The 144179-nt window shown below is 37.7% G+C and overlaps 1 protein-coding gene across 4 annotated transcripts; it reads right to left on the bottom strand.

The window, feature by feature from the left end:
• Positions 1 to 24595: 24595 nt before the first annotated feature.
• TDRD3 (tudor domain containing 3) lies at positions 24596 to 138833 on the bottom strand. 4 transcript variants are annotated; one of them, XM_063335256.1, is made up of 14 exons: positions 138437 to 138826; positions 96744 to 96828; positions 93554 to 93619; positions 84301 to 84461; positions 80202 to 80343; positions 72009 to 72080; positions 71301 to 71450; positions 70454 to 70594; positions 66501 to 66657; positions 66032 to 66157; positions 53430 to 54268; positions 51348 to 51473; positions 33210 to 33346; positions 24596 to 26139 (listed from the first exon to the last, which is right to left on the bottom strand). In XM_063335256.1, the coding sequence occupies exons 1-13, from the start codon at positions 138475 to 138477 to the stop codon at positions 33227 to 33229; spliced, it is 2226 nt and encodes a 741-aa protein (XP_063191326.1). In that variant the 5' UTR covers positions 138478 to 138826; the 3' UTR covers positions 24596 to 26139; positions 33210 to 33226. The 4 variants fall into 4 exon arrangements, with proteins under 4 accessions (XP_063191326.1, XP_063191349.1, XP_063191338.1 ...); XM_063335279.1 differs by having other exon boundaries at positions 93554 to 93615; positions 138437 to 138470; XM_063335268.1 differs by lacking the exon at positions 138437 to 138826 and adding an exon at positions 130026 to 130044.
• Positions 138834 to 144179: the final 5346 nt, after the last annotated feature.

The following is a 144179-nucleotide window of genomic DNA, read 5'->3' as shown; positions in this document are numbered from 1 at the left end:
GGTTATTAAACATTGGAATAGGCTGCCCAGGGAGGTGGTGGATTCACCATCCCTGGAGGTGTTTAAATAAAGGGTAGATGGGGCACTTAGGGACATGGTTTAGAAGTGGCTTTTGTCAGGATAGGTTAAAGGTTGGACTCGATGATCTTAAAGGTCCCTTCCAACCTCAACAATTCTATGATTCTATGATTAGATAAGGTAGCTCAGGGCCTTATCCAATTGACTTCAGAGTATTTTCAAGCATCTTCCGCAACTTTTTCCAATATCTGATTGCCTTTACTATGGTGTTGTTTTTTTTTTACTTAATGTCTAATTATGATTTTCCCTGAGGCAGCTTAAGTCCATTGCCCTCCACCTGTGTACCACTTAAAAGAGACTGGCACCATCTTCTCTGCAGAAGGAAAAAATCCTTCTGCCACTAGATAGCTGAAGACATCAATTTATGCACAGGAAACAGCTGGGGAGAAAGGTAAACATCACTATTTTAACAGTCGTGACACTTCAGAATATTGAAAGATTCTATTATACAAGACCTGAAAAAGGCAGGTTCAACCCATAAACAAAAGCTTGTGTTGCTGATTGCTAAGTTAACATCAGTAAGACTGACCTTCTCAAGAATGGTAAAATACTTTGTTGAGATAGGAAGCCCTACAAAATGTGTTTTATATATGGGCTTTCTGGTTTAGTCCTGCTACCGTACTCTCTGTCAACTCCAACGTGATATTTCCATCACATGAGAAGTGGAAAACAATGAAAAGGATTCAAATGATTCAGTGAACTTTGGCATGCACTTTATTGAGATAAAACTCGCACTCTTATTTCAGGCAAGCCATAACGAATTGCAAATTTTTCCCCTGAAGGAACAGTGATTGGATATTGATTTAGAAAAGGTAAAGGGATGTGATTAAAAAACAAACTACAACAGAATCAAATTACAACAATGTGGAATCTCATTGTATGATGAAATGTAACCATCTTATATACACTCCTCAGCACGGGAAGAAAGAAAAAAATTGCGCAGTTCTTTATCCCAGAGGAAGCAAATTACAGGTAGAAAAGCATCACACATTGCAGAACAGGCAAAATCCATCCCTACAGTGAGCTACCTGAGCTCCTTCTCAGTCTCCAGATGGATTTTATTAAGCTTTCATTCTTTCAAACTTGTCTTCATTTTTCTGTCTTGCTCAAATGATGCAGGAAAAACTTATTTTTTATCCTTTTCAGAACAAGCATTATTCTAGAGCTTCCACTGCACAACCACTAACAAGATTCAGTGTGTGTTGTGTGGGTGGCTTGAATATCACCTCTGCATCTATATTTACAGATGGTTGGTTAAATGCACGGAGACTGTTAATTGGAAAGTACCCTTAAATTATGGCGGTAATTTGGTTTTAAGGAAATAGGTAAATTGAGCTGAAGTCACATACGCAAATCTAAAAGAAATTAACTTCATTTCCTTATTTGCTTTCCGCTCACCTGTCTCTCTAATGCCTCCTATCCCTCAGGATACCTCAGTTTTTCAGTAGATATGACTTTTTATCCCATACTGTCCCTATCCCACACCTAACCTTCATCTTAAAACAACATCCTAGAGCTAACTCTGCCTTACCAGAATATGACTCCATCCTAAACCTGCAAAGCTCACAGAATCCACCAATAAATCAAGCTGTTCAGCTCCTGGTATCCCTAAACTTAATCCCAACCCTGACTGTTAAACTATTACACCAGCTCCTGTCCATCCTAGGGCTGCAGCCTAGGTCATGTGTCCCCTAACCCAGTATTCTGAGTAGATCAAATTTCCAGGCCACCATGATCCCAGGAGAGAGTGAGAGCCTCAGTTGGACTGGTCCTTTCCTACTCTTCGTGTAATAGCTGTATTTCCCCCTTTCTTCACCCCACAGAGAAGACGCACAACTTCCCCTATTCAAAAAAAAAAAAAAAAAAAAAAAAAGAAAAGTAGTACATGTACATCTATCTTTTGTAGAGGCTGTAAATTGTGTGCACATGTCAACATATACACAAAGGTGAAGCCTACATTGCTGTGGAGAAAAGAGGTCTGGAGACTGATCCATAGCTCTGAAGTTGAATGGGGCTGACTGTCTCACACCTACATAGTGCTTGTGGAAGAGAGGGTCCACCCCTCTCTTTCTCACACCCATCCCTCCTGTTATTGTTCCCAACACAAAACCTTGTTCTAAGTCACTTGCTAGGTCTCCTCCTACACACTTTTGCTTCTCCTATATTCTGTAGGTTTACTTCTGATACCCACTTTCCTCTGTTCACAGTCCTGTGTAGTTTTTCAAATCGCTTCCCTTCACCTACCCAATCAGAGCTGGTGTACTGAGCTTTAAATCCCCTTGATTCCTTTCTTGTCAATCCTTCCTCATTATCTCACTAGGTATCCTTGTCCCATCATTCCTCCGTCAGTGCAGCCAGAGTACCCAGTACCCATTTTTCTTCTCCCTATATCTTTGTGGTTATAACTATCTTAAATAATTAATCATCAGACTAAATTATCTCACTAATCACTCCTTTTTCTTTTTTTTTTTTCCAGATTATTTATGGCTACATTAAACAGTATAGATACATTTGCTAACACTTTACCAGTGATGTTTCCCCTTTGGAAAATTGATTATTCCCGTTCTTCACTTCATAATCTTTTAACCTCTCCCAAAGAGTAACTTCCATGTTATCTGATAACACCCTAGTTTTTTGAAAGAGCTTTCAGTTAACAATCAGGTCAAAAGTCTGTTTGAACTCCATGTATGCTGTGTAACAGTATGATCTTTATGCACTTGTTGATTTTCTCAAAGTTACAGATTTGGAAGACGTGATATGCAAATGCAAAAGAGAAGAATCAGTCTGGATTTTGTAGAGGGAGCTTAAGGCTGGGGGAAAGATATAAGATGGGGGAAAAGAGGGGAAGAGGAGATTTATTGACAAACTGTTGTAGACTAACAATGGATAATGCAAGACCTGCTGTCACAGAGATGTTGACTTGCAGTTGATCCTGGGGCAGGTAGGGATGCCCAGGTAAGTAGAGGGATAGGGCTATCCAGGTCTGGAGACAGAAGAGTCTGGAAAGTTAGCTTTAGTGTTGGCTATTTGTTGTAGTATCCTACATTGTCCATAAAAGTAGTATAAGGGTCAGAGCTGGTAAAAAGTAATGATTTTTGGTTATTTTTGAGTGAGACCACATTTGCTGGACTATGGCTTTAACTCTAGCCTTAAGCAGAAACTCAGTAATGGTTTGGGATAGGAGGAACTGGAGATCTCTTATTTGTTTGTGGAATATACACATCACAGAACAGAGAAGACCTGAATGGCATATTGATAGTTTTTGCCTTAATCCTAGCCAAGAAAACAAGAGATTGTTAGTCTGCAAAGTTAGGCTTTTATAAGGTTGCAATGGAAGAATTAAATCCACAGCACAGAGAGCTGAAATGACTTACAGCACCAACAGGGACAACTAACTCTGGGATAGAACACGTCTGGTCATAGTAGTTGTACTCCAGGAACAGTTAGGAACCCGCTGCAACCTTCAAGGATAACCCAGATAGGAAGAGGGTAACATAAATGCCTCACGCAAGGTTCTTCAGAGAATTGCAGAAGTAGGATATAAAGATTACAAAATTAGGATATTGAGATTACGGTCAAGATTGTGACTAGAATTTGTGTTTGGACCAGCAGGGGGAAAGGTAAACTTTTTGCACATCATCAGTCAGGGCCAGGGAGCAGTCAAAAGGTTGTATAATAAGAGAGGTGTTCTAGCCAGAAATCTAGCTAGCATTAACTAAAACTGGGATTAGGAATTGGGCCACTGGGAGTAAAAAAAGCTTAGGTCCTCCAAGACCAACATGGCTAGGATGAAAGAAGGTGCTGGCAGAAACAAGGCTATGGCTATTGACGTCCTCATCCGAGGTTGGCAGGTATTTAAAGTATGATATGTCTGGGGGTTCAGCTGAATGAAGATGAGGGACAGGGACTGAACAACGAGGTGTTTTACTGAATTGTGCAGACTTTGAAGCTGAAAGCTGCTGCCAGGGAGGGAGAATGACTGGGATGATGCCTGAGGCAGGAAAGGCACGACAGACCCTAGTGTTAAACCCTGGAGTCAAGATTAAGTGTATACTTAGCCTTCAGGACATTTGGGGGTCTGTGGTAGTTCTCGGCAAATTTCACAGGGGTCAGAATGAACTTGAGAACAGTATATTGCTGGGCTGTTTCAAACCTAATTTAGGTAACTCCTAATTTCCAGCCTAGATGTATTCATAGCCAATTTATATTAATTTGTTGTTGCACTCAGTTAATGATCCAGTGATATAGGAATCACTGTGCCCATGTTCAAATTATTACACGATTAAAATCAGCTTCTCACACAAATAACCTCACACAAATGGAGGGTCTGTGTGGCTCTTACAGTCTGGGAAGGTCATTGTGCAATGGAGCCGCAGAGAGCCCTGCACGCGAGTCCCACTCACTGGCCGCTATCAAAGGCTGCGGGCAAGAGCCCGTACCCAGCAGCACAGTTTGTGCCTTGCTTTCTCCGATTCTCCTCGCCCCGTAGGGTAACAAAGCAAGAATATGAAAGGACCTGACTTTGTAGAGCCAGGCAAAGCATACTGAATTGCCCTTACCTTCAGACCAACCGCAAAGAGAAAAGATATACACAGCTACTGAATCGGAGCCTTCTCCTAGCCCGAAAGGTAGTATCTTAGGCATCTCTCAGCTAAGTGGATCTTTCTTGGGAAAAAAAAAACCAAACAAACAAAAAACACACCAAAAAAACCAACCAAAAAAAAAAAAAAAAGCTGCTTCAGTTCTTCTAGATTCCAAACAAGAAGAAAAAACAGTGGTGAGTACCCGCAAGCAAGAACAGCTTCTGGGATAGTTCATAGGGAATGAAGTCCTCTCTGAGAAATTGAATAAGGGCCAGAGCAGCTGGAAGATAAATACAAGAGTCCTTGCCCAAACCTAAGAGACTTGAGTCTGTACATGAGCCTGACTCCTTTTTGAAAACTTTTTTCTTTCCTAAATGGATGACTGAAACTTGTAAAATAAGTAGTTACGCATCTATATTTTCCCCGCTATCTATTATCAATTGTGCCTATTTATGTTATCCGGCAATTCTAGGTATTTTCCTGGATATTTAAAGGCCCATGTGCACTATTATATCTATCTCAGAGGCTTCTTTCCCTCCTCTCAGATTGAATTGGAGCATACACTTCCTCTTCTATGATTAGACAAGCAACGTTGCTTAACAGTGAGTATCTTTGGGGTATCTAAAGTTATACTGCAGCATACAAGTAGGATGTGCAGCTTCACAGACCAGGACTTTTTTCCTCATGGTATTCGTTAAAAGCTGACAAAAGTAATTATGCTCTTTCAGGTTCACTGTTGTCAATAACATCGGAAGTGCTAATGTCCTGATGTGATGGAACCAGCTGGCCAGAGCACACTACACAAGCTTTCCAAGGTTTCATCACGTGAATGTGACTTTTTTTTCTCTTTCTCCCTCTTGACCCATTCAAAAAAGAGATTTAGTAGTTGAAAAGAAACATAACCCACAAACGGGTTTAGAGTTCACTAACTGTTACCTTGACAGAGCCAAAATAATTCTGTATGTGGTGTTAAGTGATATGGTGTAAGGGAGAACTTGGTAGAGTGGAGTTGATGGTTGGACTCGGTGATCCCAAGGGTCTTTTCCAACCTAAATGATTCTATGATTCTATGTCCAAAAAAAAAGTCTCAAGTTTTATGTGCATACAGATGCCCACGTACAAATTGCCTGCCTCAAGATTTTATCTACCAGGCCTCTGTCCGCAGCTACTAGTTGTTGCTCTCACACACCCCCACGATTAAGCTGTTCTTGAAGAAACACCTGTCTGGAGTTAATTGACTGTAGATCCTAAATTCCTCCTGCCACTCTGGGCCACATCACCTTGCAGGCTCACCACTCCTCCCCTTGTTTCTGAGGTAGGGACAAAAGCATGAGCAGGTTTATGGTAGGGATAACTTATAAACTTCTGTGTTTCCTTACAAAAGGTAAAGGAAATTTATGGACCCTTCCTTTTCTGCCAGCAAATCTTGCCTTTCCTGATGAGAAGGTATCTCTGAACTTCTTTCCAACAACCATATGGGAAAGAGATGGTTCAGTTTAGCTGTGGGGAAAAAAAAGCAGATGAGAAGGTCTCAATGTGTAAATCCCCTTTTCTACAAGTGAAATGCCTTAAGGTCTGGAGTCTTCTGATGGTCTGCTGCCTAGGTACACTTTCGGCTGAATTTCTACTGGTACTGCTGCCACCTCTAGGCCCAGCATCCAGTTGTAACAATCCATTTTCTAAACTCCCCTTGGGAACACCCAGAAGAATTGTTCTGGGGTCACTTGTCTTGCTCTCTTGAGAGAAGAGTAATCTCTGGTTTCAACCATAGGGTTCAGGAACTCTCCGTCTCTTTAGAAACTCTTGTAGGACTAAAGTCTGAGACAACTATATCTCCTGCTTAATCACCTACAGCCTTCACAAATGCTTCTTATCTTAATTCAAACCAAACTAGAATAGTTATATAGTCTTACGCATCTCATGCTTCTCACGAGTTAATGATGTATCCCCAGATGGAGAATCCATTTCAGGGCTAGTTATAGATATCACAGCAGGAAGATTTTAAATTATCCACTTCTGTGAAGATTCCCTCATCTACTGCAGGTTCCTGTGTCCTTGCACCCACTTAAGGTCTCTCTTTCCCAGGAGTTGTTAGGCAGAACAAAAACTGCTGCTATAATCGTTATATAGGTCAAGAGCTGCTACTATTCCTGTCACCAGATGCTCATTATTCACTACTCTCTGGCCATTTGGATTGCATTTTACTCTGCATAAACTGGTTCTATTTCCTGTTAACCATCTCAACAAGAAAAGTTCCAAGATATTGGTTTTTTTCCCCACTCAAACAAAAGGTGGGGGGGGGGGGAGGGGCGGGGAGGAAGGATGTTTCTACCACTTTCATCTTAAGAGAAAATAACTCTGCTTTCACAAAATCACAGAATGACAGAATGGTTGAGGTTGGAAGGGACCTCTGGAAGTCATCTGGCCCAATATCCCTACTCAAGCAGGGCTATCTAGAGCTGGTTGCTCAGGACCATGTCCAGGCAGCTTTTGGATGTCTCCAGAGATGGAGACTCCACAACTTCCCTGGACAAACTGTGCCAGTGATTAGTCATCCTCACAGGACAAAAAGTGTTTCTGGACGTTCAGAGGGAACCTCCTGTGTTTCAGTTTGTGCCCATTGCCTCTGGTCCTGTCACCAGGTACCACTGAAAAGAGACTGGCTCCCTCCCCTTTGCACCCTCCCTGCAGGTATTTATATAGATTGATAAGATCCCCTTTCTCTTTGGCCTTCTCTTCTCCAGGCTGAACAGTCCCAGGTCTCTCAGCCTTTCCTCATATGTGAGATGCTCCAGTCCCTTCATCAGCTTCTTCACCCTTAACTGGACTCTCTCCGTTATGTGCACATTTCTCTTCTACTGGGGAGCCCAAAACTGGACACAGCACTCCAGGTGTGGCCTCACCAGGGCTGAACACAGGAGAAGGATCACCTCCCTTGATCTACTGGCAATGCTTTGCCTAAAGCAGCCCAGGATACCATCAGCCTTTTTTGCAGCAAGAGCACATTGTTTTGCTTCAAATGACACAACAACGCACTTCAGATCTCCCTTCTCCACCAGTAGCCTCCTTTATCTCAATAATTATTTTATCCAAAGCTTTCCTCACATAACATGGAGAACTTCAAAACTTCTAAATTGAAAACAAGCCCCCCGGGCTGATTGCCATCAGCTGTACCTACTTATGTGAGTCAGCAGAGCCATTCGCCTTTCTGAGACTCATACAATAGGTGCACACACTCTATTCCATAACCCTAATTCCTTTCTGTCATACCTGGGAGGAACAGACCTTTAACAATTTCCTCCCCAGCATCACCTCATTCTTACTGAAGGTCTGTATCTTCTGAGTAATTCAACAAGAATGCACCTTCCTCTTCAGCACGCTGTTTCACTCATTACCTTTTGCCATAGTTGCATTAAATTTGTCTCTCCATTAGAATTGGAAAACTTGACAAATTAGAAAAAAAAATAACGAGAAGAGAGCTGTAAGTCATGCTGTATGTCCAAAGAGAAAAAAAAAAAAACATCAAAAACACAGAGCTTGCACCCACCCAGTCTACTGACTCAGTGCCATGTTGGCTGAAACTGAAGGTCAGATCCAAAGCTGCAAGACTTAAACAGTAAGGTTTTGCCCAGCCATGCTTAAGAGCTATTAGCAATAAAGAAGGGCAGATGGGCTTGATCAGCAGTCAATCTCAAATGCCGCTCAATTAATTGGAAGCCTTCTGTGTTAGCTCAGGAATGGCAATACCTATGATGGACCTGGAATGGAAAGTATGATCATGCAACTCTCCTTCCAAGCATGATACTATAGGCTCCTCCTGTAGACAACTGCCAGTACCTAGAGATAGCTGTGAGCTCTTGATGATCCTGCTCTGAAAAGAATTTCCAAGGTAATGGCTCTCTGGAATCTCCCTTTTGCTCCTGGGGGAAGAAGCCGTATGCTGCTCTCCTGAAAACCCACGACTGGCTCTTATTCTCTGCTGGTACTATCCCAAACAAAGCTTGAAAGTTAAGAGCCTCTTTTTGTTAGCACAAGTGAATCTGACAAGAGTCTGTAAGAATCAGGGTAAGTTTTTTCACATAAATATGGAGTTTGCACGTAGCAAAACAGGACCAGGAAGAGAGAGAAGCATAAGAAAAAAATAAAGGATGGAAAGCCAGCAGGGCTGAGCCCAGTGCCAGGGACCACAGAACTTAAGGGCAAGCGTAATCCTCACTTTATTGATATAAAAAAGTGAACCTGTCTCTCTCCCACACATACTCTCTTTCTATTTCTTTTTTCCTAATGATCACAGAAACTTCTACCTTTAGTCAGTTGTCCTTGCTGTAAGTCTTTTTGAATTGTAGTTGCATCACCTCCCTGTTCTGGGGGGCCCCTTTGTCACGTGAATCTCTGGGGATATGGCTCCTATCTGATTAAATTCTTTGTACATTCACATTCCTGTATTTTATTTTCTGTCAAATTAGACTCTGAATTTATGAATACTGTTATCCGGAGCTCTGGAGTCCCCAACATAAGAACGACCTGGACCTGCTGGAGTGGGTCCAGAGGAGGGACACAATGCTCTAGGCAACCTGTTCCAGTGTCTCACCACCCTCACAGTGAAGAATTTCTTCCTAATATCCAATCTAAATCTACCCTCTTGCAGTTTGAAACCGTTACCCCTTGTCCTATCATTACACTCCCTGATAAAGAGTCCCTCCCCATTTTTCCTGTAGGCCCCCTTTAGGTACTGGAAGGCTGCTGTAAGGTCTCCCTGGAGCCTTCTCTTCTCCAGGCTGAACAGCCCCAACTCTCAGCCTGTCCTCATAGCATAGGTGCTCCAGCCCTCTGATCATCTTTGTCCACTTCGTGGCCCTCCTTTTTCTGAAAAGAAACCAAATTATCCGGTAGGGGAGAATGATGGCAAGAAAGAGGAGCTGAAGTTGAGCTCCACCTCATGGCAGTGGAGATGCTACGGCCACTTTGCAGAGCAGAAAACTACACCGAGAGCTGAAAAGAGCATGCTGCTAGAGGTACTAATTAAAAGTCTGGAAACTCATAGCAATTTGTGATAGTCACATTAATACAATCAACTTAGCAAATCATCTCAGGATTACTCAGTTCCGTTTGCATGACTTGGTTCTAATTCTAAAATGTATTAAATTCTCTTCCTTTGAAAGCAGACAAAAAAGGCAAATTAAATAGAAAGTAAGGTTTTCCCTGCAATAAAAGAGAAAATTTGAGCAGAGAAACAACTGTCAGATGAAAGCAAGAGAGACAATGGGAAAAGCAGTCCTTCACTGTTGAACTTCACATGTTTTATAAACCAATAAAAAACCCCCAGATTAATAGATTCCTTGTGCAATAAAAATGGAAATAAGACAGATATACTTCCTCCTTGCAACCTATTTAACCAGAAAATCCTGCACTGTTCTGTGAGAAGTGCCTTCTATCTGAGGACAGAAAGAGAAGGAATGTAAAGAAAGGCAAAATTTTGTGTAACAGGAAACCACCAAATTAGCCAAACTGTATAGGGTTCCTGGAACTAATAAAGCAAAGAAAGATAAATGTACTCTTGGAGCAACAGGTACTGCTCTATTACTAGAAAACACACTGATCTTAAATACAGGATTGATAATGCAACTAGTAATTACATTGGACTACACTTTCTCTACATCACTTCACAAATAGAGTCAGCGTTTAAAAAAAACTAAAAATTAAAATGTTCCATGAAAATACATAACGACCACTCAAACTGAGACCCTGAAGCAGTATTGTACGGACTGTATCAGCTGGATGTAAAGACATTCCATTGCAAGTGTTTATTCACCATTTTGTCCATTATTGCCTGCAACTACAGTCTTGCCCTTCACGCTAAGGTACGTCACTTTAAGAGGTTAACCCGTGATGGAAAGTCAATTAGCCTCCACTGCTTCATCTTCGCTTTCAGGCTAACAACGGCCCCGTGACATGAAAGTGGGGAGTGGGAAGCAGAAATTTCACAGAAATCTCTTGTAAGACCCACCTCGCGGACATCCACCAGGACACTTTGTCCCTCAACAGAAATGGCCGGGAAATGTATGGCCTCCAAATGCCACCCACCTGTAAGTTCCCACGGCAAGGTCTGTACCAGCAGCAGAAGTCACAAACTGCCATAAGCTTCTAGCGCCCCTGGATGGACAGTTAATGCAAAACACACTGCCAGAACTTCTCCCTGGAAATTCACAGAACTCCGTTTTAAAAGTTGGAGAACTTCACTCAGTCAGTCTCAGGTTCTGGTAGATTTATCTGTGAAAATCCAAGCTCTTCTCCCAAAACTTACACACCCTGCAATCAACCACCTCCATGTGGACGCTTTGAGGATCGTTTCTTTGTTGTCAGGAAGATCTAAAACACCGGCTTGAATTCTTAATTTTCCCTCCCTGGGATGGCAGGCAGGGAGAGAGGAAGAAGGGATGGCCCTCCAGGTAGCCATGGCCCGTAGCCCCACAATTCCAGCTCACCTTTGCAAACAAATCGTTAAATTTGCTTACTAAATGCAGGTCAGTTAATCAACAGTGATCTGCTTATTAATAACAGCAAAGGATACAAGATTTCCAGGAAAATAAGAGGTTGAAATCAAAACGAATTTAAAAAGGCAACTACTGTATTCTAAACGATGCAGTGGGGACAACAGCGATGTTTAGATAAACCATAAACACAGACTACAAGGATTTGGGAGGAGCTTTCCAAAACAGCAACAGACACAAGCCTACTAAGGTCACAGACTGAACTGTGAGCATCACTAAACGCAGGGCAATTTTAGCCAACACGGAGAGAAGTCGAACGTGTCGCATTTATTAATGAAGGCAAACACAACTGAAATCAGAAATTAACCCAGTTGGGGTTTTTTTTCATGTTTTTGTACCTTCCATTTCAAAGAAGTTTGCCCAAGAAGTCAGATGCTTGCACAGAAAGCCATTACAGAAACACAACATCTGAGGGAAAAAGGAAATTGCAGTTGTCAGACACGTTCCTCTCTACCGTTATAAGTAGTATCTGCTTGAAATTATCCCTAATGAACAAGCTGCATTCTTAAAATTTCTGCATAATCTGAAAAACCTTGATTTAGACATTTTTCATTCAGAACCAGAGGGATTCAATTTGAAAGACTGCCTGGATGTTTCTCCAAGTAATTACCAGAGAATCACAAAACTCTGTCAAGAGGTGCTAAAAATCTGAGTAATCAACATAAGCACTTTGAAGAACACACATCAGAGACAGAAGCTTAGATATCCTTAATGTGAGTATCACTGAAGAATTAAGATCCAGCTTTTACTGACTCCAGAAAGTCCATTAATTCCCCTTCCCTCAAAGATGGAGAAGTGAAACATGCTGCGTTGCGGAGATTGAGGCAAAACCTATGTATTTGCCTGGATACAAGTGCTTTCTGTCCAAATAAACATGATTACCCCTTTCTTTTACCCTGAAAACATGGGCCATGCTAAGCTCCCACATTAATATGATTCAGCGGTCAAGGGCGAAGGGATTTTCTCATTACTTGCGGATTCAACGGTACTCCTTACGCAGCATTCAAGTGCTCTATAACAAGGAATTTTAGGACTGGATCCCTCAAAGGGATCCAGGATTACAATAATTTTTTGGGGGTTATGAAATCTTCCAATGCAATAGGGAATGATTAAGCATTTACAAAATGAAGCTTTGCTGAAGAAGCTCCCAAATAATGAAACCTCAACCATGTGAGGAAAATAATTCCTTATTAATTATTAACTTGCCTTATTAACAGGCAAAAATCCTTTCCAGTTCCTGGAAACCATACTTTTTGGCAGTAGGCAATGCATACATAAACACATATGTTTAGTCTTCTTAGCTATTTCTACTTATTCTAGTCTCCAATACAAACTGACAGAGAATGTTTCCTGAGAACCAGGACGAGCAACATTTTCTTGGCTTCCCATGGATGTCAGGAGGAAAGAGATAAAAGAATTCTGTACGTTTAGATGCAGCACTTCCTAATTAACTATTTTAAACGAAATTGTCATACAGTGCTTCTCCTCATTTACAAACAGCAATTCTGAATATTATTTTGTAAGTAAAATATTGGAGATAAAATATTTTATTTAGTGAATAAGTTTATTTAGTGAATCTGTCTGCATTCATAGTCAGTGACACCTTTTCACAATGTTTTGAGCACGGCACAAACAGAAAGCTCATTTCAAATGTTTTATTAGAACATATATTTTAAAAACCACAAAGCAAGGAGGAGCCAACAAAAGGACAATGCAGGAATTTTTTTAATTTTTTTTTTTTATTATTTTTTTAGGAAAATGGTTATCTATTTGTTACTGCATCACTCAAAAGTGAGCTTTGAGCTAACCCAGCTCAACAGACAAATTCCATGGGCTTCTTGACATTCAAGCTGACCTCTCTTAAGTTGAGGAGTACAAAAGCTATTTAGATTTCCTTTCAGAATCAAGCCCTATTTTACAATACAAATAAGAAAAATTCTAATTAGTGTTTCTGTATATCCTGGAAAAACTTAAGTTTCTGCTACTTTTAACAGATTTAACCCTGAAATTTAGGAATATCGGCATGCAGAGAAATCTTATTCCCTAGAAAAAGCAAAGTATCACATAAACCATAGTGAATATCAGAATTAATATAACAGAGAACCCACAATTCAAAACAACGGCATCAAACCAGAGTGAAAATGATTTTAAAATTGATGCTAGAACGCCAAACAGTTAAATATATTTCTGAAAACAACGATGTTTATTCTCATATAAGAAGTATGAGTGAGGTTTTAAACTGGTTTTGACACAGATGCTGCTTTGCAATCGTGACACTCTTTTTTAGTATGTTTCTATATTGCACCATATAGCCTTCCAATACAGTAACTGTTTCCTGCACTATAAAAAAAAAAAAATTAATGCATTGACACAGCGTTCTAGGTATTCAAAACTGTTCTGTTTGTAGAGGTTTAAAACATCTTTCTAGTGCAAAAGTTAATCCTCAGCTCTAGTTAGAAGAAATACAGTTCTGCACAGTTTCAAAAGAGCAGTTAAACCCATTAATGCAAAGCTGGATTCCTGTAAAATGACTGAGAAAAATGCAAAAACGGGCAAAGGAACAGAACGGGCAAAGGTACAGAAGTAGGGTAGCAAATCAACACACGGAACACACAGAGATGAATGACATTTCAGGCCTGGCTGCTCTACATTTACCATTAATTGCTATAACAAAAGTAGCAGCAGTTTCTCTATTTTCTCTCTCAATTAGAAAATGGGTGAAATACAGCCAGCATTCACTCCTACTTGTTGCCAAGTTATAGCCTAATTGCAACGGAAAATTGTAAGAATTACCAGGTAAAAGGCTAATTGATTACAGTAGGCTCTGTTAACTACAGGATTGTTTCCCTGTGTAGAAGAATAAATAAAAATGTCATATTAGGTTAGTACAATCCACACGAGGAAATGTGGTATGGGTGGGACAAGGCAGGTAGAAGGAGGTCAGCTATTCTTAAACTGCTGTTACCATATAGCCAAAAACATGTGGGGTGAAGCATGGGCAGAATTTTCACTGGAAAAAGCTTGTATGACTTCCTTTGTTTACACAGTAAGGAGGAGAAAGGGGGAAGAGACGATGATTTTCATGCAGTCTCTGTATTGCAGAGCAGCACAGAATGGCAGGGGTTGGAAGGGACCTCTGGAGATCATCTAGTCCAACCCCCCTGCCAGAGCAGGGTCACCTGAGCAGGTTGCACAGGAACGCGTCCAGGCGGGCTTTGAATGTCTCCAGAGTTGGAGACTCCACCACCTCTCTGGGCAGCCTGTTCCAGTGCTCTGCCACCCTCAAAGTAAAGAAGTTCCTCCTCATGTTTAGGTGGAACTTCCTATGCTCACGTTTGTGCCCGTTACCTCTTGTCCTGTCGCTGGGCACCACTGAAAAGAGCCTGGCCCCATCCTCCTGACACTCACCCTTTAAGTATTTATAAGCGTTGATAAGGTCCCCCCCTCAGCCGTCTTTCTTCCAGACTGAAGAGACCCAAATCCCTCAGCCTTTCCTCATAAGAGAGGTGTTCCAGTCCCCTAATCATCTTTGTAGCCCTTTGCATCACCAACCCTTGTCTTTCCGCAGGGCAGAGGCGGCCATACCACCCTCTGGGGCAGGGGATCCTCTAACACCTCCTGAAGCTGGTGAGCCAGCCCATTTCCAACATCGCCCAACGAGCTCTCCAGAGCAGGTCCTTACTCTGCTCGCTCATGGACACATGACACAAGGACATGAATAAAAATCATCCTGCTTTGGCTATACTGATACAGTCACAGCGTTTATACTAATGTAAACCATTTCCATAAGGGAACGATCCTTTAAGTGATCATAAATCTTTGCAATAGGAGGATTTTTACCAGTATAATTAGCTCAGGAAGGAAAAAGCATACCCTTATGTGATCTAGTTATTATGCAGAGAACACATTTCAATGCATTTATTCTAGGCCCAGTGTTACCTGTGCTAAGATATTTATTATGAACTATGTTCTATAAATATCTCTTCTTTGAAAAGGTAAGCACTGCTAGGCTCCAAGTCATGCATTTCTCCAACAATGTAAATATTAAATGACAGGCCTTTGGTGAATGAACAATGATCTTAATCAACCATGCTCAATGAACCATAGCATTATAATTTGATCTTGTTCATTACGTATTACTTGGCGTTAGATAAATTGGAAGCACTTTTTGAATTTGCCAAGCACAGCTGAGGTCTCTCCTCCATAACTCCTTCGATTAATCACATATAGATGTTGACTTTTATATCGTATTTTGGGTTATTTATCTTACAGCATATCATAGCTTATAATAAATGAACTCACAGTCTAAATCTCCATGCAAAGGGAAGTTTTAAATATGCTAACAACTTTCATATTTGGTACATTCAACTAAGCAGCTGGAGGAACCGGACTGAAAAAGGCTCAGTAAATGTAGATTCTTAAAGTTAAGTCTTGCATAAATCCTCACATGATGCTTTAATTCCGCAGTCCACAGGCAAACATAGCGGAAGAAACGTATTTAAAGTGACGTGGTAATCTAAAAGAAAATAGGATACTCCAGTCTTTCAGACGACTCTGTGACCAGCACAGTCTATTCCAAGTTTTATGAGATAAACAGATATACGTTACAGCTCCTGCTAGTAACTGCTAGCAATAAAACATACTCATTGACAGCAAGTCCTGGAGGAGAAGCATTTATTTTTCATTAAATGGGTACTTCAGGATATGCCTACCCTTATGATTTGTACAGTTCCGAGTTTCTTTGGAGGCAATTTGGAGACCATGCCAGGAGCACCCTGCTCCTTGGGTCCTGCTGCTGGGAACAGACACATTAGTCCAGCTCCTCTGTTGCCAAGTCAATGCTCGTCAGACTTCACTTATCTTGCGCCCAAGGCTGGCCCTGCTCCTGACATTGTCCGAGACGCTCATTTCTATTCCACATTGGAAACACAAGTAGCCAGCACAGAGATTTTACTCTGACAGCATTAGACTACTTTGCTTCTGGGTCCTACCATATCACACAACATATCGCTGTCAGAAGATGGCTTCCCTGCCCTACTGCACAACATTCCAAACGGCATATTTAAGATAAAGTTGCTTCATACTGGTAATATCAACAACATAATAAACAACCTCTTCTTCCCCAGGCTCAGTTACTGCTGTTTTGAGTTGGTGCATCAGGCGTGCCCAACTTTTCGCCTGTCTTTATATTCAGGGTGGAGTTTAACAACCGGTCAGGTCAACATCTTGTCAAGAAACATCAGCAGGTTGACACAAAACTCCAATATCAGCCAGCAATTTTTTGTTCTGTTGAGCAACAGTCATCTGGCATACAGGGAGCATGAATCCAGCTATTTTAGGAACATATTAGGGCAAATTCACAGTAGCAGCATTAGGTCAGCCAGGCTCAGAATGTACAATCCAAGTAACTCTTTCTATCTCAATTACAGCTTTATCTTTGTATTCTTTAGATTATTTTTAAAGTAGCCTATTTTTGGATATTCCTAATATTTTACAAGGAGATGAGACATTGTAAGTTCAAAAAATGCATAGAAATTATAATTAGAATAATAAATATCACATGGTATGCTGCACTAACAGGTACTCCCTGCCATATAGTCTTACTACACATCCCTCTTACTGAGAAGTTTCACTTGTCTTCTGAAGCACAGATCATTAGTGTCTGACGAGCTCCCAATTACTTGAATAATTATCTCTTGTTATTACCAATTAAGCTTTGTTCTACCAATGTTCCTTTGGGATCTACGATGATTAAGGAGCTAGAAGATGATTCAAAGGACAGGAGCAGTCACTGAGTGCAGATGTACTATGTCTTTGCAGAAGACCAACAAACCTACTAGCCTGGAAGCCAATAACAACAGAAGTACCACAAGGGTCTACCCTGGGATCTGTCCTCTTTAACATCTTTATCAGTGACTTGAAAGAAGCAATGAAATAGTTGCTCATAAAGTCTGCAATGACATCAAACTGTAGGTGGGCTGGGAGGAGAACAAAGTAATATGCTTGAAGACAGGACTACCTTTCAGATGGACGTGGACAGGCTGCAGGAACGGGCTGACAGGAATCTCCTTACATGAAGGACAAATAAAAAGTCCAACATCTGGGAATGAAGAACCCCTTGCAGTGCTGCAGGCTGGGGACTAGCTCTGTGGAAAAAGACCTGTTGGTGTTGGTAGGTGGCAGGTTGAATCTGAGCCAGTGGTATGCTCCAGCTGCAAGGAAGGCCAACAGTATCCTGGGTTGTACCAACAGGAGCATAGATGGTGGATCTAGGGAAATTATCATTTACTCAGGGCTCATTAGACCCCACCTAGAATATCACATACAGTTTTGGATTTGCCAATACAAGGAAGATATCAATAAACCAGAATGAGTTCCATGGAGGTCCTACTGCAATGGTCAAGGGCAGCAGCACCTGCCCTGTGAGGAGAGGCCAAGAGAACGGGGCTTGTTCAGCCTGGAGAAGAGACAGCTGCAGAGGGAACTAGCAGCAGCCTTCCCATAGGGAGATTTATCAAGACAGAGCCAGGCTCTTCACAGCAGCACGCAGCAGGAGAACAAAAGACAACAAGCACACGCTGAAACAGGACAGGTTCAGACAATGTAAGGAAACACTTTTCCCCCCTGTGAGGGCAGACAGTCAAACACTGGAGCAGGGTGCATGGAAAGGTTATGCATCTGCATCCCTGAACATTTTCAAGACCTGACTGTATAAAAGCCCTGAGCAATTTTACTTAATCTCATAGCTGACCCTGTTTTGAGTAGGAGGCCGGCGTGGAGGTACGCTTCCTGAGGTCCCTTCTAACCTGCACTCTTCTGTAATACTATAGAAAGACTGCACAGTCTTTTTCCCTTATGGCTAGAAGGCAGGCAACATGAAACTACAAGTTCAAAGAATTTATCAATTCAGTGAAGGTACGTACAACTGAACAGAAATTACTGCACACAATATAAGCATGGAGGACAACATGAGTCATAGAACCCCCCGCGATGGCATGCTACCACACTGCAAATGGTTACTGAACAGGATTCACAGAATATTCTTCTTCCACGACCTCACTGAGCACAGTTCAGAAATTGCCCACAAATACCTCAAGGGTCAGACGAGAGCTCTTTAAACTGAAGGTCAATGGTGATACAAGCACACGTGTGTATAACTGAATACATTTAGGCTGTAATTAGAAGATTTTTAGCCTTGTGATGAATTAAATTCTGGAACAATCTGGTAATAGAAATAATTGGAAATAACACAGCTAAGTGCTTTCAAGAGCTAAGGAACTTTATCAAAGGGATAAATTATTCAATGTCCACAAAAAATTAACAAAATCCTCATATGCAGAGGACTCAGGAGATTCCTATTTGCTATGCTGAAGAACTATCCGGATAAAAGCCTACAGTCTATGTGATGAAAGTCAAAATTGCCTTAAAAATGTGATACTAAAATGTGAAGTAACACTGATAAGCAGGCTTTGATGAAAGGATCTGAGGTAATAGTACACAGTAGTATTACTCCCGCCTAGGTAATCCTGAAGCAGAATACCTTTTCCTGTTTTACAACAGATTTTTTTGCCAGGAAGAAACAACATACGAAACGCAAATATCATTATTATTCCACATTACGCTGGCTTTGAATTGTAGGTATTATGTTACCTAGGGAAAAGTGACAAAAATGACTAATGCAATGGTTAACAGCTGACAGACTGCAGGTCAGAAACAGCCCAGCTGAAGAGTGTGGTCCAGACAAACACCCTGGACACATTTTCTAGAGTGATTCTTGTTGGGCACTTGTTGCCCAAACAGAAAATAATTGTACATAACAAAGAAGCAGCGTGACTCATCATTCATGAATGTTTTCTCTATAGTAGGAGGTGAAAAAATGATGGGAGGAGACATCAGTGTTTCGGTCAGATGAGGACATCAATTCAGTAGTACAGATTGGCTGGGCTTCAGCGTATGGCCCACAATTCCTCCATAAGAAGCTATATGGCCTGCTCTTAATAAAAGAGTGGCCTCCGTTAGCATCAAGGAAACAATACATAGTTATCGTTATTTCTAACCACGAATGAAAAGAGAAAACAAATAATCTAGCGGCAGGCTATTTTCATTGGCCTACCAGAAAATAACAGCATCTCGCCTACACCTAAGGTAAACAGTGTTAAACGCCTTCTTAACATCCGCATCAAGATAATCACGTTATTGCAAAACAGAAAAGTCAAACAAATAATGCTGACATGGCTGACACATTCAAAAGATCTTAAATTTGAGATTCTTTCTATAAACACTGCGCATTCTACCATAACAGAGGTTGAATTTCAGAATGCTAAGTACTTTCCAGATGGCATACTTTAATTGGCAAAATTAAGTTACTATATCCTCATTTGAACAGTTGTTTTTCCACCTGTCTTGTCCTTGTTCAAGTATGCACAACTGCAGTTTGCAACACACTAACGATACAGCTTTCATCCTTAACAACTATTTAATCACAGAGTCCTAGCTTCTTCCATATTTTCCAAGTATAGAGTACAGCTTCTCACATTAAGTTAGGAGGAACTCGTGAAGCGACATCGGTATCTTCACCTCTCTATCAGCTTTCCTCCGAGACTCCCAACTCTCGTCCGGCTTCTTGCAAAGTGCTGTGAGAAGGCTAGAGTGCCAGAGATAGCTGAAGCCAGGCTCCTCACGGGGTATAGAGACTCAGAGAAGTGCTGGGGTAAGTGGTTTTCAAATATGACTATTCTATATCAGAATTGTTCAGATCTTCAGTATTTTGGAAAAAAAAAAAAAGCCAGATTCCACAGCCACAAAGAGCAAACATTCCTGGTGGGCAAGTATGGCGTGTTTTCACATTTCACGACTCTTGCAACTGTTTGTTTATTTCTAACAATGTAGTTGGCATCATCATCTTGTTTTAAATTGTCACATTTTCAGTGGTTTATGTACAGCTGTAAGCATTTATTGTTTATTTCTTCTTTTGAAAACGAGAGTTCAAAGTTAAAGCAACTAAGCAAAATGGAGCAGCACAGGCTCAATTCTGTCATTTCTGCAGCTGAAGTACACTGGAACTTGACTATAGCTCCTAATCCAGATTAATTTCAGCATGACATATCTGAACCTTGCCATGTACAATGCTAAATCTCAACTTTTGATATACATTCTAATCCAACCAACTGCAGTAAAAAACACATTCAGTACCTGGCCATCAATATCTGTTACTGGGAGCATTTGATCATAATACACCCAAAGAGACTGATATGGCAAGAGCAGTGAAACGCCGGAGTAGATCATCTGTTTTATCCCATCAAATAAACTGGGATGAAATCTGTTTTAATTAGCAGGGGGAAAAACTATCAAATTTTTACATAAAAAAAAATTTTCAATTTTGAAAAAAGCTACTTCACTCATTGAAATAGCACACGGAACACTGACTTTGTATATGCTATTCTAGTCCCACAGTACAAAAAACAGTTTAATTTGTGACATGTCAAAATGATAGAGTATCCGTTATTTTTTCTGCTTTTTACTTTTATTATTATTGTAAACAAACCAAGTTCCTTTGCTAAAAAGCTACAGAAGAATAATAAACAGCACAAAATAGACGGTTAATTGCGACTTAAATCCATGCACAGTCTTGTAAGATTGCATCTATTTTAGCAGAGGCATAGCCACTTACCTAACGACTAACAAAATATACTTGGGGTTAAGACTATTTTGACTACAAAACAAATACAAAAAGTTATTTATGCTCTTCAACCTCTGAAGTTTAGAAATATGAGGTATAAAATCAAAGCAAAGCATTCAAGATCCCATGACACACTAAACTGCCTGAAAATTACATTAATATCTTCTGCACAACACTTACCTATGTAACCACTTTAAGATAGAAATAGACCAGTCAAGTTGCATGAAATATTACAAGGGAGTATAATATGATTTCCAACATTTTCCTTAGAAGCCGCTGCAGAATTTTTTGTACACCATCTATAGTGATCTGTTGCTACTATACGCCTAATCATTTGCCTTCCCACAGCTCGTATTTATTTGAACACACGTAAGATTTATTTTTAACATATACTAGATTCTGGTTTCATTCATAACACCATAATTTCCAGAATATAATTATGTCCATCAACAGTCCAACATGTCTGACATTTTATGGTCTCTCAATCTTATGGAAAATTTAAGTATTGATGTAACTTTTGTCTTTACTTTTTAATTATTTGGTACTGTTCTCAAAATCACAAAACAAAATGGTAATTAAAGCCAGAACAGACCAACATATGCAATTTATATGAAATGAATAGTGGGGGAAAAAAAGCAATTATGAGTCTTTACCATTGCTTTGAAGGATACCACTAATACACAAAGCTTTTCATATGCATATCATGCTATGAGAAGGTCAGTGCATACGTGTTTGGAGTATCTTCTGTAGCTTAGCTGCTCTCCTGCACTAGGTTGCTCTAGACGATTCCAGAAAGAGGGGGGAAAAAAAAAAAAAAACAACCCAAACAAGAAAACACCTGAATAGTTGTATAGAAAATATAAAGCTGAACTGAGTTAGCCAAAGTTGTACCATTAGCCATTCTGGAGACTTATATAATTCTCAAGAAAGTTGTAAGATTTTACTGTTGTTAGATCAAGTCACACAATGAATCATAGAATCATAGAATGGTTTGGGTTGGAAGGGACCTTAAAGATCATCTAGTTCCAACCCCCTGCCACGGGCAGGGACACCTCCCACTAGATCAGGTTGCTCAGAGCCCCATCCAGCCTGGCCTTAAAAACTTCCAGGGATGGGGCTTCCACCACCCCTCTGGGCAACCTGTTCCAGCATCTCACCACCCTCATGGTGAAGGACTTCTTCCTAACGTCCAGTCTGAATCGACCCATCTCTAGTTTTAATCCATTCCCTCTAGTCCTACCATTACCCGACATCCTAAAAAGTCCCTTCCCATCTTTCTTGTAGGCTCCCTTAAGATACTAGTAGGCCACTATAAGGTCTCCTCGGTGCCTTCTTTTCTCCAGACTGAACAACCCCAACTCTCTCAGTCTGTCCTCATAGGAAAAGGTGGTCCATTCCTCTGATCATCCTCGTGGCCCTTCTCTGGACACGTTCCAGCACGTCCGTATCTTTCTTGTAGTAGGGACTCCAGAACTGGACACAGTACTCCAGGTGGGGTCTCAGGAGAGTGGAGTAAAGGGGGAGAATCACCTCCCTTGACCTGCTGGCCGCGCTTCTCCTGATGCAGCCCAGAATACGATTGGCTTTCTGGGCTGCTAGTGCACGCTGACGGCTCATGTTGAGCCTCTCGTCCTTCAAGAAAGCATCAACAGACAATCATTCCAAACGATATGTTCCTTTGCACAAAAGCACTGGAGATTTTTCTGTACGAAGTCCCCTCCAACCATAATGGTATAAAGGGACTGTTTACCCTACACTGCCAGATTCTTTCAGCTACCTGTCTAACATTAGACCAACCTTCATTAGCTAGTTTGGCTGTTTGGGCGTTCTCTTGCAAATGTCTTTTTGGATTTACCTCAAGCTAAATCTTTATCTCCCACTAAGCTTTCACTCATTCTGTATCTAATGCCAAGTGCATCTCTTGGATAAGACTTGTCCTTCCTGCAATATCAACCTTTCACCACCCAATGGAAATATGCGTTGTTAATACTGCTTTGGAAAGCCATATTCCCAACAAGTTTCATCTGCATAAGGTTCAAGTCACTACAGAGAAAATTCCAGCAGTGTTTCTTGGAAGCGTGACCTTGACAAGTGATCCTCAAAACACTTTGTACAGTTGTTGCCAAAGACTTAACAAGAAAGCACCTGTCAGTGACAAAAGAAAAAGCTATATTTATATACATATAAAAAATACGTATGAGTATCTATCAGGAAATGTTATTCCAAGGCAGAATTTTCAATGAAAATACGACAACTTCAAATAATTTTTGTTCCAAAACTCTGAAAACATATAAGACAAAACCACAACATTTCCACTCTGCTCCAAAATGATTTTATATCTCAACAATATAAAAGGGGGGAAAAAAGTAAAATAAAATTTTATTCAATGATACTATTACCAACTTAGAACATAACTTTTAGAATAATTTAAATCAGAAATTATAACTTCTTTTTTTTTTTTATTTCTTTTGGTAAAAATGTTATATGAACTCCATGGCAAGGAAAACATCTCATTAGAATTGCACTCCTAACATTCAAGACAGAAATTCTCACAAGCTACATCTGTAACCATGACCATGGACCCACTGGTTCACAGGTCAAGAGGCACAGACTGGCTTGTGTCCAGCTTGCAAAGGGCAAAGTTTCTTTGTGACAGGTTTGTCTTAGAGACAGCTAAGTCAAGAGCACTCCAAAACAGAGTCAGAAATCAAGCTAGTAAATAAATAGTGTAGATGATCAGGATCCAGTGCTCGTTATCAACCTTTTTTGTTTAACTACACCGACGTAGCCATACAAAGTTCAGGACTTTGCTTTTGCTGTTGCTTTTGACAAATTAGATGTTAACTTTTACATCAGTTTTGAAGACTTACCTAGACATGATAGCATTTTCCGAACATAAAAGCTAAATAAATTAAAGTTGTACTTATGTATGTAAACTTTACTACATTATGACTGGCAAATTATTGTATTTGTGGCTTTGATAGATTATGCGGATCAAGAAAATATTTTATATACATACCTAGTTTATCATCGTGTTGTTTCCAAATATAGGAATCAATCAGCATGAAAAGATGAATCCTTGCGTTTCAGAACAGGCTGATGCAAATAGTTTTTATCTACTCAATCACTAGTTCTTCAGATCCTAAACAGGTAGAGCTTTCAAAAGAAGTTATTTCAGTTGAAATCAAAACAGAAAAGAATCATAAAACACACAAAGGCAACATGTCTTTTCAAGGAGACTCTCCAGCTGCTTACCCTGGCTTTCCAATTCCTCAGCACCAGTGAAAAGACCGGGACGTCTCAAATACATTTTGTTTGCCTACAGACAGCTGCATGTACATGTGGTAATTTCAGAATGCCACAACCACTACAGAAGAATGCTGCATTGTATTTCTACAGTCTTCAAATTTTCATAAGTAGGCTTTGGTTTTTTTACAGCTCACTAAATCAGACTGCAGTTTTCTGAATTTTATGATTCTGTTCACAGCAAGAATGAAAGCTCAAAAGAACATAAAAGTTATTTTAATTTCACAAATTGCTTTGGTACACTGATTGTAGGGCTCTCATTTGATGCACAGTCTATTTGTAAAGAAAAATCAAAACTGCTTTTTAAAACGATGCTATGGCTGCATAGCTTTATGAAGCTGAATAGCTATCAATGGTCTTAGCAGTAATTCTGGAAGTAAAGCATCCAACATCCAATGTATTAGATCTACAATTTATTTATTTGCTGGTACAATTTAGCAGAACTGACCAGAATGATTCATAGTATTTGGAAAGTGATTTCTAACTTAAATCTAACAAACTTCATAAAATTTGCCGTTTGTCAGTTGATAGTGAAAAACACTGTACAGCTCATGTTGTAAGCTTCCAAATTTCTTTAGAATTATTAGTGAGTTGCATTATAATTCTCAAGAAACTGCTTAGGATCCATTAAGGCAGCAAAACATTTAGTTCCTTACTATTCTGCAAATATTTATGTGCTTGCTAAGATTTCACTGCATTTGGACAGTAATCCACATTACGTACTGCAAATACATTCAATTACATCATCAATATAAAACTTCTTTTCATCCAAATAAACCAGGTTCCGTCCAAACAGAATTTTCTAGGAGCACTCAGAGAGAAATTCAGTAGAGTTAATCGTACAACTTATACCATCAATTCATATCTCAGGTAAAATTCTGTCTTTACAGAACTACCTTAAAACATATGTGGTATTTCAATCTGAATTAAATGATCAGAATAAAGCTTAGAAGGGACTCGCATGGTACACAGAACTTGAGTGCTTCTCAGCTAAAGAAACAGTCGTTATACTCACTTAAGATTCAAAGATATAGCTTAGAATGAAAAGTAGTTTGACATAAGATTCTTTCAAGCATCAATGATAATTGAAAAAATTCTAATAATATGAAGCAATAAAAGCAGAGTTTAAAGCTACAAGAAAGTTAGAACTTACTATTTAACAGGTTGCACATGTGTGCATGTATACACGTATTTACGTTTAAAATACTCATATGCATCTTTCGGTATTTTTTGTTTAAACTACTTTCCTGTACCTTCTAGAAATGTTTCTATTTCTGTAATATAAATATTCCTACAAAGAAAATATTTACCTAAAATTATTTAGAAAATTCCTATTGAAAATGACAATTTTTTTGTTCTCCCCTTCAACCTCTTAATCACAGATCATGAAAAACATAATAGGCAAATTTGTAATTTGGCCTTCAGCAACTTTGGAAAATAAACACAGAAAACACAAGTCAAAACCTATTCAGAATTTCACTGTACAATAATTAGCTGAACATTTTTAACAGGTTTTAGTAATGCTAGCCTAAAATCTAAATTAAAGGTCCAATCCTGGCTGCTTTTGAGAAGATATAAATTTTACTAGAAACAATATTCAAACCAAAATCAATTCAAAATGAATAAAAATCATGATACATTAGTATTATGTTACCTAACAATGGAGGCTCAGTAAAAAGAATACAAGGCAAAGAATAGAATAGTGCACTGTGGTTTTATTAGTGGCAGCAATGACAATTTGCCTCTTTCATGTGTAAAAAGTATTCAGCTTCATGTAACTAAGAACTTTAAAAAAGTCTCTTGTGGTGTCAGGTCCAAATTCCTTCTGCTCACATGAGCTTTCTTTGTTCCATCCTGTTGCTCGGAAAAAGCCAGAATTTCCTCTAGAAGTCTTCTGCAAGTTGGAGCTGCCGGTGAATTTCCCCCCACCCCGAAAAGGTTGCTAAAAGGAAAAAAATAAATACATTAGATAAGCATAAAAACTCTCTGCTCTTTATTCAACATATGCTTTACTGTTATTTTCTTCCTCCAAAAGAGTGGATATCTGCTTTTCAGTACTTACAGAGATACAAGTCTTTAAAAGAATAAATCAGAAGGTGACAACGCAATAAATATGATTGGTGTAATACAAGAAAAGAACACTTTCTGGCAATGACTTCTCACAAAAATGCAGTTTCTCCATTGGTAAGGACTTCAATACAGATTTTATATCAAGTTTGACAAGGTGTAGATTAATTCTGTCACGGAGCAAAGGAAGACCCAAGAAACAGATAATGACCAAGCACTCATAGGTTCACACTCTTAGGTTTTCAAGCTCCTCCAAAAGTTATGATCATTCAAAACACTAATTTCTCACTACTTGTTCCCCTTCTTTTTCATACTATCATGACATTCTGTCCAGGAAGTGTAAGTTCAGGATGTGTTTTTATTATTGTTAATATTCCAATTCTTATATCTTGATTCTCTCGGAGTCATCTTCAAAAAGGGGAAGGAGGACCCAGGAAACTAAAGGCCAGTCAGCCTCACCTCTATCCCTGGAAAGGTGATGGAACAGCTCATTCTGGATGTCATCTCTAAGCATCAAGAAGAAAAGAAGGTCATCGGGAGTGGTCAACATGGATTTACCAAGGGGAAATCATGCTTGACCAAACTTGTAGCCTTCTGTGATGGCATAATAGTCTGGGTAGATGAGGGGAGAGCAGTGGACATTGTCTACCTCGACTTTGGCAAGGCTTTTGACACTGCCTCCCATAACATCCTCATAGGTAAGATTAGGAAGTCTGGGTTAGATGAGTGGACAGTGAGGGGGATTGAAAACCGTCTGAGTGGCAGAGCTCAGAGTGTTGTGATCAGTGGCACAGAGTCCAGTTGGAGGCCTGTAGCTAGTGGTGTTCCCCAGGGGTCAGTACTGGGTCCAGTCTTGTTCAACATACTCATCAACGACCTGGATGAAGGGATAGAGTGTACCCTCAGCACGTTTGCTAATGACACAAAACTGGGAGGAATGGCTGACACACCAAAAGGCTGTGCTGCCATTCAGCGAGACCTGGACAGTCTGGAGAGTCGGGGGAGGAATAACCCCATGCACCAATACAGGTCAGGGGTTGACCTGCTGGAAATGTGCCCTTGGGGCCAAGAATCCTAATGGTCTCCTGAGATGCATTAAAAAGCGTGTGGCCAGCAGGTTGAGAGAGGCTATCCTCCCCCTCTACTCTGCTCTGGTGAGGCCACATCTGGAATACTGTGTCCAGTTCTGGGCTCCCAGTTTAAGAAAGACAAGGAACTACTGGAGAGAGTCCAGTGGAGGGATCAAGGGAATGGAGCACCTCTCTTATGAGGAAAGGCTGATAGATCTGTGTCTCTTTAGCCTGGAGAAGACTGAGAGGGGATCTTGCCAATGCTTATAATTATCTAAAGGGTGGGTGTGAAGTGGATGTGGCCAGACTCTTTTCAGTGGTGCCCAGGGACAGGACAAGGGGCAATGGGAACAAACTGGAACACAGGAAATTCTGTCTTATCATAAAGAAAAACTTCTTTACTTTGAGGGTGCCAGAGCTCTGGAACAGGCTGCCCAGAGAGGTCGTGGAGTCTCTGTCTCTGGAGATATTCAAAACCTGCCTGGACACCATCGTGTGCAACCCGCTCCAGGTGAACGTGCTTTGGCAGGGCCATTGGACTGGATGATCTCAGAAGGCCCTTTCCAACCCCTGCCATTCTGTGATTCTGTGTTAATATCTTGTTTTCCAGACCTGTTAAAGTTAGTATTTGACTCTTACCATAAACAACCTAGAACCGGGGTTCAAGGGCTCTCACTGCAGTGCTCTGATAAAATTCTGAGTGTTCTCTTCCTCACACTACTGGATATTAATAAATGATCATTTCTAGGTCAACTGCAACCACAGTGAGATAATGATTACCCCATACTTCTGTTACTTCACCTTAACATGACTAATCTATTGCTCTATCTTCATAATAAACACCAAGTCAAGATTTCCTGAAAGCCTGCAGCAATTGTTCTTAATACCTGAAGCACAGAACACTGTGGGAAGAAGCTCTTCAGAAGGAAGACATAGAATGGTTTGGGTTGAAAAGGACTTCTTAAAGGTCATCTAGTCCAGCCCCCCCTGCAATTATCAGGGACATCTTCAACTACATCAGGTTGCTCAGAGCCCTGTCCAACCTGACCTTAAATGTTTCCAGGGATGGGGCATCTACCACCTCTCTGGGCAACCTGTTCCAGTGTTTTACCACCCTCATTGTAAAAAATTTCTTCCTTATATCTAGTCTGAATCTACCCTCTTTCTAGTTTAAAACCATTAGCCCTTGTCTTGTCACTACAGGCCCTACTGAAAAGTCTGTCCCCATCTTTCTTATAAGCCCCCTTTAAGTACTGAAAGGCTGCAATAAGGTCTCTCCGGAGCCTTCTCTTCTCCAGGCTAGACAATCCCATGGATGCAAATTCCACTTTTAAAAAATAACTCAGGCTTTTAAAAACTTAACCCTTCTCACACTTAAGACACCATTATGCTGTAGACATAGATTATGAGCTGATATTTGTCAACACTAATTCCAGATTTGTAAGGGCAACTTCAACACCTAAATGAGTATGCTGAAAACTAATCCAGGATGCAGTATAGTTTCATTTCTGTATTATTGTACCAGTGCTAATAAGTCCTCCCTGTTAAGTGATGTAACGTTGTATCCGTAGGTCTAAGAGCTTCTGGGTCTGAGGTGATATGTCTACTATATGGACCTAATGTTTCATCTTTGATACGTGCCTGTCATTCTCAATACAAATAACAGCCAGCAAAGTTTACTTTCAGAATTGCAGAAGCTGCCTTTGAAAACAAGGCAATTTGGCATTTTAAATTTTAGGTACTACAATATTAAAATTCTAAACAAATTACCAATTTATAACACAAAATAATCATCAACAAGGGCTCTCCATTTCTTTTCAGGAAAAAAAATACTTAAGTTACTTCATGTAATACAAAGGTACTCCCTCTCAAGGAGTAAAGGTGTCATTAATGAATGATCTGGTGAAGAAGTAAAGCATCCTTCAGTGGAAGGTTGTGGTAAAACTATGCCTCACTGGATCCCTTAAAACTTCCCCTGATAAATCATGTCTTCACCTAACAGGTTATCAAAAACTTGAAATAAGAACAATAAGCCATGCTCTCAAAAAGCTCTAAGGAATAAAAAGGAGGAAAAAACACAGAAATCCACTTCTAAGAACTGACATTCAATATTCCTGAACTTTCACATGTCAAGACGTTAAAGTTACACTGTTGTACAAGTCTGTGTATGCTGAAAGTGATTTAGAAAATGGTTGTGTTTGATTTTCTGCCTACATTTAAAAATCAGAGAAAAAATAACTACATCCACCACTTATTTTTTGAAAAGCTCAGTATATTTGCATTACTGGTTTCTCTCTAATTCCATTTTCTTCAACCAGTACCTCATTAGGTCACGTGTAATGAATTTCAAAACACAACCTAAGATATATGGTAGCATGAGAAGTACTATGGGGAGCTATAAGCCATACCTGATAAATACATCCATTGTAGCACCACAATAAACATCTCCTCACATTGCTTTACTTATGAAACAAGGCAAATGAGGGCAGCTACACTGGACTCGACATGAGCTTCAGAAAGCAAATCTAGCAGATGAAAGCTAGTCTGTACCACACAGAAAAAGCTCCTGGATACAGCTCTGCAATGTTTTTATCCACAAAAAGACTGGCAATAGAGTGTTCTTAAACTGAGGAAGAATTTCCACTTTTGAACATTATTTAGAGATGACTGCAAATGCCACACTCTTGAAGAGAAAAGAACAGGATGTTCAGTTTTCCAAATATTCACTACAACACAGCAGAAAGGGAAGAAAATCCATCTTACAAATTTTAGACAAAATAAAGGATTGCTTTGACTGGAACCAATACAGGAGCTAACTGTTCAAGTAGCACCACCCAGCCTCCACATAGAGGGCATCTCTTGCCTCTCTATTTTCTTTTTCTACCTGACTGATTGTAGTGTTTCAAGAATCTAAGACCAATGTATTTAATTTCATATTTTGACAACATCTTTTTGGTGTTAACATCCGATAGCTGTTACATTATTTTATGTTGAAATGTAGTCGAGTTTAATTCTGGAAGTTTTCCAAACACAAACCTAAATCTGATAAGCCAGATAATTAAAATAGCTAGATATAGCAAACAATTTTAATATAAAATACATAAATATTCTAATTGACTACATTTTAGACATTTAGAGACAGTTTACGCTTAATTAAAGTTCAAGACAATTCGGTTACAGCAGCCAAAGAAGATGGCATTGAATGTTTTGATCTACAGGGAATGAATCTTCCTATCACACAGTAAGTTCTATTTTCTTATAATTAATTACTGTTTACAATGATGGCTATTTAAGGTATGTATAACTCTTACAAAATTTGCTATTTGTGTTGTAGAAGATAAAGTGCATAATATTCCAACAGAGTTAGAGTTACAAAAGTAGCCAAAATTTACCAGGTTTAAACTGCCACTGATTGTACATTGCACTGGATTAATAAATTCAGGTTTGGATGACAAATTGGCACTACGTAGCTTGAGCTGATGTTGAAGTGAACAGTCCTGGGCCAAAAGAGAATGCAGGAAATACCTCATTTCATCAACTGCAGAAGAGAGTTTTAAATTATTATGAAGAAATGGAGGATATATCTGGAAATACCGTCAGTAAAAGATGTACTTTTTAAAGCAAAGTAAGTAGTTGCTGAAAAAGTATATTCAGCGTCATGACACATTTTCCAAATTATATCTTGTTTTATTTTTTTTTCCTGGATGAGAAGAGTCCATTGCTACTTGTTGACAAATGCTTTTAGGTTTATATTTAACTGACACTATTTGCCACTTGAAACCAACCCCTTTATTTAGAGATGTCTGACAGCAAACAATAGTATTTGAAGTATTTGGCAGGCGAAGGGCTGTAACTTTTATTTTTATGGTAGGTAGGTTTTGATACAGAGTCTGCTGTCCATTTAAATTGGGATCCTGTTAGAATCTTCCCAGCAAGGTATATGAAAATCTGCAAGGAACAACCACCTGTGTCTTAGAAAGGTTGTTCCTTGCTTGCCAACAATTAATTCATTATTCTTGAGGTACAGGAGTTACTATCATTCTCTCTGGACATCTGTTTTTACCCCCTCTCAGCTGACCAAAGCCAAACACAGTTTTCCAGATTTATACTGTAAAATTAGAGAAATACCAAAAATATTACCTAAAGACAGAAAAAAAAGCCTCCCTGGTTTTGACTGCTTTCTACACTGAGCAAATTTCATTCAGCTGATCACACCAACACTCCTCCATGTCAACTGAGCTGGCTTAAAATTCAGCTCAGTGCATACACCACAATTATTTCAGCATAAATTATCTCATGATATGTTTATTCACAGTGATTGATACACTTACTTAAAATAGAAAATTGAATGATATGGGCAAAAATAGAATAATGATCACCTTGGCAAGAGTCAGGAAAAAATTTTGCTCATATATATTGCCAGTACTCCCGCAAATGGAAAGCATATGATCAAAAAAGTGAAATCATACGTTATTACATGTCAGAAGTATCAAAAGCTGCAGAGATCAGCAGCACCTGAAGCCAACTGAAGGTGGAGGACTGGAGCAAGGAAAGGAGCTAAAAAGAACTCAGTAAAAATAAACTGGCAAATAGGGAAAAAAAATGAAATCAGATTCAAGACAAAGACACACTGTAGATGTACACCAAATAGCATGCAAACTTACAAAGCTTTCTTTATTCAGGTCTTTCAAGCAATGTTTGAAAATTAAGGATTTAGAAGATCCACGAGTAAGATGAAAGCAGTACAGCACACTTGATTTGTTTAGTAAAAGAATTTTAACTGTTTTATCTGGTTGGCCTTTTTAGATTTCTTAATTTACATATCAAGTATATTTTCCAAGGATGACATATAATCCCTTAATTTCTGCTAATTAATAAAGGATAGATGCAAGTATATCCTCAAGATTCAGAGTACAGTAAATATTATTGGGCCTTGTACCTCCCCATTCAATGGTTAGCTCACAGATTTTTAGATTTCAGTGTTGCAAGTTCTCCTTCCAATGCTAAGCAAAACAATGACGGAATATTTATTCACATACATGGCTCATAAAAGTAGAATATGGGACCTTGCACAGAGACAGACAGTACTGAGTTCAGCAGGGACTTCAGCCACTTATTTCAGAGAGGAAGCTGGTCCAACGTATGTGAATGAGAGAAATTTGTTGCTGCTGTCAGGTGAAAAAGTATCAAGAAAAGGCTTGCTCAGATGACATGAGTCCTTACATAAAGCAAAGTTAAAAAGCTATTTGCCAAAGTGTTTTTATTGCCTTCCCTCTTCCCACAGGTATATTACATCTCTTCCTACAGCCACAAAATCTGGAGAAACAGAGCTATCCAACTTCTATCTTAAATATATCAATATCCGTAAAAAATTTTAGAAGTAATATGCCAAACATATCTTCCACGCAGGGCATCGCAACAAGTGGTTTCTAAACTAAAAAGACACAACCATAAAACTTACACTTAAATAGTAAGACACTGATTTAATAGCAATAGTTCTCCATAGGTGTAATGGTCACTACTCTGTGCTTGCACCTTATAAACAGATTACCACTATTAAACAAAGTAGGTCATACATGTGCTGCTGTTTAACTTTTTTTTTTTTCTCTAAATGAGAAACAAGGTTTTGCTAGGAATTTTAAGTTGTCTTAAAATTAAGTTGTAAAATGGTGATTACAATAATTTAATTCTTCAAAATATTCATCACCTGCAACCCAATGATGAGGGTTCTTACACAACCAACTACTGGCAAAGTTGTAGAAAGTTCTCTCATGAACTTCACAAAGACTGGAGAACACTGAAAAATAAAACAATCCAGGATCTACTTTTCTTGAAACCTAAACCCATAAATAAAATGTCAATATTATATATTTACCTTTTATTTATTATTAATCAGTTTCTAGCCCTTGGGGGTTGATAAAATTGTTGAGTAGGTCGTGTGGACCGTCTTGGCTGACCATCACCTCCTCTGCGGAATTCTAGAGTTTGCTCATATGTTTCTTCCTCCTCCTCCTGCAGGTAAACAGCATTGTTTTAAATGGAAGAGTAGGTAAATGCATTATACATGAGTAGGTATACGCATACATACGTACACAAAACATACGCACACACAACATACGCGTATCAAGGAATTCATGCACACATAGCAACTGCTGCTTCTGTGCTGATGACCACTTAATAAAGTAAGTGAGATAATGCGAGTGGGTTTTTCAAACCTAGGAAAGCTAACAAAACCAAGATGGAAAATCTCAAAACTTAATCCCCAGGGCAGCTGCAAAAGTTATTAAATATCTGCAGGAAAAAAAGTATTTATATTAAAGCAAAATTATTTTCCAAGAGTCATACAGGCAACAAACTCAAGACGCAAGATAACCTCAATAACCTGCCAGAGAAAGAGAAATATAACTAAACTTCTCCTAAACTTTTGGCAGTTTGGAAATGTGTGTGGAATGAAATAAAAGAATTAGGAAATGGAAATGCAAGAAACAGCACCTGGCAATATGCCTACTTGAAACACAGATCTGAAATAGTAGATAAAAATCCGTGATGCAGTAATAATGAAAAAAGCCTACAAGTACAGTGGACAGCAACTTCGATACGAATTTGCTATTTGCAGCAGTAATAGATATAACTTCTGAATAATGACAGGAGAGGTAATAACATATTTGCAATTGCATTCACTCCTAGGCATCTCAATACCAGAAAGATATTTACCGATTACATGGAATTCTGAATTTCTGTGCCCAAAATAATCAAGAGACTGGAGAATGATTTACAAAGGAAGATTAAAATAGCTAGAAATTTACTTTGGTCAAGAAATACTGAAAGGAAAATCACTCATCTGATGGAATATCTAAAGGTGGTACACATTAAAGACAGAGAAGAATTTTAAGAGCATTAGAGTTGATAATAAAGAGAAATAGAAGAAAAAATTATGGGCTAAAAAAAATCTGAACATAAGTATGATTGTCAAATGGTGTCTCAAGGAATAGTTATAACTTAATTTCTTTAATACCCTAACACTACGCTGTAGCAGACACCAGGCCTAGAGGAAACATGCTGTAAGAAATCCACTTTTGGGAAAAGGTACTGAGTATATAACTCTTAATTCCCTTGCACTCACAACACAGGAACATAGAGGAACACAAAGCAAGAACACTGAATGATTCATTAAAAGTTTGTCAACAATTCCAACACCCAGGAGCTGTCTCAGAGTGCAGCATGCGTATAACAAAGATTAAGCTAGTCACAGCAGTAACATATTTCACTATGAGACAGAAAGGAAAATCTACAGCCTAAGTTTCTTTCTGTTATGAAAAGTCAGATCTTACTCAAGAAATGTCTCTTTCTGAATCAGCCCAAATATCAATAAACATGCATTTTTAAAATAAGTTACAGACAACCACATTCCTCACGGTAAGGTCTCCTATTTACAGGGTACATCTGTGGTTATAGCTATATTTCCAGAACAACAGATTAAGCCCTACCACAGAGAGCCTGAAGTAACTGTAAGAAAAAACAGATTTTCAACACAATTGAATACAGCATGATTGATTTATATCTTCTTGTTTCACTGTAGCCAAAGGCTGAGAAACATGGAATTCTGCCATAAAACTTACTTTTCTCAGTGCACCTCTTTTACTGCTTGCAGCACTATCGATTCCCTCATATAAAGAGTTTCAGAGACACTGATTATCCAAAAGAAAACAAAAAATAGAAAAATGGATGTCTAACCAAAAAAATCCACACAGATTGCAATACTGTTAGCCCTAGTACAATCCCTCAACTTAGTATATATACAAACTGATCTCCCATCACTGACAATGCAAGCTGTACATAGCATCAAAACGTTCAAAGGTAAACTAGATGCCTGGAGTGGTCCAAATACATTTAGCTCCTTCAGTATACTCCAAGAAACCTAAGTAGCTGAAAATAGTTCCATATTATTTGCCAAAAGAGTAGAGAAAGATGCAATTGCACGTTCTCTTAAATTTTTTTGCCAAAGCTTCAATCTAACATAAAGGAGCTCACTCTTCAAGAATAAATTGGTGAACTTTCACGTGCTCAGTATTTGGATTTCTCTAAAACTGGAAGACTAAATGGCATATATACACGACTGAAAATCTAGCAACGCATGCTGGTATTTTCAAGAGACTGTAGTGAATTAAACATGAATCTTTTCTTTGTAAACCTTGGTAGTCTTTTCTCAAAATGAACAGAAATTAAATAGCTTAGTGCACATTGTCATTTCTTTCTTGGGTCTTAACTATTCACAATTGATTCTAATTCGATCTAACATTCTCCAAAATAACAATTTACCAAGACACATTGTTTTTTGTTTTGCAAGTAATTGCATTTCTTTTCTTCCACCATTGTTTGATCACTGACCCTCAATCCAGCACTGCTGATCTTTCATCCTTTTTCTATTGCCATTTTATTTTATTTCCATCTTAAGCATTATTTTTTTTCTGGGATCATCTTTATCTCAAGTTACTTTAAAATCTCTCCACCCTATGCTCAGAACTGCCATCCCTCCTTGGTTTTTTTGTTTTTCAACCTAAAAACTTCAGCTGTCTACATTTCTTCCATTATAACTCTGCAGTCAATTAGATCACACATCTTGCCACCAACTCTATTTTTCCAGTCTTTCTTGCTGCTTGCTTTCAATTTCAGTTGCTTGTGACTCATTCTAAATTATTCCATTTCCTATTTCCTTATCCATGTAAGATCTAGATTACATTTTATAAAGCAAAGGTGGACACAAATCTCTCAGAGCATTTTCATTCTCCTTCTACTACCAGCAGAGGTTTCATATTAGTACACTACTAAAAAAATTTATATACTTTATGATCTCCATCCTTCAGCTTATTATTCGTTAATTATGTAATATTCCAGGAACGAAGACTGAGTTTTCAACTACTTGCACAACACCCACCTAGGGCAACGTACACTGAGATTAAATGAAACCACTAAGCACAACTGCAAAAGACAGCAAAAACTGGTAGATCCACAGAAGAAAGCAAGGAAAGGTTTACAATGCAAACAACAAAATGGAGAAATAAATTATTGCAGTAAGAGGTTAGAATGACATGAGAGAGGGTGGAGGATGTCAGCATTCTTCAGGTATTTAAAAAAAGATGGTGAAGAGGGAAGCATAAGTCATTGTGAATTTCAGCTTCTATTCAAGATTTTCACATAAAAATCTCCTGTGACATCTCAAGCCGGACAAGAACTAAACAAGTGTAAAGTGAGTATATATGCACACTCAGTGCTTTTACTTTGGGACCACATATTCTGAAGAGCCTGTACCACCACCATACTTCGCCAGCTGAGCTTAGTGAATCAGCAAAGTAACTTCAGTCCAGCCATGTGACTACCAGCATGCTTTTACATAAAAAATTCAATGGATTTCATAGCTGCAGAATAAAGTTATAAATCCAGCATCTGAAATACTTTAACAACCAATTTACCCTCAAAATTAACAATATTAGAGCAGAGCAAATTTATATTTCATTAAAAGTTTTCTCATTGGATTTCTATTTCAAGACTTCTTTCAGTCTATTCAAAAGAACTGTTTAGAAACTTTTTTTTTTAAATATAGTCCTTAAAGTGAATACTTACTGTATAACTTCTGAGAACAACAAATAAGGTGGATGACAGTAAAGAGCAGGACAGAAGTTACGCATTACACAAAAGCTTTGCTGAATGTTCTGCTCACATACATTAAGGATGCAGTTGCAAGTCGCGGCTGAGCAGCTCCAACAGTGTGCCACCTATGAACTAGTTACCTCTGTCTATTCCTGCTTATGCACAGAAAATTCAGCTCTGTTCACTGGGGCTTCTGCTAAGGCTTTTCAATTATAGCTCTCTGTGGGATTAATAAGTGATGATCACTAGAGCCTGTGCAAGGAGGCATGAAGGAGCAGTGTGGGGGCAGGAACCATTGGATGAAGAAGAGACAGAAGGCAAAGAAAACAGATTTCAGTAACGTCACATCACCGCTTCAGTTTCAGAGGCAGTTTTAACTTCACCCACATACTCAATGCATGGAAAACTTGCTGGACTCAGTACAAAGGAAAAGTGCTTGCTTCCTTGCAAAATTAACTTCTCTTTCATGTGCATTTCAAGTCCCATTTCGGTCCAGATTTAATGCTTCTTTGCATTGCCCACTATGCTGGCAACAGCTGTCTCCTGCTGTTACACCACCAAGTGATCTCTTGTTTTGCTGGGTAAATTCCTTTTTTAAAACTTGCTTCTTTTGCCTAATCGTCCAGCGTTGATCTCCTTGAGTACTTAAGCTTTGATTTTTGCAGTTTCTACTTGCTCATGTTCATATCAATCCAAAATAGACTGTAAGATTTTCCAGATGTAGCAAAAAAAACCCAAAACAAACAGAAAACCCAACCACACTATGGCCATATTGAAAAATTCACAAGTTTCCTAGAAAACGCTAAACAAATATTTAAATTGCAATATATTATATATCTATAAAAAAATCATTGGCTAAAGTACTCCCTTAAACTTTTACTTTATCTGAATATCTAAAGGGTTGTTAGAACTCTATAACAACTAAGACTGAAAACAGGATTTTGTGAAAAGATAGTTTTTGTCACTTAATTATTTAAGTTATATGATCTTAGAGCAGCTTTAGGGCATAATTTCAAAAGTTACTAACAAATAAGGTGTGAAAATTCCAAGTAAAAGAGAAATTACCACTAATGCAGATTTTTCAAGGATCTTAACCAAGTACTGACTTCATGCGAAGAGCGTTTTTGAAGCATCTATTACAGAACTACTCAACATATTTTCTTTGCAACAATATCGATTTTCTTTGCAAGTTATTCTTGTGACTTAAACCAGCAGTTCCTCTCAGAGAATAATCTTCTCAGAGTAATCTTTGTCAGTCTGCAGATGCTGATAATTTTTTTTTCGCAGTACACAACTGTATTAGACTGGGCCTATGGCCATACAAACTTCTGAGTTAAATTATGAGCGAGAAGGAAAAGTGGGATTCAAGGTTATACCACTAGACTTACGTAGACCTGACCCCTCACTGCTGTCAGATAATTCATATAAACTCTTAGCCTTATTAATGTGCCCTTAAAGGAGTCAGGGCAGCACTACATTTTAAGAAAAATATACTTTCAGTACGGTCACGCATATCACGCAAGACATTGCAGTAATGTATCACTGATGACTATAAGTACAGATAACTAATGGAAAGGATATGGCTGTGTTTAAATTAAAAATGTTATAATGTAGTAATTAAATCATATTTTTTTTAAGTTAACCTTTTAACATATCATTCAGAATGTTAATAAGATACACAATTATTATTTTTACTTAACTCTTGCCTTGATCTTTTGAAGTGTATTATCACACTACAATTAAATCTTTTATAACTAAACAAAGAAATCAACTATGTGACACCCTTAAATTTACAACCTAGTTCTGGCATGCAGGCAGTAGTGCCACAGGCAGGTGCACGAAAGTGATGTCTGGCTACTGCTGAAACTGTTTTCCTTTCTCTTTTCCTGCCCTTTTTTCTTCACTCTTCTTTCCACTTTCCCTTTCTTGCTCAGATGTACAGCTGCAACCTTTAACCAACGCAGGTTCAAAAAGTCAGGATGGTCAACGTCAGGGAGGAAGAACTGCTTCCTCCTCTCAGAGCTGATAGCTGATGATAGCTTAGTCCATAAAAATCATACTCCTAATCAATCTTAAATTCCTTTCCCATCAAAATAATCTTATGGAATAAGCAATTAGTCTGCCCTTATTCAAATGTTATGGGTGTGTGAAACAAACTTCAACACCTCAACAGAGAGACAGTTAACCCCCACTACCAACCAGATCTCCTAATGCAGAATAATTTTTATAGTATAGAGTTCACTGGTTCTACGTTTTATGGTTTTACTTCTTTTAGTAAACATGACCTGCTCAGATTTTCTAAAACTTAAACAGCATGATAGTTCTTTAAACTTAAAATAATTGTAATGAATTGTAAGCAAAAAAATAGAGTCTGCAGATTTCTCATTAACTTTACGTTATTCTAAAGACCAAAACCATTAACTGCTAATAAAACTGGTAACTCCACGTGGCACTTGTGAAAATAAAGGCAAAGACAATTCAAAAATAAAGAATCAGATATTTCTAATTCTTGAATCCCAAGTTGGGGGGGGGGAAATAAATCACAAGACATATGAAAGGCAATATGTATTTTCTAACTCACAAAACCAGAACAATGACATTCAAGCTACCTTCTTTCTTTCTTTCATCCTTCTGTCTCTATCTCTGCCTTTGTCCATATACATACTTCTAGGCATCCAGATATATTTTACTGAGGTGACAAAGAAAGAGATAAAATAAGCACTTTATCTTCTGTATTGGATGAGAATTTTTTTGATATTTAGACTGTTCTTAGAACAGCATATAGAAAACCTATAGAACACCAAGAATACATCTTCAAGTTATCCAAATAAATGTAAAACAAAAATCCCATAATATGAAGAAAATGTTTACATGAACTTTTTCAAGTTTTTCTCTCACATTGAGAAAGTTCTGTTTTGGTGTTGACTTCTGGATACAACCAGCAAGTTGGTGAACTACAGGATATTTAATCAGTAGACTAACCAGGATCTACTGTAATGTATGGAAACAGCTTCAACAAACAAAGTGGGAAGAAAATGGAAGGATCTCATACACTGAAACGCTTGGCCTTATTGTCCAAATGCATTTTTTTTGAGAAGCAACAAGACTTTTATCCTGAACTGGTAAGAATTTATAAGGTCTGCTCAAAAAGAAAAGATTTTAATTTCAAAGCAAATTTTATCAAGAACTTTTTATGTCAAACTTATTTTAAATTTCTTCTACTATTACATGCCTGAAGAAATTTGACTTTGGCCACTTCCAGTAAGGAAGCTCAACTCCATCAATAGTAGGGACTACACAGTATTCAAAGATACTTATTACCGATTGCATTGATACCTTGGCATTATTTTCTGTCGGTAAAGGATATGATAAACAACTGTATAGGATTTATAGAGTATATATGTTCTTTTCCCATTTGAAAGTCACAATCCCATAAGCATCTAGCTACACATGGGACATTACAAGCATTAGATAATTAGTACAGATGACATACATTTGTATGAACACATATATACATGTATAGTACTCCACATGTTACTCTGATTTGACTTTTACATCAAAACCATCAATTGCTTTGCTGAAAATTTTAGCTTCAGCTTCACTGCAGTGAAATATTCTATTATGCTATACAATATAAGGCAGTGGTGACAGAAATAGCAATGTTAAACGTATTACAGAAATTACTGAGCGATATACTGCAAAATCTTAATATAACTTCAATTGCCCTTAAAAGGATACAATTGACTTGCTGTACAGTACTGTATGACTTACTAAAAACCTCCTGGGACTACCTGTGAACTGCGACTACACATTTATTGTTTGTTGGCATTCTATATACAGTCAGAATAATTCCTACACCTTTACGCAACGTTGTAACCTTCTATACTAGTGCCATCTTTCTCTCAACAACTGTTTCTCAAACTGAATGCGATTTTGATGTACTGTACAAGTAAAACACTACATTCTTCTTTCAAGCTCTGTACAAAGCCTTTCATGCAACAGAGAAATTCAGTTAATCGTTTTTCTAATGTGGGAGTACTAAAATTCCAAAGTTTCTAACAATTCACTAAAACAAACTTGCTGTAATGTAATTAAAAAAACTCAACCAAAACATACACAAACTATTTGTTTCCCTTATTTACACTTAGAAAAAGGAATTGATACTTATGAGGGTATGTCTTTGTCTCCACCGAACACACATGGTATGCAAGTAAATATGTTCCTAACTATGCTATGTAAAACTAGGTGGCATAGAGCTATGCCATAAAATCTGTTGCTTTATTGTTTTCAAAATAAAAATTTCAAGATGCCCTGTACCTTTCCTTTAACATCAGAAATAAATCAATGATAATAAATCTTTTCTGTTGATTTGCACCAACCAAACATCAGAAGCCAAATAATTTTACATTTTCTTGACCAGTTTTTGAAAATTCTACACAGCATTCTTCAGAGCCACCGATTTATCAACTAAAGCCTTAATACACGTTAATTTGTTTCAGTAATCCTAAAAAAGAAAAATATGGATATACCATTTTTAAATAGATTTATCTCATTTTTCCTCTACTGAAAATATAAGGTGCGACAAAAGTAGATGAGCTTTCAACACAGCTAATTTTCAAATGATTCTGTTAAGACAATATACATCTTGAGTTTTGAGTAAAGCAATGAACATTAGATAGCAAGTGACAGAAAATTTGTAGATTCTTCAGAAAAATCAAGAAACGGACAATAGATGGATGGACAGAGAAAAGAATTATGTACTTAAATATGAGACTGCTAAAAGAATAACAACAGTTAACTTGGAATCAGACATTTATCTGTGCTTCATCGCTTTTCTTCAACTCCGAAAACAAAGTACTCAATTATTTTCTAAATAGACTACATTCCAATTATATTTCCATAAAACTACTATAATGTAAGCCTGGGGCATGATTATCCCACAGAGATTTTTTGCTAGCTTATCTGTTCCCCTGAAGGGTATAGCACAGGTTATTCATATTTGCAATCATTCCCTGTGGCATATATTAAAATAAATGCGCAACTCTTCTTGTGACATTTGTGCTTGAAACAAATACTCCCTTTCCTGCAAGTTGTCACCATGTTCTTAATACAGAAAAAAGTCATGAATTTTAAAAGTTCCTTAGAATTACATATTTAAGCCATTCATACCATATCCCCAAAACAAAACAGAAATACCAAATTCTATTAGTAAAAGCTTCTTCACATTGAGTAGTATCAATATCAAGCTATAAATATTTAAAGGTTTATTTTTAATAATTTCTAAAAGAAAAGTACATACACTGAAGGGAGATCTACTATATAAATAATACACAACCAGCAAACACATCGAGTTGTCTCAATTCTGCAAGAAGAAAGCCACAAACTGGAAGTAGAAAAGTTTTCAAGAAAACATATAAATTTAACAACATGAAATCAGTAACAGTAACCACTACAAGGAGTTATGTGCCATAAGGTGTAATGTTACTATAAGGAAGGAGTAATTGTGCCAATTTTTGGAAAACAGCAGTGAATTAAGGGTCCAGCTCCATCCCTGCCCTCATATACAACTCTTAGCCCATCCCTCTCAACAACTTTTTTTTTTGGTAGTAAATAAAACATTCATACAGTTTTTCAGAACATCAAGTTGAATGAAGATGTCTGGAAAGGTCCAGTTTACCTTGGTAATAGAGACACAGGCCCTAAACATATAGCCAAAAGGAATACTTGCATAGACTTGAGAAAAAATTTCAGCATTCGGTTTCCTTACACTAAGCACGCTCGTAAGTAAAACCACACACATCCATATGGGGGGGAAAAAGCATTCGCTGTATTGCTGGTCTATTTTAGTATGTAATCAGAAAATTCTGCCAACAAAAATATCAGAAAGAAAACGTGACATAGTACAAGGAATTATCTAATGCTTTGCTGTTAGGGCACTAAATCATTATTAAAATGTAAATAGGGAAGCAGTTGAGTTTTGGTGACATTTTAGGTGAAACAAAATGCTGTGTGCACACACACACGACAAAATTTGGCATACAAATGCCCAACGTCAAACGCGCACATATATGTGATAAACAAATGACTGATTTTACTTGTGAATGACCAATTACACAAAAAAAAATAAATTATAGAGTAAAACATGGCAAAAGGTATTTTAGTAAAGCACTACATAACAACCACACACACACCGATTTACTCACGTTTGCGGCACTTCCCTTCCCTCCTTCATATGGAAGGAATTCCTTTCCCAGGTCAAGAGATCAACCTTTGTTGAGTAGCTCCCTCCTTTAACTGGCCTGGAACTCGTAGGAGACTCAACTCCTCTCCTCTCCCTGGACAGCAATGATGAAACTATGACTATGATGCAATTTCCAATGGCGGGGCCTCACAACACCCAGTAATGAGGATGGCTGACTTGAGATAATGGGTGTCAGACATCAAAAGGAGACTGATTATGCGCACAGGGAAAAGCGGCAAGACTGCAATGGGCCAAGAAGCAAAGCAAGCAAGAAGAGAAGCCCCACCCAGTCTGCATCCAATATCTTGTAAAATTTTTACTGTCAGCCCTAGAACTCAAGAAGGTTCACCCAGTGTCCTAGAACGAAAACATACACTAAGGGAGCTACGTCAGGAAAGGAACAAAGATTACTGCAGTAACTAAACACTATTGTTTTCATTTTCTCCTATATGCCATTTGACCCACATTGGAAGTCCTATATGAATGAGCAAATATGATGTAGGGAAAGAACGAAAATCTCCAGATCAGAAAACAGATCAACCCAAGGAACAAATTAAAAAAGGAAACAGGATACTATGACATAACTACACAAACCTTTTCAGCAACAGATTTTACGTCTACTGAAATAAACTTAAGTGAAATAAACTCTCAAGATTTCCATAAGAAGTCAGAAATAACATTTCCAACTAGGTACTAACAAAAATACTTGGCACGTATAGGTTAATGAAAGAACAAAAACAAAAAGACCACTGACAAAATGTGCTTCATAAGCACAGGAGAATTTGAAACAATCTTTCTGAGCAATCAAGATATTCCTGATATCCTCCAGCAGGATAGCATGTCCCAAGTTACAAGATCCTATGATGTTTGATGTTCAGAATGTGGGACATACACAATAAATCCACAAAACATGAAGAAAAAAAAAAACAAACAAAAAACCCTCTATATAGCCATCACATATTTATTGCTTTCTTGTTAACCAACTCTTGCTCTCATTAGGGAAATAGGTATTCCACTTTGGCAAAGAGCTCTTCAACACCACACTTAATTTTTAAAAGGAATACGGAATTAATCTCAAAATCTTTGAAATTTTATCTCCCCTCAGTAAATTAAAACAATTAGTCAGTTTTATACTTATAAAAAATGCTTCTTGACTAACTTAGCAAAGATATTATATGCTCTGTGTAAGGTTGAAGCAAATACTACTTCTCTAAACTTTGAAAATCCAGATATACCAATCAAATTATGAGAAAGCAAGCAAATTTTGTAGGAAAGATGTCAGACCAAAACATTTCCTCTTCTGTTGATGCTCTCTAAAGATATTCTGAGAAAATCTGATTAATTGCTGTTATTCTTTGACAGTCAGAACAATTATGTCTAGCTCAGACATCCCCATGCACTCAATTAATAAGAGTCAATAAATGTCTCTCTTGGGACATGAAACCTGCAAATGATGTCACTAATATGAAGAAAATAAAGCATGAGTAGAGTCCTTGTCATTGTTACAAACCTTACAAAATTTACTCTACGAAAGTAAGCCAACAGAAGCAGAAAAACACAACTCAAATCAACCCAGAAAACCAATCCCCGCCCCCCCAATCCAAAACCACTGAAAAAAAAAAAAAAACCCAAAACAACAACAAAACAACCCACAAAAACCCCAAAAAGGAGTAATTTCATGTGCTTTAACATTTATGATGAAAAAACAAATCACCCTTTTGCAAAAAATTGTCTTCACAGTCACCTTTGGAGTTGTTTTTTTGTTTGTTTGGTTGGTTTCTGTTTGGTTTTTTATTTCCTACATTATGGAAGACTTCTTGTTTACAGGTATTATTACTGACAACAGCTGCGAGTATAAAAGGAAAAAAAAAAAGAAAAAAAAAAAAGGAAAACAAGGAAGGAAAAACAACCCAAGCATTCCAGATATTAACCATGCCTGTACAAGGAAACTTCAGTACATTAAATGATGTGTCTATTCCACACACGCTGTATACAGTAAGAGGGAGTCAGATCTGGAGCCACAGACACAGACCCCACTACAAATTAGGTTTATCATAGCTTCTCTTCTGCAATATCAAGCCAACAGTATCACGTCTCTCTTCCCTAGAAAGCAATCAGTCAGGAATATTACACCAGTTCCTCCACTTTCCTCTTTAATTCAAATCCTTTAAATTAATCTATCAAAAGTGGACAAACTCAGAACACCAAAACATAAAAGACATGGGGAAATCAGAAGAGCAATGGTGATGGCAAGAATAGTCCAGACATTTTTACACATCAAACTTCTCTCACAGACTCAACATGTTCAAACCTCAACACACACAATACTGAGAAGCCCGAGCATTAAATCCTTTTAGGGGTATCAAAAAAAGAATCTGAAGAACTTTTGTCACGTGATAACAGGATCAAATCCAATACTTAAAATAAGGTTAAACTATGCTATCTCAAAACTGCAAGTCACTACATTTAATAACTAAAAGGAGGGGAAGGAGGGGGAGAAGAACAGTGTAATGCTCCAAGTGTTTAAGTGTCACAACTTTTTTCAGTAACTACAAACTCCAAGAAGAACGGGTCCTTAATCTGATTTGTACAGCTGGCAATAATTTGCAATGATAGTTCATAGTCTGATGAATATGAAATGCTCAAGTGGAAGAATCAAACATATTTTGCAATGCCTAATGATACAGACAGAAAAATGAAAGCCATTGTTTTATGCCCACTTACTAATAAATTACCTCCTCTCAATTGAAATTCGCCTGCTTTTAGTTTATTAAAAAGTAAAATGCAGTTCCTTAACCACCTTTAAATGTCAGTTCCTACATTTCAGCTAAGGGCCAGTAACTTTCAGAGGAATAGTTAACTTAAATTGTGATCATTTGTCTATATTCCAACATGGATACACCAAGCTAAAGTCTGAAAAACTGTGTTGTTTCTCAGAGGAAAGAGGTGCTACAGAAAAATACTTACTAGTAGTTTATCAGGATAAATGTTTTCCACAACACTTGTCTCTGAATACTGCCTCTTAAAAGATGGCTGGGAAATAAATAAATTACGTAAAGAATTATCCTGACAGAACCTGAAGGTTAATTTCGTGTAAAGGCATGCATGACAATGCTCTGCAAAAGATGTGATAAGAATTCAAGGCAACATTACCAGAGACTTTTTTACTTACTGGAAAGAAAGTTAAAAATAAAAAATAAAAAAAAAAAAAAAAAGGCAACTGAAATCACCACATACAGGCGAGATGGAAAACAAGGCATATCCCAAAAAAATAACTGCCTAAATCTGAAGTGTTTTAATAAAGCAGAAAGACAGCCTTTTGTAGAAACTAAATCCACACTAGTAACTTTTTAGATTAAAATTAATTAACAAATATGCACCACCACTCAGGAAGAAAGGTAGTCCAAAATACTCAGCCTTCATCTAATTCATTTAGTCAATAAGTAATTATGAACTGTAAAATTATTCTAGAGATTTTCCTACCAGTACTGAAGCCAAAGAACTAAAGACATCAAATTCCTGTCTGATGCAACTATTTAAGGGACATTTTTTCTATAGTAATCTTAGAACTGGTTAAAGAGACCATACAATTCTCTTCTAACAGCCTTCTTTTTAGTATAGTCAATGTGGACAGAAGCTAGATAAGAGATCCAACCAAGACACATTTATCTACTGCACCTACTTAATTATTCAATGGGAAAGACTTCCTGCTTGACCCACAACACAGAAAGATCACAGTGTGATGCCAAGGCTGTCCAGACTGAAGAGCCACAAAGAAATGGCACCCAATCCTTCAAATAGGTATTCCTCTGTCATAAATCAAGACATCGGAATGGGTTCAAAACCTCCATAAAACAGATAGTCAAAAGTGTTCTCCAGCTTAAAGAGGCAGCTTTAAGTCTTTATGATTCAGTGTGTTTTAGTGTTGCGCTCTACATTGCTGGAGAGAGGTTTGAACACCTTCAGAAAACTCATAGGATTTTACTTTACTTACCTGAAACAGGCAACAGGTATAAGAAAGCCCTGAATTATAGCTTGATTTAAGGTAACTCAACACCCATAGAAGCTCTTAGAGCTCTGTGAGGTACAAGACACATTACCAAATTTGAGCTCTCAAATTTCTGCCAGCACGAATTAACTGTAATCCAAGACCCCTTTGCTATTTTCTTTCCTCAACTCATTCTTTACTGGAGGAATGAATTGAGGAAAGCTGAAAAGTACTTTTTCAGTCTCCACAGAACGAAACAGATTATAGAAGAACTAGGATTATACATACCTTAATAATAACTTTTGCCTTCTTACCTCTTTAGGCAGAAATAAAGGAAGAGGAAACTAAACTACATACTTCACTTCACAATTAGTATTTTTAAGTGAAAGTAAAAAGTTCATATGAATTCTAGGTTGTTTTGAGAGCAATCACAATAAGGCCATAACATATATAGGTGGGAAAACCGCAATCTTTATTTCCTTCATATAATAACAGAAAACAAAAAAAGAAGGGTAATCATAGTGTAAATGGCGGCACAAAGCCTATCACATCACTAAGGAAATGCAGAATGGAAAAGGGAAAGCAAGGACTTTGAGGAAAAATGTCACAAGATAAGCACTTAGGCTACACATTTTCATAATTTATTAAGGAAAGAAAATCCTACAAGTTAGAGAATAAAATTAAGACTTAAATTTTAAAGTATTATCTTGACTTTATTTAATTTTTTTTTCCACAGAACAGACTATTTATTAAGTGAGCACAAAGGCCCTTAACGGTTCATGCTTTTCAGTTGTTAGTATAATCTTACATATTTTACATGAAAAAACCAAGCAGTTCTATTTTCTACAGTGGCTTTTCAGTGATTTTTTTTTTTTCATTGGAATTATAATATTTTCATTAAGTGACCCCTGCTACATTGAGGGAAATAGAAGGATACAGCATTGTAGCGTTACATCCAAGACACTTCAAACTCTAAAACCATGGAATCCAGATGTAATTTATTAGTAAAATTATTTAGGAATTGCATACCTAAGACATATTTTGCAAGCAATAAGGAAAAAAAACAACAGTTTTAGTGTTCTTACATATATGAGTATAGTACGTGATTATTGATAAAAAAAAAATCCCCACCGGCTTTTTGGTTTATCTTACGTAAATCACACAGCTTTATCTTCTATATTTCTAGCCATCAGAAAGATAAATAGCAGCATGTTAGGTGTCAGGGGGACTGAAAATTTTCAAGGTCTCAGGGCAAACTGGGTGATGGACAGTATACAATCAAGGAGTCTTAAGGTAACCTAGTTAACACTTTTTCCATTAAAGTAGAAAGCACAATGTATCCTGAGAATATCAGGCAGATTCGATCTACAGTCAAGAGAAGAAAACAAAACACTAAAAAAACCCCAAACCTAAACAAAAACCACCACAACCACAAAACTTGCACTATTGCAGTTCATTATTAGAGTAATTAGGAACAGAGAGCAGAATGTCAACCACAGCAGGGGGTAAAGAGAAAATGAAATTATATTAAACCTACTAACGTAAAGATTTTTCATTAATTTACTATTTTTGATAATTATAAAGGTTGTCAAACGTAGACCAAAGGTTGGATGCTTAAACAATAGGTCATGTCATCAAAATAAAGTCACTGTGATACTTTGGCTGTTCTTTCAAGTGACTAGTTGAGCAACTTTTTGCCCCCCCCCCTTTTTTTTCTTCCTCCCAGTGGTATACTTGGACTGGTTTATATTTGTTGGAAAAAAAATTTAAATTCAACACACGAGTACCAAAAAGTGTGCTGGAGAAAACAGTAAAGAATAATCAATTATAACACATAGACTGAATTTATGCCTTTAAGTCAATTCACTAAATCTTTTCTTAACATCAATAACTCTTTCAAAAAGGAGTCTGAAAAACTGGTAATATTAGGACATCAGAACTCACACACAGTATATTTCTATAATGGTAACAAGTCTTCAGTACAAACAGCTAAAAAAGACTTAGCTATCTGGAAGTTACTTGGAAGGACTGAAATAAAAATCAGCATAACACTTCTAATAAAACAAGTTCATTGTTGCTGATAACATCAATCAGTAAAAGAAAAGTAATTATAGAAGTCAGCTTAAAATCCTGTTTTGTTCTCTTGTAAAGAGGGAATATCAGTTACTTAAATCTTATGACAAAGAACTATGTATTAAGCAGCATGAGAATTTCATTTTGCATTTGTGTGTGCCATGTAGATTTATCTATTAGCATGAACACTGAAACAAAGAAAAATGACGAGCAGTGTTCAGCTTAAAAGACAAACCTGAGTATCAGAGCATGACTCCGATGGGTGATTAAGAACTGTAAATGCATAATGAGGACTAGAGTCAGCAACCAAACACAAAAAAAGTGAAGAGCCAGGTGCTAATCGACTTTCTCCTGCAAAAATCCTATAGCTGCAAGGACCTTTTAGCAACAAAATAGTAAAACCTTGGAAAGAAACCATAAAAAAAGGTGTTTACTGTGAAGTTCTTGGTTGGTTATTTGTCTTATATAACTATAATGATCTAAATTTACTTGTCTGAATTTATGCTATTCACTTAGGCTCCTTGAGAGTAAAAAGAACTTTGAGAAAGATTATCAGGTATCTTTCATTTCTGAATGGACTGGAAGGTCCTTGGAAAATCCTTATTTCTCCCCGGTAAGAACTGAGGAAGCGTCAATGACTAGATCAGGATGCAGTACAACCTTAGGACTATGCTACTTCAGCAGCAGAATCCCCTTTCCATATATTGTCCCACCATCTTGTGTCATCTTTAACAAAGGAACTCAAAGTGGCCCATCTCATTTCACTCATCCTGTGGCTACAGGACTGATGATCCAACATGGGAGGAGAGGGAACAGGAGGAACATGTGGTTGAGACAGGAAGAAGAGGCAGGAAGAAGGACCACTGCTTCAGGTTGGCACCTCACTACAAGTCCAACTTAGTCTTAACATCAGCTCAAGTTCTCAGGCTGAGAGCTAACTTTCGTAGCGTTAAAGTAAAATAAAAGCCACTCCTCAAGATTGTAATCAAAAGTGTTAAGAAAAGGCTGATTATTAACCCAGAAAAAGGGTCAAAACAAGCACAACCATACAGTAAGAAACTAGCACCTTACAGCTCAGCTATTGGGATAAAATGAAGGGAAAAAAGAAAAAGGGAAAAAATTCACAGAAACAACAATACATCAGCTGGGAAGAGCTTCAGATATCTTTTTAAGTACAAAAAGGCCATCTCTGAGGTTGTAAGGGCATCTGAGAGCTACAGCAAGAACACCAGTTAAAAGACCACTGGCAGGGAACGGTAGCTGACTGCTCAGCCTCTGCAGCAGTACTAATATGGCTATATGACCCAGAGGTAAAAAAAAAATGAAAATAAGCACAGTCAACTAATCATTAAGGAATTAATATTCAAATAGGACTACCTTTTGTGCAGCTTTTTATAGTAAGAGTAAACAGTAAAGAATTGTGCACTCCTGATATTTTTCTAAAAACAAAGATCAAAACATACCTCCATTTCCCATGACATTCACAAATAATGTTTTTGAAAATTTCCAACTTCCATAAGGCTAATACATTCTAAACCTCATAAAACGTATTGAGGCATATACCTCCACCACAATATTTGGCAAAGAAGAAATCATTGAAACAAGAATAAATCATGATACAAAATAAAGTGATATGTCTATTTTTAGCCATACATACACACGTAGTAAAAACCTTCAGAATATAAATTCTAAAAGACTGTTTCCTAACCTTTACAGAACAACATACAATGTACATTAAATAAAACAGAAAACTGTGTTTAATAGAGTAAGAAACAAGTTTTAGAGAGAAAATATGGATAAAACTGTTGGCTGACAGGTTCATTATTCATTTTCAAACAATACAATTAAAATTTATTATACAGGAAGAATACCACACAATAATACACTTTTATGTTTCATATAGACAACTAGAAGTTGAGATTTTGTTCGTGTATTTGTTTAAATATTTTTCTACATATGCAATTAGGACTCTTTGCATGAGTAGGCATTAATTCCTGAAAGGTTACATATTTTGTACAGACTTATGTAGTTTATGTTTTTTAATACAATTTGTTATCACATACCCATGTGTCCGCATGAACAGGCCTGATGTTGCTGAGAAGCACCTCTTCGTAATTTCCATAATCACAGAATTTAACAACTGCAGTTGTCCCAGAAGAATGGAGAGCTTCTATTTCTGCCCGGTAGAACTTAAAAGAGAAATTTTCAAAGGTCATAAAAAACTACCTGAAATATCACAAACAGCTTAACAACTACCTTTTGATATATGTATGTGTGTGTACACACACATATATATATATAAAAGAGATACAAATTTAGTCTTAGTCAGCATTTTGTTTTGGATAAGATTTGTACCAGATATTAAACCAGTTGTATTAAACTTTCACACGGTAGACTACAAGGACACAGTAGAATGTATTTAGAATACTCACTGAGAAAACATGCAGCTTATGAAATTAGACTGAACATTTAAAAGACTTGTTTTCATGTCTCTGAAAGCTGAACAAATTCATCACTAACACAAACACTGTTGTATAAAGAGAAATGTTACTATAGGACTTTTTCTTAAAATACACGTATCAGTAAGTGGCTATCAGCCATATACACTGTAAATACTAATGTATACCTATTTTAACACACAATAAATTATGATAAAACTGCCCCTTCAAAAGTCCATTTTCTAAACACAAAACTTAATTTTATTTTTTTTTTTACATTTATGCAAACATAGATCACAGCTTTCCTGAAGATATTCAATCACTTTTATCTTATTGAACACAAAGAAATCATTGCATCCTAACATGGTTAAGCTCAGTACTGTATTTTATCATCACATTTCAAAATTGTCTTAGATGAGAGCAGCTGTACCTACAGAAAAACCAACAACCCTCCAAAAAAACCCCTTCTAACGTGATGAGTACTCTTCAGGTAACAGTCTGGGATTACCTCATATCTACTTATTTTGCAAGTTTCATACTTTCCAGAATTTCAAAAACTCATCTCACAGTAATGCAAAAATGCTTCTCAAAATAGGAAACAATTCCATAATATGTCATTACATATTCCTATTCCGATTTCAGAAAGTCAACTCACTATATGTTGCCACTACCAAAAATTTTGCATGCCTTATCTGCTTTAGTATACAAGCAAGAGAGAGAAAAACAAAGTCGTGCTGCTGAGCTAACACTATCTAGTTCCTGTTAAAAAGACCCAAAAAAAGGAAGGAAAAAAAAACTTACATAAATATAAAATAAACCAAAAAAAAGACAGAAAAGAGTGGGAATAAAACCTTTTCAAAGAACAATAATATTTAAGGTAGTTCTCAGATTATTTGAAAGGGTCAAAAACTGAAGAAACTACCCAAGGAGAGTGACAGAACTCCTCAACAGATAATAACAAGTCAAAGAAAATAGCCTAAAACATTTTAGCAAAGGAGGAGAAGATGAAAAGAAAGTGTCCTGCTGCAAGAGAAATCTTATCAATAGGAAAAACAGCTGAAGAGAAAGTATTTAAACTTTTAAAAATCAGTAAAACAAAACTATCATGCAGCATAACTCATTTGTTCCACAAATACTTCAGCTAACAGTCTACTAGTGATAATAAAAAATAACCCTTTTGCTGTTTCCTTTCTGCAATGATTTAAACAAGAGGCAGTTGTTTTTTTTAAACAGCCCTGTTCCTGCAGTCTTCCCTTGAGCTAGTAAGGGTTGCGCACTGACTTAATTCCAGAAAAAGGCATTACACACATTTACCATTACAGACTATTCTAGATATAGCAGAGTATCCTGTTTCTTGTTCCTTGGAAAAGAATATGGGAACCCAGATCCATATTCATACCTTCGAATTTTTGTCACTTAAATGCTTCAGTTAGGAGCTTAGTCATCCTAAACTCCACCTAAATCAGAGAAACAATCACCTTCAAGATTACTTAATTTAAGCACTTAAAAGTTTCACACAATGAACACAAGCGACATATCTCCTAAGTAAATTAAAAAAAAAAAATAGAACAAGCAGCTAGCCAAGAAGAATGCTAGACACCTATGAACTAAGCCCCGTGTCTCTGCGCTGGTGTGCTGGATCTCCCACATGTATGTAAGAAAACAAAAGGTACAATTTGAGGTAATTCTCATTTGGCAAAAGCATACCTTGTTGTCTTCCCAATAAAGAGCGAAACATTCATCCCCTGGTCTCCAACTTTTTCCGTACTCCATGTGAACTGATGGTTCTAATATTTTCTCTGGTTTGATGGGGCCAGATCTCCTTTTGGGACCGGTGTTGTAATACAACATTTTATCATCAAAAGATGGGATCGCAGTGGGTCCTGATGATTTGATAGGTCCTACTCGCCTTCCCTTCTGATGATGTTCAGTATCTCCATTTGGTACAGCATTAAAATTATCAGTTCTGCCAGCATTTTGGTAGTCGTTATTAATACCAAAATGTTGCTCACTTTTTACCATAAAGGCTTCACTACTTATTGTTCGTGCCTTCCTATCACAAAAATTTTCAGAATTGTGTATTTGGTTTTCCCTTTTCCCACGTTTCTGGTTATTGTTGTCTGTAGAATCTTGAGCAGCAGAGTTCTCCTTGAATTCTGTGAAAGACACCCCTTTTCCTACTCTGTTTTGCATATTGTTATCCCTTTTTTTGAAATTAATATCACTCTGGTGAGTGGTTATGGGATAACCCAAATCCTTTGGCCTATCATTTCTAGGATAATGTCTGTCACTTTTATTTTTTTCATCTGTCCAATGTTCTAAAGAGTTGTGCCTTTCAGGACCTCTGTTTCTTGGTAACCCACCACTTTCCAAAGCCTGCCTTGAATTTTGAATATCCCTTTGAAAACGAGGGGGTTTCTCATTCCTCGGTTGTCTCATGTCATTGCGAGAAATGTGTCTTGTATGATTCTCTTTGATGCCGTTCTGTTCTGTATTCATAACTTTGTGCTGTACTTGATGTGGTGGCTGAAATTGCAATTTTGGTTCTAGAAAGAAAAAAAAATATTTCAATTATTAACATATTTCACATAAACATATTTTAGAAATAGTGTTTCAGACCCTAACTGATAAAGCAACAGTATTATTTAGAAAAGTATGCAGTATTTACCTTTGTGATACAGAAATGGAAAAGTACATAGAAAATTTAGCAAAGACATTTGAACTGTAATTCCTAGTTTTTGGAAAGCATACACTACTTTGGACTGTACTCAGAACCAAACCACCTACCAGTATGAGAAAAGCTGGGCACAAATTTCCAGGAGGTTACTCGTTTCTCCCTATGGACACCAATAACTCACTTCAATAACAGCCAATTAAGACAGAAAAATAGAATTCCAACATGGAGAAAGGAAAAGGGAGGAAAATTAGGAGGAAGAGGGAATACTTTTAACCTGAATTGAAACTTTCTGTAAAAATAACTTGTTAACAGGTATTGAGCATAAAAGTCAAAGGCAAGAAACAGAAGTCAAAAAAAGAACACAGCTGACAAACTGTAGATAACGGGAACAGTAATAAAGCCCAGAACTCTGGAGACCCTGATCAATGAGCCATAACAGGAACTGCTCAAGCATTACCTTCAAGAGATTCAACCAGAACTCTAACTGATGAGAAGAAAAACAAGATTATCATGGATCTCATGAGAAAGAGCGAACTTGCTATGGGGTGCTGGGGAGGAGGGGAATTGGTGTCCGGGTATGAGATCTGCTAGCAGACTTTGAACCTGATTGAAAAGGAAAGCATAAACCCATGAGAGCCATTCATGTTTATATGAGCAATTTTGTGTCATGTGGGTGTCTGCAAAGGTGTCATTCTCTTGCCTATGTCCATCCACGGCAGTTGGCCATGTATGTACTGTGTGTATGACTCTGGTGTGTGTGCAGGGGCCTGGTGGGACTACGCACTCAGGCTCTCTGCTGCCTGGCCCTAAGTACAGGCCTATGGGAAGGAAAAACTAAGAACTTCAGTTCACGTGGTACCACTAGAAACAATGAATGCTGATGTCTGACAACACATGTAAAAATGTTCATAATTACTTGCTACAAGGTAAGAGTTAAAATTAAAATGTAAATTTTAGCCTTTTAAATTACCCCCCCTCCAAAAAACTTCCAAGCATTACGTTGTTATTAAAAGCTCACAGAATTTTTATCAATTTAATTGACTGCACTGGCTAATAAAAATCTAGTTTTACTTTTAAATACATTTCATTTACCCTATTTTTTAGAAATAAAATAGGTTTGACTAAAATGATCTAGTGTTTTGTTTTTTTAAAGTGACATAAGCATACATGAGGCTTAGCACAATCATAATCATGAAAAAAACACATCTTATTGCAAAATATATTTGAAACCAATAGTGTTTTTAATGCCTGCATATGCAAATATGTATGACTCAAAGAACCAAGAGTTTCATAGATCTTTGTTGTCTTTTTAAAATTGAAAAGATGACTTTTTCAGTCTTGTAATGCTTAAAATTTTGGATGAAATCCTTCAAGTTTAGAAGTACCCCTTTATCTTTTCTTTACAAACAGAACATGAAAATACTGTTTTTCTTTGTTTTATATCTGTAACTTTTCTGTAAGTATCTTCATTACACTTTCCACTTCTGTATAACACATACCAATCTTCTAGATTTCCTATCATCTAGAAAGGTTTATCTTCCTAATTAACAGTCTTCCTTCATTATATTCTTAATTTATACCTCTTCTCCTCTGGTAGTAAAATCCTTGGGCTTCCACTCTTCCTATTCTCAACCTAAACTCACGTGTCTATTCCTAATGTTAACTACACATAAAATGATTGAACTGTTTGATGACCTCTGAATGTTTACTGACTTGTATACGCCATTCAAGAAAGGTGTGTATATAATTCTAAGAGACTTCATTATAAATCATCTCATTTAGTATTTTGTAACATGAAATCCATTAAACCAATTCATTCACACAGGGGAAAGTTGTTCCAATGGTAAAAGTAGAAATGGGCTAAAGACTAGATTTGGCATGTTAGTATTTTGCCAGCTGGCAGGATTTTAGGTTTAACTTAAAATTTAAACGTTTCGTCTTGAGGGCCGTCCTTTGACCGTTTTCTAAATAAAGAAACATTTTCTGAGCTGAGCCAGGCGGTGACCTCAGACAGCGTCTAGTACATACAAGGACTCTACAACTTCAAGACTTATCCCCAAAGCATGCAGAACAGATATAATACTTTAGTTAAAGCCTTGAGGAAAAACTGAAAGATATACATATTTTTCTATAATTGGAAAAAAAATTACTGAAATTTCTATTCAATTTCATACCATGTAATAAGTAATTTTAGCTATTGTCTACACGCCTCAATGAAAATAACTAGTTTTACTGGACACTGAAAATCTCTGGATATAATAGATCTCCAAGCAACCTACTTCAGTCACACAGCTGCAGAGATCTTCTCTTCTACCCTTCTTCCACCTCTTTGACCTGCTTTCCAATAAAAAGTTACAAGCACTCTCATGTGAGACAGTATTTTCTGTCTTTAGAAACACAATATTAATCTTCAAAATCTACAAAGAAATAACTCCAGTGCTATCCACCTAATTAAAAAGAATTACCTGTAAAATAGGACTTTAAGAAGTTTCATTTAGTTATAACCCACTGTTCCACAATGAAGCATGGAGATTTAAAACAGAATAACTGCTAAGAAAAAATAGCAACGTATTTAAGCATTGGCATGAATAGCTCCACCCAGAACTAAGTAGTTAGGACGAATTATGTATTTTCTCCTTTTTTCAAACAACAGAAATTCTAGCAATATGTTAACAGAAAAAGCCATCTGTTGTAGATCTATTTAACAAAAACAGATTACTAACGTATCAGTTGCAAACCCAGGACTATTGGATGATCCAATAAATTATTTATATCCAACATAATGTGATCATGATATAAAAGCAACAAGCTGACTTTAAAGTGTGTCAGAACTTTCAGTTACAGTATTTATTTTAAATAGTATAGGAAAACTAAAATAATACTCGATGTTAGACAGCATGGAAACAGACTAGAGAATTTCCAAACAGTGAAAATATGCATCTTTTTTCTAGGTCTATTCACTGAGACATGTAAAAGCTGCTCACAAAACATCCAATATTTCTCTAACAGATGTAAAAGCTAGTAAAATGATGTCTTCTACAAAGATGCAGTTATTGTACTTTAAGCTTCCCAGGGGACTACATCACACACAACAGCCATGAATGAGCAGGACATGTTAACCCATTGTTTAACATTCAAGCATGACCCATTCCCAAATGGAAACTGCCAAACAACAGTAAATGTTACTTTGTCAACCGCAGTCAATGAAAAAAAAAAAAAAGCCTAGAGATGAGAATATTACAGGTTGTTCATGAATTTGCCCTGTCTGGCCTCATCACCAAAAAACTGAAGGGAATCTACAGCTTCTTTAATAGAAAAAGTTAAGTGATGAGGGAAGTTATTCACAGATTGCCTATTGCAGCTGCTGTTCCTTGCTTCTACTTCTTTCCCTACTCCCAACAAACCATTAGCTTATGTTCCCAGAAAAGTAATAGTTCCTACAGGGTAGTAAAAAACAAATATTAATTTTGCATTTAACAAGAAGATTTGGTACGCTATTCTGTCAAACAGCGAGATGCATCCGCCCAGTCATCATCACTGTAACCAGATGTTTAGGAACATGGTCTGGAAAGAATCCTTTTCAAAATTAATGACAAGGCTTTTGTCATCTGCTGGGTAGTTTTAAGATGATGACTAGTGTTTTCTCAGTTTGAAACCATCACTTAGTTATTTTACTCACTTTAGTCTTTGTGTGTGATGACCCAAGACGACCATACAGAACCAAACACATGCCCACTCTTACAAGAAGCCAGCAGGACCTGCTACAGCTGGAAATCCCAGCCAATACAATTTAAAAAGCACAATGGAATTTAGGCAGTATGGTATCCTGCAGCTCTCTCCCATGGATTTTATCGTGTTTAATAACGTGGTTAAACTCAAAGACAGCAGCCCTTCCCACATTGGTGGCAACGATTCGGGTTTTTTCTTCCAACTTGAATTATATTTTTACGCAATTCTGTGAAAGCATGTCTTTGAACAGCTACCCCCAGGCCATGTTCTACTTTGTACTGGCCAAAAGATTAAAAAATTAGAAGGAAATTAATAATACATTTGCACACACTTCATGTCATGGAGTGAAATTCCAGTTACTCAAGAGCTCGGTCAAGTTACATAAATATCAATATTATTTTAAAATGTAGTAACACTGAGGAACTGGTATCTGAGTTCGTGTCTCTGTTGAAACAAATGAAATACAAGCTGAGGAGGACAATGATATTAATAAAGAAGTGGCAAAAAAACCCCAACACATTCTGCCACTGGATTCACTACAAACTTGAATTTACAGGATTAAAGTACTGAAACAAAAAATGATTTTTTTTTATTCCTCTTTAAATTTATGAAGTTTACTATATTTGCATTCACATCTTTAAAGAGAAGTTGCTGACAAAATAAAAATACAGAAAGTCTCCTAACACGTCATCAATGCCAACATAATACTACAACCAAAAAAAGTTTGATTTTCTTGATATTCACAATTAACAGTGACTGAAACTCAACTTTCAGAAGTAAAACTGCATAATAAACATGACTATTTCATAATTCGGATCCCTTACTGCAAATAGGGCACTGTGTGTTAAAAACACAGCTACTAAATGGTAAATTCCAAATATTACAAATTCCCTTTAACTCCAAAAGGTCAGACTCTTTTTTTCCTCACAAGTTACCTTGCCCCTAGATATTCAAATAAATTCTGTGACCAAGAAATGAAACAATTTTTTTTTAATTATATTCTTCTGCATTACCAACTTATTTCAAACCTTTAAGATGTTTTGGGAATATATAAATCATAATGGACTAAACCAAGAAAAAGACTGTTCAAATTAGACAAGATGTACCAGCTTCAAATTGTCCAAAGAATACATTACCATATAAAAACGAAACAAAAAAAACCCCATACACCACACATCCTCATTTACCTCAAGCATAAGCAGTTAAGTAAGAGAATGACAGAAAGGCAAATCTGAAAGCACAGAAAAGCGCTGTTCCTTCGGTGATCTCCAGGGCTGGGTCCCTAAGAGTCTGGCTGTGCGTCCTTCTGCTCGCAATAAACGCTTACTCTCCCCTAAAGTCCTGTTTCTTCTGAGGGACGTTTGGGTGAAGAGTTAAGTAAGAAAACCTGTGACAAAGGCAATTGTTTGCAAATGATCCTATGCAGTCAGCACCTCTTTTGTTACTTATCTCCTGCAGACAACACCAGTGGGGGAGAATGTAAGGGTAACTGGAGCAAAATTAGGTGGGATGCTCAAGATGCAGAGTGAGCAGAGGCAAGAGTCCACATGATACTGATGTTATACAGCATCATTCAAATCACTACAAGAGTATGGTTTATACTTACAGGATGCATATTTGAAAAAGAAAACTGATAAATGAACTTGTTGAGAGAAAGCAGTTTGAAAGAAAAGTCTTTGATGAGAGGCTAGAAAAGCTCAACCCACGCACCTAACAGATAAAATATAGTCTGTTATGTCTTATAAAAAGCTATTAGGAAAGCAAACTTTGATAGCTCTATATGGCAAGAAAGGCATAATATTATACAGCAATAAGAAGCTGAGTATAGAAAATTTCAGATTAGAAATGAAAATTTTTTTTTTTAAATGATGATCTTTAATTGCTGAAAGAATCAACCTTGGACTGGAATTTATTTACCACCTATAAATCAAAACTGAATGTCTAAATTTGTATTTCAGTCAAAGCCTAATTATTGGAGCAAGAAACCGAGACTACAGCCTATGACTTTCTCCTCCTGAAATGTCCCTATTAACAGACTACACAGACATGCCACCTCCTGCTCGCTTTTTCTGCAAACCCATTAATGTTACAGTTTGTTGCAGAGGAGGTTCATTTTAACAGGAAGAGCATGAAATGTTCATCCTCTGCATAGCCTGTCTCTTGGGAGGACAGAAGAGGCAATTCTGCACAATCTGAAACTGAAAAGGTTTTGGCCTTCTACGTCCTGGGTCAATGCTCTAACAAAAATCATTGTTATGTTTCTCACCACCTACCCCATTTAATAACAAATAATTATTTTAAAAAAAAAATGATCTTTGCTTGAGTCTTTCAAAGATGTATGTGTCTGCCAAAAGCTTTTGTGGCTTTGAATCCTGGGCAGATGGAAGCACCAGCCTGTTCTCAGTCCCTAAGAACTGAAGAGAGAGAAAATATCTGAAATATGCCTGGTTCTCAGCATTTTGTCCATTATTCCTTAATTCTATAGTCAGAGCTCTTGGCACTGTTTTGTTCTCCCTGATAATCCTTGTCTTTACTTATTTAAGCTGGCAAAGATGAATGAATTGTTCCTCATAACAAAAGAAAAATAAGAAGAAGATTAATGGAAAAAATCTTTTGTGTTCAGTAGCAGAAATAATCCAAGTGCAAGCAAAGGCAGCTAGTTGACAGCAATTGTGTCTACTATTTTTGTTATCTCTCACAGTCAGCAGGTTTCTCCCTCCAACCAAGACTTAAACTACTTAATTTCAACACCGAAATGTTTTCACAGGTGTCACCAAGCATTTGCAGTTAAAATGAAAAAATAAATCTGCAGTATAAAACTACAGGCTTGTTTGTTTTAATTCTTTGCATTTCATTTAAATAGAGCATGTTTAGTATATGCTGGTTTACAATTAAAGAACTAGCAGATCATGGAGTCAGGTGTTCAACACTTTTGACAGCTGTAATCACTTATAACAGTTTTTCATTAACTCTGAAAGAAGGAGATGACACAAAAAACTCACAAGACACTACCTAAAGGGCAAAAGACTAAAAACTTACTTCCTAATAACTAATTTGTATTTCAAAAAAACCCCAAACAACAAAAAGCTTAATGTGCTGTCTTATCTCTAAAAAGGAACACAAGTACCTCTGAAACAAAATACAAAGGTATTTCAATTCATAAGTATTTTTCTACTTGGTCTAAAGCCAACTACAAAAAGGTACCGAATCAAAGATAACAAGTTGAACAACTGTTCTGCAGCTCCTGTTTACAAATGGAACCACCTTGCCTGGTTACTGCAAATCCAGACGTGAATTTAGAAATTCTCAACAGTACTGAGGTTTCAGGTGCCATTAGAAACACTAGATAAGAAAAACAATGAGGGATGCACAGAGAAAAGCAAATCAGTCCTTTGCGTGCTTGAAAAGAAACAATTCTTCTTTTCAGACACTTTCTCCCCAGACGACATAAGCGGTTTTTGAAGAAAATGTGGCATGGCACAGAATTAAAAAGTATTTACCTCAGTTCAGCAAAAGTGCTTTTGTTTTTGCTCCTACATAGACTCTCAGTCATTTAGAAGAAATTACAATCTGTCTGAAGGGTACAGAAGCCTAATGCTTTTGATAATGATAAATATGGCAATTCCAGGTAATCATATGCTCCTGATCATAGGCATTAGTGTAATAGCAGGGGTGTGCTCATTTATTCAAAACCACTATCCCTATACAAAGACCATCTCTCTGTATAACTAAAAAACAAACTGGGATTTTAGAGACCATACGGGACAGCGAGGGGACAAAAATACTGCAGAACAATCAATCTTCTTTCATATTGAATGGAGGCTGTACTATGCTACATATAAATGAAGAAAAATTTGTCCACCTGGGCCCTTCTTAGTAGTTACTATGCAGAAAAATCAATGAAGAGATCTTATTCTTGGATATATAACATTCCATATTTGAGTTGTTTCTAGCCATTTCCCTGATGTGCCTTTCATTTCTGACCACTACTCTTTTAATACTGAGAACTACTTGTCTCTACTGCTAACTGACAGGTTCAAATTAAATGAAAAAGTAATATGATAGTAATATATATCCTGTTTTCTGCAAACACTTGGATGCAGACTTCACTACAAAAGAGTTGACAGTGGTATAATCACTGCAGATACAGCATCACTGTGTAAACACTATTAAGACTCACATCATCTCAGTTTGCATAGAACTTAAAACGACTAATCATTAAGAATTTAAATGAGATTATTTTCAACCACAGAGGCATAAAAATTGCAGAAAAACAACACTTTCACCAAACAATTTTTAAGATGTGTTTGAATTCAGACTGCACAAGTTCTCTCAAACCTGGCAAAGAAAAAAAAGCACACTTAAAGAGACAAAAAGCCTGCAATTCAGCATATGCCTAAGTATTCCTTGGAAAACTCATTTGAAGCAGACGGCAAGATAAAAATAAAACCTGTTACAGAAACAGAGGCACAATCCTATGGGCTAGACACCTTCAGTAAGGAAAATAAAAACTAACAAAATGCAACTGAGCAACCATTGTAAAGCCCATTGACTTCCAAATAACAGACAGCACAAGAACATATATTATTATGTCTTCAAAAGGAAAAAAAGGTAGAAATATTAAAAAAGCTTTTCAAAAGGTCATCAGAATACTTTCTGAACTCTTCAAGAATGCTAACAAGTTGGGCTTTTTTCAGAAAACCATAACTTGGGAATTGCATCAGATTGCATACTCATCATTCAGAGAAAGCTAAAAAACCCCCAATATATTGTTAAAATACACAAAACCAAAAAGCCTGTGTGTCACGTTAGGAAATATGCCAGAACTTTTGGCAACTGATGGAGTACAAAGCCTTTACAAAGTTTTTGTAGAACTGTGTTTTTCTTCTTATGACATTTATGGAATCTTTATTTTTATTTAAGAGGGAAAAATACACAAAAGCAAAGCATATTTATCTTTAACACACAATATGGAAGACTATAAACTGAAGTATATATGCTAATATAACCTTTTTTTTTTTACTCACATAACACTATGCTTTATTATGCTACAGTATATTGGCTACATATATGTACTAAACCCAAAGGATCATAAAACTCCCCCTAAGCAAACACTACCAATAGGCAATATCATTTTAAAAGGAGCAATTCACTCATTGTAATAAAATACTATTACTTACTTACTATAAAATTACTGACAATAAGAAAGGCATATAACCCACCGGGATTATTTCTATTATTTTTCCTTTAAATGTCTTTGTCACACATAAGAGCCTTCTCTAATCTCTCAATATAAGCACTAAACTTATCCAAAGAAAAAAACATGGTTGTAATGTGAGAGGAAAACACTACAACTGTTTTCATTTCTTTCCCCTGTAAAAATCTAACTCCTCTTTGGTAAACAAAATGACTTGCCAAAAATATCTCTCAAGCATAATTCCCTACAGGTGCTTTTGAAATTGTGATTATATTCATCACCTGAACAGTTTACAACATTGTATCAGCTAATGCAGAATGCTTGTGTATTTGAAAGGTATTTTCTTTAAATATTTTAAATTTCTGACAAAAACAAGTGAAGTTCACTATATAGATGTTCAATCTACAACTAGCTTCGTTTCCATAGAAAGCCATAAACTTGTGGCTACTCACCATAAACAAACTATAAACAACATACATAATAAGAAAAGGAACTCTACTGTAACTTTTTTTGTTCACTTCCCACAAACTGTTTTAGTAACACCTAGATCCAACTAAAATACAGAACAATATTTAGCTATTTAAAATGACTCACTTTGCAGGCCAAAACAGACAATGTTTCAATGAATCTCAACCTAGGTACAGCAAAAATACAGTATCTGCTATCAAAAGAACTATAAGCTATCACATTTATAAGAAAATGCCTTTCTGTTCCTAGCTAAAACTTAGAATGTCAAAAATGTTTTGTGAACCTCAAAATGGCTCACAGTGCTTCTAATTCTACCACCAGCAGCAAGAGACCCCTGGGTTTGCCAGCAGGTTCGCTAAGTCCTGAGCTCATTTGTTGAGGCAAGTTTTCTATGAGAAAACGCGTGTCCTTTCTCTGTGCTGCTGCTTCCTCTTTTTTGGATAAAGGAGTCCTTTGTACAGCTCCAAGAACTGAATTTCTAAGGCTGCTGTGTTTCCTTCCACCTGAATATGTTGACTTTTAGTTGCTACAGGCTGCAATAAATATTCAGACACATTAACACAAAATGCTACACTGCTTACGCAAGTAGCAACTGTAAATGTGAAGCTTCAAACACCTGAAAGATCCAACAATAGTAAATCTTGGAAAAAATATGCCATGCATTTAATGGAAAGCAGATAGTACTAATAATTCTCACAGAAAACAGGGGTTTTGATGCACTGACAGACTATACGTGGCTTCATGTTTTCATTTCTAATTCAATAACGACCCTCATACAACTAACCTTAAATTCACTGCTATAGCAAAAGGAGACAAATATTTACACATTACAATATAAGGTACAAACAAAAATAATATTTTTAACAAAAGATCTCTCACTCGACTAACCAGAGCAATGGGGATGTTCTACTTGTATTTCAGATGCAGGTGTCTACTGGCATTACAGCCGTTCATACCTTTCCCAACAGGGCAACCTGTTCATTTCCAATTACTACAAGCTTGTTTTCTGCTTATTCCGTATCACTTTAAAAACAAAACAAAACACACCTTTTAAAAAAAAAAATCTCAAATCCAGTGAAAATACACAAAGTGTGAGTCCGTTATTAACAGTTGACAAAGACTATTTTGGAACTTAAGTTCAAAAAGTAGTTATATATAAATGCAGTCGCTCCTTGAATGCATTCATTCCTTAGAAAATTCAAAAATATCAAACAGTTCATATAAACTCATCTAAAGTATGACCTTTTTTCACCCTTTATGAAAAGTGTCATTTTATAGGGAGAAAAAAAAATTACAACTCCATCACAAAACCTTCATGTCAAATAACTGAAGCGGATATTTTCATTTCATGTTGGCCACTGAAACACCTCCAAGGCCATACCCAAAAGAAAAAATTATCTCCATTTATTACTCAGCTTACCCCGAGTTTTACTTTAATATTACAGCAGCCTCTAGAGACCTCAGCATGCATGGAGTTTCCTCTTTTTTCTTTTGATGCATCTGTCTGTTAAAGTTTCCAAAGTACTGAATGATTTAGACCTAAACAGACATCCTGATGCACAGACTATATTCTTGTTACTTCTCTTTCTTAAGAAGCCGTACTAAAAGGACATTAAAAAAAAAAAGCCCAGGTCTTCCGCATTAAATCTGAGAGAGTATTTGGCTTCCCTCTTTCTAAAATCTTTCCCCCAGCCCTTACAGTTATTCAACAGGAAAACAATAGCTGTTTAATATTTTACATCAGATATAAAGATTTTTTTTTTTCCCCAAAAATTCCCCAAACAATTTAGCTTATCTCAATTCCTAAACTCTTAACTGGGCAGCACACAAAACATGCTGTTTATAAACTGAGGAAGGAGGACTGCGATTATGGCTTTTTTCTTTACTTACTTCTGTACAACACAGAAGTCCATTAAAGTTGAGAGATCTTTATCAAATTAAATTAACAAACTGGGGTTTGTGTCACTTTATTTCAAAATTACTGACTTTAGGACATCTAAGCCTGAAACAAACACCCTAAGCTCTTCTACAGTCAAGACAGAAGTACAACCCACCACAGTGCAATTTATATGACCTCTCTTCAAAGGAGAGGAATAGCTCTGCAGCAATCCTCGGTTTTTTTACTGTTGACTGTGGAGGAAGTTCTAGTAACCACCTTTTAGATAACAAAGTTAGGAAAAAGAATTCCACCAACACTGTCCAAAATTGATTCCAGATACTTTAATTTCAATAACTTACCCTCTACTGTTAGAGTACCCATTTTGGATTCCAAGAAATCAAACAGTGTGCTTGGTGCAGACGGTCTGGTGTTTCCTAGCTCTTCTTCATCTTCAGGTCTTATTCGGCCTCGGCCCTTCCCTTTACCTGTAAACATCAGAAGTTATTTGTGGGGAATAAATAAAAGTGTTATATTTGATTTATAAAATACATAGACTCTTTTAAGATAGAAAATACATTATGGACAAAACAGATACAGATGTTTTCCACTAAAGGATATTCAAATCTGTGACTTCAAATTCAAAAATGCTGACAAGAATACAATATACAGAGGTATTTTCTAAGCATTTGCTTTCAGGCTTGGAATGCAGTTGAACTTGCAGAAAAAAACCATGCAGATATGCCCTTCTATAACTGCATTAGTAATCTACCATAAACAAATTCCTTTGCTCGTAAACATTTTTTTAAAGCATTTCTTTGCAAGTTATACCTCTAGGTGGTGGTCCCTGAATGGGCTTCTGTTTACTGCTGTTCAGAAGAAAATTTAATGCTGCCTCTAGGCTGTTACTGTTATCCATAAGTGCCTGTCTTGCTGCTTCTTTGCTGAAACCCATCTCTGTTATGTGTTTTAGAGCCTTTTCATCAACCTGAAAAAGAGTCACACACAGAACTAATCATAAGATACAACAGAGACTCCACAAAACCACCAGATTTTAATTTTTCATTAATTTTTAATTGAAACACTATTTCATATTTCATTGATGATAAATATTTCAGTTTTATATAAAATCTTCACATACAATCTCTCTTAGGTCCAAATAATCAGCTACTAGAGGGGTTTTTAATATTATTATGATGATTTTTAATTAATCAGTTTTCAGTTCTAACATTATGTGGTTTCAAGCACGAATTCCTCTAGTCTACCCCCTTCCTTCACTGTACACTGGAAGAGTATGACACACTCTAATATACTTTTTCTGACATGAAAACTAAAAGGAATCTCTCAAAGTAACACTGGCATAAAAACTAGCCATTTGTTCGTGTCTGAACCCTTTCACAACCTTTCATACAATACAAAAGCCAGCTATACACTTCTTAAAACACGGAGAAAATATAATCACTAAAAGTTCTGTAGAAGGAAGCAAAGAAATACAAACAACTTCTTCAGAAACACAGGCTTACTTATTCTAAACTATATAGAACATGATGACAAAAAGGCTAAGCAGGAATCACAGAACAATAGTTACAGAAAATAATGCTACATCTGCACTATGCATAAAGCACCCAAGTGAGAACTTCCAGTGTGGACAAAACTACATGCATTGAACATGAAATGGGACCAGGCCCTCTGTCCTTCCTCATCCCATACCCAACAAAAATGATGCCAGTTATCATCTACTAAAACAGCTGTAACCAAATACATTCTTAAATGAAGTCCCTTGAACATAAGATTTTGTCTACAGGTTCCCAAACAGCCATATTGTGACCCTCCAAAACCAACCCCCCACACCCCCAAAACCAAACCTTAGCCTTTAAGATATACAGTCTCTTCTTTCTCCTTCTGCTTAAAAGAACAGGAACTTTTATTGCTAGAATGAGTTAAATTACAACTGTATGACAGTTGTATGACAAAGAAGATTTAACCCTTCTTCTCCTCTGTTTTTCAGTCTTATGATGTAATCTCTCCACACCTCATTTCTCTTGATGTTTTAATACATTCAATTTTTTTTCTTAATTCCAGCTAGACACTGTGCTTTGGCACAACTGATATGAACACGTCTTCTTTTGGGGGCAGAGACATAAAATCAGTGTTTGTGGTTGCTTTCTCAATACAGAGATTTCTCAATACAGTAAGCCAGAAGATAAAACAACTCAAATAACTTTCACAACTATGCTTAGCTATGCAAAAATTACTGTAGCGGGCAAGACATAACTTTGCAGAGCTTGGCTACAACTCCCACACGCTCAGCAATGTTAACTCCAATGCCTTCATGTAGCCTTCTGCATTCCCAAACTCAACAATACTCTTAAATTAACTGTCCAAAGACTAAGTAAAGAAACAGCAATTAAAAAGGTCTTCGAAGACCAATGGGGCTGAAACATGACCTCAGTGTCTACAGGGAACCATCATCGCACTTGAGGTTGACTACCAGTTGCGTAAATAATGTCTTATTTTTAATGAAAGAATATTCCTCCTCTGGGGCCATTCTAGAATCTTCTGCGTGGCAACAAGGGTACAACAGAGGTAAGTACTTCCTCAGCCAAGCTACTTCAACCTTCTCCCCTTTGTAGCTAAGTAGCAGGTTTGGATGAGAACTTCTATCCATTACCGATGCATCACCTCCTTTCAACGGTGGAAATTCTGTGCATATGACAGCTACGTTCGAAGAGCAGCAGGAAATGAAGATTCATATATACAGCACCTGGACTCTCAGCTATGGATAAAAAAAATCTTGGATAGGTCACAATTTGAGAGCCAAAGGAAAGGCAATTTTCCAGATAGAAAGACTGTTTGAGAAATGATGCTGTATCTTAAGTATCCTTGGATGTCAAAAAATACTCCCTTCAACTTCATCTACACGGCAGAAGTCTTGCTTCTCATATACAAAACTGGAAAGACAACAAAAATTGTAGGACATATCCTATAAGGACTATTAAGAGAGGAGGATGATTGACCTCTGCAATCTATTGTCTATCTACGAAGAACCTTCGTACTTCTGTGTTTCTTGTTTTGTAGGTAAAGATACAGCGCTCCAGCTTTCTCAGAAGGTAACACACCAGATGGATTAAAAACTTTTAACCGTTTCTAACTATACATGCAAGTCAACAATATACATGAAAGTCAACAATCAAAACCTACTCGATGTCACAATTCTAAAACGACAAAGCAAATTTATTATCCACTGCTTTAAAATCTAAAAATAATGATTTATAATGGAAGAAGGCTTTCTATATAGGCTTTGTAGGTTCATATTTCCTCCTTCTTAACAGCACCTAGGTATGTTAAACGACATAATACTAAGTTTTGGTAAGCTGGAATTTTACAGTTGCCATTTTACAGTGCAATGTAAGACAAGTTTATGGCAATTCATAGAGAAAAAAAGAAAACAGAACACTTTAAACAATTACCCATTTTGTGGGCCGGGGGCGGAGGGGGGCAGGGGGGGAGTGTGGGGCGGAGAGAGGGGAATGGATGGTGACTTTTGTCTGTCTGTTTGGGTTTTTTTTCAAGTTCATTTAGGTCGAGACACAGTTGTCAAGAATGACAAGCTGTACCACTGGTGCTACACCATCCAGACGGATGACTAAGTGACCTCTTGAGGTCCTTTCAGCTCATGTTTCTACAATTCTGTATTGACATTTCTGAGCACAGTACTGAAGGCAGCAGTGCTGGAGGCTCTCCTTGCTGCAAGATGATCATATGTACTATACAAACAAAATTACGTATATGTCTTGTCTTCTGATTGTTAAACCTTTGGTAAAAGTAAATAAGCTGGAAAATATTCAACACTAAATAAGTGATATTCATAATCAATATTTTAATACTGGTTTACTGAGTTACTACATAGTTGCGATGCCTCTTTCAGTCCGCTTTCATCACTCAAATCAGAATCAAGAATTGTTATTGCATACTTGCAAATTCTTTTCCGGAGTCGTTCTTGATAACAAATACTTCCTCCATCATAAGCTTTTAGACTGCTGAAGTAATCCAAACAGAAACTTCAATGACTGCTCATCTTATATCCACTTAATTCAATGCAGTGATCCCAAAGAACACTTCTCAGTAAGTATAAAGTTACGAAATACAATGGAAGGTGATTAAGGGGCACAGTTCAGATTCTCCAACAGTAACCCACCTTACTCAAAATGAAACATTACTTGTGACCATGTAAGCATGATATTCTCATGTCACAACAAAAGCATTTTTACTTCCGTTATTTTAAATATCAGAGTACTACTAAGTTTTCTCAATATCAAATAAATGGTTTAATACAGATTCTTAAAATAAATATTAATTCAGAAGAAAAGCTACATTAAAATATTATTTGATATGTTGATAATTAAAGGATGAAAGTCTTCCTGCCTAAAAGGAATTAACAAATGTTAAAATGCAAAACTGTTAAGCTTATTTAAACAAGAAAACAAAACTATACTGTAATGTCCTATACCACATATACTACTACTATTCTTTTGTGAGGACTTGAGTTTAAATTTTACTGGATAAGACAACATTAGATTTTTTTTTTTACAAAAATCATGTTGAAAATCATAACTATCTCAGTAAGGTACAAAAGCACCTTAAGTATTCTAAACGGACTTCAAAATAAATTGAAAAGGAAAGCCTTTATTCCTCAGGGTCTTTTTTTCTTTTATTTTTGTTACATTTGTTTTTTGTTTTTTAATAGTACATGTTTAAGGTTCCATTTAAGTCTTCCACCTTACCAGTTCTCGGTAGACGCCTTCATTCTTTCCCTCAGGTTTTGTTATCTTCTCTTTCTGGAACAGCTCCCTGTTTCGATTCCCTCCAGCACTCACACTGAGATTACTTCTGTTACTACCACCACCTCCTCCAAACGTCTTGGTCTTTAGATAAGCACAAAAATAACATTTCAGTGAACAGAACTTATGAAAAGAAGCCTTAATATTTAGCTAGTAGAAAAAGTGTAGTAAAATTGATGCAGCTGTATTTTTATGATTATGCTTTGCACTGACAAATAAAGCACTAATTTACACACACAAAAAAGATGAATTTATTAGGTACGACTTTTATTTTTTCCCCCATGCCCAAATGAGGCTGTAAAAAGGGTATATAATTCTAGTTTTTATGACTTACCAAGCAAATTGGAAAAATAAACTAAAAAGAAAACCAAGGGAGGACATAAAAACCTGACATGTTAGAACTAAACTTCCTAGCTATTCTTTCAGGCTGAGTGCAGGGAATCAGGGGTTTTTAAGAACTGAAAAAAGCAGATGACAACTGATAATGTGTATTTATTACTTAAATCTTATTAGCTAAATTGTAAGCCCCACATTTTTTAATAGAGGTATCAAATCAAAATCATAGCTACAATAAAACATTATGATACCTTTATTAGCTTTATTAAAATAAGAACATACTCATCAATCCAAAAGGACTTTCTATTTTGGACTCAACTTTTCAAAGATAAATGAGTAGAATTACAAGGCAGCAAACAACAGAAAGCATTTGTCATTTAAGAGAGAAATACTTAAAATAACAAGAAAAGATCAATCACAGTAAGTAAAAATGCTGCAACACGTGCATTCTAACCTCCTTGCTCTTTGCTACTTCTGCAATAGCAGCTGTTCTTTGCTTCTCAAATTCATCATTGTCTGCAACAGTTTTTACAGTATTTGTCATTTGCAGAGTCTTTCTGCGATCAAGCTCTCTGCTATCCACTTGCACGTGAGAAGCACATTTCTGAAAATGCAAAAGAAAGTTTTAATTAACTCTACTGCCTACTTTAATTTGAAATAATATAAAGTGTTATTCCATTAGAGTAGCACAACTGTAGGTAAAGAACATGACTGCAAAAACATACACCGCGCACATCTAGATGTCTTTGCTGAAAGCACACTCCACTGGTCCACTAGACAGGCCAAAAAGAATGACTTACATTTTAAGCTTAGTTCATGATGTAGCTAATATGATTCTTGTAAATACCTTTGTTGTTTAAGAAGGGAATATGGTAGCGCCTACAAGACCTGACAGGAAGTATCAAGGGCTTCACATACTAAATAAAATTTTAAGTTTGAGAAGAAAAATATTAAATACAAATTTACAAATTGGCACAACAAAGCGACAGGATCAACGCCTTTTTTTTTTTTTTTTTTTTTTTTTTTAAAAAAAGATGCGTGTTTTAGATCCAAGTCATCATGATCTAAGGTGTTTTTATAGCCTTTATCTAACTGGAACCAGGTCCTCTAGATATCATGATACAGATTTTTTTAAGAACTGACAAAGAGAAGTATACTATACCTGCCCAAAAGGTAAAAAAGGGGGAGGGCCACCTTCTGTTCCAATGTTACTCCTATTGTGCTTTGCTAAACTCTATAAAAGAAAATAGTTGATTAATAAATTGCAAACAAAATCCAGATCATATGATAAACATCTCTGTTTCAGAAAGTACATGAAACTTGCAAGATGAACATTTTAAGCATAAAAAATAAAATCTACAGTATACTTGAAATCCTGGGGCACTTCTTAAGCAAGGAGAAGGCTGGATGAGGGGCAGGGAGACAAAGAAAATCATAAAAAATTGCAGAATCATGAATGAAACATACAGAAAACGGAGAAAATGCAGCTATATACCAAAATCTACACTAACAGAACAAAGCAGCAGACAAATAAGATCACAGAATCATGGAATCATTTAGGTTGGAAAAGACCCTTATGACCATCAAGTCCAACTGTTAACTTGGCACTGTCAAAACCATCACTAAACCATGTCTCTAAGCACCATGTCTACATGTCTCTTAAATACCTCAAGGGATGGTGACTCAACCACTTTCCCCGGGCAGCCTGTTCCAATGCTTGATAACCCTTTCCGTGAATAAACTTTTCCTAATATCCAATCTAAACCTCCCATGGTGCAGCTTGAGGCCCTTTCCTCCCATCCTATCACTTGTTACTTGGGAGAAGAGACCGACCCCCACCTCACTACAACCTCCTTTCAGGTAGTTGTAGAGAGCGATACGGTCTCCCCTCAGCCTCCTTTTCTCCAGGCTAAACAATCCCAGCTCCCTCAGCTGCTCCTCATAAGACTTATTCTCCATCCAGACCCTTCACCAGCTTTGTTGCCCTTCTCTGGATGCGCTCCAGCACCCCAATGTCTTTTTTTGTAGTGAGGGGCCCAAAACTGGACATGGTAGTCAAGGTGGGGCCTCACCAGTGCCGAGCACCAGGGGACAATCACTTTGGTAGTCCTGCTGGCCACACTGTTTTTAATACCAGCCAGGATGCTATTGGCCTCCTTAGCCACCTGGGCACACTGCTGGCTCGTATTCAGCTGGCAGTCAACCAACACCCCCAGGTCCTTTTTTGACAGGCAGCTCTCCAGCCACTCCTCCCCAGGCCTGTAGCGCTGCATGGGGTTGTTGTGACCCAAGTGCAAGACCCAGCACTTGGCCTTGTTGAAACTCATACCATTGGCCTCAGCCCATCGATCCAGCCTGTCCAGAGCCCTGTGTAGAGCCATCCTACCCTCGAGCAGGTCAACACTCCCACCCAACTCGGTGTCGTCTGCGAACTTACTGAGCGCGCACTCAATCCTCTCGTCCAGGTCTTTTAAAAAGATACTAAAGAGAACTGGCCCCAACACCGAGCCCTGGGGCACGCCACTCATGACTGGCTGCCAACTGGATTTTAATCCATTCACCACCACTCTGGGCTTGACCACAGTTTTACTCAGCCAGTTTTTCACTAAGCAAAGAGTAGGTCCATCCAAGCCATGAGCAGCCAGTTCCTTCAGCAGTATGCTGTGGGAAGTGTTGTCAATGGCTTTACTAAAGTTTAGGTAAACAACATCCACAGCCTTTCCCTCATCCACTAAGCAGGTCACCTTGTCATAGAAGGAGATCAGGTTAGTGAAGCAGGACCTGCCTTTCATGACTCCATGCAGATGTCCTGCACAGGTGTGTAATGGCACACAGGACGATCTGTTCCATAACCTTCCCAGGCACCAAGGTCAGACTGACAGGCGTGTAGCTCCCTGGATCCTCCTTTAGGCCCATCTTGTCATATTTACTAACCTCCAGTCACTGGTACCACCCTGGTTTGCCAGGACTGCTGATAAATGATGGAAAGTGGCTTGGTGAGAACTTCCGCAAGATCCCTCAGTAACCTTGGGTGATCCCATCTGGCCCCAAAGACTTGCCTCTGTCTAAGTGGTATAGCAGGTCACTCACCATTTCCCCTTGGATTATGGGGGCTTCATTCCGCTCCTTATCCCTGTCTTCCAGCTCACTGGTCTGAGTACCCGGAGAACAACTGGTCTGTTAAAGACCATTAAAGACTGAGGCAAAGAAAGCATTGAGTACATCAGCCTTTTCCTGATCTTTGGTCACTATGTTTCCCCTGGCATCCAAGAAAGGATGGAGATTCTCCTTAGCCCTCCTTTTGTCGCTAATGTATTTAGAGAAACATTTTTATTGTCTTTTATGTCAGTAGTGAGATTAAGTTCTAGTTGGTCTTTGGCCCTTCTAATTTTCTCCCTGAATAACCTCACAACATCTTTGTAGTCCTCCTAAGTTGCCTGCCCCTTCTTCCAAAGGTCATAAAATCCCTTTTTTCCCCCCTGAGTTGCAACCATAGCTCTCTATTCAGCCAGGCCAGTCTTCTTCCCTGCCAGCTTGTCTTTTGTCACATGGGGATAGCCAGCTCCTGCACCTTAAAGATTTTCTTCTTGAAGAATGTCCAGCCTTCCTGGACTCCTCTGCCCTTCAGGACAGCCTCCCAAGGGACTCTGTCAACCAGGCTCCTAAAACAGGTCAAAGTCTGCCCTCCGGAATTCCAAGGTGACAGGCAGTTCTGCTCACCTCCCTCCTTACTTCTCCAAGAATTTAAAACTCTTATCATTTTATGATCGCTATGCCCAAGATGGCCCCCAACCTTCACATGACCCACAAATCCTTCTCTGTTTGTGAGCAACAGGTCTAGAAGGGAACCTTTCCTAGTTGGCTCACTTGCCAACTGTGTCAAGAAATTATCTTCCACATACTCCAGGGAGCTCCTAGACTGTTTTCTCTCTGCTGTATTGTATTTCCAGCAGACATGTGGTAAGTGAAAGTCCCCCAGAAGAACAAGCATAGCACCCAGTGAACTTGCTGCCACTAGAGGTTGTAAAGGCATACAGTTTCAACCTGTCTAAGAACAGATCAGACAAATTCAACCTCGAGAAGGTAAGATTCAGGGGCATCTTATCAATCTATGCAAATGCCTGACAGGAGACTGTAAAGAAGATGGAGCTATGCTCTTTTCAGTGGTGCCCAGCGACAGGACAACAAACTGGAACAGAGAAGATCTCTCCCTCCAAATTTTTTTTTTACTGTGAGGGTGACCAAGCACTGGCACAGGTTGCCCAGGGAGGCTCTAGAGTTTACATGCTTGGAGATATTCAAAAGTTGCCTGGACTTCATCCTGGTCAACTGGCTCTAAGTGGCCCTGCTTGAGCAGACAGGCTGGACAAGATGACCTCCAAAGGTCCCTTCCAACCTCTACCACTCTGTGAAATTCATGCATCCGTGTATAGGCAAATACTGAAAGGATTAGTCAGGATTGTATTCCCTGATAAAGATAATAGAACAATTCTGGATGCCATGGCTGCATAAAAGCATAGGCTGTGTCCTCCTCCTAAAAACCATCTCTTTTTGCCACTGTTGGAAAGAAAATACTGTGCCACTAGGACATTTCCCCTATGGCCTTACGAAAAGTAGAGTACGTGTTCTGAATTCATCACCAGATCTTTGGATCACAAGGACCATACCAATAAGCACACCAATTATTGATACTTAGTAATTATAGAACGGAAGCACTCTAAACTCCTAGCCACAATTGGGCAGTTAGTGACCTAGGCCTGAACACAAAGCATCCTCAAATAATAAAAATGAATAGTGGACAACAACAGTAAAAAGATGGATTTGTAAAACATTGCATTAAAATGTCTGCTCATGGTTGATACACTTATTTTTTCTTTACAATTTGCGAGAACTGCAGCAACCTGCAAGAACACAAAATTCACTGGAATCGACATTCAGTTTTGTGTTAATAACTTTATATTAGACAGAAATATTTGGTTTCAGAAGTGGAAAAAGGAAGAACAGGTACTTAATGCTGTTAAAATGCTTCAAAATTGCATTTCCTATAATGATCTGTTTCATCATCTTCATTTCTTGTCCCTTTTTTCTCACTGTGACTGTCATGCATGATTACATACATCATTTACTGCTCCCCACTGGCAGAGAAAGTTTTAATTACTTAAGGCTATATATGACATTTACCTATGTATTTATTACTCTAATGTAAAACTGATTTAATTCCATTATGTGAGAACTGTAGTATAAACATGAAGCCATTACACTATCAGAGAATTTCTTAAAATAAGTTATTAATTCAGCTAACTAATACTAAAATCAAAACTTTTGGTCCAAAACTCTTTTAAAATTAACTACTTTTATTTAGGAACGAAAGACCATTTTCTAAATCACTAATGGTTATTAATTCCTTTCAAGGGTGAAAAAATAAATTATAAATCCTTTTCCTCATGCCTTGGAGTAAAAAACACTGTTAAAGCATTCAATAAATTATTCAAAACAAAGCACTTAAAAGTGCAGAAATCATAATTTTTTTCTGTTTTAGCTTCAATCAGTTCACTTCAAGTGTTGCTTCGAATTGTGAGCTAACCAAGGGCTGATCACTGTAGCACACTCATACTTTCCTGTACCTATTAACTGAAGCAGCACGGTACAACAATCAATTCATGGCCAAGCCGCTTCGTCTCCCCAGGGTAGGCACGCTAGGTACAATAAACCCTACACTTCTTTTTTTGTTTGTTTGTATCTAGAGAAATGTAGGCAATTCTGGAATGAAACCCAGCCCTGAATCAAATTATAATAAAAATATTTATACGGTAGCCTAAGGACTTGAGCATTTGATCATAGTTAATTCCTCACGTCCTACAATCAGGAAGAACATGCTGAAGTTAAAGGTCACACTTTTTTTTTTCTTCCCCAAATCAGAATCAAGTAAACACACACAAGAAAAAGACTGTTCCAAACTACTGCTCAAAGATGTAATTTGACAAATAGCAAAAAAGCACTTAAAAACTGACGGCACATTTACTAACATTTAGCTACATGGATTTTGAATCATAACAATTTATTGCATAAAATTGTTATCCAGAATGAAAGAACTCTGCCTAAGGGTAAATAACAGCCTTGACTCTTTCTTCTCAAGTAGAACTGCCTGCTGCGAAGTGAGAACAACTGCTTTGGAAATTAAACTCTCTTTTTCACCAAATACAAAGCAAACTGGCTTTTTAACTTACAATTAAATTTGCTTGTAGCAGGGCAGTAACTACCACTTACAATAAACTTTGTTATTAATACATTTAGTACACTTCTTTTACCCTTTCTGCTGCATTTGGATTGTAACAATAAAAAAAAATACCTCCTAGGGAATCTCTTAAGAAACAAAGGTTTACAATATGAGACTGAACTCCTAGGTATTATACACTATTACCCCTTCACACTTCTTTCTAATATGAATTTTGAAGTATACATAAAACTACTCCCTTTTCCTACCAGTAACCTCAACATTTAGCCTCAAAATTAGCTCACCAAAATAGAAGAATCATTAAGTATAGAGACCTTTACTTTTAGATAATCTGTAATTTGCCAGATTCTACGTTTCAAAAATATAAGGGCCTACCAACAGTCTCACCAATCATCTCAGCAAGTTTTGCTTCAGCCTTCACTTACAGATCATCTGACATTTTGATTAATAGCAATACAAAGTACTCTTTCTTCATAAGAAGCGTACGAGCAATTATCTCACAGATACTGATCCTCACTGACTGAAACACCAGCCGCCACCAGAACACTGGGAACACTATGAAGCAGTAATTATTTGGAACAGTATTCTCATCTAAATAAGTCCATGACACATTATCTTATATTGTCAAATAGTCTAGAAAAAAGATCACACAGTAACATTCTCATTTACTCCTTACTTATTCATTTACTGTCACTTAAACAGTGACACTCAAAAAAAAATATTGAAATTTCTAGGCAGGAATTATCTTATGACAAAATCAAATGCTACAAAGTATACATTTATTCCACATGAACTGTATTTGCAGTGTGATAATATTGCATTAATTGCACATACACTGTATTTGTAGTGTGAGTCTTTCATTACTAAAACTTGATTCCTCCTGAAAGCAATTTCAAACAACATTCTGAATGGAAAAATGGTAACACAACTACACAACTAGAAGCTGACAGACAGGTGCAAGGGCAATAATTTGACTGGACAAACAACATTAATTCTAAAGTTCTGCAATATTATTTGACTTAATAACACTAACTGTTTTAATAAGTATAAAAGAAACTTATTTCATCATCTATACAAGAAGCCCAATTAACACTTCTCAGACATTGCAGTGGAGAGAAAAAAAACCTGGCTTCAAAACAAGTAATTTGAAATAGTCACACAAATACAAGTTTTCTGTCTTTTTATGCAAACACAGTTCAGCATTTCATTTAAGCTTTAGTGGCAGGATTAGACAAGGAATGGCAATGTCCTCGCTCATATATCTTTGAGAGTTGACAATCTTGCTTATTTGTCAACTATTCTCTTCTGTAAAGCTTTCTGAACAGGACAGAAACATCAAGTTCACGAGGAAACTGCTATCAAAGTAGCATCTGGCTTCTACAGACTTGTTTGAGCACTATCTGTCTATCTGTCAGTCTAGATATAGAACTGGAACTATGATTTCCAGTGGTCATGGTTCATCTGTCCAAACTGATTTCCTGTCACCCGCAGCTTTTCTGCCATGGCCACATTTATGCTGGGCACCTGATGGTGTGCTGTGAGCTGGTCCATGAGAAAAATAAAACAATACTCTGGCAAACTGCACGATCGAACCAGAGAACCGAGGGTACAGCAACAGGCAATAGTTAACTTTCTATACTTTATATTACCAGAGTAAAACAGTGAAAACCTAGTTACCTCTCTTTTAAACATATCACATAAAGCCAACAGAACGGGCTAACAGCAAGTGCTGAAAGTTGTAGTCAGCAACACGCCAACGGTTATTAAATGGTTTCCCTTCTTGTAAACAGAATGTGTTCCAAATTATTTCTTGACACTGACATCCAAAACAAGCTAATATTTATAGAGTAGCATTTATTTGTGGAAGCCTAGGTAGAACAAACATGAAAAGAGACTGTCCAAAATATCACCAATAAAGCTAACTGATTCTATTGACCCTTCTCTTATCGATTAGCTGGCATTCTTAAGAACATGTTAGTTCCACGTGTCTCTTTTCCCTCCTCATCAATCTTAAAACTTAGTGCTTTTTAACTGGAGAGAGAACTCACAAGACTTAATACTAAATATGAATAAAAAAAATGATTAGATGGGATGGGTTTTGCTGTTGGTCCCAGAAACTTCTTTTTAATCAAACAGGCAGTTTCACTTAACACCAGGAACATTTTTAAAAACCAACTTTTACCTATAAAAGCACAAAAAAGATGCCAAACAGAATCTACTAGAATGGACACTGCGTAACGCAAATGTTCAGATAAATTTTGGTCCAGTTTGCTCAAATCCATAAAATGCAAGTCAACATCAAAGAAAACTAGCTGTAATAAAATCTTTCAATAAGCCATAAATACTTGTAAGCCCCCTCTATTCCTTTTTAGCCTGATTCCTGTCACAATAGAACAAAATTTGCTGCAGGAAGACTTTGTCATACATTTTCTCACAAATGAGTGAAAGTTCCTAGGGCAGGCTACAAACAGTCCCAAGTACTTGCTGGATTGACTGTCACTACTACAGACACACATCTCTCTATTTTTACATCCACATCTCTGAAAGGGAATAGCTGCTTATGAACATGATGGTCATTTCTGTGTAAGGTACTTCTTTTATTGTTGCTCATGCTAAGGTTGGCACAGTTTATTTTAAAACATCCAGTTTGTCCTTCTAATCACAAATTCACTTAAAACACTGATGAAATCTGCAATACAGAATTCATATGTGAGGTTACCAATTTCAATGCTTTCCAAATGCTTACTATTATTTTGATTTTGCCTCAAAAATATGCAGTCTACAGATGGTAATTGTCAAAGGCAACTGTTATTTTGGTATAAAACACACTGTTTAGGAAAGTAACCACCCGTAACTGCACTACGTTTCATACATTTGATCAATGTTTTCAATCATTGCTGACCGTGAAAGGAATCAGTTCCCATCTTATAAGATGTATCTTATAAGATACATTATACATAGGACCTATTTACACATATTTGACTTCAACCCTAAAAATATTGTGACAGTAATGTTTTAAAAGCTTATCATATGAAAGTCCACAGTCAACACATTAAGCTTGATGTCATTAAATGTAATATGCATTCTGTAAGACAAGCATTTCCAGTGGTGTTACCTCACCCTTTGTAATTCCCACTTTTCTATAAGATGCTCCACTTCACCTCCAAGAACTGCTGTGTTACTGTCATCCAACAGCAAGAATCCATTTCTCACTTCAACAGTTCCTGAAAGCTTAATTTTTGTTCCAGGTGGAGTGTTCAGGCTAGAAGTAAAAACACAGTCAAATATTTCAAAATTGTTTATTAATATTCTGCCACCAAAACCATATAAAACTCTGCTCCCAACACTGTCATATTTCATAATAAAAAATAGCATCAAAAACCTTTGCAATAATTCCTTCAGTATGCACAGTACTTTTCAATAGCTTTATTGGAATGCTTCCCATTCATTACACAAAAATGCCATATTGCAAATTAGATTCTAACAGAGATGAATGTTTGCAAATTGTCTGTTTGGTTAAAATCCAATTAAACAATACCAAACTAAGGATATGATGTTTAGACTAACAGAAGATGTCTCAGAATCAGTTGTCTAAGAATAAGTTCCTCATCCTAGGATGCATTTATAGTTAATAAATGAAAGATCTCCAGGTGTTTAACCATCTCATTTGTTTTAGATATTTAACTTAGGAGAAAAAAAAGAGCTGGTAGAAAAAAAGCTTTCTATACATTACTAAGAGCCAGGACTGTACCAGAATAAAAAACATACATCTTGTAGTGCTGCTTCTCTCATTATTCTACCATTTGAAAACATATGGATGCTCTCTGTGGTCTACTCCCACAAGGAAGTACCTACCTGCTTTTCATGTGAATCTACCCTGTGAAAAACAAGAGCAGATGCATAAAAGAATCACACATCTCCAATCCATAATCGAAAGACATAACAAGCACCAAGATCTGGAAACTTATGATTTTTCTTGTGAGAAACAGGATGCAGTCAGTTATAACCTTTGAACCAAAAGACAATAATCTCTTCAAAATACGCTAAAACTATCATTGCAATCACAGGACCACACCACACGGTCAGGAACATTCAGAGTGAAGTCAGCCAATTTCAGCAATAGTGGCGTTAATCTTAACAATATTAATGGATTTTCGGTATTGTTCTGATAAAAGGTAAGAAACCGAGATCAGAAAAAACAGACAAGAAAGAAATATGGAAAAAAGTTACAAAGGCAGGGAGCAGTAAACGGAAACCCTAATAATGAAGAACTTCTAAATTAGAAGAAAACTATGCTTTTTACTATTTATTTAAAGAAAGACTATGTACTGAAACAGCATATTAGTCCAGGTTAATAGTCCAACATCAAACCTGAAACAACCACAGACAACACATATTAAACTTTCATACAAAGTTACTTGAAAAGAAGAGCTCACATGATTATTAGAGTGATGAGTTATATAATCGTAGAATCATGGAATTGCTGAGGTTGGAAGGGACCTTTAAGATCATTGAGTCCAACCTTTAACCTACCCTGACAAAAGCCACTTCTAAACCATGTCCCTAAGTGCCCCATCTACCCTTTTTTAAAACACCTCCAGGGATGGTGAATCCACCACCTTCCTGGGCAGCCTATTCCAATGTTTAATAACCCTTTCAGTGAAAAAATGTTTCCTAATATCCAATCTAAACCTCCCCTGACGTAACTTGAACGCGTTTCCTCTCGTCCTATCACTTGTCACCAGGGAGAAGAGGTCAGCCCCCATCTCTCTACAACCTCCTTTCAGGTAGTTGTAGAGGGTGATGAGGTCTCCCCTCAGCCTCCTCTTCTCCAGGCTAAACAACCCCAGCTCCCTCAGTCGTTCTTCATAAGGTTTGTCCTCCAGACCCCTCACCAGCTTTGTAGCCCTTCTCTGGACACGCTCCAACACCTCAATGTCCCTCTTGTAGCGAGGGGCCCAAAACTGAACGCAGTACTCGAGGTGAGGCCTCACCAGTGCCGAGTGCAGGGGGATGATCACTTCCCTAGTCCGGCTCACCACACTATTCCTGATACAGGCTAGGATGCTGTTGGCCTTCTTAGCCACCTTGGGCACACTGCTGGCTCATATTCAGCCGGCTGTCAACCAACACCCCCAGGTCCTTTTCTGCCAGGCTGCTTTCAAGCCACTCTGCCCCAATCCTGTAGCGCTGCATGGGGTTGTTGTGACTCAAGTGCAGGACCTGGCACTTGGCCTTGTTGAACCTCATACCATTGGCCTCAGCCCATCGGTCCAGCCTGTCCAGATCCCTCTGCAGAGCCAACCTACCCTCAAGCAGACCAACACGCCCGCCCAGCTTAGTGTCATCTGCGAATTTACTGAGGGTGCATTCAATCCCTTCATCCAGATCATTGATAAAGATATTAAAGAGAACCGGCCCCAGCACCGAACCCTGGGGGACACCACTTGTGACTGGACACCAACTGGATTTAACTCCATTTACCACCACTCTCTGGGCACGGCCATCCAGCCAGTTTTTTACCCAGCGAAGAGTACACCTGTCCAGGCCATGAGCAGCCAGTTTCTCCAGGAGAATGCTGTGGGAAACAGTGTCAAAAGCTTTGCAAAAATCCAAGTAGATAACATCCACAGCTTTTCCCTCATCCACTAAGTGGGTCACCTTATCATAGAAGGATATTAGGTTTGATAGGCATGACCTGCCCTTCACAAACCCATGCTGACTGGGCCTGATCACCCTGTTCTCCTGCATGTGCCGTGTAATGGCACTGAGGAGGATCTGTTCCATAATAGGAATAGTGTAGGGTGCTGCACCTGGGGAGGAACAACCCCATGCACCAGTACAGGTTGGGTGCTGACCTGCTGGAGAGCAGCTCTGTGGAAAGAGACCTGGGAGTCCTGGTGGACAACAGGATGACCATGAGTCAGCAATGTGCCCTTGTGGCCAAGAAGGCCAATGGCATCCTGGGGTGCATCAAGAAGAGCGTGGCCAGCAGGTCGAGGGAGGTCATCCTCCCCCTCTACTCTGCCTTGGTGAGGCCGCACCTGGAGTACTGTGTCCAGTTCTGGGCTCCCCGGTTCAAGAGGGACGGGGAACTGCTGGAAAGGGTGCAGCAGAGGGCTACAAAGATGATTAGGGGACTGGAACACCTCTCTTACGAGGAAAGGCTGAGGGATTTGGGTCTCTTCAGTCTGGAAAAAAGACAACTGAGGGGTGACCTTATCAACGCTTATAAATACTTAAAGGGTGGGTGTCAGGAGGATGGGGCCAGGCTCTTTTCAGTGGTGCCCGGGGACAGGACAAGAGGCAATGGGCACAAACTTGAGCATAGGAAGTTCCACCTAAACATGAGGAGGAACTTCTTTACTTTGAGGGTGGCAGAGCACTGGAACAGGCTGCCCAGAGAGGTGGTGGAGTCTCCAACTCTGGAGACATTCAAAACCCACCTGGACGTGTTCCTGTGTAACCTGCTCTAGGTGACCCTGCTCTGGCAGGGGGGTTGGACTAGATGATCTCCAGAGGTCCCTTCCAACCCTATGATTCTATGATTCTATGACATTTAAAAATGAAGTATAAAAGGTCTGTATCTAACTGTTGCAGCTAGCAGAGAAAGAGAAAGGAAGATTATTTTTTTTTAAATCAAAGTAATCCAAACTAGAGTGAACAGCAAAGCACATCATGACTCTGGAGACTAAACACTAGAGATAATTTTCAACATCTTCATAACTAAACACACAAAAAAATCCCCATGTTCATCAGTAATTAGCCTCTCAACCTTCATTTTTAACTGAAGAAATATTTACTCACTCAATCCAAGTTAAAGCTTTGCCCATGGTAAAGCAGCTCTAGTTGCATTAAGTTAGGTGTGTCAGGCCTGTGACATTCCTACTACCAAAGACAGACAAAAGATCTGCTACTACTAAAAACTGGGAACGTGGCTCAAGTTTGCACACACCAAAATGCCATGTGCTGTGTCAACTCAACTCATCAGATAGCTGCAAAAATCCACTTTCTTCCGTTATGTACTTCAGCATAAATGTATTGTAAATTACATTCATATACACCTTTGCATGCTGAATTTAAGGTTGTTCTTTGTACACAAAATTTGAGAAAGAAACCTGTTTCATGAAGAAAATTTTCAATATATTACTAAGGATACTTCCATTATTTTAAGGACATTTAATTATCAAAGCAAAACTTTGAAAATAAAGTTGTTCACCTTATTTTTGACATGCTGCTGTATTCTACAGCTGTGCAGCTTGTGTGTCCATCCGTCATCTGTAAACGTAACATTCTGGGAGCAGCCTGAGATTCCTCGTTATCCTTTGGTGCAGCAACATTGCGTATTTTCTGTATTTGCAGAACACACGGCCCTTCCAGCTATATATGCAAAACAGAAAAGACAAAACTGTTAACACCCACAAAGCAAACACACTGTAATATAGAGACATGCTAACAGATGCCTCCAGGCAAAGGAAAGTGTAATTTGATCAGGAAGTCATGTTCAATTTCTGTCACTCATGTACTGTACATTCTAAAGCATGATAAAAATGTCTTTTTCAGTTGTGATGCTTCATACATGTCTGCGATACCAATTACGGAAAATAAGTGAATGAAAAGAGTTGGCGGGGGAAAACAAACAAAATCACAAATATTGTCACTTCCAACGTACTGTGGAGTCCAGGTAAGATTTTACATGCTATACCTCAGCGTCTCATTGACAAAGTGTTCTAAAGAAACAAACAGCCAGTTTTGAAGACAATCTGGTGGTATCAAAACTACACATCAAGTACAACCACTTTGTAAGCCCTAACTGGGAACACAGCTTCTTCAAACTGAGGTGCAACCAGAACGTAACAACCTCAAGGGACATTACTATCTGCTGGTTACCTAAAAATGCAGCATATCCTCCACAGTTAATGTTAACAACAACAACAAAACACGACAAAACCCCAAAACAACAAACGACCAAAGCCAAATCAAAACCAACCAACCAAACCACTTCATCATATCTGGGTTATAGCTGAGCACACAGTCATTCTGATCCCTATAACAATAAAAATGAATAATCTGTAGCCGCTCGACTGATCTCCAGTACCTGAGAGACAGCAGAAAATATGAAAAAGCACACATTTCATCAGCTTCTTCCCTTTGAGAAACAGAATAGGTAGCTCAGAACAACACAAAATGAGAGCAGATAAGCAAGAGGTGAATATATATAAAGAAAAGAGAAATTAATAAATAAAAGAATAGAAGCAGTGAAACTAGATAAATTAGATGAGGAAACAGGAACTTTATTTAGGATAAGAATAAAGGAGAAAGGAACATACTTTGGAATACCATCAAAGCATGAAATTGTACTAAGAGGAGGAGGAAGAGTCACTGAAAGAAGCAAAAGCAGCAACCTACAGAGTTCACATCTTAAATGGTTTTGTAATAATAGATAATATTATATTATCCAGATAAATGAAAATTTCTACATAATTTTCCTATTCTTGAGACTTTCAAATAAATTTAATTTTAAGGCACCTACACAATTTATGACTTCAAATTGAACGATGGAAAATAAAATATTTGGGATAGAGGATTTCTCGAAAGCTAAAGAAGTTACGTTTACGTGCAATCTACCGAAACTCGGAAGCTTTCGTATCTTTTTTCTTCAATACAGAATGTTTGATGAAAAGAGTATAAATAAGAACAACAGTATTTTTAGTAAATGCTGACTGAATCTTATTTCTGTCAATAACAATTAAAAGACTAATTTTGTTTCTCATACAAATGGAATTTTTTTTCACTTTATTTCAACATAAGCAAAACTGGATAATCTAACATATAGTAGGAAAACATGTTTCCCTCCTCTATCTGTTGACTACAGCAAAGCAGCCACCACAAAAAAAAAATATAATTCTCTTCTGGATTTTTTGTACAGAATTATTCGTTCTATAGCAGTGAATGAACTACAGTGCCACACTCATGGGTTGCTTCAACAAAAGTCTATGCTTGTCACAAATTAACGCTAACAGTTTTTTATATTATACAATGTTTTCAAAGTAAAGATGAAGAAACACCAGGCAACTGAGAAGCACGTCTAGTTAACCACAACTACGTTTGTCACTCAGCTGAATAGTAGCTTTACTATTATGGCAATTGCTTTCACAAACGTTGAGCAAATTCTAGTTCTAGGTACTTGCTTTTGGTTTTGTAGATCCCTTAAAAAAATCTGGAGTGAAAAGAACTGAGGGCTAGGCTAACTATGAATATACATGCCAATATGTTCAGGGGTTTGTGCCCACAGTGTCAAGCATACACTACAATAAAGCAGAGCTGCACATCTGTTGAGCTTGGACAGTAGTGGCTCCTTCTTTAACAACAAAAATTACATGCACAGAAAACAGGTGCAAAAGAGGAATGGAAGTCTGTAGTTTTATCAAATATGCACCACATTAACACCGTAATTATTTTTATGGACTCAATCGGGACCTTAAGAACATCTGCATCTCCCAGTCCCAGTTCAGCTAATTTTCCTTTCATCACATAAGACAAGCACATAGTGACAGGAGAAAAGAATGTCAGTCTTCCTGCAGAACAAGGACAACCATCACTGGATTCCAGGTGAATACAGAAGACCTATGCCAGTACTCCTCGTGTGGACTATTTTAAAGCATCATTGTGCGAACCAAGACAGCAAAAAATATTATAATAAATAAACAAAAATCAAATCAGTTATGGTCAACATGTACACTTGTACATTTAGTCAAAGAGTCAGCCAATCTGAAATCTCTTCAGCACTTGGCTGTTGAATGTCAGATACAAAAAGGCGAGACAGTTTTTGTATATCCAAAGATATCTGTCTGGTTATATCCCGACTATTAAGGTTGCGAGTCACTTTCCATTATAAAAAACACAGCTTTCAGTTTTACTAACACTTTGAACACTTCATACACGAATGTTGAACATAACAGACAAATTCTACATTATCTGGAGTTACACACACACACACACACATCACCCCCTGAAGGGGAAGAAAGAGAAAACATTTCAAGATATCTGTTAGATGAATTTAATTATTTCTAAAAAGTGACAATATGTTTGGCTCGCGATTAAAGCAAGTTCTTTTTTTCAGCACTTCTACAACCTCTACCCTTTAAAAAAAGGGATTGTAATTTGACAAAACTGTGGTAACACCTGGAATTAAAAGATACACATTTTTGTAAATATTAATGGCTTTGTAAAGGTTTGTACATTTTACAATGTTTTGGAGAGTTTAATGCCTATTCAGCATACTTAACAGATGAGAGGGCAAAAAAGTAATAAATTAAATACACAGATACAGAAATCCTAAGAAACACCCCATAATGGAGACATCAGTGAAGTCCAGAACTCTTAAATGGGCCACTGTAGTGTAACTCAACGGCCCATCATGGCCATTCCATAACCTTTCCATGGATCTTGTGGAAAAGACCAAACTTATTACAGGGTGGACACCACGGTTGGACACGAAGGGCCACAGAGCTCATTAAGGGACTGGAACATCTCTCCTATGAGGAAAGGCTGAGAAAACTGGGACTGTGCAGCCTGTAGAATGACAGTGGGCACAAAGTGAAACACCGGAGACTCCGTCTGAACATCAGGAAACACTTTTTTACTGTGAGGGTGGTCGAGCACTAGAACAGGCTGCCCAGGGAGGTTGTCAAGTCTCCATCTTAGAAGACACTGAAAAGCCACCTGCACATGATCCTGGGCACCTGGCTCTAGGTGGCCCTGCTTGAGCAAGGGCATTGGATCAGATGACCTCATCAGGTCCCTTCCAACCTCAACCACTCTGTGATCCTGTGACTGTTTTCTTGTATACAATCCCACGTTATTATTTAGGTAATGCCTTCATTCTTAAGCTCCAAATAGTACAGTTGTAGCTTGCTCTCTCCAGAAGTATTTACAAACTGGACAAGCAACTGCACACATGGTGAGGCTGGAATGCTATGAAAAGTGGTTCAGTTAACTTTAATTCATAAAAAAAAAAAAGTAGAAAAATAAAGAAATTGCATTTTATGTGCCATAGTAGTATGAACAGCTTTCAGTGATTACAGTCTAAAGGACACAAATAAGTTTAGAGTACAGAACATACGCTAAATTGAGTAATGAAGACTAGCTTTATCCATCATTAATCCCATAATTAATGCCCTGCTCAAGGTGAAAAATATAACAATAATATCTTACACTATATAATGCTATAATATTCATACTGTAGGTTTTACATCAATATATGGGAAAACTAATGGGTAAGTCAGAATCTGAAATAGCAGAAAGAAGCGTAGTCGGAATGACTGGAAATGAAAGTTTAATAAAAAGTCATTGAGACATACCACATCCCACTCCTTCCTCTTTACCCACAAAACCTATCAGTGCCAATTCAAGAACACAGGTGACTTTTGGAAAGAAAAAACAAACAAACAATACCCACCAAAGTAAACAAATATCCACACTATTATATGACAGAATATACTCAGGTCTTTCTGGACATTGTTTTAATTAATTAAAACATCATTCACTCATGTAGTTAGTTTATAGGCATTTTTAATACGAAGAAACAAATCTAAGTACTTACATCACGTCATGTTCAGAAGAAAAACATTCTGAAATATTAACTGCTAACTAATATTAGTTAATATTAATATTAACTGATAACTAATATTAACCTCTCTCTACAACAAATCAACAGCCCTTCCAGCAAATCCTGAAAGTCAGTAAAACTCTTTTGTACCAGTGCTCTTCAAAAAGTGTTTACACCTGGTTCAATATCTGCCAACTAGGACATTAATGCTCACAAACAGGGATTAAGCCACTAACGCCATCCTTAGAACAAGAGGAGATGCTCCAGATCAAGCTAGGGTGACAAAATATCAAGAAGCATGCTTGCCAGCGTGATCAAGGTAGAAAATAATGTTTAAAAAATCAATCTCTTCAGATCCTTAAGTTACAGAGACAAAGTTTTAAGCAACGCCCAACAGCTGGCTAATAATTTTGAACAAGTTTTGCAATATAGCAACTAGACTATATTCTACTCTTTTCAAGCCTGTTATTGCACTGTCTTCCTAGAGGCGTTGCTCTGACACACTCAAACTGGTCTGAAACCAAAAACGAGTCAGCCTCTCACAAAGATTTAGCTTATTATATCTAACATTATATACTTTTTCTCAAAAATATGGAAGTAATCATGCCTTTTTAAAACCTCCTGAAATAGGCATTAAGACTGAAGAACATAATCAAAACACCGATCAAATTGAAAAGCTCACGGCCCACAGCTGACCTAAGGCTGCCAAACAGCCATTTCTACAAAGACTACGACTTGGTTTGATGTGTCATCATTACCACACGCATTGTCTTGCCAAAATCCTCTCAATTGGAAAAAAGCAAACAACTAAAAATACGTATTTTTGACAAAAGGATGATTTTTGACACATGCACTTTCAAATGCAGCTACATCTGGAGATCTGATATAGCAATCAGTCTCACTGGAAGGTAAAGACAAGCACCTCAAGACTGGAGGGAAGTTCTTTTTTTAAATGCAGATCAGTTGTAAGTGGAAAAGCAAATCTGATCATCCCTTTTTCTTTTTTTCTTTCTTTTTTTTTTTTCCAAAAAAAGCACCTGTAGGAAACCAAAATCCACAATCAAAGAGACACGAAAAGGCAAGAAAGCACAGTTAGTTGTATTAAAGTAATGAGACAGAAACTAGGAAACATATGAGTAACCTTAAACAGGAATTAGAACCATTGGCAACTTAGGTTTTAACTGCTTACCATCAATCTGTCGGTACTCAGAAAGCACCTCTCTGAGCTCAGAAATTAAATCCTTTCTGAATGCTACTGCTGGAATGAACGTTTCCATTGTAATGGAACATAAATACTCAAAATCAGTTATGCCTTAAATGTAACATCATTACTAAATTGTAGGTTATAACTTTATAGTCTTCTTTGCATTTTTATTCCACTAAAAATACTTAATGTATATTTATGGTATATAGCCATCTAGATGGAAATGGGAAGGTTCAGCTTTTTCAAATCCTATGCAAATGTGGCCATCTTGTGGTTAGTGCTGGTAATACTGATTTTTTTAAATCCATACAAAACACAGTTTTAAAGAGTGAATAAAACATTTCTGTGCATTAGTGACTGAAGTTAACAACCACCTATAATGGTCAAATACCTGTATTGTTTCACTCTAGGATTCTACATCAGCTTTTATGCAAAAGCAAAAACTGTATTTGCCTATTACACTAATACTACAAAAATTATTTTCTATGCAAGATGGAAATACATCATATGTTCTAAAGATACATATAAATAATACTAATCCTAGTCTTGAATGAGAGGACTAATAGCATATAATTTCTATTCTTTCTTGAAGCATTTCTGAATCACAAATCACTACTTTCTACTAACATATTGTATTAATGAGTCAGTCCTATCCAAACTATATCCTTTACCTGCATAAAGCAAGTCCTCTCCTTTATAAACACAGCTCTGTAACATAAAATATTTGTATACATTGCAAGGTAAATAGCTACAGTATTGAAAGAAAAAGACAAAGAAAGCAAAGATACAGTACACTAATAACCTGGGCTAAAACCAGATTTTTTCTGTGCAATCATTACTTCTTTTCAAAGCATGGAGGATTATCATCCTCCAGCAAATGGTTTGCAGCTGTTTGTTTTGTTTTGGGTTGTTGGTTTTTTTTTTTTTTTTTTTTTGAGTAATTTTCTAAGATCTATGATCCAAATAAAGACAATTGATTAAAGTAAGACCAAACTAAATTTTACTAAAAGTTCACATGTAAAAAATCCTAGCTCCCTAACAATACTGATAGAAGTATGTAAGTAGCTAGGATTTAACAAATACCGTTTGTTAAACAAAAAATTGTCTTTAACAAAGGCCATTAGGTGCCAGTTTTCTTCTGTCCTGCCTGTTTCCTACAGCTTCTCAAAATTCCTGCTGCTGTTGTTAGGAGTCATTATCTAAGAGATAAAAAAAATACTCTTTTCCTCATTAACTATTAAAAATGGAAGAAGTCTGTAAGCACCTATCTCTCCCAACTATCTGACAATCTCGGAAACAGAAATGCCTTGAATCAAACAAACTTTCAAAAAGAAAGAGAAAGTTTGGATTGAACTGGATTCCCGCAACATTCAATCCTATTATCCAGTCCTCCAACTCCATCAACTGTGGAAATTGATCAAGCTCCATTCAGTAACAGGGTTTTTTTTGGTTTGGTTGGTTTTTTTGGGTTTTTTTTGATCCTACATAAATACTGTTTTGTGCCGCCAGTAACAAAAATGAGAACCCTCAAAAGCACACACAGTAACACAAAGCAGAGCATACACTGAGGGGACACAGCAGCAAGTTTAATAGGCATCCTTGAAAATTAAACTAGAACTAGATTTTTCTCACCTTTTCATTTTCCAGTATGTTCAGTTTTACAAAATATAGATGTATTTGTGTGTGTACAGGTGCAGAAAGTTTCCCCCATGAAAGGGTTGCTGTTATCTCACAGGTATTTCAAAGCACTAACCAGACACAGTTTTCAAGCACACGTACCCCGTTTTTGTACAGAGGTTTTGTGTTTTGTGGAAACAAACAGCACAATTGCACCTTTTCTAGTTTGAGCTGAGAAACACGAAAAACCCAAGTTGTGACTTCAGCACTTAAACTAGAAGCAAACATTTTAAAGCATGTAAGTAGATTCTCATATCATCAAAGCTTTGAGGAATGTAATGATACTTTTACCTTTATTTGACCACTTAAACTATGCAATGACAACAGAAATTTAGAAAACATTCTTTCTAAAGGAAATGTACAAGTTACTAGGCATATTCTCAAGTGATGAATGAAAACTGAACAACTACTTCTAAAGAAATCCTACCATAGTCCAACACAATTCTGAAACAACAGTATCGTTAAAGTCACTTTGAACTGGAATCATGTTACAACAGAAAACTAAATAAGGCAAGCATTATCACATATACAACCTTAATGCTCTGGAGAATTACATTTAACCAAATAGATTTGGACCTTATGAATATTACATGATCTGAAAGAAAAATTTAGTAATACTCCAATAAGGCAACTGAGAAATGAACAGTGCAAAAACAAATGCCATAAAAAGCAATTATTTTCCTTGTTTTCCATAATTCAAAAACCAGGTACTGAAAAGGAAGAAAAATATTAAAGTCACAGGCATCAGAAACAACTAAATCAAATTCTTTTAGGTGATAAAAAAAAAAATATTTAAGCACTGAAGTATCTTGAACAGCATGTTATCCAGAAACCTAGACAGGCAAATAATTTTTTTTTTTTTTGTCTTTTAAGTAATACCTGCAAAAAGCATAGCTCCACAAAATAAGAACTAAAGTTAATAAAACTTTTCCCAGAAAGTTAGTTTAATAAGTAGCGTGTTGCACACACAGACTGCTGCCTGGCTAAAAACTATGATTCTGCAATACACTACCTCTTCAAGCGGGCTTTTCACATCTGACAGTAATGCTCCTGCTGTTGTTCTGCCCAGCATTTATTTACAGTCCATTTAGACAATAGCATCAGCAGAAAAAACAAATCTGAACAGCTCTTAACAGTCACTCTCACCAATCTTGCTTTCTTAAAACAAACCTGCCTTGATTTATCACTATTTGAATTTCAACAGTAATGAAATGTTTCCCCAGAAGTTTCACATCAGTGATATAGGCTGACAATATCTGAAAGTTAGGGATAATGATTTGAATTGATAACTACTACTGAGTTTAAAATAAAACTCCTTCATTTATCCACTCTCTTAACTGCATCTAAGGAAAAACAAGAAAGGGTGTACTGAAGGGGCCAAAATTTTTATCTAAACTTAAAACACGTATTAAAAATCTATCACAACCAAGTTTCAAGCAGAATACTATTCTGTAGCATATAAAGTGCTATACCGTCTAACATGGTTTATCCACATAACCTATAGGAAACCCAGTAATAGGAAAATCACATGAACTGTATGGCTATAATTACATATATCAGTAAGTCAAGTAATAGAGCACCAACATGTATCACTCACTGTATCATAATCATACAGCTGCTTTGCTTTATTCCTAACCGGCTCTGTTGCCCTCGCAAGAATAATGCAGGGGAAAAAAAATTAACTGCTGATACCATGTCAAGATCAAAGTGGTTAAATGACTTTTGAGTGATAAATTAAGTTTCTAGGATTGTTCACATTTATTTAAGCATTTCAAAGTTGTGAAATAAAAAAGAAAGTGTCGTCTCTTTACGAAGCCTAGTAGGCAAACTAATATATTCATAAATTTATTCTCTAATATACTCAAATATTGGGTTCTTTTGTATGTGAAACAATAACAAAACCAGACTAATGCAGCGTAGAAGGCTGTCATCACACAGGATCACAGAACACAGAAAAAGTGAAGTAAAAATATTGTCTACCTTTTCCACCTTTCCACCATTGATGTCACTGGGGAGGAACTTCTTGCCAATCGTTCTTAAATCTGTCTGAAATTAATACGGAAGACAAGACAATATTAACCTAAAATATCCTGTTTAAAAAAAAAAATTACCATCATAAAATAGGAAAAAGAAGGGTATTTCTTCTATAATGTCAACTATTTATAGACTATGAAAAATCCATTCCTCCAACTGCACACGTTGAAAAGAATTCAACTAAAAGAGTTTACAAAACAAATCCTTTTGCTTTTTAAATTATATTCTTGTTTTAAGCACATTTTCAAAGATGATTAAATGTTTTTAATAGACAAAACAAAATGACTAAGTAATGTTTAATTATTAGACATAACTCTGAGGTTTAATGGAGGTAAACTTCTTTCTTCGCTCTCCATCTGGCACTTAAAGAAAAGCATTTTTAGTTTGTGCGGTTTTGCATGCAGAAATCCTTCATAAAAGGTTGGGATGATTTTTTGCAATTATATCTGGAGTAAAAGCTTAAAAAGCATTTAATGGAAATAAGTTGCAACTGAAATGTCTGATTACTTCTTTTGGAAGCATAGTAGACAGCTGCATGACATTATTCAGCAACTGTGCAACATGGCACCTGACAACATTAAACTAAAGAATTCACATGATCAAAGGAACAAATCTCCACAAAAGCACTTTCTTCACCTAACACTGCTTAGACAAGCATATCCATCAGGGTGATGTGTGACAAAAGGATGCACGGGATGGCTAAAAGATGCAGCATGTGAAAATAGGAAATGGAATAAAAATTAAACTTTACACATTAGGTTTTTAGTGCATTTACATGTGTTAAGGAAAAAAAAAAAAAGCACAGCAGTGCAGCCTAAAACACGTATGCTTTCTAAACTCCATTGCTTGAAATAAGCCTGTTGGTTTAAATAGAACACGTTGGTGCAAATTACTGTACTGAAGCTGAAAACCCTCCTTATTTATTATGATCATAAACACTTCTAAAAGAAAAAGGGCTGAATGTAATTACTACTAGAACCCGTACACTAACTTGCCATTAATATATGCCGATGGACGATTATTCCAGCATCTTAATCTAGAATGGAGCAGCACTATGTTTTAGTATCTAAAACATTGTAAACAAGTGGTTTATTCTGTTTTTCAGTGAGAAACACTGGTACCATACAAATAGAAAACTAATTGTAGGAATGCTCTGTCAGTGTATTTACTCTGAGTATCTATAGTGTGGATAAATGCACAACGCACCTTCTGTTGCCCAAGATGACCAGAGAGTGGATAAGAAAGCACATTTGGTTTTCAATCTGAGCCCACCTGAGGGAACTGATCTGTCATCTGTCAGTTATTTATCTCTGAATAGCCCACAGGCTCCTATAAACTGTTCCCGCATCTTCCATAGCCATATAATTGACCAGTCTCCAGCAAAGTGCTTTGCAATCACAGCAGCAGGAAAGGGACACAACTTTTACAAACTCTTTGCAAGACCTTATACAAAACAAAAACATTTGATGGACCGAAGGTACATCTATGTCTATTTCACACTTATTTAAGCGATTGACACAAAAAAAGGCTAGTTGACTTCTTGGTTTCTTCTGCCTGAAACATGTCTCTAGCAATCAAGGAAAGATTTGTGAATTTGTGAGAAGTGGAATCTAAAAATAACTGTTAGTTTGTTGCTCAAGCCACACTGCTATTCCTTACTTACCCAACAAGCAACTTAATCTTCTGGGTATCAAAGCAACTGACTTCATGACAAAAGTATTAATAAGCAATTAAAACTGACTTTGGAGTACTTAACAGAATAAACCAGAAATGTTAAGTATCTATCAAAAACCCTGGAAATACAACACATACATGCACAAATGATCGTGTTAGTACTTGTTCCAGCATATAATTACATGCAGGGTAATGCCCAGCAACCTGGAAGTATTTTCTTTTTTCATAAAGCAGTAATGCATTCTCAGGTGTCTATATAGGCATGCTACTACATGGACTGGACTACAGTCAGAAACCAAATGCTTACTCTCTGTATGTTTTGTATTACATTATTTGTATTTTTGCATTACAATTTTGCTTTACTTTTTTCAAATTCATTACATGAATTGGTGCATGCATACATATTAGTGATCAAACACATGCTTCAAAGAATAAATGAAAGGAGCAGAGGGGATAATCTTTTCAGATTATCATTTTAAACCAACAGCGGTTGAATCTGGAAGATGGACAAAATAATCCCTAACAATTCTCATTTACAATTTCATTAAGAATATTCTTCTCAAGTGCTCTACTACATTGTTTTCCCCTTAGAACTACATATAGTTATTACAAAGGACAAAGTTTACATAAATCCGTATACAGTGCATACAAGCTTTAAAACTTCTGAGTATGCATGACTGAAGTTTTAAACAAAGAAAACGCAAAATTTTCAAAACTCTCCATCATGATTTGTACAGAATAAATTAAAAATAAGTAACAAATATATGGATTAAGTAGCTGCCCTCTTTTCATTGTTACTGAAAGGGAGAGACTTAATGAATGTTTACCAACAATGGATATACTAGAATTCTGAAAAACAGAAATTCACATGCACTCTTCTCTCAAGTCCTCAAAAGTAGTAAGATTTATTGCTTCCAAATTGTTTCTCTATCTTGTATATTTTTGTATTTATTTGTTGACAGGAATAACGACTACTAATCCAGATTTCTACAGTAAATAAAAATAAAAAAAAACCTGTTTGTAGTTACATAAATATGTACTGTCACAGGAAAATTCACCATTACTTTGAATATGCTTTAAGGAGTATCATGTCCAGAAGTCAAAGTAAGTAAAAATGTTTTATTCATCCCAAACAATTAATATTTTATACTACAATTTGATACCTATGTCAGTGTACAGCACTTCTCATTTTACTGCTTGTACTTTGACTTTATATTTACATTTTATAATCGTATTTTCCTACTGCAAATTATGTTCATTTTTCTCCTCTAGGTTTCACAGTTTGGAATTGATGTTATTTGCAAATAAAATACACAATTAATGTATGCAAGGAGAGAGACAGGTACGTAAATTACATAGACAATGGTACACTTAATTAGCCACATAAACCTACACTTCAGCCATTAGATATATCATTTCTAGCATGATTTGTCAGAAAAAAGTTTTCACAATCGTAACTTACATTAAGGGCAACTAGGATAATGTCATTTGTATTAACTTTTTCAGAGGAACTTATGCAAGCTTCAATTCCTTCATCTGAAAGATACCTGTTAAAGAAAAAAAACATATTAGAATATCACATGATATATCTATTTGGCGAACATTTTTACTGTGTATAGCATTATTGTCTTCGGTTTGTTACTTTTGTGCCAGTGAAGTACAGATTTCAAAACACTTGTAAAATGACTTCATGTAATAAGTTTCCTTACACTGAGATGAGATTAAGTAAGAGATTTCTTCTCCTGTAATTTCTAAACAACAGAAAAAACCCCTCTATTTACAAAGTAAAAACAGCCATCATCATGCTTATGTCAAACAGGGTAACACTACACTCCTCATGCCTGCCCCTCCAAATTATACAGACCTGGTTTCAAAAGCAAATGTTCGGGCTTTACTTGATGTAAGTGGCATACTTTAACTCATTAACTTTCAAGGAAAAAACAAAATAAATTACAACAACTCCATCCCACACACAACACAAAACACAACCATATTTGTTTTTAAAGAGCAAGACTGTACAGTTAAACCCTCAAGGACTGGGGCATGTAACACTGCCACCTTATAAAATGTATTCCTGCTTACCCAGGCTACAAAAAAACTGATAAAAATGGAAGCGCATTACAGTGTATCAACAGTCAAATATGGCGAAAAAGTTTAAATAAGAATAAGATCAGTGTCTTTCTGCAAAAATTCTGTAAGCACACCATAACTTTGTTCATCTGAAAACTAAGTAAGTTTTAAGTGGATTCAGCTAATCAATTCAAAAGGGTTGTCCTCTTCCAACCTCCAAAAACACTTAAAAAAAAAGAAAAAAGATAATTTTAACTTGAGTGGTCAGAAATCGCGACATTTGTTATTCATTTTGCGTAATATTTCCTATTCAAAGCCCCAGTTTTCATTTTTTTGTAGCTTGCAATCTGCCTCTCTCCACAGCTCTTCATTTTATTTAAATACATCACACAATCATTAAATAATTGATATTTACTAGATACTCAGTCTGAAAGACAATACTTGCCCAAATAACATTTAAATAACTACCTGCCAAGATATCACCATTTCCCAAAGAATAAAAGAATGATTTAAGAAAGAAAGCTTAATATACATTAAGAAATATTACAAATGATATAACTATTAATGAGTGCTTCAAGAAATACTTCTTTAAAGAAAATAACATCCACAGTGTAAGATATAAACAAAGCAAAACATTTGAATGAAAATACACTTTATAGGCCTTTTTGATTCTAGTCCAGGTAACATTAGCATCACCGTCTCCAGCCCTCCAGTGTTCCCAGACTAACTAGTGATCCCAGTTGTGCTCTAACCAAGACACTGCATGGGATCTAACTGTCCCAGCTGGACAGTAACATCTAGGAAATCCTGAGAGATCAAACCACCATCACCAAAAAATAAACAAAACAAACCAAAACAACCCAAAACCCAAATGCACTGAATGGGAAAAAAATACAAATACAAAAGCATAAGAAGAAACAATCCTATTTTTTTATATAAAAGGCAGGTGCTTGAGAAGAATCAGGTGGCCAGATTTGGTGGCTTTCACGGGAATGTAAGATTTCCCAGCTGAGCAACTCAGAGCTCAAGTACTATGTCCTGTGAAGACTCAGGTAACTACTGTGAATTAAGCAGATCTCGTCAGAAGGTAAAGTAGAACGGCATTCCCACTCTGTGCCAGAGGAAACTGGCATTATCCTACAGGCACTATCCTACTCCCGAGGCTTCAACTATGCGTTTAATTACGCTAATAGACTTCCTAGAAAGAGCAGTATCCTAAACTCTGCAAGTTTACCTTCTGTCATCTTCAGGGTAAAATTGAACATCAGTTCAACATCAGGGGTTAGGGGGAGTACAAAATCCCTAAATTGAGTTTTAAAATCTGGGGGAAGTCGTGGAAAGATTCCTCGTCTTCTGCTCCTAACATAAATGGAGTCAATCTTCCATTCTACCAAAGCTAGCAGGACTGCAGTTCTCTTACAGAGTTACTTAGCCTGGATTTAGATGCAAGCACTACCATTTTCCAGGAAGAGAAAAGTGTTTTTCAAGAATGAATAAGCAACAATCTGACCTAGACTTAAATTTTCCCTATATAGGACAAGATTAATTCCGCTATCACAAATTCACTGCTGAGTCACGTTTTCCTTTTTCACTTCAAAGTGAAAACTGAATCACAGCTGTCAAAATCTCACTCAGCTTTAGTCAAAATTATCAGTTCATAACATTTTATATATAAATTTACATACAAACTTTCAGTTTAGTTTGTCTCATTACTGTGGAGGTTTTTTGAGACAGAAGTATAAAGAGAAACTCCACTGGAAAAGACTATTCATTTTTGACTTGTAGTAATTTAAGTAACAGCACTTAGGAGAAACATTGCCCACCTGAATGAAATCTCTGCCAACATAACAGAGGCACCAACCATGAAGTGCCACTGGGGACATCTGTTAGTTTGATTTAAGCAAACAGTAAAGCTTTTCAGCAAAAGATTTATTAACGTGGTTATTAAAATAGTCCTCAAAAAAGCAAAATCTGTGAACATCAAAGTGGGGGGGGGCATATTTTATAATTTGAAATTGGTTGGTTTGGTTTTTATAGATATTTATAACATGAAATCATAAATTACTTAAATACATAAAACCAGGATCAAAATTACTTTCAAGAAAAAAGATCAAATCAGCAACTATGTCAGCAAAACTATGATGAAGAACTTCGGCAGAGAGAAAAACAAAATTAGCAAAGCTTTCCAGTAATGCATCAGGTGTTGCTTCTGTGCAACAGGATGTAAAACTGCAGATTTCATCAGAAATGGTCCAGAATTGGTCAGGGAACAAACTGCAATCAGGAAACACTGCACACCAGAATTAGCCAAAGCACAGATTTCTCCTTTTTTAATAGTAGCTTGGAACTAGTGTCTATCAAGTCAGTCTTTTCCATTTTGCCCTAATAACTCTCTTATACAGACTACTTTAGACAGCAAACCTACAGGAAGTTCTTATTTCAAATACATTATTTTATTTTCTCTTCTCTTTATTGTCTGTACAGTCTCCTATAAGAACTACCTAAGTTTTAGTTCTGAATATTTCCTGCTACAGGCTCACAAATTACTTAAGAAAAAAAATAAATCAGTATTCTTAGGAAATTTTTGTTTTAAAATAAATGTATTTATACAGAAGAACATACATCTATATTTCTCAAGTATGAAAAGGGAGTTACAATTGGCAAAATTAACTCTTCAGCTGGCATAATCCTTCCCCTCGCAACATATAGGTTACTAAATTCGAATTTTCTTTTTCCAGGCTCTGAAGGAAACAGAGTCCCCTTTTCTATCTGCTCTTAATAAGAGCATGTGATATGCTTAAGGTAGGACCTTTACAGAATAAGGCCACTCCATCTTTTTTGTTCTCTGCATTAGATGAAGGAAAAAAAACCTGACCCTGAACAAAACCAAAGACAGCAAAACCCCTCCTCTAGAGTCAAACAGAGCAGCCCTGCAGCTCTGTGTCTCTATTACATTCGAGTCCCTCACAACACCTACATGACCCGTTCTGCACATTTTGCAAAACATCACGACCTATCACAACCTTAGATAATGAAAGCTGAACTACAATGTGATTCTATTACATTAATCCAAGACACTTCCCATTGCCAAGGGGCACGAAACAATCCTAAACCACCCATGAACTGGACCACACTGCTGGAAGCACATCAAGCACCTCCCCAAGAGGTACCTGGCAGTGCTGTACAAGCAGTCTCCTCCTCAATCCCAACCAAGCTGTCCCGACCCCTTTTTTGAAAGGGCAACGTGGCACAGGGGATAACCTGGCACAGGGGATGACCTGGCTGCTGTCACAACCAACAAATTTCCCTTTGTCTTTCCTGTAAACAAGCATTTCAGAATTATGGTCTGTTGCTTAAGGTGAAGAAGTGAATAAATAAATGGCAAAATATATGGGTGAGAAGCACAGAGTGAGAAGCAGACAAGCTCCACAAAGCTCTCTAAGCAGCCAAAGGCTAGCCAGCGGTTGACCACTGACAACTCACGCTAACAGCAACGAGACAAATTATTTCCTTAACATGCAACGCAAACAATACTATCCTGGAAAATGAGCCTGAAAGACTTAAAAGGAGGCAACTATGTTCCAACTGGAAGCTTCATTTTGGGCTTTATCCACCAAAATCTTAAGCATCCTAAAGAGATATTTATATTTTTGAGGAAATTAAAAAAAAATTGAAACCACAAAAATAACCCAACACACACACACACAAAACCACACTGAACTTTGCTCTATGAGGATTGGTACCTAAAATAATGTACATTGCAAGCACTTTTGGTTTCCAAGAAAAAAATGTACTCGCTAGACTACTGTCTTGCACTTTTTAAAACCATTTCAAAAGTTATAAATTGAAGTAATGCAGAGAATTCAATTGATTTCAAAGGAACTATAGCAAGTTACGCTGCATGAGTCACATAGGGATTTTGTGGCCTTGGCACATTAATATAAATTAAAAAACAGAAATAAAATCCGTTTACAACCAAATGGGCACAAAGTTGCTGCAAATGGTTGAAATGGTTATTTGTGGAGCATTCTCTTGATAAAGGAGACCAGTAGAGAGAGGAAAATATACGCTTCTGCTGCAAGTCTTCCACATTACGTTTGCTGAAACCTGAGGGATACCTCACCTATTGCTCACCCCCCCACACCAGCTTCACTCATCTGAGGCATGTAGCAGCACAATCCTCTTAGCAACAGCTTTTGTCAGATCTCCTAGAAAGTACTTAGATTCTTACCTTACCTTCAAATGAAACATTAAAACAAAGCCATTAGTGATGAAACAGCATTTTCTATGTGAACCATTCACATATAAATCCAAATCTGCAATTTTTCTGTCAAAATGTTCTCAATAAGCTTCTATGAAAAAACACACTCTAGTAATTCTTCCTTTACAATACACAGAAAAACACATTACATCAGTGACAGCTGGAGCTGTTTTCCCCACTGCTCCTTCATATCAAGTATGATATCAATTTAATAACCTACTTTTGCACATCATAGGTGTGCGCATTCTCCTTTCTGGTATTTCCCATTGCTAAGGGCTATAACTCTGTAGTACCAATCTCACCTGCACCTCTACTTATCTCATTTTATCTTCTGCTTTATTTCACCAAGAACAGATTACACCTGACGTGGCCTAAATAGACAGATTTTTGTACTGCTACACTATTACCACCTATGTCTGAAACACTAAAGAAATCGGTGGTATCAAAGGAAGATGCATTTTTGCTCGTCTGCTTTTTACTGCTGGATCAAATATTTCATCTGCAGACAAACATGAAAGTACACACACATTTTAAAAGGTTTAAAATAAGAACTTTATTCTAGAATTAAACCCACCAGGTAAACAACTTTCCTCATAATATTTATTTTTCACAAGCAGCTTTCTTGAAAAGCATGTTTTCTGGATTTGTAATTTAATAGTTCATGCACAAACACATGCTTCAATCTTCCATCCTTTTTCTATCCAATATTACATTTTTCCAGAAATCCTCTGTAATTGTCTCCTATCATCTCTAAAATTAACATTTCATTAAGGAGAAGGGTTTTTTTAATGACAGAAGTAAATAAGGGAAATTAGTATTAATAAACATGCTTTATAAAATTTACATATCTCAGATTCACAATTCTTCACAGAATCACTGTGGTATTAGTCCAAAACAGAAACTGCACTAACAGTACTTTTTGTAATTCACTGCCAACGATGATGAAGTTTTATAGTAAATTTTAGATAGCTATTTTCAACGTGTGTATGCAAAAATCAGAACGTTTCTTCCATTACTTTGCCAAGAAAGCAGATTTATGCAATCATTCAATACAAAAGGTTTTAAAGGAAAAAAAAAAATTGCAGGGAGCTTTCAAATGTCTCGTACTTGGTAACACCACAAAAGAAGAGAGAACAATTTTAACAGTAAAGCGAAGTGCAACTTCAAAGAATGCAATAGTAAGAGACAACCACTGGGTGCCAGTATTGTTCCATAACAGGAGAACCGTATCTCCTATATTGCCCATTACAAAAACTTGTGAGTTCTCACAATAGGGTCTCAAAACGTTCTGCTGAATTTCGATTGTATAAAGGAATTACACTGCAATGTTACAAATTTTATTGAGGGGCTATCATTAGGGCTGTTTAAAAAAATAACGTATTTTAAAATATTATTATGCTAAATATGAAAATCAGATTTTAAAGAAGGCTTCTCCATACCCTATAACCTGCATAATAATACTGGAAAGGCAACTGACACTGTTTTTCCCTTCAACTTTCCAGATTTCTATTTGAAGAATAATGTAGTATTACACAAACTACCAGGCAAAATAAAATGGAACTTAAGAGTGAATAAGAATAGAGAAGATTTTAGAAAGATTCAAAAGCCCTGCCGAAACTAGGGCCAACTGTTCATTTATCCACAAGATAAACATCTATAAGGAATGAAAAATATAGATTAAGTGGCATTCTTGGCAATTTTACTATTAATATCCTCACACCTAGAAAAGTGAAGCTTTTCCTAACATCTAACCTTGCTGCGTTGCCTTCTGTTGCCTCTTGTTTTCTCCACGTCCATTGAGAAGAGACCGTGCCTTTCCTTTTTGCAATCACATTTAAAGATCTACTTCCCACATCTTCTATATCTTGCTCTGTATCTTGTGCGTCTGGTGCATTCTCCTCTATATCTTGTACTTATACTGATGATTATTGCTATCCAAGTGTATTTTTGTTCTCCTGTCACTTCTCCGATTTATTAACAACAGTTTGAACTCTGACCCTGAGCACTCACAGAGTCACATTCCTTTCAACTTTATCTTGTGTTTAAGCTTAGTGCTTCATGCTTCATCATCCAGGTGTTTAATGACAGCACCCAATAAAACTTGACCTAGAAGATGCCTTCATACAGCCTCAGATTTTGACAGTGAACAATCTGCAGCCATTCTTTCCAGTACTAGTACTTTCTAGTACTGTCAAACCAGTTTTATACCTGCCTTACAGGAACTTAATCTAAACTATTTCCCTATTTCACTCCTTAAAGATGCAAAACCAAAATGTTAAAATAACAGAATGTACTGTATTCTACCACTATTAAAAACTCGCTAAGTTTTAAGTGGAATCATGCTAGCAAAAACCTATTTGCACCACCCAAAAAGCACACTGAGAATTACAGAATTTTGGTTGCAACTAGATAAGCACTTAGATGAACGGATACCAAGGTACTAAAGTCTATCTTTAAAATATTACTGACATTCCTAAAACTGCTGCACAGCCACTACAGCACCTCAGTTGCCCAGGCAGATAAACTTGCACCCCAGTTACCTAACTTTTCACTCCGGGGAATACACCACTTCCTTAAGTGCAGTCTCCAATCCAGGTCAAGCTGAAACCCCAGAAAGGAATCCATAAAATATGTATTCCCAAGCTCAAGTTCTCACACGTTTAGCTGACAAAATTTAAGACCTAAACCTCTCTCAGACGTCTGTGATGCTTGACTTCCAATAAAAACAACAGTGAAGAAAGCCAATGGATTTTTAGAACAAAACAAACCAAAAAAAAGCGTGTGGTTTGTTTTTTTTTTTTTTTACGTTATATAGTAAAAGCAGAATGACTGCCGTCACTGCCCCCCCCCCTTTATTTAAGTGTGGGGAAGCAAACACAAGTTAATTATTGAGCAGTAAAAATTATTTTGTCAGTGAAATCATGACCTAAGAAAAGCACAGCAAACACTCAGAGCCAAGGAAAAGGCGGGGGGGATAGAAAAAGTGCAGTGCTTTATTTAAAACCAATGCATTAGCTTCTTGTGAGGGTAATTCTACCTGAAACTTTCAGTAGGAATGGGATAAAGACCAATAATTTAGGATCATTACAGTCCTAAGCATATGCAATACCAAACACTGCAAAAATGATTTCATTGCATAAGCAATACTAGTCCAGCATCAATAACACTGGAGAGGAGAGCTGCCTTATACCTGGGTCAGTAGGTCCTGAGACAGGATTTGGTGGTAAGGAGGTTTCTACTAGGGGCCACCAAAGGCAGAGGGCACACCAGCACTCCCTGCAATACTTCAAGTGCTTCAAAGTCTGTATTTGTGTCATGAATTTTTAGTCACCTTCACTAACCCAGCTTCTCATCCATTTCCAAAAGACAAGGACTATTTTTATACAAAAGATTAAGTAACCAGTGATAGTTTCAGAATTACTCTTCAGTAAGTTTGACATGCAAACAGAAGTATAAGTCTATTATTAGGTTAGCCTGACAGTCCATCATTCTCTCTCACACCTCCCTAGACCTACACACCACTCTTCTCTTTTTAATTATTGGCACATGTATTGTTTCTTCTTCCCTCCAGCCTCCCCGAAATGACTCTGTTCCAAAAATTAAGCATCAAAAGCAAGTTTTCAGCATACTCTCCATCAAGTTCTTACACAGAGAACATGCATTTTAACCCTTGCATTAGTGAGATGTTTATACTAATAACTCCCACAGTGCGATACGTAGTGTGATGTATGCTTTTTGCAAGTCTGTTTTCTTCTATAAAATTCCTACTGCTGGGAATGCAATTTTAGTTTTTTAAAAACACAAAAATGTTTAAAACTGTATTATAAGACTGGCAGCACAACTTTCACAAACATTTAACAACAGAAAAATTAAGAAAAACTTTGTGCTTGACCCAAACATAAAACTTAACACCTTTACAGCCACATCTCCATCTCCAATAATGCAACCATCAAAAACCTCAAACTCCATGCTTGTTCTTTCCCAAATGCAATATATTTCACTTACCAAATGCTTTATCTAAACTATGTAAGCAAAACTAAAAACCAGAATCAACTTTCCTTTATAATCTCAGTTCCCAACAGAATAACATAAAATAACCACTTGCAAAACCCTGAGTGAGAGTCAGAAATCCTAGAAATTAGAGAATGCCTTATCACAGAGTTCTACAAGAGGCTGGTTTCAGGACACCCACCGTTCTTCTCCAAGCAAACGACTGGGAAAGGAAGAAATGCATGTGGAGAGGCCTCACTTGAATAGACAAACTACGCAGCAGAGTACTCTCTGAAAGGGCTGCACAGCTGTTGAATTGACTTCCTTATGCTTTCAAAAAGCTCACATTAGATGGCCTTCACCGAATGCTGTACTGCTCATCTCTTTTCATTGGCATCTGTAAACAGGGTAAGAAATCACTGAAGGACAGGATAAAAGCTACAAATTAAGTTGTCAGATCTGCATGTGGTACGTTTTAATAAATCGTACAGCTGCACTTTCAGAGCATTATTTGTGATATACTTTTGAATTGCATTAGCAGCACTGTGAGTATATGCAAAGGTTAACTACCCTCAAGGCTTTCATAAGTAAACAGACATTTTATTTTCAACTTTAAAACAATTGCAAATGCAACTGATACTTTGACAGGTGGTTTACATTCAAAAATTATCTAACAAAGTACAAATTTTTCATATTAAAGACGTCAAAATCTGAAACACTTCTTAGGAAGTAGGAAATTAAGTAGTTTGAAAGGATGAAAGAGAACAGAATTTTCTTCAAATAAAAGACTGCAATCACCAGCTGCTTAGCACCAGTACAGCATGAACTTTTACCCGTCTCACCCATGACTGTATTTCCACTTCTTTGGTCCTGCATGAACACAGGAGACACAGAGCGTAACTTTCTCTACTGGAAGCAACCAAGTTCCATAACCCAGAGGTAATCATCGATCACATCGAAATGCAGACACAGAAATCACTTATTTCACCACCACGTATATAAAACTAGGAGTGTCTGAGTCAAACTGAGAACTCTATTCTGCTTCGGTGGTTGCATACTATCTTTTTATTGTGAAGAATAAAAATGCATAGAGTTCTCGCTTCACCATGTAGACAGTTACACACAGAATCTTATAGATAGAATGAGCTGCTATCAAGCTCAGAAAAACAGCCAAAAGCTCATAAGAAACTGGACACTTAAGATACTATAAAAATTATTTTTAAACTGTGAGGAACTATTATTATAAAAAAAAAAAAAAAAAAAAAAAAACATTTCACATTTTTGTAACTTCCCAGAGAACTTCATTCCAAGGCTATTATTACTGATGGCTTAGGCAAAATGGTAAAGGCATAGTGAATTTTATATTTAGAACCCAAAAATTAATGGCCATTCTTCAAAGGAAAAAAGGGAGCTTAATTACACCAACCAAACAAGAAAGAAGTCAAAAGAAAGACCAACCAAAAATATTCTGGAGGATTAATTTGATGTAAGCTAATGATACAGACATTTCAAAGTAGATGCAAGAAACTTGACAGATGACAAGGCTGATAAATGACTGAGATGCAAAAGGATTGATAAAGAAAGAAAAAGCTATAACAGGTAAGCTTTTTTTTTTATTGTTTCTAAATTGTATCTCTACAACAGATTTGGAAGGTTTCCAAACTACAGTTATTGTTGAAATACATAACTAAGTAAGTTTCTCAAACTGGTATTACAATATAAAAGGTCTTAGAAAAAATACAACAACGACAACAAGACCCACCAGGACCAGCAAGTATTCACCCAAGAGCTCTACAAAAGCCAAAATACAAAATTGCTGACATGCTTCAAATGAACACCTCTACCAGAAGAGCAGAATAGAGTAAAACATCATGCAGCACTTTTAAAAGGAGCAATGACATGAAAACCAGCAGTTACATAGACCCTTATGAGCAAACTCATATAAGCTACAGAGACTAGAATTTGTAGGCTTGTGAGAACCCTGTGAGTTTTGAGGTGAAGTTAATACTTCTATCCCACCCACAGCTATTAGACTTCTCTGAAAGGTGAAGAAAATGAGCAGTGAGGGAAGGGGGCAGGGAGAAGGAGGTGGAAAGACTGTTGTTGAGATAGCTTTGATAAGATCCTTCAACAAAGGTTTTTAAAGAAACTGAATTGTTGAAGCACAAGAAGAAAGACTAATCCTTTCTCACATACTAAAAACACAGTCCCTCTTCTGGAGGATTAGTCAATGGTGGCTGTATTTCATTGGTCTGCATTGCATACCACAAATATTAAGACAAAGGACTGGACAGCAAGGTGGCAATAGGTGACACCAAAATCTGAAGCTCACTGTCCTCTGTGACCATAGGATAAGACATCAGGTGAATTTCAACATTAATATACACAAAGTACTGCACAAGGAGAAGAAAACAACCATAACACAACATGCACAGTCCTGAGCCCTAACTTAGTTATCATTCATGAAAAATATGCAGTCATATGGTTGTTTTCTGGACAGTAACTCATGGCTCAGTAGCAGTCCAAAACACACAAAGAACATACTAGGATCTCTTTTCAAAACAACAGAAGACACAGCTTATAAAACAATGCAAATCGAATCAGAATTACTAAGCAACAGTGCTGCTGTACATAACTTTCAGTTATAAAAGCTGAAAATTACAAGTTGTTTAATTTTTAACACAGCTTTCCACCACAGGTCATACACTGCAACACAGAAACAGGTTCGCCAGACTGGCTGCAGAACCTCCGTCCTTGGACTTCTTCAAGACAGAGATAGGCAAAGCTGCAGCCAACTTGATCTAGAGTCCTTCTTGGAGCAAAAGCTTCAATTACGATAACTTTCAGGAATAGCTTTCTGCTTACTGCAGGGGGGTTGGACTAGATGACCTTTAAAGGTCCCTTCCAACCCAACACCATTCTAGGATTCTATGTCTTCCAGTCAACCTTTTGTTATTTCAAGAACTCAGTCCGATTTGCAGCTGTACCTGAACATTACATTTTAATATGCAAACATATAGGTATAGTTTTAAATAACCTAAAATTATGCTGCCTTCAGCTAATGCATTTTCCGTGTTGGGTTTATATATATATATATAATTTTTTTTTACTTTTCTTTCCATGGTTTTAAATTCAACTGGAATTATGGCACAATTTCACAGACATTGTTGTCAGCCCTTCAGGTCAGTGTTTTGCTTGTTTGTTTTCTTTCATACCTCAGAGCAAAAGCTATTTGGCTTCTATAAATAGTTTTGGTAATCCTTTAGCAAATAAATTACCATATACATTTTACATCTAAGTACAAGATTTAAAGTACATTTGTACATTTAAGTACAAAATTTAAAGGCAGTTGCTAATACTGGCAGAGAGAGATAAAGATACCACATCCCAGTTCAGAATACATCTAATACCCTACGTGGTAGGTCTTTCCACCTGAGAGCATGAAGTGTTGCAGTTTGTACTGCTGCCTCAGCACACGTTCAAAGCATACACATTCAAATATTACAATTCTTTTATAATTTAATGTCTTCATTTACTAACATTTATAAGACATACAGTAAACAGTTGATACTTATGTGGCCTCTGTGTAACCAAGCTGATTACATGACAGATTTACAGAGCCCAGCTTTCTATAAAAAGCCAGGCAAGAATTAACCAAGATGAGCTTTCAGCATATACAACACAACTAATGAAGTGGTAATTTACTGTACAGGAATTTAGTACGTAGTTTCATCAACTAATGACTTGGGAAGGAGTTGCAAATCAATAATGCCTCCAATAGTGAAACAGATCTGCAAGAAACTATCACATAGATAGATGTAGGCAATTGAGTCTTTGTGTTACTGATATTGATTTGTGTTCCCCCCCCCACCAAATCAGTCACAACTACAAGTTCTAAGTGTTCTATAACCACTTTTAAGAATCTGAATGCAACTTCACGATTGATATTTAGAGATTTTACTTGGCTGGATTTTTTAAGGTCACTTTGCTCAATACCTGGGGGGAACACAGTAATTCATTCTAGTCTACCAACACCATCAGTTATCCAAAGTTAAGATTCCACCACCACTTAGTTGACTAAATGATAGAAATCTGCAGTTTGGTGACACAGAACACCCCTAAAATCACCGACTCTGACGGCTCTCATTGGAAGTCAGCACTGAAAAACTTGGGCAGACACAAACCCTCCACCCACAGAAACCATCCTCTTATTTGTCAAAGGCACAAAAAAAAGGCAGGATTAGATTTAGGATGCAGAGAAGGATGATAGTAAAGCTAACTAGCAATTAAGTACTACCAGCAATAACCTGATGACATAAAAATCACATTAAAAGTCTTGATTGGGCATAAAATAGAATGAATTTTAAATCATTACCTTGCTGTCAAATTTTAGATTGCATCTTCATAAGCATAGATTTGTCAATATATATAGTTCCAGAACGACCTTGGTTATTTCATTTTTTAATCAATTTAGTACTGTTTCTCTTTTCCTCCTGCACTCAAACTGCTGTTACTGCCTTCTAATTCATGCAATTTATAACTACATTTTTCCAACTTATAAAATGAAGGTAAAATACAGCGATTACAGTGTTTATGCTAAATTATTACTGCAAGGTACAAAGTGAGGCTGGGATGTTTCTGGCATTCCACTGCATGGAAAAGCCAAGTCTACCATCAACAACTAGTTCTCTGCCAAACAAAAGGAAACATTTAAAAACTCGAAACAGGATGCATGGTAGCAAAAAGTAAATTCCATTAACCATACCAAAATTCAGACAAAGGAAAAGCAGCTCCAACAAATGCAAACATGAGCTAACCACCAATTTTTTTTTGCTCATGAAATAATCATTAAAGTATTTGTTATTGCTGAAGTCCCTGAATTGTTTTTAGAAATACTTCCTAATCACCAAAATCAACATTTTTATTTCAGTCTTCTAAACCTCAAAGCTAATACTGGGAAAGTAATTGAGTTTATCATCAACACTGGACAAAAACTTCTGCAAAATCTTATTATGTCTTTTGAGATTTCACCTTATCAATGACTTACAAAGGCAAGGATGTCTGGTAAATGCTCTCCTTTCCAGCCCGCCTCTCTTTGTTTTGATCATTTTGTCTTCAAATAGTGACATTACAAGTATAGCCATTATTTGTTGACATTTTTAATTAACCCAGAAGGATGATGTGTTTCCTCGTTTATCTAAAATAACTGAAGCTGTAAGATAGGCATACATAGCACTTTTAATGGGGGATGGGTTCATTTCAATTTCTTTCCCTTCCCTATCTTCTGCCTCCCCATGGATCTAAACAGTTCTCACTCCCAAACTGGAGGACTACAGAAAAAAAATTAGGCTGATCTCCTGTAGTAATATGCAAGAAGGCATGTAAGATAGCAGGGCTTTACGACCGAGGTATGACAAGACAGCTTTCAAATGGGCAGTTCGCAATATTATGAGAAAAGATCTACGATATAAATACATTTCATAGAAAGTACACCATTATCCATATTACTGCAGTATTATAACACTCGCATATACAGGATTTATGTGCTAGGCTATAAATCATATGGTAATTTATCTATTCAACACTATTTTTAGTTTCCGTATTGGCCACACATTAATCCTACAAGCAAAACAAATTTACCCAAATATACTTTGCAGAGGTACGTGCAGAAATAGGTGCAGAAGTCAAGTCTATGTTCCTTGACCATATCTTGATCATTACTGCTCTTGAAGTATTACAGACAGCTATGAGAGGGGAGCATAGTTTTTAAATGTTTGAAGAACTGAATTTCCTAGGCTTCTCTTCTTAAACTAAACCACCCCAACTCTTTTAGTCTTTTCCTAAAATGCCATGCTGTTTCTTAGTTCTCTACTTAAGACTTCTTTTTCTCTTTTCCCTTCTCCCCACCCACACACCTTTCATACAGTGCTGCACCCAAACTGGACGCTAACTCCAGCTACTGCCTCACAGAGCTGACCAAAGGGAAAGAACATTTTCAGGTATCTTACAAACATCACACTCGAGTAACAACCAGAGGAGTTGCTTTTTATACTCCATTCAACAGCATGATACTGCACCATACTCTGCATGGTATATAACAGAATAGAAAAAAAGCCCCAAAATATTTTTTTTAAGAATCGCTGTTTCTGAACCCTATGATATACAGGTGACTAATCCTACCCTAGGCCCACAAAATAATCTTCATTGAGCCTATTGAAATATATTGCCTTTGTTTCCCTTGCATTCCGCATCCTTTTCGAAGTTCATTTTGAATTCTAAAAACTTGCTGCTGAAGTGCTTGCAACCTGTCAGATTTGATATTCTCATACTGTAAGTAATCTCCCATCTTACAAGCAACTGTGTCCGCTGTATATAAACTGCATTTTCTCTTAGGCATCTAAAAAACTCCAAAAGCTTCATTAAAGATACAAGACAGTACTGCTTTTTTCCCTGTCAAAACTTGTCATGCCTTGTTTCTTAAACTTCTGTTTGTGGTTGCTTGTCATCCTATTATGCTTGTTTATAAAAACACTAAAAAATTATCAAACTGTTTACAGAACACAATGTTAGCCTGAGTCTTTTAAGATTCTCATTTTTATATGGAAAAAAAAAAAATCTAAAGGAGCAGTAACAGTGGCTAAAGCCCATGAATCTTTTCTACCAGTGTTCTTCTGCTGCCACATTCACAAAAGTGTGAAGTGTGAATCATTTGATTTTACATATAGCAAAAAGCAGGCATTTTGGAGGTAAGCTTCTTACCCAGGTACCTATAGGCCAACAACTTGAACCTAATCCTGGATGGAGATAACCAGATGAATAGATCAAAGACATAAAGTGAGAAAGGAGTAACTTCACACAATAAGACCCCTACCTGTTCCTTGTGATACTACTTTATTATTGGGGAAGATAAAGAAATACCTTCTGGAAAGAAAAGTGTATTTCTGAACCCTAATTAAAGGTAGTTTAGAGCAGGAGGGAAAAACAACCACACAAAATATTTACCAGCTTTTCTCTCAAAAGATTTGTCCTACTGTCCAGATTTTGGGGTACACCTGGTCATTTAAACTTTCCCTCCATGCTAATTGCTAGTGGCTGGACCATTACACCATATTAAGTGCCAGCATTCAAGTATGACATCTGAAATTCAACTGATGTCAGCTTACAGTACACCTTGCGGTGTTTACATTCCTCGCATGACATCCTGGATCACAAGTCACAAAACATTTCACTTAAGTGTTGCTAGTTACCACTCACATCATATGTCAGAGGAAAGTGAACAGACACGAACTGTAACTTGCTGCTGCACATGACACCATTTCAGCAACAGGCACCTTACCGATACTTCCATATTCAATGACTCGGTCATGTAGAATCTTAAGGTGAAAAGAGGATTTACTTTCTACAAGGGTAGCTTCTCACAGACATTGCCTCACAGTGGGGAACCTTCTCAGGAACAACTGCTCGAGGCATTAATTGCATAGTTTGCATGCAAGCTATCAAATACTGGCAGAGTATTCCTATAAATAGGCCAGATTTGTTCCCCAGAGACAGTGTGCACTGACTTGAAATGGGTTACAAAGGTTAACCTACACATGATTTGGCATGAGAACTTGGATGCAGGCTATTCTTGTTGTGGGATAGCAGCCAAGTAGTTCCTGGCAGCATTTTACAGAAAAATTTTTGCTATGATGAATTCAGGTGGCTGCACCAGTACAATAGAGAAGAATGAATATATCTTTCCCAGGGAGAAAAAAAAAAAAAAAAAAAAAAGGAAGCTGTGCCTACCTGTAGTAGTGAAATTCAGGGCAAAGACTATCCAGAACCTCTCAGTGGCGGTCTCAAACTTTCTACGGAGACATGGTATGCTTTGTCATCAAAAGAGCAGCTTGCAGGTAGTTCAGGCAGCTACAACCACCTTTATCTACATAAGGTAAATCCATTCCCTTCCTTCATTTAACAGAGCAGTGTATTTGTGCTACAACAATATCTTGTAAAAACAGTTTTGTTAGATTGTTAGGCAACTCAGCAAATTTCCCCAGTCCCAGTCCATACAAACTCCCAGGAGGTGACTGTTTTTTACTGGAAGTAGAGAGGCTTCACAACCTTCTTAACACACATTTGTCGGGCTTTTTATCAAGATGTAACCTGCCCTCTTACAGCCCATGAAGAAAAATGCTTACTTGTTAGCCTAACCTGTGTTAGAGCAAAGGGCTATTCCTATTCTCATCCTAGTAGAGCAGGAAGGCAATAAACTAAAAGTAAGATAATTTTCAGCATAATCCAACAGCTTTGCATTCCTGGAGATATGCACCTGTATAGTGATGTTCATCTCCTTCTACTAAGTAAAAGATAACATCATGCCATGGCAAAACATTTCGGAACACAACTTCCCAATTCTACAAGCAGATGCAGCATTCATGAAGATTTATCAGATTCCTAAAGTCAAGACACACTAAGCATAGGACTATTGACATTTGAGAGGCTCAACGTATAGAGAAAAACTTCCCAGACAAAACTAAGCTACTGCACCACAGAAGGAACTCAAACAAACAATAAGCAAAACACCCAGACACCAAGAAAAACTTTTTTCATAACTCAAATTATGCACCTCAAAGTCTCAGGCATGATCTTCAAGGAAAGGGTGCGTATGCTCCCACCTTTTCCTCCCTCTGTTTACCTAGTGTTAAATTCTCTTCCCCCCCCCCGCCCCCCCCCAAGAGATCTTAAGTATAAAAGCTTAGCTGTTGATCCAGAAAAACTATATCTACATTGATCTGTGTTTACCTTGCATTTTGCTCACTGTTAAACACTGAAAGGATTCTGAGCCCAAAAGGTTGTTCACTTTTCCCAAATTCATTACCTCTTCCTATAAATTTTGCTTCCTTTTTATTCTTGGCCCATCATAGCCACAGTAACACTACTACTTTAGATAAAAAAAAAAAAAAATCAATCACTTTCAAAGAGTCCGCTTGACAGCGATGCATACCTTGTAGCACTTGTTTTTACACAGATCACCTGTTTCCAAAACAGATTTATCCTCCTATAACCTTGTTTCACGTAAACTAGCTGCAGCCTACAAATGACCAATTAAACAAGCATTAATGGCTACTGCAAAGAAATTAAGTCACAACGAGCAAATAAATTAAGCAGCTAGTAGGTTCCTTCATAATTTGCAAAAATGTCTTTGGGCTGACTCTAACACTCTGATCCCTGAATTGGAAGCCAACACTACAAACAGCTGATCCCCTCCAACCATTTACTGGTTACTGTAACTGTTGCTGAAGAAACATTGTTTCTTTCTCCAGTTCATTCCTCTTGATGAGAAAACACATCTATGATGGCTATCATTATTACAGATAAAAGAGTAAAGTGGAAAAAAAAATGTATTATATATAAGGATGACAACAAAATATAAGGTTTCAGCATTAAAAAAGTAAAAATTATACAGGATGGAAAAGAAACAGAGCTCCTTTCTACTCATACCTTACAAAGGGATAGATTCAAAATCAGGAGAAACGATGAGAAACAAGAAGGCCCTTACTGTTATTGATAGCCAGGAAGAAGAGTTTTCACTGACACTACATAAAAAAATATTCCACTCTTTAGGAAGGGATTTACAGTATACAAGAACCTTGATGCCTCAAAACGCAGAGACTGTAAAACCTTAGATATTTCTTTGCAAGAAAACATTTTATTTTTTTAAATTTAATTCAAGTCAACTCTTAATCTTCACCCAAGTTCCCCTGGAAACATTCTGGGGTATAGAGAAGAAACAAATGGGTGCGCCAGCACCACAGCAGCTTTCAAAAGCCTCAAAAAACTAAATTTCTCAGACTCTAATATTTCTCTGACATTTTGATACTGCTAACTGTAACTTTCAGCTTCACATCCAGCATTCAATATGAAATCCAATGCATTTGCACACAATTACAGCTGAGATAATTCAGAGCATTGGTTGAAAACTATTACAGAATTGACAAAAAAAGATTTTTGTTTGTTATTGTGACCCTGCTTCCACCTGTCACAACCCCAATTCAGGTAACAACCCTAAGTTTTGGAATTGCTGTTTTACATTTCCCCATATAGAGGCTAAAATAGGAACTCCACTGTCAAAATATTTGCCACAATGTAATAGAGACAACTTACAATTTCTAAGGATTTATGACTTCAAGGTTTTGTAGCATCATTCCTGGTGTCATTAGTATTTTCTGACGAAATCACAACCACGGCATACCTTTCCTCTACAAACTTTGACAGTGTGAATGCATCCAGAAGGTTTATCAGTACAATTGTGCCTGCTTAATTAGAAATGAAACTTTCACATTGAGTTTAGCCTTATATTGTCTTCTATAACTACAGGAGAGAAACAAAAAATACCAAAATTTATGCAGTGAAAATTAACTTCAGTACACTAACACAAGGATTTATTTAATTTATAATTAAGTATTCCTACATACCTGCTACAGTATTAACAGTGTAGTATCACTGATGTCAACTCACAGCACAGTGAGCTACAAAAAATATGCCACCAAGCTGTCATACTTCAAGTCAAAACACACAAGAATTGTAACAGGGCACACTGCGTGGTTTTTACAACTGGGAAAAGCAAAAAAAGTTTGCAAAAAAAGTTGCTTTATTTCTATAAATAGCTTTAGGTTTAGAAGTTTCCTACTTTAAGAAGAAATTAATTTACCAGCTAGCAGTAATGAAGAAATCATGCAAAAATTTTCAGTTTAGACTGCAGATTTTATTTTCCCCAAGGAACTGGAGCCTTCAAACACTAGATGAATATGCCAGAAATCGAGGCATTCCAGTAACAAGGATCTTGATATCTTCATGTGGTTAATTTAAAGAGCTCTCTATTAAGGTACCTAGTAGTTTTGAGACACCACCAGCTTCCAGCTCAGACGCATCCCGGCAGATGCATCCCAGACTCCTGTAAGCTGTGTGTCGTACCCGCCAGCCCTTAGTCTCCACTGGCATCAGACACCTGCCTGTCCAGGTAGCGCCTATAGGACTTGGCACTGGGCTCACGCGGGAACGCTGCCCTCTTCGCCTACAACGGGAAAGCAAAGCCTCTACCACAGCTGCCATCCACAAAAAGAGCGATAACAACATTCCTCTACCTCACAAAAGCACTGAAGGGAAAATTGAATTTGAGGTAGGGAGCATTCAGAGGCAAAAAGCGGCTATTTTGATGAGCAAATTTGGAGTCTTTTTAATCAACAACTAAACATTTGAAGCAACACGGTCATTATACTTCATGTTCAGAAATACTGCTAAGATCACACACACACAAAAATACACTCCTTCCTCTCTTATCTTCCTCCAAGGAAAAGGCAGACAAAAAAGCACATTTATTTTATATACAGTGATTTATTACATCTGCTGCTATAATTAAAAACATAATTAAAAAGCAAAAACAATTAATATTGCCTACCATGGTAAAAAAAAAAAAAAAAATAAATCACTGGCTTGTATTATACATCCATCTTAACTACAGCTAAACAACACAGAAAACAAATACTACTTTAAAAATGGCTCAGGTGTAAAGGAACATTTTATGAACTACCACTGACCCTCTGAACTGGGCCTCCAAAACCAGAAGTCGAAGCAAACAGCAGTAACTCATCCAAACCTCCAGAGCCTCAAAGGCATGCAGCAAGGGCCAACTTACACTTTATATACATATATATATATATACACACACACATATATACATATATATCTCCACAGCTAGAAAAGGGAAGAAGCAATCTGCAATTGAACTACTGCCACCTGAGCAGTTCTGATGAGATGCAGTGACCCTCACTGCAGAGGGTAAGCCAGATATTTGAATCTGAACGAGTCACTCTCTGCTCCATTTGTAATCACCACAGCAATTTATCTTTCTTATCTTGGACACCTAGCTTCGAAAGAGATGAATGGCTTTCTGGAGGTAATTATTTCTGCAAATTTCATGGAGACTTAAGAGTAACTAGTGCAACACAGGCACCTAAATTTTAGACAACTAAATTTAGACAGAGGATTAAGCCTGTGTCTACTGTTGGAGCATAACTCCTAGATGACACATTCTTGATACCAAGCATCAAGACAAAAGCTATACTTTCCAAAGCACAAGCTAAGATTTACCCAATACTTGAACGCAACTGCAAGATAGCCTTTCAGTACGTCACAGAACAAGATAAAGCCTCTACAAAAATAGGCAGAATCATAACGGTAGGAAAAAGGAAATTCCCTCCTCAGAAATAACAATTGAAAATATGTATATACATAATCAAAGCCTTCTGAGAATTACAAGAAATCCCTTAGTTTCCTGAATATCGAAGAATAAGTCCTTCTTAAGAGGAACTACACTTGTGCTTCCCACTCTTTTCTCTCACAGGAACACAAAAACAGCTACCACACAGACAGTCTTGTAAAGGACTTGCCCAAGAAGTTAAAAAGAATCATTTTACCATCCTCCACCAATGACTGAACTTGTTGGCTCACAAAAAATGATATAGATTGATTTCGATGATTTCAAAGAAACTGTTACTTCAAACACCATCGCTTGGTGCAATAGATTTCCAGAAGTGCACAGAAGGGAGACAGCAGCATATCAGAATGACCGAATGACATCCCTCCTGGAAATCGCCATGTCCAAGCACACACAGCACCACAACTGAAAGCCATCAGCACAGCTATAGCCAGAAACTGCTTGCACTGCCTCTCACAATGTTCTCAAGTTGATTTTATAACCGTATTTTCACATGTAAATAGAAAATCCAGGAATAGAAAAATAAAGCTCTCAATAATTTATCTAATAGGGTATATAGAAAAATCTACAGGTTGCTTTCAAAATCTATATATTACTACACAAAAATTATATTCAAGACACACTAAGGTTTCAAAGACAATACCAGAACATTAAAGGTCAAACAGTCTTTTTATGTGTATTTACACACAATACTTGAGGCATAGGCAAGACCATAATAGGCAGTCACTCCTATTCTCAATAGCTACTATTTGCAGTCCACACTAAATAAAAAATTATGCCACCCTTAATTCTCATCAGAGAATCCAAGTGAACAATATGAAATAATTACACCTGCCTTCAAGGGCTCCTGTAAGGTGAGATAACATTACCTTCCTTTCACAATATGGTATGAAGCATAGCTAGATTTTAGTTAAAAGTGTCAACAGGACAAGCATTAACTTTGAATGCTCTACTTGAAATCAGACTTTTTGTTGTCTGATAATTAGCATTTTCATATTAATTTAGAAGTATGCACTGAATGTACGAATGAACTCCACACTCCTGAAAATCCCAACTCCAGCTTTCCTCATCACTCTGCTTCCATCCCTAGTCAGAATTCACAGCCTTTCACTTCTCAGCCTTCTGTATCTGATGCAAAGCAGTTTTCTCTCAAATTACCATCCAAAAGTAAGGAGACAGAGTTACAGAGAAACTCAGTAATATCTACAGGGAGGTAGGTAAAGAGTACTTTGGTAAGTACGCTCAAAGCAACTTGGCTTCTGGCTTACCATTTTTCTATTCTGGCAACATCTATTTTATTAATGTCATGATGTCAGATATACATGCTACAAAATTTCCTCATGACCTTAAAGGTTCAGAAATATTTTCAATACCTCAGAACTCTTTAACTCACACTCAACACAGGAAAATAAGTTTGATAGAATCAACTAAGAGATTAAATAGAAGACATTTCCCTTATCCCCTCTCTATATTCTACTGACAAGCTGTAAATGCCTACCTAAACAACTCAGTAAGGGCTTCTGTTTTCCTGTACACTCAGACTATGCTTACCCTTTATGGCCAACTATTTATTTTGCCTTTACAGATTTAAGGATCTAGCCAGTGTCTGCTCAAAAATAAAATAAAATAAAAAAATATGTTCCTCATGAGACCATTTTCACATCCCTCTCCACAAACATGACTGCCCCCATCTCTCTGACATTACTGATAACCCTTTGAAAGACCAAGAGTCACTACCTGCACTTGGCAAACTATTACGCTATTTATTACCTAGAAGTTCAGAGAAGTTAATGGTTTGACAACAGAAAATTTGGCTTTCGGGAAGAATGGTCGAATAGCCATATCAAATAGCACAGGTCACAGTGCTGATCTCATAAAGTTGCTTTGTCCATACAAATTTGGAGTACTGTGTCCAGCTTTGGAGTCCTCGGCACAAGAATGACATGGACCTCTTGGAATAGGTCCAGAGGAGGGCCACAAAAATGATCAGAGGGCTGGAGCACCTATGCTACGAGGACAGGCTGAGAGAGTTGGGATTGTTCAGCCTGGAGAAGGCTCCAGGGAGACCTTATAGCAGCCTTCCAGTTCCTAAAGGGGGGCTACAGGAAAGATGGGGAGGGACTCTTTATCAGGGAAGGTAGTGATAGGATGAGGGGTAATGGTTTTAAACTGAAAGAGGGGAAATTTAGACTAGATATTAGGAAGAAATTCTTTACTGTGAGGGTGGTGAGGCACCAAAACAGGTCGTCCAGAGAAGCTGTCGATGCCCCATCCCTGGAAGTGTTCAAGGCCAGGCTGGATGAGGCTTTGAGCAGCCTGGTCTAGTGGGAGGTGTCCCTGCCCATGGCAGGGGGGTTGGAACTAGATGATCTTTAAGGTCTCTTCCAACCCAAACCATTCTATGATTCTATGAAATTTGTTCAGAGAACTCCCTTTTTACTCACAGACTCTTTCCTGAATCAGGCATCATCTTGTTCTTCCGCAGCCAGCACAAATCCTTTACTATGTGTTTTGCCTAACTTCACATGTGGAATCACACACTCACCTCTCCTCTGAAGTTTGATTGATGGATATATAAAAATTCCTGATCTCCGTGCTAACAACTGGAGTCACAAACTACTGTGTTAAGTCTCACCTCGCAATAAACTGTATAGTAGCATGCACATCACAAAGTATTCTTGATATGAATTAAATTGATACATGCTGCTCATAAGCCTGAAAATTTTAATGCATCTGAAGTTACTGAACTCCAGCTCCATCCTCTAGAGGCAACATGACAATCTATCATGGAAACTTACAGAACATTAAGTACAAGAGTTTTCATAGCTCCACCTATGTTTACTGATGAGGATAAGTATTTTGTGAGCAAGCCATGGGGTGGGGGGTGCTGTATGGGGACTAAGACTTCAGGAGACAGCTCCTGCCATCAACAGCTTTTATACATTGCAGCTTTCCCTTGACAAAAAAGTCTCTTTAAACGGTTTATACGGCTGAAAACTGCAAGCTTCAGTACAAAGAAATGCACAGGACTTAGACAAAAAAGGGTGACAGAAGTGACATATAAGGATGAAGAACAAAGGGGGGGGGGCGGCACGGAAGACAAAATAAGTAAACTTGTCTCTGCTTTTTTTTTTTTTTTAATATCACTTCAACCGAGACCACTCAGTTTTCTGCAGTCTGATGTTCTTTCAGCAGAATTCAGAAAGGATATCCAGAAAGAACGGATCAACATGAATCTGTCTTTATTGTCACAAACAGGTAACTAGTATGACAGCCATTTTGCCAGATAACTTGTTGCTTTTTTAAAAATATTTTTCTCCTCTTTTCTTGCTTTTTCTCTTCTTGCTTTAGAATTATTTGACTGGACTTAATATGTTAGCAAATGTGGAAACTTTGTAACAGCAGACACATGTTCCCCTTCTCTATTCTGTGCATTGCAGGTTAATTGAAACTTAGAATTAACTGCAATTCTGCTATCCTGCATTAATCCTTTCCTCCTCCACCCCCCACGCAGCTACTTCAGATTCTGCTTTCCTTACAGGTTTCACAATCAGTTAAATTCCAGTCTGCTTCTGTCTGAAGAATTAACAGCTAAACACTTTAGCCTGCATCTGCTTTTGATCTCTACCAGCTAAGGAAGGAGGTGGTAGTGAGCAAAACTAATGCATCAGGATAAATAGAGAAGTTAAATTCACAACTTCTGTTTTCTGATTCCCAGGGAGAAGAGAACAACGTAACTAACTCAGAGTTAGGACAAGTCATGATGCCTCATCAGTAGGGAAAAAGTAACATTTGCAAAGCAACGCTTAGGATCATCATCTTCCTTATTTTGAAGGCATTGCCACAAATCAAGACAAGATGCACTGAAATTTTCATTTTCTACAAAGAGAACGTCTTCAAAAATTATTCTCTTATGCTTTGCAGCATAATTATCTGCCAATAGCCACATAAGTCCTATAAACTAAATCATAAGAGAAGGACACCCCTCTCAGCCATTTTTATTTTGGACAAATATCGATAATATCCTTTCTGCACCTGTTGAAATTTTATTTACCTCTCAAGTCTTTCAGGAAATGGTCACTTCCAACCCGTCTTGAATGATGAGCTTAGTTTCTGCTTCTAGAAACATGAAGGGATTAAAAACACTTTGCCACAGCTGCACATCTTCCTAGCAAAGAATAACTGCAGTGGATAATTGTACAAAGAATAACATCGTGCACAAAAATTAGAATTCAACTCATAGCACTGCATGAACACTAGCATCTCTTCACTGTTCCAGTGCTAGGTATCTGAGCCTTTGTCGATTCCTTCTGTTGAAGTTGCTCCAAATGTCAAAATACACACAGAGACAAAGAAAAAAAGAAAAAAAACCAACAGACTGATTCGCTAAGCCTAAGGGGTAATTTGCCTGAGATGCTGAGGCAATTCTAAAGGAAACTTGATTATTTATAAAACATGGAACGGCATCAAAGAAGAAAGACGGTTTCACCACAGCGTGTCTATTAGGGATTCACAGACAAAGCATGCTCTCACAGGAGGCAGAATACATGGTTCAAATCCCCAGGGCCTGAACTCATATCCACTTCACCTCTACTGAAACACTCTAGCTACTGCACTAACGGGCACAAGGAAGAGACAGACACTTTTGCCAAATTTCCCCTCCCCCTTTTTGTATTCAATACTTGGAAAAAACAAACACTTCACAGATTAAACAGATGAACCATTTCACATGAAGTCTAGTTTCTTCATTTTTGTTTCACCAAACAAATCCAAAAGTTTTTAAAATGCAGTTGAATTCAATTACCCTGAGAAAACAATGATTATATATTATGCAGTCTGTCCAGCAGCCCTGTCACACTGATGAATTCTAATCACGCAGGCCAATTTCAGCCAAATTTGACAGACAAACACAGGTCCCAGAGACACTGAGTTCCCCCAAGTTTCACAGAAATCGGCTGACGGGTAGAAGCAAGACATACAAATTAGCAGTTGTATTGTGGAGAAGGGAAACAGAACTTGGCTCTCATCCATTTCGAGCAGCAGCAATCAACTGGTCAATTGAAGCACTCGCCTAGCTCCAAACCAGCCATAACACACGCTGGTGCTTGCCAAACAGAGAGGGACGTGAAAGGAAGTCAAATGTGTCTGGGTGGCACAGACCACGAGAAGGAAATGAAGGAATGATAGTACACAGGCATCACACAGCACCAAGGGCACTGCAACAGGCGGTCACAGGAGTCGAAGGGGAAAGTTTACAATAATTAATTTAATTTTAGGAGCGGAGGGCACAAGCCTGAAGACAAACACATTTTCACGTTTCCACAGCTCTCAAAAGCTTATTTACAGCTTGTTTTTCGTTTCATCAATAGAGTCAAGTAACCACATGATGCTATGACTCAAAACCAGATTACTTACTTTCTTTAATGCAAGTTATTTAAAGTTTATGCCCTAATATTCCGATTAAAAAATAGTGTATGTCACAACATTAAGCTAAACAGTACATGGTGAAATGTACATCTGCAACTCCATAGAAAAATATAATTCACAGCATATGATGGGGTCAGGCCTCCAATGAATGCAGGCAGAAAAGCAAGAACCAGCTGAGATAAGACATCTCAAGAAATAACCACCTCTCAGCTGAGAAGTAGTAACCGATGACACTCTTCATCTGCCTAGTAGTAAAACAGCTATATCATCTTCACAGAGAGAGATAGCATGATAAAGCTAAACCCCTTTATTCTGCATGTTTAATGGCATAGGAACATACCCACATCCAGTCACCAAGTCTCACAGAAGCCTGTGCAAGCCAAGCCCCACCTCTTGTATCAGCAAACGACTGTTCACACTCTTACACTCACCCTTTTACCCGAACTCACAAGTACACGAGGGGCTAAGAGGCACCACCCAAAGGCCACGCACTTGCAATTTTGAAACCTGCATGTGATTTATCATGCATTATATTTAGCTTAATAAGCTGTTAATTAATTTTGGGGGGAGTAGGGGGCTGAATAATACCACAAGTGCATCACGTCACATTTTCTCAGTCATTTGGTACTTTCCTCTATAAGGACAGACATTGAACGATATGTATCTACAAGCTATCTCCCTTCATCTTCCTCCTTCTCCTTGTCAGATCACTTCCTCTCCTAAACCCTCCCTCCTTTCAGGATCCTCTGTCTTCTGTCTGTCCTTCTTTATTTGACAGTAACAAAGCTGATCAAACACACAGAATGCCTTTCTTTTGAAGATTTAACTACACAGAATGGGCTTCTTCGCCATGAAAAAGACTGAAGAAGGGATTTGACATATCTGTATGGTTGCAAATGACTTTGAAGAGATAAAAAGGGGATTGGTTATTCACTGTCTTTAAATTTGCAAGTGGGAAATTCAGCAAACTTAGGAAAAAGATGTTTCATACAGCACATAAAGTTGTTATTCACTATTCTGTGGCTGCTAAAATTTTACATAGGGTCAAAACACAACTGCATGGATCCATGCAGATGAAATTTGTCAAAAAGTCTATTTAATATAGAAAGAAAATGTCCAGCTGAGGAAATGCTGAAAAAACAAGTTAAAAGCTGAGGAAACATTCTGAGATGTCTTCTCTGCATATCTGTCACACTCTACAGACAGCAGTTATTGGACCGGATTAGAGACACAGTACTGGGACAGAAACTTTGATCGACGCAGCAAAGGAAACTGCAAGATCCACTGTAGAGACAGAGCAAGGAAAGATGTGCATGGGGAACAGACCGATTTAAGTTTCTTGGATCTGTAGTGAAATTAACTCAAAATACCACTTCCACATAAAATGAAGGATCTTTCATCTTTCTTGTTAGTCTCCAGTTCATAAATTTGAGAAATCAGAAGTTTAAGTAGCTGCTTGACCCAAAAAGACATTCCATTAATGGTTCATATTAAGTACTTGCAGGAGATGACACACTAGTAAAAACCAAACTTTGCAAGAAGCAGCACCACAGCAGTGCCTTGGCCAAAAGCAACACCATGGAGCTCAAAGAAAAGCGTTGAGCCATAGCCCTTGCAACCAATAAGGTTGGGAAGCGGCTGGACAGAAAGCAGCTCTGGGGGTTCATGGTGAAGAACAATTTGAACACAAACCAGTGTGGCCATACAGTAGTAAAGACTAACGACATACTGGGCTGCCAATAGCAAGACGGTAGTCAGCAAATCAAGAGATAGGATTATTCCCCTGCCCTCAGCGAAAAGCCAAGTCTAAAATATCATGTCCAGTTTCAGAGTTCCCCATTATGAGAGACGACCCAGAAACTGAAGATAGGCCACCTAAGATGTTTTTGGGGGCTGGAGCCCATGTCACAGGAGCAGAACCTGAGAGCACCGTTTGGTTTGTCAAGTTTGTTCAGCCTGAAGAAGAGCAGACCAAATGAGGAACTAATTTGCCCCCCCGCCCCCACTATCTGAAGGTGGTGTAAGCAGACAAAGCCAATTCTGAGAGGCCTGGAGTGAAATGATAAAGTGCAAGAGACTCAGGCTGAAACATGGGAAATCTCAACCATACATACGGGAGAGAAAAGTTTTCCCAAAGAGTGGCTAGGCACTGGAGCAGGCCACCTTGGAGATATCCAAAGCTCAACTACACAAGGCCTTCAGCAAGATGATCTAACTTCGGAGTTAGCCCTGCTTTGAGCAAAGGCTGGGGCTAGGACAGCCTCTCCACAGCCTGTCCGAGCGAACTTCTTTTTTTTAAACGACATTTTGAGTACCTCAAAACAAAGCAGAACCTGGCATCTTTATAAAAATTAATTCCCAAAAAATGCTTTCTCAAAGGAACATTTTGTGCACTTTGTCTAGTAAGGATACTTACTTGGTTGTTGACTACTGAAACTGGACTACGTAACATACAATATTCATACAATGTAAGTTACAGAAGGCTATATCTTTAGTAGCTAAAGTATAAAGTTGATTGTTTTTAATCACCTTATTTAGCTTATCAACTGTACTCATGAAGGAGTCTATTAATATTTCTCAATTCAAGCTGTAAAAATCTCACCTTATTACCACACAGAAACAGCACTGAACCATAAAACTAAAAAATGAAACTTGGAAACATTATTAATTGGTATTTTGTTATTAAGGCATATCTTCCATATCAGTGTCAAAGACCTGGACTACTTCTGCTTCAAGACACTTTGCATTAATTCCAGAAATAACAGAAGCTTAACACCCCCAGTGTTTGCTGACTCAACAAAACAACATAGTAAGCAAATGCCTCCAGTTTTATTTGAAATATATAAAACAGAATTTTGTCACCAACACAAAGTCCCCAAGAATAGCTGCAGTAGTGAGTACTGTTCTTACAGAATTGATTCTAGTGCTCTAACTAAAAAAAAAATGTAACTTTTGAAGACACCCCACACACATCCATCCATCCTACATATCAAAATTCACCAAAAAACAAATAAACGAAAAAAGAAGTTACAATCTGCTCATAAAATAAAGATGAAAGATAAATACTCGCTATTTAAATAACGAAGGATGTGTTACAACTGAAAACACCAAGCTTAAAATAATTTCTTTTACAGCTGTGGTCATCAATGCTTAAAATACACACATCCCTTTTTGCATAATTTTAACTCACATCAAGTTTTTATGCATAGAGAGAAGCTATTTTCAACCCTGCAGAAGTGGCAGGTTTCTTTTTATTCTACTTTATGCTAAAAATAGCCAGTTCTACAGACCTTTAAAACTAGATTTATAGCATATTTACAAAAAAAATCACTCAAAATAAGCAATGTGAAGGCATGCACACTCTTGCAATGTAAAAGAACACACACTAAAACTAAGACATGTTTACAATTAATTTAAACAGCTCTACAGCTACAGAGATTCATACATTTCTAAAACTAAAAAATACTACTCCATCTGTTAAAGGGCTTCCAAGAATTACTTCCAAGTTGCAGTTCATCAGCTCCACATAAGCTACAGAAGTCTCACTCAACCACTGACCTACAGACAAGCATAGGTCTGTAAAAAATACGACGGTGATCAGCCAAACTACTGCAAAACCAAGTTAGGTATCCATAAGAGCAGTCTGAACATGCAACCAGGAGCATACTTTTCCTAACAGGTAGTATTTTTTATTTAAATGCTTGTAGCTATAACAGCAAAGGTTTACTATATCAAACACTTTTTCAAAGTTAGTAAAAATTAAAAAAACAGTTTGCACAAGAGAAAGCCTGCATTGCATTTCACTGCAGTTGCTACAAAGTGCAAAAAAGAAACATGGCAAGACATCAAATGATGTCCCCTTTCATATGGTTTACTTCTTACAACATTCTTGTTGAAACAATAGGTAAAAATCAGGTGCTGAAGTAATTCCTTCACTTCTAGGCTTTATTTTCATATTCTCTAGTTTAATTAATATTTTCAATTTAGTATTTCAGCATTGAGGGCTCAGGAAGAATATAGATTTAAATTAAGGGCTCTAACGCTCAAGACACTCATCTAACCTGCCAGCCAGGCGATGTGTAATAGGAGAGCAACATACAGTCTTTATTCTCTGCTTTTTTTGAATGATGCTCTACCTCAACCTTTCACTTCCCTTCCTTCTTAAGTCAGTCACAGAAACATTTAATCTGACAGAAAATTACTTTTTGAGGTCAGTCATTAACTGGAGGAGAGGGGAAGTCAGTTATTACTGTTATCAGAAGGTAAAAATTATGTTACTAATTTAAGAATCAAACAACAATGGAACACAGTAATTATTCTGCACTGAAAACAAAAAAAAAAATTACAAACTCAAACCTAAAGAAGAAACTGGAAAACATTTAAGAGTGGAATTATGCAGTTATAAAGCAATGAGCTCCATGTCTCTAGTGCAATAGCATGAAGAAAATATGGTCATAGCTAGAACGTAACAGCAATTACTATGCTAGATTAAACTAAGCTTTCTCCATTTCTTCGTGTTACTACCATGTGGTGACACGGTTAGGTTAGGAACTGAAATGTAAACTAAGAAAACAGAAGAGACAGTAATGAAATGATAAAAAAGACATTTCCTCTTCCTTTCTCTTCCCCATTCCCAAACTTAGAGAAAATTACACACTGGTAAATCCTTAGCAGCATTGTCCAAGGAAATCTTTTTCCATATCAAAAACCATGCAATAGAGAATCTTTTTGCCTCAGTGTCCAAGATCATAACAAGCATCAATCATGGATTTCTGTAACAAATATCTATCAAGGTTGAAAACTCCGTAGATTAACAAAACTCAACCCCTCAAGCATAAAAAACACTCCAAACTTGTTTCCTCCTTTGCTCATTCCACAAGGATTTTCTCCAGTTTAGCCAATCCTTCAAAAGGAAATTCTGAAATGTATGCATGAAAAGCTTCAGGCCAATTTGACAGTAGAAGACTTCATCAGCCATTAAAAAAAACAATAAAATAAAAATTGTTGCATACTTAAAAATTGTTATATACTTTATTTAATGACACAAAAATGGTTTGAAATCATTATGTGTTACACATTAAAAAACAATTTTAACTATTTAAATAAACTCAAACTGGTTTAGCTTAAGATATTAAGTATACACATTGATGCATCCATTTCCTTGATTTACTCTGATTTTCACAGTTACAGACAAACAAATTTGATATTATGTATCAAAAATAAATAAAACTGCAGACAGCACTCAAGCGACAAGTTGCAGAGCAATTTGGCAAGTACTTGCCACAAGGCAGAACTCCAAGATGTTTCTTAGACTAGCCGAACAGCAACTCTCCAGTCTATCAATGATTATGTGTATTACACAGGTGTACATGTATGTTACATCCAAATTAAAAAACACAACCCTGAATAAGTTTCTAAAACCAAAAATCATGACTGTGCTCATTACACATTCTGTTTTTAACAAAAAGCAGTTTGATGGATCGTATTTTCTTACATAAGGATCCTCTCAGCATTCATTAGCAGTTCATCGCTTCAACACAAACTACGCCCGCCTCGTTCAGAAATCACTACTCTGCACAGTCAGAACCAGACCCTTGAAAATCACCTTCTCTTCTACTTCTTCACTGACTTTTTTTCCCCCCCTCACACTCTCCCTCCAAATAACAATTAAATGGAAACCTCAGCACTTGCAAGTACTTTCAACTGCAAAACAGAAAGTGTTCTAAGTTGAAAACTTTAATGCTTCATTAGTGTTACCATTCCAAAAAGTAATTTTGAATTCAACATCCCTGCTTTGCATTTAAATATGTCTTGGATACAAGATCACAGTTTAACAAATAAAAAAAAGTATGTATTTGGAACCTCCTAGTAAACTTAACTGCCCTGATGCCTTTTAAATTCTCCCCCACTCCCACTGTAACTACAGTAACTACCCTAACAGTAACTACAGTAACCTCAACCAAAAGAGAGAAGTATAAATGTACTTCCAAAATAAATGGTAATTTCTATTTCTATTGTTCTGTCAAGCAATACTACATAAAAAGATGACCTAGCTGTTTAAAGGTGCATTTTCCCCATTCGGTGTACTGCCATCAATATCAGAGCTAAGTAAGTGATTTTACATCTTCATAAAATGGGAAAATAATGGTATTAATGCACTTGGTAGGGATCCTGGACAGCATACACTTATAGCCCATGTTTTAATGGTATATCCCAATTCAAATCTAAATAAATATTTATATATTGAGATAACTGCATACTGTATTTTGCAACAGTAAAAGAATGTAACGGATTTAAAATTCATCAGATCACCAAAAAAAAATGTTAACATGAGTCTCTACAACTACTTAATAGAAGAGATTTAATGATAAGTACACACACTGTTATCTGGCAGTAATAGCCACAATGCAAAAATGTCAAACTTTTCCAGGCAACACCCAGAGATGTGCCCAAGATAACCTCACTAACTCCAAACTTTGATAAGATAAGCTTTCAGCAAGCAGCACTGCTGCAATACAGCAGATGCTAAAACAGCCCCTGCAGTCAGAAAGCACTGGACAAGAGCTCTTGCACTCTTTGCTCCTTGAGAAGATTTGCTACTCCATGATTCGTAACAGGCCACAGCAATTTGACACACAAAAGTCACAACAAGGAGAAGGATTTTCTTTCTTCATCTAATGAAATTCATTATTTTTTTTTTGCTCAGATACAAGCTGTGAATACTGTCTCTCACTCACATTTCCCCAGGAAAATGTTGGGGCCGTGCCAAAGACACAGCTGCCACGCCACTGAGAGTATCTTGAAGCTGTCTGAACACACATGGTTTTTTCTCCTCTGGCTTTCCTCAACAGCTCTTTTTCGGACATGACACAGCACAAGAAGCTCCTGGAGCACTACGAGACAAACAACAGCAAAGAAAAAGCCAGGCTTGACCACAGTCCCCAGAGAGCACTCCCTGAGAAAGAAGCATTTTCAGCAGTCTGTTCTCTAACTCTTTGTTACAGTAAGTCTTCACTTGCTGTCAGTTAATGCCATCACTTCCATTTTTAATACCTACACCACGTTCCTCAAAGTGAAGGGCTCAAAATGATGCCGATGCAAGAATGCCCATCATGGTTCAATTACTTACCAGTGTTACAGAGATTATTTAAACCACTAACTTTCTTTTTCCTTAAATGCGTGAAGCAGCTGAAAGGTACTTCAGTCCTAGATCTGTTCAGTCTTCCTAAATTCTGACATCTCACAACTATACATTATATTAAGTACATAAAATGTGATTAGAAATATTCATACACCATTCATCCCCCAGACAGCCTTTCTTTTCTTTCTGTCAGCTGTATTATTGTTATTGGAATTAAATATCTTCCTTTTGCTCCATAGAAGCAGAAAACGTACTACTCCCAAAAATACAAACAATATGCACAGCTTGGAGAATCAGTCTTAAATTTATTTTAATAATGTTATGACTATCACCTAATAAGCAATCTATAAAAAAATAACCAATGTATAGGATTTTTAAAATCCAACGTTTCTAAGCATAATTCTATCTAAGTTAAGCTTCAGGACAGCTTCATACTTCTACATACTCCTACATGTATTATTTACATTTAGATGTATTTTATCCAGCAGTAACACTTATGTAAAATACGCAGACATAAAAGTCTACTGAATATCAGTTTGTTATCAGTATGAATGACTGTATTGGATCTGACTGAGGTGGAGTTAATTTTCCTCGTAGCAGCCCTCACAGTGCTGTGCTTTTGTATTGGCAGCTAGAACACACCAGTGTTTTGGCTGCTGCTGAGCAGTGCTTCAAAGCATCAAGGCTGTCTCTCTGCAACATTACCCCCCCTCACCAGCAGGTCTATCAAAGACCACAGGTACAAAAACAGTCAGAAAGAAGGAAACTAGTACGCCACTGAGGCAAAGACATTAGGTGACACTTATCCTGATAAAGTATTTGTGTCTCAAAAAGATAGCAAAGCCTATGAATTACAAGACTAAGTAAATAATTTCTGAAACAAGACTCAATACATCTGAAACCACCAAGGACTCCAAAAAGGAGACTAGCTACGGAAAGTCTACACACTCCTACAGAACTCATTGACTGGAGAGAATCAACCTGAAACACAATATATCAAGAAAAGTAAGGCCACTGAAAAGGTGGGTGTTAAAAAAAGGTCTGTTACAATTTAATGGACTTTCAGCTTTAGGTGTGTTGCAAGTAGACTAAGTTTTTCTTTCCTCTTTTTCTTTTTTTTTTTTCCTTTTTTCTTTTGTGGAGTAAAGGGTTCACAGTAGCAACATCTTCACTCCAAGTTGCAACAATTCTATAAATCAACTAAATCTTATACTAGTGCTTCAGCTTCCTAGCAGATTATTCAGAGAAACCAGCAGGTGAAGCCTGTGTCCCCAAAGATGATGCATAAATCGATTTCAGACCTGGCATAACAAGACCAGAGAAGAAAAGTCTCTCCAAGCAACTAATGAAAACCTGGAGGCTGAGCTGCAGTAAGGCAGTGGAAATCACAGGTGAGACTGAGTCATACAACAGAATAGAATCATAGAATCTTCATGGTTGGAAGGGACCTTTGAGATCATCAAGTCCAACCATACACACACACAAAAAAAAACCCCACAATCTCTGTCATTAGAGAGTGCATGGGGGACTATCACAGTTGCTTTGTCTTTTCTTTCTGTCTTATTTCCAACAGTCCTGTTCGTTTCTCTCCTAATTCCCATTCCCTCTTCCCCCCCTGCAATCAAGAGGAGAAAATCCTTTCTCCAGCAGAACCACAGTGTGACGAAACTTACCTACAACATCAAAATAAGAACATAAATGGTGCTTTTACTTATGCAGTCTAGATCTATCTAACACAATTCCTTTTTTTCAAGGGTGGACAGAACCAGATGACAGGTAAATCAGGTAAAAAGAATGTAAAACATACCAAATCTCTAGAAGTGTCTGGAATAATTCCTAGCTTTCAGCCATTTTAGAGTTGGTAGTCCAACTCCACTGTAAAGCTCAGTATTCAGTGCATCTATCCTTACCTGACTTTGTCTAATTACAATTTTAACCCACTTATATTTTTCTACTCCACAATATCATGTGGCAATTAAGATCCACAATTTAATTACACATGGCTTGAAAAGCTGCTTTACTTTTGATCAGGTAGCAGCAGCTTTAATTTACCGGGTGGCCTAATTCTTGTCTTAAGAAAAATAGCTATTCTTGCTTTCTATTCATCATTTCTGTATGATCTACAGATTTTCTAGACCTCTATCACCCCTCTCCTTATTATTCTGTTTTCCAGACTAAAGATCTTCATCTTCTCAGCACAGAGGATCTTCCACACCTTTCATCCCCTTTTTCACCATCTATGAAATCTTTGCCGTGCTGGGACAATTACATTAATGCTCACTGTTAACAATTTGGACATAGAATTGATATACATAACAACCTAACAATTATTTTATTTTTTGTGAATAATTCCCAATAGCTTTCTGACCACTAACCTTCTTTGAGTAAGTAACATTATTGAATTTAGAGCTCATCACTTGTAGATAGGTTTGCATTATTTTTCCCCGCATGAGCATCATTTGGCATCCATCAAAACTGAACTGCATTTGTATGTGAAATCACTAGGCAATGGTATCATAAGATTTTCCTGCAAATACACTGTCAGTTGAGATTTTACCAATTCCCATATATCAACAAACTATTATGGTGCTACAACACTATCAGTCCTTAAGACTATTTTTTAATATGATAAACCTTAGCAGAAATCTACTGGTAACGTTTTTTCCATCTTGAAGAAATCATGTATTTATCTAGTTTATCATTTTTTAACCAACTGTACTATTCCGCAGGATAACCTTTTATCCTTTGCAAATAAGGATTTGGTTGAGGCCCTTGGTCAAGTATTTTACCCATTTTCAAACCAGTCTGCCGCTAGCATTGGTAAGCGCTCTCTAATTCTAGTGTTGCAGCATTCAGTGAGCAATAATTATGCAGGATTCGGTGAGTAAGAGTTGTGCTTTCTTCTTAAGTACTGCCTGCAGATTACATAAACCTCACTAAGTTCTCCCTTCAGTTTTCTCTCCTACAAATTGTGGGGCTTCAAACATATCAGTCCCTTACCTTCTTCCATCTCCTTATTTTAGCTATGCATCTTTGCATCTTTTTAACTACTAATTATAGCCATGAATCAATTTCTTGTGAAAGTTGGGGTGATTCTATCTGATACAAATAATTTTTTACCACCTAGCATCATCTTCAAAAAAAAAAAATTTTAAAAAAACCCATATCTGAACTATCTGTATTAGTTTGTTGGGCTTGTTTCCCATAACAGAAGGTAAAACACTGGACCTCTTCTGCTCCTCCAGAGTGAAAATGACATAGAGAATTCAGGTTCTAACAACCCATTATTCACGATCCAGCAAGAATACAAACCCATCAGACCAGCCAGTAAGGGATACACCTGAACAGACAAAAAATGCAAGGATGTGGCATTTTGTTTTGTACTGGCACTTTGAGATTTCAAAGTACAAACCAGACTTCACAAAATGCATACATGCATCACAAAAGGAGCGTCACAAACGTCAAAACAGATGCACCTCTTCTGTGAATCACTGCGTTATCCCTGTCTAAGGAACATCTTGTATCCAGCCTGGGCTTGCTGGGTATGCAGGGACCAGTTTCAGCTGAGCTTTCCAAAGACATTTCGGTGCAACAGCAAAAGAACATGTAGGAAAAGCAGATCATCTTGCAGGATCCTGGAACTGACTACTTTGCCAAATTCCTGCTGCACTCTTAGAAAGAGGTGTTAGATTCACCCCTGTGAGCACTTCCACTAGTTTCCAGGCACGCACCTGCTTTTGCTTTACGGCTTGGATCACATCATATGATCGATCCTACAGAGAATGAGCCTGAACAGACCAATCTGAAATCCAGACTTATCCAGTATGCAGCACATTACTTGATGAAATACCTAAAATTCAGTTTAAAATAGTTTGGTATACACCAACTACATAGTTTTCACTCACTAAGTATATAAATCCATTGATCTAATTACATTCCCATCGATCACTAAACACTATTCTTTTGTTTCCAAACAACCAGTACAATTCCAATTCCTCTTCATCTCTGGGAATAACTTTTCATAGTTGGAATGTTGTTTACATAATCTTTAAAATATGTGAAGTTTTACAAGTCTATAAATGTTTGACATAGACTTACTAATTTTTATGGCATCGCATACTGCAATTAAAAAAATGTGTACTACTTGACAAGGAACTTGCACGTACATTTAGTTGTATTAAAAAAATTCTTTAGTTATCCAGTTTGCATTTCTTGCTTTCCCACATTCAGAGATCAATCAGTCACCAGACCCAAGACCTGTGGGACCACAGGCTAAACCTGCTGGAGGACATGGCATATTGTTCATTTTTGACAATGTATAGGTACTTCCATGTAATAAATTCCCAAGTTCTGCAAAGATCTAGAACACGGAAGAGGTCCTGGCTTGTCATATTCTCTTGTGAAATGCCACCTGGGAGACTTCCAAAAAAAACCAAACCAAACCCAAAAAAACCCAAACAAATAAAAAAAAAAAATCTGTTGCAAGATAGCGAGAAGTGTTATGTGATTCATTCTTTACGTAGGAGGGTGTGTTCTGCAATCCTTCTGAACTTCAATTCTAGCAAGAAAACTGGATTCAATAATTAAGGTTCCATTAAGGTCTATATTGTAAAGGGAACACTGGAAAATTGGTTCCAAAATTCATGAATGTAACTATAACAACACAAAAAGGTAATTCCCTCTGCGGCTTAGTCTTCACCCTCATAAGTGTCTCTGGTAACTAAATACAAAGTTAAGACAGACCTTCCGTTCCAAGACAGAATATCTTTTTCACTGCAACGTAATACAAACATACCTTATCTCATCTCTAAAGTCAGAGCCAGTATGTCATTCCATGATACAGTGTAGTGCGTAATGAAAAGAACTAGCCTCAAAAAATGCACAATTTTAAAGACAGCTGCAAGGACATGTCTTCAGCAAAACTACAATTCTGCACACAAACTACAGGAGTCTCACCCATTTCAATAAAACACCACCATAAAAAAAAAAAAAAAAATCTCAGCTTTAGCTACCACTGTTAGGGCTACTTCATCTTTCAAAAGCTGATAAAAACATAACTCATATATTGAAACAAGCTTAAAAGGCAAACATGACAAATTTGCAGGCAATTTTACGATGGATGACTCTCTTACAATACCTAGTTGGAAAAAAATATAGTATAGCAGTGATATATATTTTAACTACACTGTATTACTGCTTCACTTGAAAAATTACTTTGTACTCAGAATCATTAAAAAAAAGCTAATTGCAAAAATTCACATAAACAAGTGTCTATATTAACTCTCCTTATCTTTACAGATTTAAGAAAGTTACAGTAAAATCCAATCAGTACAGGCAGTATCTTGCAAGCTAGCAGATTTGCAACTACGGAAGAACAACAGTTTCTTACTTTGTTTGAAACACCACACAGTGTTTCTGCAGTTTAAGCGGAGACAGACTTTAACGTATAAACTCAGCTTCATTTTTGTGCAAGAAAACATACCATTTTGACATGAAGTGACAGCAACAGTGGCAACTAATTTGGTACAGAACATAATTTAACCATCAAGCATAGTCAGAAATATACTACCTTAAATACCACTGAAGGCTTACTCATACATGTGTTAAATAACCTTTAGATCTGCCAATAATATGAGAAAAGTCATAAGCATAAGAGCAACAGCAAAACAGTTAAAAGCATGGACGTCTAAGTTGTTATTTTTTTTCAAAGTGCATGAACACATAGCTAAACATGATTTCTGAAGCATTACTCCTTTTTCCACTCCACCTCACATTCCTCAGAAGTATATGCTTTCATTCCCCCCTCTTTCATACTACCCTTCCCAATGCAACTAGGTCAAGGCATAATTCCAGTAGACCTGATAGCCCATTACTTGCCCAATCATCTTTCAGTCTCAGTCTCTGGCTCACAACCTGCAGTACTGCAAAAATAACAAGTGTTTATAGCCATTCAAGAGTATATGCCCCCAAGGAGACAAACAAACACTGCAGAATAACAGATCGTTTCAGAGGCACCTCATATTTATACTGCCAAAACCGGAAAGCCATTTACCAAGAGCAATCATTCAACTGACAAAGTAGTAAAACAACTAAGAATTGAAAACTGTGTGATAAAATGTTGAATATGCAATAGAAAGCAAGAAAAAAAAAAAAAGTAAGCAAGTAAAAATCACTTTTATGAAAAACTTTCCTCTTTCCTGACAGGAATAAGTGTGGGGGGGGGTAGTTTCCAGTTACAGTCAAAACTTCCCTTTAAATAATGTTATGAAAATTAGCATAAATAGTAACAATTCTTTAAATTCACTGATAGACAGGAATCACAAGATTGTGCACTCTAGAACTGCTTAGAACAGTATTTTTGAAACATATGATACACTTATCCAAGAAGCAGACCTGAAGACACTAGTTTTCTCAATTTGCTTATTATTATCAGAAAGTAACACTGGTGCGGCCTCACCCTGAGTACTGTGTACACAATTTAAGACGGCTGTGAAGGTCCTTAAATACATCCAGAGGAGGGCAACAAACCTGGTGAAGGGGCCAGAAGGAATGTCCTATGAGGAGCAGCTAAGGACTTTGGGCTTGTCTAGTTTGGAGAAAAGGAGGCTGAGGGGCAACTGCATTGCTCTCTGTGGCTTCCTGAGGAGAGGAAGCAGAGGAGGTGCTGAGCTGTTCTCACTGGGATCCAGTGACAGGGCACGTGGGAATGGTTCAAAGTGGCACCAGGGAAGGTTTAGACTGGATATTAAGTAGCATTTCTTTACCAAGGAGGTGGTCAAACACTGGAATAGGCTTCCTAGAGAGGTGATCAATGCCTCAAGCCCATCAGTGTTTAAGAGGCATTTGGACAATGCCCTTAATAACATGCTTTAATTTTTGGTCAGCCCTGAAGCGGTCAGGCAGTTGTCCCAGATGATCCTTATAGGTTACTTCCAACTGAAATATTCTGTTCTATTCTAAAACATATGATGCCTGTTTTAATCTTTTACAATTAGGGATACACGAAGTCATGATCCAGCAAAACCATTAAGTTAAACAGCAGAATAGAAATATCCCCAAAATGCCACTGGAAATAACAATGCTTCTCATAATTTGAGCAATTTTTCTCAATTATGACCAAAGTAAGTTGCTTTGTGTTTTGGTAGTTCATACTGAGCTTTTGTTTTGGTGAAAGACTTGTAAGTAGTTTAGGAAAAAAACACTAAATGTTGACTAATAAGCAAATTACTTTGATGAATTAAAAAAAAAAAAAAAATTAACTTCCAGTCAACAGTGCCAAAACACCTTCAGGCTAGTAACTGAGATGCAGAGTTTGCAATAGATATTTGAAAAGCCTAACTCAGTGAAACATGTTGTTTCAAAACAGATGCGGTGTGCCCAATGGTTAGGACTGACTCAAAAACACGAATACCTGCGTTCAAGCCTCACGCGTGTATTTACCCTACTTTACCTCCACTTTTTCCATCTGAACTTCCTTGCTGAAAGGGAGGGCGGTGTAATTAAAAACAGTAAGGCCACCGGCAAGCACCAGGCCTCCTGGCACTTGCTGCCTGCCGACACCCAGCCGAGGCAGGCCGCGGGGACAGGCCGGCAGGAGCTGGGGGAGGCCGGCAGGCCGCAGCGGGGCCCCCGCCACCCCTCAGGCCCACCAGACCCTCCAGAGCCCTGTGGAGGCTCACGGCCCCGGGGGAGGCCCCTCTCCTCACGGACACCAAGGGGGGGCCGAGAGCTGCTCCCCGCTCCAGGGACAGGCCCCAAGCCCACCGCGGGGGGCAGGCGGCCACCCCCTTCCCGCGGACACCGCCACTGGCTCCAAGCCGGAGTTCGGGAGGGGGTGTCCCCTCACCGTTGCGCGCTTCAAAAACAGGCGAACACACCCCAAACCCCACACAGCTGCTCGGAGTTACTTGCCCCCAGCCCCACTCCCCCTGGGGTGGCGACCGGACTCCGGCGAGGCCCGGCCCCGTCGGCAGGGAAGGCCGCGGTGCGAGGTCGCCCCCCACTTACCAGCCTGACTCGGAGAGCGCCGCCCTCGTCCTGTCGGCCATGGCGCCTCCTGCCGCCGCTCACCCACAGAACTCGGGGCGGCGGGGCCGGGCCGGGCCGGCGCGGGGGCCGCCGGGCGCTGTTGGAGGGAGCCCCGGCGCTGGAAGGAGGGACGCGGGGCCCACTCGTTCCCTCGACCCTCTCCGGGCGCTCGGCCCGGCCAGCTCTCCGGTGAGGGAGGGAGGGAGGGAAGGAAGGGGCGGAGGCGGCGCAGGCAAAGACGAACAAAGCCCGCGACCAGCTGCTACGGGGATGAGGGAGGCGGCGGGGGAGGGCGTCCCGCTGCCTGCCTGGAAGCCGCTGCCGCCATGGCGGAGAAGGGAAGGAGTGAGGGCAGAGGAGAAGGAGGAGGTGCCGTAGGACTGGGTAGGCGGAGGAGCGCGGGCCCTGCCTGCTCCCTGCCTGCGGCCTCCGGGTTTCCCCTCAGGCCGGGCCCGGCCCGGCCTCGCTGGGGGTGAGGCCTCCCTCACGCAGGCCCCTGACGGGCCTCCGCCGGCTCGGGGGTGGGCAGCGGCCTGCCTCCTTCTAGTAGCGGGAAGAGTTTATTTTAAACGCGTTTCATCTATAAATTATTACTGATAACGTTGTGCAGGAAAAGAGTCTTCTCCATGCCTTCAGAATGGGTATTGTGCGTGAGAAGGGTTGTTTTTTTCAGCCTTTAGAGTGACAAGATGTTCCTGTGTTTCTTTAACGTGCTTTTTTTTTTTTTTAATACTTTTCCCTAGAACGCAGGGCACTGATGTGAACATTCGGGTTTGTGATCTGCCCTTTTAATGGGGATTATACTTTAAAAGAATGGCACTGTGTCGTTACTGCTCTTGTAAGTGCCCAGTTACCTCAGGCACCAGTAACGGGCAGGGTGGCAGCACTGTGTTCATTCATGGTAGTCTATTCCCTATCACATAGATTATATACTCAAGGACAAAGTTTTTGTCACCAGTGCGTGTGGTGTCCCGCATGGCTGCTGTTTTTCAAGAAGTTACACATCTTATATAAAATCACTAATCGTAAAAAACTTGCCACAGAAGAAGGAAACAAAGCCTATATTGTTCAGATTAACTTGAGCAATTTCTTACGTTGCACAAGTAATAAACCTTGAAGCTTTTCCGATCTGGAGTCTTAACAGAAAGAACGTACTCTAGCCCCAAAATAATAAATTTCCACTTAAAATGCAAGACTGACACATGCAATCTCAGCCAGCAAAATCGCAAAACAATGAGAATCGCACTTGGGGAAGATTTAATCCTCATGCTGGTCATTAAAAAAAATGAGCAGAGGGAGCATTACTAATGGGGAAAGTGCAACAACTCATTTTTCATGCAAGATCATGCAGAGCAGTCACCAGAGCCATCTACACAGAGTTCAGTAAACTGAGCCAACCCAGCCAGCCATACAGTTCATGGACAGAATAACCATATGACTTGTTTGGATTTTCAAAGCTTGTGCAGTTCCATATCATGACAAGAATCCAAGCGAATATGAGCTTCCAAAGGAATAATGTCAAGGAGAGCCCTGAAATAAATCTGCTATATGCCTGTCTGTACCAAAGGCGCTGTCAAATAACTGCTGAGGAATACCCCAAAGTTAAGCAGAAGAGCCACGCTAGAATTTTAGTGGCCAAGCCGCACCCTTGTTCCACACTTAACAACCGTGGCAGCTGCTGACATGGAAAAACACCAGCAGGTAGGTGTAAGCTTAGTGCCAGTCCAGACACTTATTATGCAAAAGAAATGGGAATAAAAGCACCTTGCATTTAGAGTCTGACCTGGCTGTACATCAGATTATCAATAAAAGGTTGTAAACATTATTGTAACTCAAAAAGGGGTGCCCGTAGAGCCTATTAGTAAGGGATGGAGTATGACCTAGTAGAAGATAATGAGAATTACAGACTTTATGCATTACCTCATGTTAGTTTAAGGCTTGGAAGCTTTTGCTTACTTAAATCATCGTCGAAATCACCAGGCAATTATACTAGCAATTTACGCCAGCATATGGCTAGCTGTTGCACCTCATGGGACAAAACCCCAGCTATAAAGAAAACGCAGTAGCCAGCGCTGTCCTTCTTAAAGGTCTGCAGGCATCTGTTCTAACAAATTCATTATATGCAAGCTGATATACACACACACACACACACACATCCTTTGGTACATGAGAAGTCCCCATTAGTGCATGTTTCTCTGCTCACAGAGGGCACTGCCCCATCTTTGCTGTTTCTAGCTGCTGTTAGCAGTGCTACAGTGAGGCAAATAATTAGGACCATGGTAAAACAGAAGGTGATACAATGCCTGCCAGGCAGTTTCATATGTAGCTTCAGGATAATTTGTGATACAAAATCACTTTTTACAATACCTTTGAAAGATGACAATACCAGCCAAAAAGAAAAAAAGAGTAATTTTTAGTCATTGTGATGGTTTGCACAAATGCCCCTCCATGCATGACTGGTTGACAGTCTGATTTAAAAATGCTGCGTGTGTAAATCAGCTACGTTAAGATTTAAGAAATGCCTCAACCAGTTATTCTCCAAGAAGTGTCATGGAGCAACGAGGGCTCGCTACTTCTCGAGGGAAGGCAAGCTGGGAGTGGAGCATGGTAACATGGCAGGCAGGAGCAGTAAGCTCAGCATAAAGAGCCGGGATGTGGAGTGGCAAGTCCTGGTCAGGATCAGTGCCAGAGACAGTGGCCAGGCTCAGACACAGCCCGGTGATCACCCAGCATGGCCACCAGGATGAGACGGGTCTGAGCTCAGCCAGGAAGCCGGGTCTGAGTCCAGGTCAGGATGGAGGAGGTACAAGCCCGAACACAGACGTAGGTGTGACATGGCTGCGATGTAGCCCAGGCTGGGGCTGGTGGTACGGCCACTTCTTAAAAGGAACTCCATGGGAAGGGGAGAGTTAGGGCCTCGCTTTTACCTTCTTCATAACAGCTCTTACTGGCAAGAAGATGACCTTGGACTTGGCCAGCTAAACTCTTTTGACTCAGCCATCTAATCTCCTGGAAGGGGATGTGCTCCAGGCCCTGAGAACAAGACAGTTCTGCTGCTCTATTCACGTGTGAACAGAGCTGGTGAGCAACATATTCGTTTATCCATGATTTGTCTCTGAAGATGGGCTTCTCAGTGTTTTAAGCAGAAACAGGCTTAATAGTAACAGCATTCTGAATCGTCTACAAACCAGGCATGAGACTTAACAGCTTACTCTGGTACGTCTTTTACAAAGGATTGCAGCTTTCAAGGAAAACTGTAGAATTATCTGTATTGATCTCCTCATTCAAAGAAAAAAATATATCTAGTACTTTATATCTTCAAAGTGCTATGCATGAAGCTAGTTAAGTTTTAGTAAGATGTTAAATTAATACAATTGTTTCATTAAGTTTTAGATCTATTAAATTTACCTTTTAGGTATTATATGTGTTCAGAGTATGCAATGGCTATTTACAAACGTAGAGGGGGTAAATGGGAAATTGCTTAGTATGTCATCTTAGGCACAGTAACTGCAAGTATGCAACAGTGTCCAAAAATGTAATGTAAGACAAAAGTAAGTAATAAGGACGCCTCATCTGGGCTGTGCTCTGCTTCCAAGACATATTTAATTATGCAGTACAACTTGTTTTTCTATTACATTCAGGTTATTAACCGACAAAGTTTGAAGTATTACTATTTATTTCTGTATGACTGTCACTTTGCTTTCATATCCTGTATTTATCTGCCTGGTTTATTAGAAATGTAAGAGGTTAAGAGCATAAATTAAATACAGGCAGCAACTAGCTTCTCTTGTTTATTTTAGCAAAGGAGAACTAGATCCTGTGATTTCCCCACAAAATCCACGACGTGTGACTGAGGGAGGCAGCCCCTCCTCTGGAGTACCGGCTAATGACAGACATGTAAAGATAGACCTAAAATGCAGTTCTTCCTGACTGCTGCCCGTGTGACCTGGGACAGCTTAATCTATGACAAAGAGGTGATTTCCACAATGCTCTGTTATTGCAAGTAATAAAATGTTCCGTCTGTTTGAACACCTCCATCAGGGCACCAGTGAGGCACGCAACAGACAGAACTAGTTGTCCTGGTTTGAGGTAAAAACAGAACCAACTTTCTGTTCAGTAATTTTACTTCTTAGCTAGGCCTCTTCTAACTCTCTGAAATTAACAGCATATTGTGTTGAAAACAGTTCGTTTTCAGAGTGATAAGACCAATGGTTACAGTTTGTGCCAAGGAATGGTACGCAGAGAGGCTCTTGCTTATACTTCTTGCTGTAACAACCAAGGTCAGCTAATTCTGCAATTTGCCCTGTTGGAGGGTCAGAAGTGGAAAAGTGTAGAGGGGTCCCACCTGCAGGGAGGAGCGGACAGGACAGGTGACCAAAAATTGACCAACAGGGGTATTCCATCCCATCTGCCCCATGCTCAGTATAAAAGCTGAGGGATCAAAGGGTCAGCTCTCTTTCTTCAATGGCTGACGTCCGAGGAGGACCCTGCCTGTTCATCTGCCTTTGATCCCGATCCGTGTGTTCCTGACTCTGTGGAATCCAGTTCCCAGCCATTGCTGAGTCCAGTCTGGGACATCCCCAATGCCTGCCAGTGATGTGTGCCTGGGAGCTTAATACAGTTTTGTATATACTGTATCTATTTCATTATTTTCCTTTTTATTTTATTAATACTTCATTAAAGTAGTTTAGTTTCTTCTAAACTCGTAAATCTCTTTATCTCTCCTCTTCCTCTCCGTGTACGAGATGTTGGGGGGGGAGCATCTGTCACCGCCCATTGGCCAATTTGGCCAAAACTGCGACACACTAGTGCACAGGGCAAGACAGCAAGAGCTGGACAGCCAGTTTTTTTGCAGCAGGCCCTACACATTCCCACTGATGCCTTGATTTATCCGGGTTGCCTTGATCTGCCAACTCTAGCCCAAATCTCCTTGGTTCAGCAGCAGGGTCACAAAACTGGGGAGCTGAAACTGTTGACTGCACCTGCCTGAAATGGGAAAGAACAGAAACCCGTAACGCTTGTTAGTTATGGCATCATACACCCCAACCTGGTGTGCTGAAACCAACAACGGCGGGATGGAGGCCCTGAACATTGGGTGGAGACCCCCACAAGGACAAGAATGCTGTTTTGGTCTCAGTTTTTCTGTCATCTTTTATAGAATACACTTCCTTCACTGCATTATTTGAAGATAACGGGTCCTCTCACTGAATGCACAGAATCACAGAATCGTAGGGGTTGGAAGAGACCTCTGGAGATCATCTAGTCCAACGCCTGTGCCAAAGCAGGTTCACCTACAGCAGGTTGCACAGGAACGCGTCCAGGAGGGTCCAGCATTTTTCTCAGGCTGTTCTAATTGATTTTGTCATCTGACTGCCCGCTTCTGGAACCCTTCAGCTTGAACACGCTCCACACTTCCGCAAGTCACTAAATGAATGGCAGGCCATGGTGATCTTGAAAGTATAGTTCACACTGGCATTATGTCAGTCTCAAAGACAGCATCACTGCTGTCAAAAGACAATTACTGAGGCACTGTGGTTGTCAGGTGTTATGGTTTGAGAAACCCATAATAATTTACTATAATTTAGACAATTATTCTATCACACGATGACCCCTCCCCACCCAGGAAGGGGAATCAGGGAAAAACAAGGAAACCCAAGGGTTAAAAATATAAACAGGTTTAATAGAAGAACACTAGATAAGTAATATTAGTAACACTAACAAA

Source organism: Chroicocephalus ridibundus, chromosome 1 (genome assembly GCF_963924245.1).
Source record: "Chroicocephalus ridibundus chromosome 1, bChrRid1.1, whole genome shotgun sequence".
NCBI lineage: Eukaryota > Metazoa > Chordata > Aves > Charadriiformes > Laridae > Chroicocephalus > Chroicocephalus ridibundus.
The sequence above is the reverse complement of the archived record's forward strand: the minus strand, read 5'-3'. Positions and strand labels throughout refer to the sequence as shown.

Excerpts from the sequence above, each read along its gene's own strand:
- TDRD3 (XM_063335286.1), bottom strand. The coding sequence starts at position 138,477 with ATGGCCGACAGGACGAGGGCGGCGCTCTCCGAGTCAGGCTG. Across the intron at positions 66,658-70,453 it reads AAGGCGTCTACCGAGAACTG|GTTGATGAAAAGGCTCTAAA; the intron begins GTAAGGTGGAAG and ends ACTCTTTTTCAG. Across the intron at positions 51,474-53,429 it reads TTTATTGGGAAGACAACAAG|TTCTACCGGGCAGAAATAGA; the intron begins GTATGCTTTTGC and ends TTCTCTTTTAAG.